Source organism: Mus musculus, chromosome 17 (assembly GCF_000001635.26).
Source record: "Mus musculus strain C57BL/6J chromosome 17, GRCm38.p6 C57BL/6J".
Lineage (NCBI taxonomy): Eukaryota > Metazoa > Chordata > Mammalia > Rodentia > Muridae > Mus > Mus musculus.
In genome coordinates, this window is record NC_000083.6 from 19,321,829 (window position 1) to 19,466,007 (window position 144,179).

Sequence of the window (144,179 nt, forward strand, 5' to 3'; positions counted from 1 at the left end):
AATTGATAATCATTATCCAAAACATCCAATCTTACAGTTTGCCTTAAGTCAAGCCATAGTGTTTCCAGTAATGACAGCCAAACATCCGCTTGCGGATGGGGTGGTGGTATATACAAATGGATCCAAATCTGGCATAGGTGCATATGTAGTAAATGGCCAAGTAACATCCAAACAATACAATGAGACATCACCCCAGGTTGTAGAGTGTTTGGTGGTACTGGAGGTCCTTAAAACTTTCCAGGGACCACTCAATATTGTATTTGATTCCTTATATGTGGTTAATGCAGTTAATACGCTTGAAGTTGCTGGTTCAATTAGACCCTCTAGCAAGCTTGTTAACATTTTTCAGCAAATTCAGTCTGCCCTGTTACATAGAAGACATCTTGTTTATATTACTCATGTCAGGGCTCATTCTGGCCTTCCTGGCCCCATGTCTCATGGAAATGACTTGGCAGACAAAGCCACTAGAATCGTGGCTGCTGCTCTGTCCTCACAGGCAGAGGCTGCAAGGTGTGGGGAGCGGGTGTGGCGGCAGTCCCAAAGGCGCCAGGGACTGCAGCTAAGTCATATGACTTGCACCTGACTTCCTCATATAAGACACAAACATCTTGAGTGCTACGCAGGTGTACCAGGATACAGGTGAATCCAATTTGGTGGAGATTTGCCCCTGCTGCCCTGATTAGCTAAAGCCTCGTGACTGGCGAGGAGGTGTGGCCTGCGTTGTGTGGATGAGAGAGAGTATAAAAGGAGAGGCCCAGGGTTTGGGGGAGATATAAACAAGAAGAATCAGGACTGAATAAACTGCTGTTAGAAGGACTGGTGGTCGCGTCGTTCTTGCTGGTCGAGAGAGGGTGCGACAATTGGTGGCCCGTACGGGGAACTGACTCCCCCACCGAGTTCAGAACTTTCAGCAGTCAGTGGTTGCCGGCAGGGTAAGTTCACGGTGAGTGAAACTTGCGACCCCAGGAGTTTGGGAAGGACCTCGGATAAAATAGAGGGGAATATAAAGTTGCCAGGAAGCAGGCACAAAGTAACGATAGGTTCCCGGTTTTGGGATAAGTTAAGGTTCCCGGTTTCGGGACAGATTAAGGAACTATCATAACCTCAGTGTAGTGATCAATAGATCCTCGATGTGTAGTTATGCCTTTTTCTCCCATTGACCCTTTGTGGGTAGGTCTGATAGTTTTGGTCTTGTTTGTTCTGATATATGGACTCTGTTACTGTTTGAATCGAGAGGCAGTCAAGACAGGTCAGAAAATCCTTATAGAGCAACAAGAAAGTATGTCGGAAAAGGAGAAGGGCTTAAAAAGAAAAAGGAAAAAGAAAGGAGACACAGTGTCATCAGGTGGACAGAAAGGACAAAACAAAATAGCCGAGGTGGAGGAGGAAGGCGAATTAGCTTCTGCACCTCCTCCCTATGCCTCCTCAGCAGCCACCTATAAGTGGACCTTCTGTCCTGAGATTTGGCGTATTGACTCCCCAGATGGACACACAGGTGATTGAGGTTATGGTCTCATCACCACGAGGTATTGTGTCCATCCCCCCTGGGGATCGACCAGATCCGGTGTTGACGTGGGCGAGAGGGTCTGTTTGTGTGTTTCCACAGGACCAGACGGAACCTCTTTGGGTGCAGGAGAGATTGGTGAGACGCTGCAAGAATGAGGCTCCTGATCCAGTTGCCCCCGTGGTTGTGGTGGATGGTCCCACAAGCACAAACGATGGACCCGAGATGAGAGATCCTTTCGGTATTCCAGAAGCCGATACCAGCTCGACATGACATTCAAATTTTTCCACGCTTTTTGATCCCTGAATTCCCCTTAAAGAGATAGCCCCGCTGGCCATCTATCCCTTGCTTCAGGGAAGATGAGCGGGGATGAGAGCCCTGGGATGTATGCTTGTTATAGTGTGTGTGTGTTTTGTGTTTGGCACATGTGTTAGGTGCAGAGTGTGCGGCCCGCACTTTCGCCATGGTAGCGTAGGCTTTTGCTGCAGTGGAGGCGGGACAATCTCCTCAGATTCGGTTTGCCGCTCTAAAAGAAATTATGCTGCGTTATGCCGTGGGGTGCGAGGCTAAGCACTGCACAGAGGATAGCTTGCTGTTGGCATCCTGTGGAACGCACGTCTGATTGAATGAAGGTTCAGTGTCCTAGTTCCCTTCCCCCAGGAAAAACGACACAGGAGCTGGCCAAGACCTCTCTGGGTGATGAGCCTAAGGGATGGTTTTGTGTAGGGCCCCTATGCTTGCACACTGGGGATCAGACCTCTACCTTCACCCATGAGGCTTGCTTGCAGCAATTAAGATCTGGCCATAGGTTAATTAACATCCTGGCCTTTTGATGCACCTGCCGCAAGCAAAACACAAGCTCCCCAGGAGTGGCTTGGCATGATTGAGAGGTAGTCAGTGATAAGACTCCCTGGGCATGTCACCAACCTAAGACAGGGATCAAACCAATGCTGTTTGTCTCCCAAAGACAGGTAAGGGGCATGGTTTCGAGGGGCTATCTACAGACATTCTCTCTGCCAAAAAAGAAAAAAGGGGGAATTGTGAGGAGCGGGTATGGCGGCAGTCCCAAAGGTGCCAGGGACTGCAGCTAAGTCATATGACTTGCACCTGACTTCCTCATATAAGACACAAACATCTTGAGTGCTGCACAGGTGTACCAGGATACAGGTGAATCCAATTTGGTGGAGATTTGCCCCTGCTGCCCTGATTAGCTGAAGCCTCGTGACTGGCGAGGGGGCGTGGCCTGCGTTGCGTGGATGAGAGAGAGTATAAAAGGAGAGGCCCAGGGTTTGGGGGAGATATAAACAAGAAGAATCAGGACTGAATAAACTGCTGTTAGAAGGACTGGTGGTCGCGTCGTTCTTGCTGGTCGAGAGCGGGCGCGACAGCAAGGGAGTTTCATAAACGCTTCCACGTAATGGCTGAAACTTTGTGCCGCCATTTCACTTTAACCAGGAAAGAAGCTCGTGACATTGTCACCCAATGTCAAAATTGTTGTCAAATTTTGCTACTCCTCATGTAGGGGTAAACCCCCAAGGCATCAGGCCATTACAGGTTTGGCAAATGGATGTCACTCATATTTTCTCCTTTGGAAGAAATCAATATTTACATGTTTCCATTGACACCTGCTATGGTATTATGTTTGCTATACCTTTAACAGGTGAGAAAACCTCTTATGTTATACAGTACTGTTTAGAATCTTGGAGTGCTTGGGGCAAGCCCACAATCCTTAAAACGGATAATGGGCCATCATATACCTCTACTAAATTTCAGCAATTTTTTCATCAAATGGATGTTACTCACCTGACTGACCTTCCTTATAATCCTCAAGAACAAGGCATTGTGGAACGAGCCCTCCATACACTCAAGTCTTATTTAATAAAACAAAAAGGGGGAGTTGATGAGACTCTGCCCTCAGTGCCAAGAGTAGCTGTCTCCATGGCATTCTTCACACTTAATTTTTTGAATCTTGACGAGCAAGGTCGCTCTGCAGCTGATCGACATAGCTCACACACTGATAGACCAAAAGAAATGGTGAAATGGAAAGATGTCTTATCTGGTCTGTGGAAAGGCCCGGATCCTATTTGAATAAGATCCAGGGGAGCTGTCTGTGATTTTTCACAGAGTGAAGACAACCCATTTTGGTGCCGGAACGACTCACCCGCAAGATATTAATCAAGGATGGTGTGGAAGATGCTGACCTCCGGAGGACTGCTTCTGATTCTGACAATGCTGAACTTGTCTCAGGTTCCTAGTATAATGGGCGAACAGAAATGGTCCGTTCTTTCTGCTTTCCCTAAACCAATGCCAGTTCGCCATGATGCTATAGTTTTCCCAAAATTCTTTACTACTAATAAAAAACTGGATTCACCATATTTGCCATTTGACCCTTTACGGGTCCCATTAGGAGAAAATCGCTGCCTCCAAGAACAGGGTTCCTTGTTTTCAATTATCGCAAAAGGGGGACTGTATTCAGCTCAGTATCCATATGTTAGGATTATTTAAGGATAGTGGGACTGTAAATCTCACCCAAACCCGAGGAAAAGGAAATAATAGTATTATTCTTGTTACATGATTTTGGTGGCAATCGACATTCTGGCTAAACGGGACTTTCCCGTCTCCCAATTGGAATGAGACGGAGCGTCCTCATCAACCCAGGATTGCTCCCCATTGTGGTGGAGAGGATGAAAGGAAGTTACCGCCATGGTCAGACTATCAGTTGTCTGTAGCCAGATGGATTGATGAGCACAAATATTTTACATTCTCCCGCAATATGTTGTTTGGGCCTGAAGAAGAGTTTGTAATGAGAACGGGCCTCTTCTTGCAGGACTGCAGAATGAGCCCTTACCACAAATGGCTACTTGTGGGATTAATGGAAGCTGTACAGATCTTAATCCCCTTGTTTTCTTAAAAGGAGGTGCCGTAGGAAAGGCCATTTACACTGGTTTCTCCAATTATACCCTGATTGGGGCACATGAACCAACAAAAAATATATAATTCATACTGAAGCGATCTCTGGTTTAAATAAGACACAAATTAATCAAACCAGCTATATATCAACTCCAGTATGTGTCTATCCTCCTTTCTTGATTATTTTATCTAATGGTTCATTTGAAAACTGTGTAAATGATTCCTGTTGTATTTCTCAATGTTGGGATACAACAAACGACACCTGCGCCATGGTGGCCTGGAACCCACGTTGGATCCCTGTTCCTGTGGAAACACCCTCCACCTTATCCCTGTTTAGACAAAAAAGAGATTTTGGCATTACTGCTGCCGTGATCACAGCAATTTCAGCCAGTGCAGCTGCTGCTACAGCTACAGGGTTAGCTATGACTGGTACAGTCCAAACAGGCACAAAATTAAATCAGCTTTCAGTCGAATTGACTGATGCCATCAATGTCCAAACTTCTGCTAGTTCCCAGTTGAAGGGAGGGCTGATGATTTTGAATCAGCGCCTTGATTTGGTGGAGGAATAGATAGGTGTCCTATACCAGTTGGCCCAGTTGGGTTGTGAAAGAAAAATGGGCGCTCTGTGTATTACCAGTGTTCCATATGAAATTTTTACTCATACAGCTAATCTGTCTAGACAGCTTTTCTTGTATCTTGCATGAAATTGGTCCGAAGGATTCGATGAGACTCTTGAGGCCCTAAGGGCGGCAGTTTTAAGGATCAACTCGACTCGAGTGGACCTGTCATTGACACAGGGCCTCTCCTCCTGGATTTCATCTGCATTTTCTTATTTTAAGGAATTGGTGGGGGTAGTTTTATTTGGTGCTGCCATCTGCTGTGGGCTTGTGTTCATGCTCTGGTTGGTTTGCAAGCTCAGAGTCCAACAAACACGTGACAAGGTCGTCATTGCTCAAGCACTTGTGGCCATTGAGCAAGGGGCCTCCCCCAAAATCTGGTTATCTATGCTCAAGAATTAGTCGGCATTTGAGTTCTCTGCTTTTTCACCCCACGGATTTATGGATCCATTGCACTGGGATGAGAGAGACTCATCAATCATTGATCAGCCCTTGCACATCGCTGAGGTTTCCTCATTGCACACAGTAGGGTGATCATAATTTCCTTGCTAATTCATTTCTTTAAAACTTGGCTGGCCTCTTTTGTAGAGTTTGCCCTAGGTCATTTAGTAGTTACTGTCACATAGCACTGTGGTATCCAGGGACGGGCAACTTTCCTCATGCACAGATCAACCTAAGACATGGGATGATAGAGTTATCCTACGATGGGAAAGGCTGTGACATTCAAGGAACGACCTAAAACAGGAGCCATGGCGGATGGTCATAATTGCACAGACCTAGTCCAGCCTCATTTTAATAAAACAAAAAGGGGGAGATGTGGAGAGCCGTGAGCAATCGCCATTACAAGATGGCGCCAGCTTCTGCTGTGCCTAACTGGTAAACAAGTAATGTGCGCAGGTGCAAGAGTGAATTCGTGCCAAGTCACTGCTCATCCCGGGGCATAGCAATGAGGCGATGGGCAAGCAACAAATCAGATGCTGACAAGCCACACCAAGGTGTATATAAGCAGCACCATTTTCCGGGTTCGGGGTCTTCCTCCTAATGAAGCAATAAAGCTTGCTGCAGAAGAATCCGGTTGTCTGAGTGTGTTCTTGTTGGCGAGGCACAAGCTCGGGACACCTTGTGTTTTATCAGACCTCCTTGAATTAAAGTTGGACTCCAACAACAAAAGAAACATGGGTAAATCTAAACACTCATTGGGAGATATTTTTACCAGCTACATGTTGTGGATTGCCCTGTATTTTGATGTTAATTTCTTTCCTCAGGAGGGGTTGTCTGGAATAAGAAATGAGTCACATACTCAGGTGATTTCTTGTGAACCTTCCTCAGAATGAATAAAGGAACCAATCACTGTGAAAGTAGGCAGGACTTCTGGATTGGATGAAAGAAGAGTAAAAGCAAGAGAGTTTTGGGCTTTTAGGCAGGGATAGTATAAGAACAAGATGTAGCTGGGCAATGGTGGCACATGCCTTTAATCCCAGCACTTGGGAGGCAGAGGCAGGCAGATTTCTGAGTTTGAGGCCAGCCTGGTCTACAAAGTGAGTTCCAGGACAGCCAGGGCTACACAGAGAAACCCTGTCTGGAAAAACAAAAACAAAAACAAAAACAAAAAGAAAAACACAAAACAAAACAAAACAAAATAAATTAAAAAGATGTAGCTGCTAGTGTCTCCAGGTTTCAATGGTAGATCTGCTAGCATTTGCCACAATAAGGCATAAAAGATGCGTATTTTAGTTGTTGGGGCCAGCAATTGAGTTAACATTGTTGCTAAAGTAAATTTGTGCCTGTGTGTGGGGGTGGGGGGATAAAGCGCAGGGTGGGACAGTCTCTGGGTGGCCTTTCAATCACTATCTGCTCTATACTTTATCTCCATATTTGCACCTGTATGTGTGGAGTAGTGAGCTGTTTACAGACAGCCTAATCCCCAGTCAAGCACAGACAGTATCTAAATCAGTAAAATGGAAATGATAAGGGAGACATAACAATGAAACTGGAAATTCAAAAATTTTTCAGATCCTAGTAAAAAAGCTTATGCTAAACAAAACTAGAAAATCTGGATGAATTTGGCAATTTTCTAGACACATAACAGGTGCCGAAGTTGAAACAGGATCATATAAACTATCTAAACCGTCCCATAATTACTAAACAAATAGAAAGAGTCATTAATAGTTACCAACTAAAAAAATTCCAGGACCAGATGTGTCTAGTGAAGAGTTCTATGAGACCTTCAATGAAGACCTAATTCATTATATTCAGCCATAATTATACTTACACCTAAACCACACAATGACCCAACAATGAAAGAGAACTTCAGACCAATGTCTGAATCTGATATTCATTATAAGAAGTGAATTGAAAAGAAAACTGTAATATATTTATACAATGAAAATTTTGTTAAAGAATTAAAAATTGATTTATGAACCCTATAATCAGGACTCAGAATTCCATCCTAAAAATCACAGTGTTTGCTGAAGTTCTTGCCAACAACACAGACCCAGTTAATTACCCTGCTATCTTCTAGAAGTCTCCTGAACTCTACCTTAAAACCTGGGCTCCATAATATGGCCCACAATTTTTTCCCATGACCTCCCAGAAGGAACACTGGCAACCAAAACCTCAGAGGTAATGTAGGCCAAATCAGAGCAAAGAAAGCAAACTACAAACAAAATCCAGTGGAGACACCTGAAGATTCACTGAACCGCAAACCCTGAGATATGAAGTCCAGAAACAAAAAGGAGAAAAAGAAACAATGAAGATAAATATTACCATAGCAAACTGAAAATAACCTAGATGATTTTAAATGAAGAATAGATAAAGTGTAATTCATCGACACAATGGAATACAACACAGGTACTAAAAGTATCATGAAATTTGCATATACATCAGGAGCACTTTGAGAATTTCATCCTGAGTGAGGTAACACAGATCCAAAACAACATGCATAGAATGTAATCACTAATAAGTGGATAGTGTCCATAAAACACAGGGTAGCCATGCTACACTTTGAAGATGCAAATAAGCTAAAGAGGAATGAATGTCTAATGTTTGACCCCAATTTTTTTAAATATTTTTATTACATATTTTCTTCAATTACATTTCCAATGCTATCCCAAAAGTCCCCCATACCCTCCCCCTCACTTCCCTATCCACCCATTCCCATGTTTTTGGCCCTGGCGTTCCCCTGTGCTGGGGTATATACAGTTTGCGTGTCCAATGGGCCTCTCTTTGCAGTGATGGCTGACTAGGCCATCTTTTGATACATATACAGCTAGAGTCAAGAGCTTCGGGGTACTGGTTAGTTCATAATGTTGTTCCGCCTATAGGGTTGCAGATCCCTTTAGCTCCTTGGGTACTTTCTCTAGCTCCTCCATTGGGAGCCCTGTGATCTATCCAATAGCTGACTGTGAGCATCCACTTCTGTGTTTGCTAGTCCCCGGCATATCCTGCGTAGATGAAATGCTGGTAGGAGGAATGGAGCAGTATCCCAAGCTTTTGTCCCCGTTGGCAAGAACACACTCAGGACAACCAAAATCTTCTGCAGCAAAGCTTTTATTGCTTACATATCAGTAGGGAAGACCCCGAACCGGGAAAATGGCGCTGCTTATATAACCCGCAGCGTGACGTTTCAGCACCTGATGTGGCGTGACAGCTCCTGATTTGTTGCTCGCCCATCACCCCATTACTATGCCGCGAGATGGGCAGTGACTAGGCGTGAGTTCACTCTTGCACTAGCGCATCAGGCTTATTTACTAGTTAGGCACAGTGGAAGCCAGCACCATCTTATAATGGCGATTGCTCGTAGCATGGCTCTCCACAGAGAAGAGGATTAGGGAGGGAGTGGGCATGCAATAAGCAGCTCAAATAGAGCCTTGTCCCATGGGCAAACACTAATCACTGCAACTAATAATTAGACTATCTTGTGCTTGCAGATAAAAGCATAGCCATGGCTCTCCTCTGAGTGACACTACCCAGCAGCTGACACAGATCCAGAAACCCAGAGCCAAACTTTGGATGGAGGTAAGGGGAAGGATTGAGTGCCCAAACCCTTGATATTTCAATAGAGCTAAAGCACAAGAAAATGATATTATATCTGTTAGGAGGGTAATAGAAGTCATTAATATCAACAAATATAGCATTTGAAATGTCACCCACAAGAATATAATAAACATGTGAAAGGACTAGAATATAGAATTAAAAATCATATATATATATATATGTGTGTGTGTATATATACATATATGTATATATATATACATATATGTATATATATATATATATATATATATATATATATATACATATATATTTACAAACTTAGGGAATCTGGAGATGTCAAATCTAAGTAATTATACAGAAACACAAGACAAATGCCTCATCAGCTAAATATAAACAACAAAAGAGATGATGTCAGGAAATTGAAACAAAGAAATTAATACATCGGTCAAAGAAAACATTCAATCTAAAAGTTCCTGAAAGAAAAGAAACATTTTGGGGAAGCTAGAATGCTAGAAAGACAAAACCTAAGTATAATTGAATCCTAAGAGAAGATTCATAGATCTAAGGTACAGAAAATATTCTCACTCAAACTATATAATAAAACTTTTTCTAACCTAAAGAACATGAGTATAATCCTAAAACAACAACACAAGATATGAAATATAATACACCATAAATAAAATTCTACTCACAACGAAATAATCAAATAAATAATGTACAGAAAAAAGAAACGATATTAAAAGATACAGAAGAAAAAAGTCACACACATATAAAGCTAGACCTTTTACAATTACTACTGACTTCAAAAGATAGAATATAAAATACAAAAGGACCTGAACAGATGCATAACACTGTGTAGGAGATGACAGAAGCCAGGCATGATCCCTTTACTCAGCAATACTTTCCATCATATTAAGATGAATAATCAAGGTTGTCCCTGTAAATCAAAATTTAAACTACATATGTCCGCAGATTCACCCATATAGTTGATCTTAGACAGAAAACTCCAAAGCAGAGAGTTTAATTACAACCTAAGAAATAAAAAAGTTCACACCAATGAAACCAAAATTATTGAATTGTACACATCACTACCCATCAGCAACAACATCATCAACAACAACATCAATATAACAAGGATTAATAATTATTGTGCATTTGTTTATCTCAACTTAAACAGTCTCAACTCTCAACTAATAGAGGTTGATAGTATTATATGAAAATTGGATCCATCATTTGCCTGCAGATAAGAAACATACCTCAATAACAATGAAGCCTAGTTCCTCTAAGTATAGTTTTGAAAAGGATTTTTCAAGCATATAAATTCAAGAAACAAGTGTGTGTAGTAATTTTGATTCCTAACATAAGAATTGTTCAACCAACATTAAGTAAATAAGATGGGAAAGACATTTCACTTCATCAAATGTACTATTTACAAGGATGACTCTTTCATTATGAATGCATTATTTTCCATATGAAAGCAAATCCAAATTTTCCCAATGACAAAGGATGTTGAACATTTCTTTAAGTGCTATTCAGCAGTTTGAGATTCCTTTGTTGAGAATACTTTGTTTAGTTCTGTACCTCATTTTGTAATAGGGTTATTTGGTTCTCTAGAATTTAACTTCCTTTGTTCTTTGTATATTTTGGATATTAGACCACTAAATGATGTGAGGTTGATAAAGATTTTTCCCCAATCTTTCGGTTGCTGTTTCATCTTATTGACAGAGGTATGTACCTTAGAGATTTTTTTTTTTTTCATTGTGATAAGGTCTCTTTTATCACTTGTTGATTTTAGAGCATGAGTCACTGGAGTTGTTTTTAGGAAATTTTCCCATGGTAGATGTGTTGCACGTTCTTCCCCTCTTTCTCTTCTGTTAGATGAGCACATCTGGTTTTATGTTAAGGTCTTTAATCCACTCAGACTTGAAATTCATATAAGCAGAAAAGAATAGGTCAATTCCCATTTTTTTACAGGGTGCCATCCAGTTTAACCAGTAGCATTTGTAGAAAATGCTGCCTTTTATCCAATGGATGGTTTTGGCTTTTTTGTCAAAGATCAAATGACCATACGAGTTTGATTTTTAGTTTTGGGTATTCAATTCTCTTTCATTAATCTAACTCCCTGTGTCTGCAACAATACCATGCAGATTTATCACTATTATTCTGTTCATCAAAATAAGGTCAGGAAAGGTGATTCCTCCAGAAGTTCTTTTATTGTAGAGAATAGTTTTTGCTATCCTGGACATTTTGGTATTCCAGATGAAATTGAGAATTGCTCTTTCTATCTTTTTGAAGAATTGAATTGTTATTATGATGGAGATTGCACTAAGTCTGTAAATTGTTTTTGGTTAGATGGCTTTTTTTTATTTTAATCCTGCCTGTCAATGAGCATGGGAAATATTTGCATCTTCTGATGCCCTCTTAGAATTCATTATTTGAAGATCTGAAGTCCTTGTCATACAGATATTTCATTTGCTTGGTTAGAGTCATGCTAAGATATTTTATAATATGTGGATTTTGGCCCCAAAGCTTAGAATACCCATGTTACACTCACAAGCCCTATGGAGATTAAGAAGAAAGAAGATCAAAATGTAGATGTTTCAATCCTACATAGAAAGGGGAACAAAATAATCAAAGGGGGAATAGGAAGTGATTGACCAGGGAGGTAAAGAGGAGCAGGAGGAAGAGAAGGTGTGCAGTGTCAGGTATAGGAAGGGTCTACAGAGAAATACAGAGGAGGGTGTTATGATATTGAATGGAAATATGTGGCAACAGGGGATGAGGATCTTGGGATAGCCACTAGAAAGTCCCAGATGCCAGAGAACAAAGTGGATGGGAAAAAACAGGGAAGACTTTAGCTAAAATACACAACCAAGAGGAATAGAAATAGGTGTAGAGATCACCTGCATTAAATATGCATAGTTCCTAGGTGAGGGATGAGACAACCCACCCATCTTATTGATTTTCAATTTATTATTGGTTACTCATTCTTTACATTTCCAAAGTTATTCTCCTTCCTGGTTTCACCTTTGAAACCCCTCTATACCACCCCACTTCTACCTGCTTCTATGAATGTACTCCTCCACTGACCCAGCCTCTCCTCCCTCACTGCCCTAGCATGCCCTATGCTGGAGTTTCAAGCCTTCACAGGACCAAGGGCCTCCTCTTACATAGATGCCAGGTATGACTTTCCTCTGCTACATATACTCATGAAGTCATAGTTGCCTCCATGAGTGTTCTTTGGTTGGTGGATTTGTCCTTGGGATCTCAGCGTGGCCTATTTGCTTAATATTGTTGTTCTTACAAAAAACAAAAGGATGTACCTTATTTTTCTTAGAACCTCGTGGTATCATTCCAAATATTGCCCATATAGTCAGTCACAAAACAAGCCACATCAAAAAGATACAAGAAGATTGAAATAATTCCATACTTCCTATCAAATCACCATCATAAAACTTTTAATCCAGAAATTTTCCTGCCCTAATTAAAGAATGAGACAATAAATGGAACAGAAACTGAAGGAAATGTGATCCAGAGACTGCACCATATAGAACCCAGCCCTTCTGCGTACACCGAACCAAGACGCTATTGCTAATCTCATGAAGAACTAGCTTCAGGAGTATGGTATGACTATTACCTGAGAAGTTCTACATTACAGATGAACACTTTCATAGACAACCACCAGACCGAGCCTGCAGACCTCATTGGAAGAGTTAGGGAAAGGACTGAAGGAGCAAAAGGGGATTACAACATCATAGGAAGAATAATATCAACTAATTGGACCACCAGAGTTCATCAAAGAGTATATATTGAGGGATATATGGCTCCAGATTCATGTGTAGCAGAGGATGGATTTATCTTACATTTAAGTGAAAGGAAGCCCTTGGTCCTATAAGGTTTGATGTCCCAGAATAGGGGGATGCTAGAGCAGTAAGGCAGGAGTAGGTAAGTGGGCAGAGGTGCATCTTCATATAGGCGAAGAGTAGGGGATAAAGGGGAGATAGGATGATGCTGGTGGAAGAGAAGAAACCAGGAACTGGGATATCATTTGAAATGTAAGAAAATGAAAAGATTAGTAAATTAAAAAAAAAAAAAAAAAGACTTGACTTGATCTTGGTCTCTGTTCATAACAATAAAACCAAACTAATTCAGAAGTTGTTAGCATTGACTGGGTTATTGTTGTGATAGTCCTGACCATGAATTTGTTTGTAAGAATGTGGATTTTGGGACTTTGGATTTTGAAAGCATTGGCATGATTTAAGTATAGACTAATGGGTTATCCAAGCAAGAATATAAGACTTTGTTGCTGAAATTGGTTTGAATGGTGCAGGCCAGGCCTGAGAGGACTCAGTGGAGAAGAATTTAAGTATGTGAAACAATTATTGTTTTTGAGGTATTTTATAGAAGAATTTGCCTGTTTTCTGCCCTTGTCTAAGTAGTATACCAAGACTTAAGTAAAGAGATTTTTATTAATTGCATTGACAATGGAAATCTCAAAATAGCCTACCTGTAACTGTGTTTGCTCCTTTAGTCTCATGAAGAGCATTTTGAACAAGCATAGGAAGCTTAGAAAGGAAATATATAAAATATATGGTTCAAGTATTAAAAGGGAACCAGGAAGGGAAATGAACATGAATACTGTGTTCAAGATTATTAAATTCAAATAAGGGAATGTAGAACTTGGGGCAAGATAAATGCAGGTAAGTTTAGGACCAGGTATGGCAATACAAGCCCTTAATACTAGGAGAATAAGGAAAGCAGAACTAACTACATGTTTTAGATAAAACTGTAGTAACACATCTTTAAGCAGCTCTTATAAGACAGGCATGAGTTCTAATTCAGTCTACAGAGCAAGTTCCAAACGAACAAATTTTACAAAGTGAAGGAGTTGGAAAAGAGTAACTGAATGATAATATGAAATAATAAGGGGGCCATGTTCCAGTATCAGCAAGCAGTGGAACTCAGCAACTTTGGTAATTTGATTCTGGTTTTATTGTCAAGAAGAGAAGGCTAGTAACAGAAGAATCAGTGATTGTTATGTGGAGCTAAGAAATTACTGATGATTTTATAATAGCCTAGCATCATTAAAGTAAAATCTTCTGGAGCATACTTTCTGAGAGCACGAAGATATGTGTTCTAGAGAAAGCCAAAGTTGTATCTTGTGTTTCAGCTGTACATGGTATTGTGTAAGAGTCACCCAGGTGGAACTTGATTTGAAGGCATGAAGAATCCAGGAGAGCTGCAGTTCAACACTGTGAGAGACAATGGAAGACTATTGGTGAATGTACAGCCTCAGTTGCAGTACATGTTGCAGGACTGAAGAGATAATGCAAATAATTTGAGGTTTGGCACTATGAAACAAGATTATGAGAGGCTATCGATTAAGCCAAGTTGCAGTAGAAGGCATCAAATGTTTATAGATGCCAGTATCATGGGATGATCATCAAGAAAGCAGGAGCAGAGGATTGGATCAATCTAAGCTTAGAGCACTACAGAGGGCAGAGCTGGAGAAATGATGCTAGTTCCTTAGTGGAGCATAGAAAATCATATGTGGAAATCTGACCTTGAAACAAGAACCTGGACCTTTGTTGTTGCATTGGGGACACCAACATGTTACAGATGCCAGAAAAGTGGGCTATCTGCTAAAAAACTGCTAATAGAGTGTGGACGTAACCTAGAAGGAAGAAGTTAGTTGCACTCAACAAAGACGAAAAAGGAGTTGGAGACCTGAAGATTATTTTAACAGCAGACATAGAGTCAAAGACTTGGAGTTCATCCAACCTGTTTTCTGTCTTGATTTCTATAATATAGCGAATGAATGAATCTCAGAAGAGACTTTACACTTTGTACTTTTAACATTGTTCAGACTGCTATAGACTATGGTATCTTTTGAAGATAGACTATATGTATTTTGGAGTATGCTGTGTTTAGGTATGACCATTGTAGACTCATATATTTGAAGAAGCCCATGGGCACCAGGGAGTTGAATGTGATGGCTAGAATATGCTTGTCCCAAAGAGTGAAATTATTAGGTGGTGTGGATTTGTTGGACTAGGTATGTCACTGTAGGTTTATGCTTAATTTTTGTGTGTATCAATATTTTCTTATTTACATTTCAAATGTTATCTCATTTTGTCCCCTTTCCTGTTTCCCCTCCCTACTGGATACTTGCTATTCTATTCTCCCTGCTTCTGTGATGGTGTATGCAGCTGGAGTCATTGTGCTCCTTGGTTGATGACTTAGTCACTGGAAGCTCTGGGTGGGGGAGGACAGTGGTTTGTTTATGTGATATTGTTGTTCTTTCTATGGGGTTTCAAATCCCTTTAACTCCTCCAGTCCTTTTTCTATCTCTTCTATTGGGGAACCCACGACTAGTCCAATGGTTGGCTGTAAGCATCCATCTGTGTATTTGTAAGGCTCTGGCAAGGACTCTCAGAATACAGCCACTTCAGGTTCCTTTTAGTGTGTAATTCTTGACATTCACAATAGTGTCTGGGTTTAGTAAGTATATATGGGATAAATACACATGTGGGACAGTATTTCAATGCCCTTTCCTTCAGTCTCTACTCTATAGCTTATCTCCATATTTGCTCCTGTGAGAATTTTGTTCTCCTTCTAAAAATGAATGAAGGGCCCACACTTTGGTTTGCCTTCTTCTTGAGGTTAATATGGTCTGTGAATTGTACCTTCAGTACTTGGAGCTTTTGGGCTAATATCAACTTATCACTGAGTGCATACCATTTGTGACTGGGTTCCCTCACTCATGATGCTATTTTATCATCCCAACTTTTTGCCTAAGAGTTTCATGAATTCATCATTTACAATAAATATGTAGTACTCCATTGTGTAAATGAACCACATTTTCTGTATCCGTTCTCCTTTTGAAGGACATGTGGGTTCTTTCCAGCTTCTTGATATTATAAATAAGGCTACTATGAACATAGTGGAGCATATATTCTTATTACAAGTTGGAACATGATGGGAGGTTTATGCCCAGGAGTAATATAGCTGGTTCTTCATGTAATACTATGCCCACTTTTCTGAGGAACCACTAAACTGATTTCCAGAGAAGTTTTACCAGCTTGCAATCCTGCCAGCAATGGAGGAGTGTTCCTCTTTCTCCACATCCTCACCAATATCTGTTGTCAGCTGAGTTTTTGATTTTAGGCATTCTGACTGGAGTGCTGTGGAATCTCTCCGTTGTATTGATGTGCATTTCTCTGATGACTAAGGATGTTGAGGATTTCTTTAGGTGTTTCATGGCCATTTGATATTAATCAATGGAAACTTTTTGAGCTCTGTAACCATTTTTTAATAGGGTTATTTGATTTTCAGGAGTGTAACTTCTTGAGTTCTTTGTATATGCTGGCTATTATTCTTCTATCAGATGTAAGTAAGATTTGTAAAGATATTTTCACAATCAATTGAAATTTTGTCCTACTAGCAGTGCACTTTTCTTTACAGAAGCTTTGCAATTTAATGAGGACCTATTTGTTGGATATTATTCTTATCCAAAGTTCCTGGAAGCCAGCATTCTAATAGCAAACTTCAGAAGAATATGTAGAACTCTCAGCTCTATCTGAGTAGATGCTGCCATGCTCCTGCTTTGATGATAATGGACTGAACTTCTGAATCTATTATCCAGCACCTATTTTTTTTAATGAGAGTTGCCTTGTCCTTGAGCTCAGTGTCTGTTGATAGCAGTAAAACCCAAACTTAGACAACAACACTTACCAAATATAAATAAGTATTAGTAAACCATCTAAATAGACCTATAACTCATAAGAAAATGAAAGCAGCCCTTGAATGTAATGTATCAAAGAAAATCCCAGAACATATTGGTTAGCGCACAATTCTTCTAGACTTTCAAAGGAACCCTAGTACCGTAACCCACAACTGAGTCCATAATAAAGAAAAAAAGGAAAGTTGTGAAATTAATTTTATGTGCACATAGTTACAATGATATCTAAAAAAAACTTTGACACAGCAAAGAAATGTGGTATTTCAGATCAATTTCCCTCATGAATATTGATTCAAAAATACTCAATAAAAAACTGACAAAACTGAACCTAGGAAAATGTTGAAATTATTATCTTTCATAATCAAGTATAATTCCTTATATCAGCAATGCAGGTTGAAAAAAATGTGTCAATGTAATCCACCATATAAATAACCTGGGGAAAATGAAAATTGTATTACATGCTGAGAAAGGTATGGCAAAATTCATATCCATTTCACCAGAAACTGCTTGGATCTATTAGGGATAAAATGTAACCAACTTGTCTATAATAGAGCGATATAAAACAAGCCAATAGCCAACATCAATTAAAACGATAGAAACGTAAAGGAACACAATCAAAATTAAGGATGAGAAAAGACCCTTCACTCTATGTTTTTTTTTTTCAACATAGAACTTTATATTTTATCTAGAGAAATAAGACAATGGGATACGAATATAAACAAAATGAGTTCACAGCAAATGGTTGATGACATAAAAAAATAAACTAGCAAAAGCAAAATTCAAACATGGGGGCAGTCACATCTGTAAAACATTCTCAGTGCTGTATACTGTTACAAAGTTATGTCAAAATTATTAGTAACCATCCTGTATATAAATGATTAACAGGCCATAAAAGAAATCAATGAAACAGCACCCATCACAGTAGTTACAAATAATAGAAAATTATAATATTATAATTCTCACAAAGGGAGTATAAGTCCAGTGTGACAAGATCTTCAAGACATTGAGGAAAAATGAAATAATGATATCAGAATATGTAAAAATACCTTGTCATGGTTTGGAAGAATTAACAGAAGTAAATGCCATCCTACTAAACGCAATGTACAGATTCAATTCAATTTTCACTAAAATTCCAGCACAATTTATTATATAACTTGAAAGAACCATTCTCAGATTTGTATTGAAAAGCAGATAACTCAGTACAGCAACAACAATAAGGCACATTAAATGACCTTTTTGAGATAATGCCATCCTGATAACAAACTGTACTACAGATCAAAAATTAAAAAAAAATGTACAGTGTTGGTATGGACATAGATACATTGATTAATAAAATAGATTTGAAGACACAGAAGTAAACCCACATACCAAGGGACATATGATCTCTTTGGCAAAGAAGCCATAATTATACAAGGAATAAAAGAGAGCATCTTCAACAAATGGTGCTGGTATATTTGAATCTCTGCATGTTGAAGAATGAGTACAGATGAATATTCATCACTCTGAATAAAATTCAAGTCCAAGTGGATAAAATATATCAAGATAAAACATAAACAATAAAGCTGATTGCAGAGAAATTGGAAATGAGCCATGAATATATTGGCATAGAAGACAACTTCCTAAGACCATGAAGAGCTCAGTCAGTAAGATCAACAGTTAATAAATCGACCTTATAAAAAACAAAATATTTTATAAGATAAGAGATAATGACAAAAGTCCCAAACTGCAACCTATAAAATTGGAAAAGTCATTCTTTTCTTTTTTCTTTAGTTTTATATATTTATTTGTTTGGTTGGTTAACTTTTTCACTTTAAACCTACTCAGTGTCCCCTTTAGTTAATCTCCTTCCACGATTCATCTCCCCATGCAATTGTCTCCTTCTCATCTGAGCATGAGTTTTCTCCACTTGGTATCATACAACTCAGGCTTATCACGTGCACAAGGCTATAAAATCTTCTCTCATGGAGGCCAACCAAGTTAGCCCAGTTGAAAGAACCTATATGACAGCAAGCAAAAGCTTTTGGGATATCCCTCTCTCCAACTGTTTAGGATCCACAAATAGACTAAATGTACCTATACTTCAAATGTGCTGGAAGGCCAAAGTATGGACCATGTATCTTCTTTGGTTGATAGTAAATTCTCCAAGTGATCCAAGATTTCAGGTATTTGACTCTATTGGCCTTCCTGTGGAGTTCCTATCCCCCTCAGAAACCCCCAATCCTTCCTCCAATTTTTCCATAAGAGTCCTCAAGCTCTATCTATTCTTTGGAGGTGGGTGTCTGCATCTCTCTGATTTAGCTACTGTGCAGAGCCTCTCACAGGACAACAAAGCTAAACTCATGTCTGCAAACATAAGAGAGAATGATTAACAGTATCAGCTATTTGTGCTTAACCATGCAATGGATATCAATTTGGCAAGATTATTGATTCACTATCCTATAAGTCTTTGCACCATCCCTCACACATTTATTTCTTTCAGAGAGTATAAATTCAGGATGAATTTTTTTTTTACTGCACAACATAAAAGACATAATTTGTGAATAATAGGTATAGAAGAAGGAAAGAGGCCCACCTCCAAGCCCCCTTCACCCCAAAATACCATTTTCAATAAAATCAGAGAAGACAATTTTCTGACCTAATAAAAGAAATACCTATAAACAATGTCATCAAGAATGTCAAGTAGGTTGACCAGAAAAGACAATCACCCACACCCTAAAAATAGCAACACAAAACTAAACAATAAAGAGAAACATATTAAAAGAGACATTGGAAAAAGACCATGTAACATATCAGAATTAAACTCAAGTTTTCAATAGACTCCCAAGTCAAAAACTGCCTGAATAAAGGCCTTGAAACATCTAATAAACCATATGTGTTATAATAGAATACTAGACACAGAAAAAAAAATTCAGTCATCATACATGGAGAAAAGAAGATAGTCCAAAACAAATCCAAAATCACACAATATCTATCAAATCCAGCCCTACAAAATATACTCCAAGGAAAACTCTGATCCACCAAGGAAAACTACATCTAAGAAAATACAGGAAATAGGTAATTCCATACCAGCAAAATCAAAGGAAACATGTGTGCACAGACACAAAGAGACATACACACTTGAATTGACAATCACTGGTCATTAACATCTTTGAACATAAATATAGTTTATTCCTTAATTAAACAGCACAAGCTTACAGAAAAGATGTGAAAACAGGATTCTTCATTCTCACACATTTAATAAAACAGCAGCAAAACGAAACTAACAGACATTATAAATCAAAAGAAACTAAGAGTATCTATACAATGTATAGAATGTTTTATCCAATCCGCACCTCCTAAATCTTCTCCAAAGTTGACCATATAGTCAGTCACTAAGAAGCCTCAACAAACCCAGAAATTTAAAATAATGACTTTTGTTTTATCAGCCCCCCTTGGATTAAAGCTGGACTTCAACAGCAAAAGAAACACCAGAAACTCTAAACAGTCATGGGGAAATGTTGTTACCAACTACATGTTGTGGATGGCATTTGTGCTGCCTGTATTTTGATGTAATTCTGCTTTCCCAGGAGGAGTTGTCAGGAATGAGGAAAGAGTCATGTACTCAGAAGACTTCTTGTGAACCTTCTCCTTAATGAATAAAGGGACCAAGTGTGTAGGTGTTACTTCCAATTTCAATGGCAAAAGAGAGGAAGCAAGACAGAGTTAGAGGATTTTATAGGGTGATAGCAAAAGGACAAGACATAGCTGCTTTGTCTCCAAGTTTCAGTAGCAGATCAACCAGGATTTGCTGCCAGAATATTTGGATTAAATATGGTTTACAAGATCAAGATTCTAGTTTCTCCCAGCAATTATGTTAAGATTGGTTCTGAACTAAGTTTGTTTGGTATGATCCTTCAAGGGGCATTCCAGAGAGATTGGTAAAGTGTCAAAGCAAGGGTTTTCCAGATTTGCACCACAATGGCCTTGGAGGTTTGTAGTTTGTGGCTGGCATGGTAGCAACCCACCAGCTAGAGTTTAGCAAGCAGTGTGGAGAGACTTTGAGAGCTCCAGGCTCCTGAGTCTGCCTAGATGAGAACATCCTACTAGTGCCATGTGGCCTGCTCCTTCTGGTTATAGCGTGGTATACTGTCATTTTCAAAAAAAATAGTTCCCACAACAGCTACATATCTGTCAGCATGAAGATTTCCAAATTATATAATAAACCCAAGAAACTAGACAACAACAAACCAAATAACCCAATTTCTAGACAAAAATTTTCAGAGAAGGACACTTTAATGGCAAAAGAACACAAAGGGTGAAAAGAAGTAAATGGCAAACTGAATTTGAAATATTTCACAAAAACTAGCCAATATTTTAAAGTTACCAAATATTGCCTAAAAATGGCAGGAATGGACACAAGATGGATCAGTTAGAGCACTTGTTTCTATTACAGTGATTAAAAAAATGACTTTTTAAAAATAATCATTCATCACCTCTACATCTCAAATGATATCCTACTTCACTGTTAACCGCTCCACCACACCACGTTCCTGTCACCAAACACCTCTTGACCGTGGTAATAGTGTTGGATTTGTTGTCTGCAAACATGATGAATCCCCAGGTGGGGCAGTCCCGGGTTGACCCCACCTTCAGTCGCTGTTCCATTTTTTCTCCTAGTTCTTTCTTTGGACAGGAACATTTCTGCGTTAAAAATTTTGAGATGGGTGGATGACTTCATCCCTTGACCAGGGCCATGTCTATCTACACTGTGTGGTCTCTACAAGTTCTATCTTCCCCTTCCTTGGGCATTATGGTTAAAGTCAATTCCATTGGGTCCTAGGAGCCTCAAGATTCTAAGGGATTTGTGACCCTCAAGTGTTGTTCCTTGTTCTTCATCCCCCTGCTTATAATTTTTGTCCAATATCCTGACCCTCAGTACCTCTCTCACTTCTCCAGTATCTGATATTGCCACCCTTATTTCCTGCTCATTCATTCACCTTCCTTGTCCTCATTTCCTTCCACCTTCCATAACTGTCCTATTCTCCCCTCAGTATAACACTGAAGCATCCACCCACTGCTCTACCTTCAGCATTCCATATGGTCTATAGTTTGTATTACAGGCATTGTAAGCTTTTGGGTTAGTATCTACATATTAGTGAGTACATACAAGGTGTGTACTTTTTTGGTCTAGATTACCTAATTCAGGTTGATAGTATCATGCAAATTTCATCAAGTCATTGATTTTAGTGGCTGTGTTGTGCTCCATTTATCTATATGTACTACATTTCCTGTGTCCGTTTTTCTGTAGAGGGACATCTGGTTTATTTCCAACTTCTGGTTTTTACAATTAAGAGTGCTATGAACATTGTGGACAATATGACCTTTTTATATGATGGAGCATCATTTGGGTATATGTCCAGGAGTGATATGGCTAGGTCTTCAGGTAGAAACAATTCCAGTTGTCTCAGAAACTGCCAGACTCTTTTCCACAGTGGTTTTATTAACTTATAATACTACCAGCAATGGAAGAGAAGTACTCTTAAGTCTCCACATCCTTAGCAACATCTGCTGTGACCTGCATTTTTGATCTCAGTCACTCTGATTGTGTGTGGTAGAATCTCAATTCTATTTTGATTTGCATTCCCCAAATGACTAACAATGTTGAACATTTCTTTACATGTTTCTCAGTCATTTGAGATTCCTCAGTTGAAAAATCTTTATTCAGTTCTGTACTTCAATTTGCTTCATTTAATAAGAAACTTGTAAAGGCTTTGAAGCCTTTGGTTTTTCACCTGTGGTAGTATTGAATGCCCATTTTACACTTACATTAATCTTGTAAAACATACACTCACATGAAATAAATATGAATTTTCTTTTCTAAAAAAAGAAATTTGATGACAGTATGGTTGATAATGCATTATAATCATTTGTTCGTGAGCCTAAGCACAAAATATAATTACACAAATCCCAGAGATGTACAGAACTGCCTCCCCTAATTGCCTTATCATATCTACAATAAGGAGCACATAAACACACACAAACACACACACACACACACACTCACACACACACACACACAAATACACTCACACATACATATAAATTAAAATACAACATAAAATGATTCTATTTAAATTGTGTCTACATGTATAATTTCTCCTTCATTTATACAACAAAGAAAATCTCATAATCAAGTACTTAAAACAGTCTTTCTCCATAAAAGAACCAATTAAACCAAAAAACTGAAACTGTAGATATACTAGGAGTAACAACCTTCAGTGATTTTTTTTTGCTTATTCACAAACCCAAGACCAATATTCATACACATACATAAATGCACAATACAATGAAATAAAACTATGAGGTTTCATATTCCATAACTTTTAAATTTTTTTGTAAATTTAGGGAAATTTCAAAGAGAAATCTTCATTGATCCTCTGAACATTCATTAACTCCCACTCACAACTATTATTATTTCTTTAAGATCTGTCTAACTCTTTCTTTGTATTATGGGGACTCATTGCATGCCTGTATACTTGTTTATTGTGAGGGGAGAGGAATAAGTTAGTGATGATGGATGATATGCAGTCTTTGATGTTTGGTTGGGTGGGTAAGCAAAAAAATGTCAGACCTTTACACTCTTATCTCAGATTTGCTTGATAGGGTGGTGTCTCATTTTCTGTTGCTATAAAAAAGATATTAACAAAAAAAGAAAGAAGAAAAAGTGCTTATTTGGCTTAGAATTGCAGGTTATTGTACATCATGGCAAATGGGTTAAGGAGGCAGGTCCTTAAACTTGTCAACAGTCAAGAGGACACAGAGATCACTGGCCTACCAGAGTATCCTCTTTTGCCTCATACAGAATCTCTAGGGTAACTGCCTTCCTTCCTCTGTAACTTATCATAGATAGGCCTTCCTCGGTTTGTTTTCAGTGACACTGTAGCCAAATCAGTTGACTTTTGTTAGTGTATAATACTCCTTACTATTTTCCTCTATTTAGATGTTCTGTAATGATATGTCTTGCCTCAGACAGTGCTAGTCTATCTGCACAACTCCCTCTATTTACAAAACCAACTGTAAACTTTCATAAGAAAGTATATATAGGGCAAATGTCATAGGATGAAATAATGAAACTGAAGCTTACTATTTCATCTCCCCTGTATGTCGCTGTGTGCAATCTTGAAACACACAATTTATATGTAATTGTGCTATGATAAATGTTAGTAATAGATGTGTATCCCACTCCAGTGAATAGAAAATGAGATTTAAAGGTACCAGAAAACATGTATTTTGGCTAACTGGTATAAATGATAAGGGACCTACATCAAAAGTAAAATTAGGTTTAAGATATTAAAACCTAGTGAATACCAGGGCGAATATAACAATAATTTTACTAGGCTACTAAAATCCAACTTGTCTACTTCAAAGTTTATCTTTACAACTGTTAGTGATTGTCACAGGTAAAACAGTGATGTCTTGCTGAGAAACCCAGGTCTTGAGTTATTTATAGATAAAAACCCTCCAGTTAATTCATAGAGAAATGACTAACTAAAGTAATAATAATTTTTAGTGGAACTAAGTCATACATAGATGATATAACTTATAGTTTCGTGTGATTCATATTATCATTTCTTGTGTTTTGAATATCTTTGCCCCAAGAAGTGAAACTATTATCTTATTAAATTATTATATTATGAGATATTATCTTGTAGGTATATGTGTGGCTTTGTTAGATTAGGTGTGTCATTACATGTGGGGGCTTGAAGACCCTAATCCTAGTTGCTGTGAAGTGAACCTTTAAATAGCTGCCTTCAGATGAAGTGGTAGAACTGTCAGATATTTCTGCATTAGACATGCCTGGACACTCCATGATCCCACCTTGACAATAACTGAGTCAACCTCTGAACACTGCCTGCCCTGATTAAAAATTCTCATTTGAATGGCTGCAGTCATGGTTTCCATTAGTAGCAGTGAAACTCTAAGCTATCTACACTGTATAACTTAGAAAATAATTGTTCATTTCCTGTCCAACAATATCTTTGTATAGATGTCTCTATGTTTTATTTTTCTATAACACCTAAGAATAATATTAACTCTAATGATAATTCAAAGGCAATGTTTCCTGGAATATGTAAGAGATGTGATAAAGATACACAGATTTCATGAATGTAGTTCATCAGAGAAGTATGAGGAAATTCACTTCTTACTATTACCAAACAACTGTGAGACTTGCTCTGACCTCACAAAAATGAAATGAGCTATTTATTCTGTCAGTCATGGGGAGACTATTCTAGAGAGCAACTTGAAAGATTAATGCCTGATAGGACAGACTGATGTGCTCTAAATGTAACTGCAAGTAAGACATTAAAAGGAGCAGAAAAATTCTAATGAGTGGAGCAAGGTTTTTGAGGTATCTGTAAAAATGTATTTTGGCAAACTATAAGAACTTTAAATGATAAAATGGGTTTTGGGATCAAAATTAAAATTACAAGTATATTGAATTCTGATTGAGGGCCTAGTAAATACAAGGACTGATGTAATTATAATTTCACATGACTCGGGGAATTCAACTTGTCCACCTCAAAAAGTGTCTACATTTCTGCTGGTAATTTGGATATTCCCACACATAAAACAAAGATTAAAATATATTAAATGTATCGGTCCAGAAGATCAGGTATTGAGATGAAAGTTATATGAGGAAGATATACCCTTGGAATTAGGTGGAAGGAATCTATTATAACAGTGGTTATAAAACAGACTAATGTTTTTCCAACTTCATATAGAAGCCACAAAGTAGGGAATGTTCCTAATAGAGATTCAAATCTGTTATCAAATATAATTAAAAACAGTCCATCAGAAGGATCTGGCATGCTCTGACTCTCCAAATGTTTGATATGTGTCATTATCCAATAACATTAAAATGGTTAACTAACAAATATGGTCACATAGAAAAATGACCCATGACTAAGAAAAACTTATCGGCCCTAGAAGTTATGGGTCCAGAAGAGCAGGAGACTGGACATATAGGTGAGTCCACCTGTATTTGGAAGTCTTGTGTATTTAACATTAAAAAAAATTATAAAATGATGAATGTTAATTAAATTAAAAGTAATAAATAAATCCATTCTCTTTGTTCTATGCAATTTGACTTAACTATTTTGATGTCTAAATCACTTTTTATTTTTGGGGTTAAGTTAAAAGATTGCTTTTTTTTTTAACCATATCCTTAAGAGAACAGGACAAATAAAAATACTCTTAACTGTGCACAGAAAATGAAATGATATCCATGAAAAGTTTTAGCATAAGGATTTTTTAATCCTTTAGCCATTCTTTTCATAATAATTTAAAAAGAAGATGTTGGGAATAATAATAAAAGTTTTCCACATCTATACCTTATCATGTAATGGATGATATACTATAGAATAAATACAATAATGATACCTTTAAAATTATTAATTGAAGTAAAAGAATTTTGTCTTTCTTAAGATTGCAAAAGACAACTACTTAGCATATATGTCTTCAGAAAATTCAATAACATAAACTACAGATTAGAAAAGATTAATTATAAACTGTTAATTATTTTAGAAAATTACTGGAAGATATTAAATGATTTTGGATCACCTTTGAATTAATACCTCAAGAGTTAGTGATGGCTACAATGAGAATACCTTTACACATTAAACCTGACAGTGCTCTGGTTCAAGTATGTGGTAAAATTAAACAATTTTTACACATTATAACATAAATCATATTATGGTGATTCTTTACAGTCCTACAGACAAACTACTGTAGAAAAATCTAATTCTATTTTAAGCGAGATAATAATAAATGTAACCAGGTGTATGAGATCTCCTAGAGATGCATTTAGTAATTATTAACCTAAAAACTTTTGAATGTCAGTGAGTCTTAAAGCTCTTGAATCTTACCATGAAAAGTACAAAGGGGAAGAAAAACAACAACAACAAAGCAGATGAAGATCTGAAAATTGAACACATTACATGGGAATAGCTCAAAAGAAAAAGAGGTGGAAAAACCTTTGAATGCTTAAAACTTCATTCTGGTTATGGTATTTATAGTAACTATTCAGGTCATAGTGCTCTTTTTTTTTTTTTTTCAGAACCACAAATATCATTGGTATAAGTAGAGGAAACATAACCATCTATAGAGTAGCTAATGAATCTTTTTGGTCGCCTGGTTTTCTTGATTTACTATTATAGGTCATCCATTCATAATATACATTTGGGGAAATGACCCACTATTGCAGTTTTTTTATGCAGTCCAAAATGGCTTAAGAAGATGGATAGATGCCATTCACATGCTCATGCATAGTTCAGAGGAAACATTAGTTGCTTTGTGCATACCACACTTTTCATTAATATATAAATACAAAAAAGGTCCAACAATGGTACTTTTAAAACATTGTTGATTTTCAGAACAAAAGCACCATACAACAAGAAAGTTAATATCATCCTGACAATATTCTCTCACATGGTAAGACCAACATCTCTTCCAGAGTTATGTCTGGTGGAGGTATTTCCTCAAAATCTGCATCCAAGACAGTGTTAAAGACACTAACCATTGTTGTTCCAGACTCTATGACTGCATCAGATAGGCTTGTTGTTTTCTGGTTACAGATATTCCCAAAAGGCTTGTACACTGAATGAAAGAGCAAATATCCCTATTTTTCTTAGTGTCTACAAACATGTTGTTGTTGATACCTAAGAGGAAGCTTTCTGTAGAGAACAATTCTTTCATTACTGGTAGAGGTATAGAGGATGGTTACTGTTGCCAGATTTTGGTCATATAGGAAGGTTGGTTGCAATCTTTAGATGGTCAAAGATGAAAGAACAATATTCGTGGATCTCTTTGTGTGACTCTCTCTCTCTCCTCTGTCCTTTCTCTTTTGTCTAATGTTAGGGTATGAAACTAGGGTCAATTATGTGGGGAAAAGAAAAGAAAGTTAGAATATTGTATCTCCTTTTAAAATATGAAAGTGATATAAGTCATGGGGCCATGTACATGGGTCTGATGCCCAGTGTATAATGTTAGGGCCCACAGATTTTTACTCAGAGTAACTCTGACCTGCTCTCCTGCCATTTTTCCCTGGGGGAAGGACCATAGGGCATTCAACCTTAATGCAATCAGACATGCCTCTCAGAGACGGTTTGACAGCTTCTAGACTAATCTCTGTGCAGTACTTAGTCTTACAACTCTCATGGGCGACAGCTTCAAGTTCCAATTTTATGATGTGTCTAGCCTGGGATGACTGTTTAGTTTCCAATGTGGCGAGAACGTATATTACCATGTTGGAAGCACAGACTATGGCAATCTATAAATGATTCATGGCATGAGACTGATTGCCGAATTTAGGGGGAGGGGAACGATCTTACTTAAGCATTTTATGGAAATTAAGTCTCTCTCCCTGAGACAAGGGTGATGAAGCAGCATCCACGTCTGACTCTTCTTCAGTAACCTGCTTGTTATCTCCAAAGTCCAGCCGATGGTAATGAACTGAAACAAATGCGCTTCAAAGAGATGAATCAATTTGAGATTTAACAAATCGGTTCAATTTCTGAAATGCTCAAGGACTGAAGGAAATCAATAATAGGTGTCCCAGTAGGGGCCCCAAAAGGGAGGGCAACAAGGTCGAAAGCCAGGGGGAGGTTGAAAACCAGTTTTGGTAGTCTTCCTTCCCCCTAGGCCATTGTAAATACTTGTGTATGGGTGTAACTCAGCTATCTATAGTTCTAAGTATCTACTCTGGTTCTTCTTTAGGTCTTAAACTTCCTTCTTCTTAGTTGATGGTAAATTCCTGTGTAAGACAGTGACCTAGCTTTTATTTAAAGTGATAGTGTAATGCCAGAAGCAATTCTGAATATCACTGAATAGGCAACACTCTTCCTGAATTCCAAGCCCATGGTCAGCTCTAGGACTTTCTAGGATGCTATATCCTGTCCTATGCTAAGACTACTACTTCTAAGACATCCTTTGCCTCCAAATTTTTATCTATAGAATATGTTGCTCTGACAAAGCTATGGAAATATTCCTATGCTTATCATTAACAAAATGTGCAGTATGCAGCTGTTGAACTAAGGCCGTGGTAGACACCTTTTTAAAGTTTGCATTCCCAGATTTTTAAACTAAGGATCATTTCCTAACTCTAATAGGAAGCAAAACATAAGCAGGTCTCTAACAAAATTATAACAGCAGATTCCTTATCTAAATTAGGATCTACACAATTAGTTAATTGACAAGAATTACAATTAATATAAAAAGACTTGCCAAGATTGGCGATCTTAATTCTTAAAGTTATCTAACAATAAGCATATAGGTAAGGTACACAAACTTTCATAGCTATAAGGAGCTGGCCTGAATGGCAAATAACAGTGTCTCTGATGAAAGCATCTTGTACATTCTCTGTAACAGTCTTTTTGCCTCACGAGTCAGCTTTTTTAGTTGTTTTTATTTTAAATTGGCACCAGGTTGGTACTCCTTACTGCAGCCCATTGTGGAGATACAAAGTTTCTTTATCTGTTTGTAAGTGGCTGCTCTCTGATTTCTCCTCTTTTGTGCACTTAACACAGCTTTCTGGTCACCACTGTCAGGGCACTCACAGGTCACATTTGAAGCTAGCATGCTCTTGTAGCATTCCCCATATTAAGTATCTGAACAGGATCATGGCAAGTGACAATAAGTGGATCTTTTTATCTGCCCTAGACACTATTATATCCAGTTTTTTGTTTGTTTGTTTGTTTTAAATAAAAATGTGATTTAAATAATGTGCACTGGGATATAATATAATTCCCCCTTCTTTGTTTTTAAAGAAGGTATAGTTTTTAAAGTTTTACAATACCTTGTTTTTGAGAACTATAAAATATCTCAGTAACATGTATAACATTGAATTGTTGACAAAACATCTCTTTGAAAATTAAAATTAAAATTAAATTTTGAAGCAAATAAATTTTTCTTTCTTAGATTTTCTGTAACTAAAATTTTAAATATTAAAAATTTATTGTCTCTGAATCTTATGGAGCAAGAACTACTCCCCAGAACTTTAAACGTTTCTTTAGAGGCATTAGCTAATAAAATACTTTTCACTTAGGAAACAATATATACTGAAAGATTTAAAATTTTTGCTTCTTGTATTGAAGCAGACAATAAAAATTTCTTACATATTGTAAAGCTATGTTAGAACTACAGGCAAAATTGTCTAGTGATCACCAGTTCACTGAAAGCAAAACTCTTTGAATTTAAGCATTATTTTAAACATCTGAATAGATCTGTAACAAAGCTAAAAACAAATTTTCTTGAACACAGGGAAAAACTTTCTTAGGCACTGTTTGCAAAATAAAAGAAGGCCACAAGCTTCTCTGGGGCTGTCTTGAGCCCTGCATTAACTTAAATGTAAAATATTTTTTAATCTGAGCATCTTGGCCCTCCTGCAATAAGGACTGGTTTTAGAGGAACAATTTAACTGTCTATGCCTCTAATTTTTGATACTCTTTCTTAAGGATGATTACTCTTATAATTATCTTTATTACTTACAGGTGAATTAAAGATCTTACATTTGAAATTAAACTGCAAGCTGCAGTCAATGGAACACTGGCAATTTTAACCATAATTTTTAAGTTTCCATTGCAATATTAGAATATATGTATAACTTTTGGAAAGCAAGGCCTAATGTTAAAGAATTTATTTTCTTTAAAATCAATACTAGAAACATCATTATCATGGTACGAAGTTTGGCTGCCAATTCATGAATGCATGACAGTGCAAATTTTAATGTTCCATTAAAGAGACATTGTTTTAAAATCTTATCTCTATAAGTCTACTTTTTAAGATAAGAATTACATAAAATATTATCTCAATTTAGTAGTATCTTTAGAGGACTAGTTTTCTGGGCTGGTTTATGTCAGGTGCTTTTGTTTGAAAGTGACTCTAGCCCTGAGTTACTATTTTTAAGCTAACTTTGTAACCAGTGTTACACCTTTTTAATCATACCCAAATAACTTATAAGCCAATTCTTTATGACCAAGTTATGCAGATTATATTTATATCTTTAAGACCACAATCAAAAAACAAATGAAGTGGCTACATGAATCTTATAAATTTAGATCAATCAAAGAATTTTACTTTTTATAGCTATACTTATGAGATTAAAAACACACTTTTTCATTTGCTAAACACAATAATCACAAAATCGCAGCGATTTTTTTAAGGAAAAAGCAACTATCAGCTTATTTGCCTTAGAACTAAGAGGTTGCAGATTCCTTTTCTTTAAAAACAGTTTTTCAGCAGGACCTCTCCTACTGTGCTTGATTTTTGACTAAAGTGAGGGGCCTCTCTCAGCCTCCATTGTGCAAACTGAGAGTGAATCAGCAGGTAATGTTTTAACCATTTATTTTTTTTTTCTTTTCTTTTCAACATGAAACATAAAACAGTCAGTCATTCAGACAATGAAACAATCATTCAGACACCGAAACAAAAAACATACATGAATTGACGTGATTGGTGCACCAAACATAGACAATATAAAGAGGATAGAGAATTTCTCCTGTAGGAGCCAGAGAGAATAAAACAGGGTGTCCCCCGATTTCTCTCTGTCCCTGGGAGAGTTCTAAAATCCATTTTCCTCTATCCCTTTCTTTCCTATCCTGCTTGTATGAGGCAGCTTGTCAAACCAAGATTAAAATCCAAAATTTTCTAACAGCTTCTGGCAAGCATCCAAAACTTTTAATTTATTTAATCTGAGGGCAAATTTTTGAGAAAACACACAATCTCTATACACTAAATGTCTCAAATAGCCTAGAAGTTTACCATGCTGAATCTTTTTTTTTTTTTTGAAGCCATCATCAGTCCATACTTAGTCAAATAATTTATAGTCATCTGCAAAAATGCTCTTTTTTCTGCAACCAACAAAAACACCATTGACAAAATGAATTATATATGTTTTAGGAAATGATTTCTTAACTTCCAATAAAACCTAATCTATGAATTTTTTGACACAATGTAGGATTGGGGAGTTGTAAATAAGGTAACAGTAAGAATTGAGCTATAGTTTGACCTTTACGAAGTCTCTTTTAAAACCCATTTTTATTTACTCTAAACGTGTTATTTCAAATCTCTAGCAAGTGCCTCGAAGTATGCCTGGGCCCAACACACAACTTTTTACCCCAGAGAGTTCTGTCAAGGTAAGCTGAACTGACTCGAAGGGAAGCTGCTTAGCATCTGAAAGCAGGGTAAAATTTTCAAATTAGGCTATGCCCTCATAAAAGGGCGGGGAAGCAGAAAAGCACATTCAACAATCTTGAAATTTTGATGCATTATCTCTTTGTGTCTTATCCAACAAGGCTAAAGCAGAAGCATTTAATATAGACCACAGTAAATCAGTGGAAGAGGGGGGGCCCCCGCAGGGAGAGTGGGCTGAAACAGGGTAATAACTGGGGATTAGGCTCTATGGATGCTTTGTGATTGTTAGGGATGGTTTTAAGAAGCTGAACCTTAAAGGTCAGGCCATTGTCATAGTTATCTTGATACAATCTTGGGCCCCAGGTGAGAGGGCAAGAAATTTCCCAAGCCTCTAAGTTTTTCCCCTTAGCAGTAAAGTTTATGACCAGTGGATTACACCATCCCTTAGTGGGCTGTAAAGGCCAGGCTGCAGGCCAATGTGTTGAGGAAATTACTGTCACATCTGCCCCAGTATCCAGGAGCCCTTGAAACTGTTTGCCCTCTAGAAACAAAGTCAGCATGGGCCGTGAATCAGTTATTTTCTGTGCCCAGTAGTCTTCCGAAGGATCCAGGGGAGGAAGGTCCTCGCTTCTCTTTCATATAAGGGAAATGGCCGAATAGTGGGAGTGGTAGGGCTTGGGCTATGTGCTCTCCATCCTTAAGGGTAAGTGGTCCCTGCATGGCGGTGACTAAGATTTTTATCTCCCCATGGTAGTCGGTGTCAACCATTGTAGGAGTCACCGTTAGGCCTTGTAAATGTCTGGACACTCGGCCGATAATGAGAAAAAACGCCTTTTGGGGAGGGGGCCCAAATTCACCTGTGTTAACTGCTGTTAATTTAGGCATATAATAATCAGGGGTGCCCAAGGCTGCATCTGCACCCAATGTGAGGAAACAGATGTCTCATTCTAACTCGGGCTAATGGGGCCTGGCACAAATCTTGGAGCTGGAGTTAGAGCAGCCTCAATGGCCAGGTTAATAGACTTAGAAACTTGTTGAGAAAACACATCTACCACATTACAAAGCTTGATCATACCATTTATATCTAAATTCTTGGTTTTACCTCTCAGGGCAGCCCTACATGCCGAATTGGCGTTTTCAAGAGCAAGTTGTTGGACTAACAGACCCTTACTTTCCTCAGGTCCCAAAATTCTCTCACCTGCTTCCTGTAATCTGGCAACGAACTGTGCATAGGACTCTTGGGTCCATTGTATAATCTTGGTTGGGGCGTAGTTAGCACCCCTGCAGCAGGGACAGCGCACCAAGCTCCCAGGGCCACTTGTGCCATCTGGGCGAGGATACCAGGGGAGAGCCCTAATTGTTTTATGTCTGCAGCAAAATTGCCTTTACTGCAGATTTTATCAGCATTCCAGGAGGCTCTCTTACTAGTAGAATTTTTTCTATTACTTGCAGCCAAATTTTCTCCTCTGTCTACAAACTCTGACTTCCAAGTTAAATATTGGCCTCTGGTGAGGACAGACTGAGCAACTTTATTCTATTCATTAGGTATCAAGTAGCCTTCTCCTGTTAAACCTTCTAATATAGATACTGTGAACGTGCATCGATAATCAATGACCACCGATTTCGCCTGTGGCTTAGTTTTGCTTTTGCGAGACAGCGATTGGGAGTTTTCTAAAAAAATCTTTAGTAAGGGCTAGCAGGCGATCACCTTCTCTGTCCTCTTCTGCCTGTTTAAGGAGATCTCTGATGACTTCCCAATTGCTAAAAAGGACTTAGGGACATCTCCTCCTTGTTTTATCAAAGCATTAATATCTTTGCCTACTTTATTCTAAGTTAAAGGGTGTATTTCAGAACCATTTAATACCAGCCATGGACATCTCTCGTCCACAAAACAAAAATATTTTATTAAATCCTTTTTTTTTAACTCTTATCCCTCTCTCCTTAAGAGACCCCTTTATCTCTTGACTAAAACTGTCTCTTTGGACAGAACATTCCCCATGGTTAATGGGACAACAACTGAATGCCTAGGCTTAACTCTCGATGTCCACGACACTCAAGGGAAGTGCCGGGGAACTGTCTCACTGTCTGTGCGGTACCTCTTTAATCCGTTGTCCGGAGGGTGGTCGTACCTGGTGCCCCATATCTGGTGCCACTTGACCCATCCAGCAGGTCCAGTTATTCGAGGGTCTCGAGGGGACCTTCTCCTAAGAACCAAATGGGAGGTAGAGATGAGGGTCTTGTGTGAATAAAGACATGGAAACGTTCTGAATTGCATCAGGAACCCAATGTATTAGCCAGGCCCGAGGTTTAAATGCACAAGCAAAAGGGGAAGTGCCTTTCAGCAAGAGGAATGGGGCAGAGGAAATGCACCTCAGCAGAAGGGATGGGGCAGCAGAAAAAGAGGAAGTACTTCTCAGCAGGAGGGATGGGGCAGCGGAAATTTTTCTTTTGGCAACTACATGGGAAAGTAGGAACTTGGTGGTATCAGGGTACATCTAGAGGTGAGGACATCTGGCGCTGACTTAGGGCTGGAACAATCTGTGGTTTTTCTCGGAGCAGTGCGTCAGTGGTCCGCTTTTGACCCCCTTTTCTTCTCCGGGGGGAGAGGCCCAATTCAGAGATTAGGACAATTGTGTTGTCTTAATAGCTCACAACAAATCACAGCTGATTCTTCAGCCCCAGCTAACCAGAACTACAGAATCTTCACAATCAAAACAGCAATGGCCCTGAAAAAAGTCTTTAATTTTCCCTCTGAAATTTCACAAGCCAGACCTCCATCTTTTGCACTGTTCCCAACATTATCTTCCAAGATGCTACACAACATCTGACAGAGCTCTCTCTTAACAACAAATGTTTCTTCAAGCCCAAAGTTCGAAAGTCCTTCCACAGTCCTCCCCAAAATAAGGTCAGGTTGTCACAAGAATACCCCACTATGCTGGTACCAATTTGTCTTAGTCAGGGTTTCTATTCCTGCACAAACATCATGACCAAGAAGCAAGTTGGGGAGGAAAGGGTTTATTCAGCTTACAATTCCATACTGCTTTTTATTGTGGGAAGCCAACTCCAAGATGTTGCTGGTTTTCAGTTGCCATTGTCATAAACAACACCACCGCGCAGGTGTCAATTCAAATTTGGCTCTAACCCCTCCCGAGCTGGTGCATGCAAATTGGGTGCCGGCAGACTGACCAATCCCAGGGGGCCACAGAGCCTTCTCCTGTGCTGGGGTGCACATAAGCAGGGCTGCCTGGGCGCCCAGGGTCCCTGTAGAAGCATCGAGGTGTTCCTGCAATAAAGGCTGTTGGGAAGAATCCAACTGTGTCGTGTAGTTCTTGCTGGTCAAGAGCAGATGCAACAGCTTATCACCAAGGAAGTCAGGACTGGAACTCAAACAGGTCAGTAAGCAGGAGCTGATGCAGAGGCCATGGAAAGAGGTTATTTACTGGCTTGCTTCCCCTGGTTTGCTCAGCCTGCTCTCTTATAAAACCAAGATTACCAGCCCAGAGATGGTCCCACCCACAAGGGGACCTCCCCCTTGATCACTAACTGAGAAAATGCCTTACAGTTGGATCTCATGGAGGCATTTCCTCACCTGAAGCTCCTTTTTCTGTGATAACTCCAACTGTGTCAAGTTGACACAAAACTAGCCAGTATACTGGGTATAGTAGTCTGGGCTGGCATTTGTGTTATCTTAGTGTCTGTATAACATTTGTCCAGGATCTTCTTGCTTTCATAGTCTCTAGTGAGAAATCTGGTATAATTGTGATAGGCCTGCCTTTCTATGTTACTTGAACTTTTTCCCTTACTGCTTTTAATATTCTGTCTTTATTTAGTGCATTTGTTGTTCTGATTATTATGTGTCGGGAGGAATTTCTTTTCTGGTCCAGTGTATTTGGAGTTCTGTAGGCTTCTTGTATGTTCATTGGCATCTCTTTCTTTAGGTAAGTTTTCTTCTATAATTTTGTTGAGGATTATAGAAGATTGTAGAAGATTATTGCTGGCCCTTTAAGTTGAAAATCTTTATTCTCATTTACTCCTATTATCCGTAGGTTTGGTCTTCTCATTGTTTCCTTGATTTCCTGGATATTTTGAGTTAGGATCTTTTTGCATTTTGCACTTTCTTTGATTGTTGTGTCCATGATTTCTATGGAGTCTTCTGCACCTGAGATCTTCTCTTCCATCTCTTGTATCCTGTTTCTGATACTTGCATCTATGGTTCCTGATTTCTTTCCTAGGACTTCTATCTCCAGAGTTGTCTCCCTTTGTGACTTTTTCTTTATTGTTTATACTTCCACCTTTAGATCCTGGATGGTTTTGTTCAATTCCATCACTTGTTTTGTAGTATTTTCCTGTAACTCTTTAAGGCCTTTTTGTGTTTCCTCTTTAAGGGCTTCTAGCTGTTTAACTGTGTTTTCCTGTATTTCCTTCTTAAAGTCCTCCTTTATCATCATAAGAAATGACTTTAGATCCATGTTTTGCTTTTCTGGTGTGACCATATATCCAGAACTTGCTATGCACAACCACTCTGGAAATCAGTCTGGCTGGCAGTTCCTCAGAAAATTGGACATATTACTACCGGAAGATCCAGCAATTCTTCTCCTGGGCATATATCCAGAAGATGTTCCAACTGGTAATAAGAACACATTCTCCACTATGTTCATACCAGCCTTATTTATAATAGCCAGAAGCTGGAAAGAACCCAGATGTCCCTCAAAAGAGGAATGGATACAGAAAACATGATACATTTACACAATGGAGAACTACTCAACTATTAAAAACAATGAATTTATGAAATTCCTAGGCAAATGGATGGATCTGGAGGATATCATCATGAGTGAGGTAACCTAATCACAAGAGAACTCACATGATATGCACTCACTGATAAGTGGATATTAGCCTAGAAACATAGAATACCAAAGATACAATTTGCAAAACACATGTAAATCAAGAAGAAGGAAGACCAAAGTGTGGACACTTCACCCCTTCTTAGAATTGGGGACTAAACACCCATTGAAGGAGGTGCAAAGACAAAGATTAGAGCTGTGATGAAAGGATCGTCCACCCAGTGAATGCCCCACCCGAGTGTCCATCCCATAATCAGCCACCAAACACAGTTACTGTTGCATACGCCAACAAGATTTTTCTGAAAGGACCCTGATATAACTGTCTCTTGTGAGGTTATGCCAGTGCCTGGCAAATACAGAAGTGGATGCTCACAGTCAGCTATTGGATGCAACACAGGGCCCTCAATGGAGGAGCTAGAGAAAGTACCCAAGGAACTAAAGGGGTCTGCAACCCTATCGGTGGAACAACTCTATGAACTAACCAGTACCCCCAGAACTCTTGTCTCTAGCTGCATATGTAGTAGAAGGTGCCCTAATGGCCATCATTGGGAAGAGAGGCCCCTTGGTCTTGTAAACTTTATATGCCCCAGTACAGGGGAACACCAGGGCCAAGAAGTGGGAGTGAGAGGGTAGGCGGAGCTGGGGGTAGAGGGGAGAGTATAGGGGACTTTCTGGATATCATTTGAAATGTAATGAAGAAAATACCTAATAAAAAACTGGATAAAGAAAAATATCTACTGTTATGATAATTAAGTAATTAATGTTAGTAATAATTAAGAAATTCTTCTTGGAAGTCAGTCATCTTACAAATGATAAAATCCTTTAGTGCATTAGCAGCAAACGCTATGACCATGCTTACTGAAATATGTGGATAAGCCTAACATTATCTGCTGTACATGTATTGCATCTTATGCTTAGAATAACTAACAAGAAAATAGAATTTTTTTAATGTTGATAGACTTTATACAGGTAGGTAGTTCTCACACACTCAGTGAACTTGAGAATGTGACATTTAAGATATTTTAATAAAAGAGCTTTTTGTGATAGAAAAATCAAGTAAGGCAGCACTCTCTATCTGATCTAAAGAAAATTATGGTCAAAAGTCAATTTTCCTCTTGAGTTTGCTACAAATGTGTGAGAATTGCCCACTAGGCTATAAAGTACACTTTTTCTTGACTGATGAAAGTATACAGTACAAACTGTGGAAAAGCAAGATACTGAATAGGCAATTACCCCATATTTCCTAGAAAAGATAGGAGATTCCTAAAAATGTCTGCTTCACAGTCAGAAGTTCTGGGCATGGCTGCCAAAATGCACTGACAGAGATAAACTTGGGTGACTATCCCAGGAGTTGTTATGTCTCTCTCCTTTTATATAAAACAGAAGCTACTTGTTCTAAACATCCTTCTTACTCAGGTGAAAATTTTCCCTCACAGGTATTTGATGGGTTTGAAAAGTACATTAATGATAGAGATTCCTAAATCCAGAGTTAACATTAATCAGCACTGGGTGACACTGTGCCTCGCGGAGGCAAATCAACTAAACATGAACAAAGGAGGTCCTAAGAAGCCAACAGGAAATATGTCCTCATATGCATTCTTTGTGTAAATCTGCCGGGAGGAACACAAAAAGATGCACCCGGATGCCTCTGTCAACTTCTCAGAGTTCTCCAAGATGTGCTCAGAGAGGTGGAAGACCATGTCTGAAAAAGAAAGGGGGAAAATTGAAGATATGGCAAAGGCTGACGAGGCTCTTTATGAAAGAGAAATGAAAACCTACCCCCCCCCCCAAAAGGGGACACCAAAAAGAAGTTCAAGGATACCAATGCACCCAAGAGGCCTCCTTCAGCCTTCTTCTTGTCCTGTTATGAGTACCACCCAAAATTTAAAGGCGAGCATCCTGGTTTATGCATTGGTGATGTTGCAAAGAAACTAGGAGAGATATGGAACAACACTACAACAGATGACAAGCAGTCCTATAAGAAGGCTGCTAAGCTGAAGGAGAAGTACAAGAAGGATATTGCTGCCTACAGAGCTAAAGGAAAAGCTGATGCAGAGAAAAAGGGAATGGTCAAGGCTGAAAAGAGCAAGAAAAAGAAGGAAGAGGAAGATGATGAGGATAAAGAGGATGAGGAAGAGGAGGAGGAAGAGGAAGACGATGACGAAGAAGGTGATGATGAATAACTTGGTTCTTGCACAGTTTTTTTTTCCTTGTCTATAAAGCATTTAACCCCTCTGTACTCAACTCACTCCTTTTAAAGAAAGAAATTTGCAATGTAAGGGTGTGTAAGATTTGTTTTTAAACTGTGCAATGTCGTGTGTGTGTGTGTGTGTGTGTGTGTGTGTGTGTGTGTGTGTGTGTGTGTGTGTAGTTAACACACAAGAATGTGTCTTTAGATAGCCCTGTCCTGGTGGTATTTTCAATAGCCACTAAGCATGCCTGGTACAGTCTGGGGGTTGTAAATTGGCATGGAAATTTAAAGCAGGTCCTTATTGGTGCAAAGCACAAATTAGTTATATATGGGGACAGAATTTTTTTAATGGTTTTTGTTTTTTGTGTTTTGTTTTTTTTTTTCTTTTGGTTTTATCTTTGGGTTTTATTTTTTTCATCTTCAGTTGTCTCTGATGCAGCTTATATGAAGATAATTGTTGTTCTGTTAACTGAATACCATTCTGTAAATGCAGAAAAAAAATGCGGCTCTTTTGTTAACATTCTGAATGCTTCTAAGTAAATACAAAATTTTTATTAGAAAAAATGCAGTTTTAATTTTGCTCATTTTACATAATCCCTTTACAGAGCTTTGGACTAAATAAGATAGAATAGAAGTAATTTACTGAAAGCTGTAAATACAAATGATCTAGACATTGTAATAGTAATTCTTACTTTGACAATTCTCATAAGTTTAATTATTATGTAAAGTTTAAAGACATTAGAGATAATTTCCTTTTTTTAGGCTAAAAGCAGAAAGAGTTGGGATAATGTACACCAATGCTTATTGTACCAAACGTCTTGGAAGTTGTTTTCTATAATTACACTTTTTAGTTGCCACCAAACACTTTGCAATGTACTAATTTTGACTGGTTATACCTGCAATGCTTACTTTTTAGCCTTTTCACTTTTCAGTTAGTTTGCCTCCTATGAGGTAAACTATAGGGACAGCCTAAATTGTTTTTCATATTAAAGGTTTCTTGATTCATATAGTTAGGCAATTCATCCCAAGAGAAGATCAACCCTGCACTCTTTCTGTTTGTAGTCTGTGCTGAAGTCATAGAGCCTTTGGCTAGTAGAGAATGTATATAAAAATAATTCCAAACTTGTTTTGCACTTGAATAAAAGGCCTCAGCAGCAGAGTCCATGTGAAAAAATAGTTTCCAAATTCCCAAAGTCATTCTGAATCCCTTGGAATAATTAGTGTGACAGACTGAGTCATCAACAAATACAAAACATGCATAGTCACAAAAACATGAACCAAGCATATATGTACTGGACACTATTTGTTCTGCATCAAGCAGACCCATGAACTAATAGGATGGTCGCTTGGATTTTTATCTTCTGGTTCATGCAAATAAACAAATGTGTCTCTGCTTTTACCTATATCAGTAGTTGTTATTACAGAATCTCTGAAGAATTTCACCATGAAGGAGATGTTGTGATTGGTGCATTTTTCCCACTTCACACATTTCACACTAAGAAGGAAAAGCCACATTCAACTATCCCATACTACTATTTGGACAATAAAATACAGTAAGTTCAATTATTTATTTTTCAAGTTCAGCATTCTTATATCTTAAGTGGTAAAGTCATTAAAATTTACTAAACTTTTATATTTTATTTTGACAAATTGACTCAGAATATCTAAAATATTTTCATCAGTTTTATTTTCCTTTCAGATTATTTTCTTCACTCAGGGGGAAAGGGAATGGAAACTTCAACTGTGTTCATTTAAATTTCTTCTTTAATTGTTAACCATAAACTCTTATTTGTTATTGCTTTTATGCAATAGTGAGTGAAGATTTTTCATTGTTATGATTTCAAGGAAGAATGATTTTTTTCTAAGCTTGTCCTTTTTGTTCTTATCATTTTGGAAGTACTGATAGCACCTGTGGTATTAGATGATGTCACTAATGCTATAAATTCTGTGTGAATGTTGTAAAACATGAGTGAAGAGGGTATGTGTATTACATGCAGCTGATTTCAGAGTTAACGATATCACATTTACAAGTAGAGAATGCATCTATGCTACATAAATATTTCATCTATCTAATGTTTTTTGATAAGTGTCTGTTTGATAATTTAAATTATAATCTCAGACAGCTTACCTGTGTTTACCTGTTTACTCAATTGGCTTGCAGCATTTATTCTCATTTTTATATATGTGTCTACCAAGACTTTGTGACTATAGAGTTTCATCTTGGTGCTATTTCTTAGCTTTACTTAAATAATTCAGGTTAATGGATAGTGTCAGACAGGTATTGTTGAGGGGGACAAAAACATATTTCTTATATTTCTATATTTCTTAATAAAGTAAATAAGATGTTTTTATCCAAGACAGAATTCCTTTCCCAAGAATAGCTTCTTATGTATGTATGGAATAGGTAGTATGGCATGGAAATAGAACAAAATTTCATATCTATCTCTGTGAGCACAAGAAAAAATATATTAGAAATTGAGACGCAGAAAATGACAAAAGGAAATACAGGAAAGATTTTGAAATCTCTAAAATGGAATTTGTCAAAATAACAATTAAAAACATTAAATAAAGTGTAAAGGTGAATTATGCCCTATGAGATGATACTCTTTGCTTGGTAAAATCCTTTTAGGTATTTAGCAATCAAAACAAAGAAAGTGTAGGGGGAAAATATTTATATATAAATTAAAACTCAATCATTTTTGGTGGACACATAAATTTTGAATCATTTAAACATCAAATATGGGTATATAAACTTTGTTATTTGGAAAAAATATTTAATGGTATTTCTAAATTTTTAGGGAATCATATGTTGACTCAAAAGAAATCATGCTATTTTCTCATATGCTTAGTTGATGGGGCAACTTTAGTTTTTGGGTAGGCCCTTTTATATTTTGCCATAATTAATGCTCCTTATAAATCCACTTTTCTGGTGCTCTTTACTCTCAGCAGTTCAGTTACCAATGTGCATGATTATGCATTTCTCATATTTGGTGCAGCAGTAAGCACTTTACCGTAAAGGCTGTACTTCCACATATGTGCACAACTAGTCTGGTTTTACTCTTCATAGTTTGATAAAATTGATATATCATATGAATTCCATTCTAAGCAGTATTGTTTTTAATAGATTTTATTATGTTACTAGGGCTATGCACAATTGTGTGCAATTTTCATATTAAAAGACAAGCCGATTTTCTCAAACATTTCTCATGTATGTAATGTCATTCTGGATTCTTTCCACCCTGTCTTCTCTCACTAATATGAGCAGTAAATATGGCCCCATTCCTAACTATATTGTGATTCTGAAATGGCTTTATAATTGATCTCACTCTTCCTTTGAATTTAAGAAATTCAGTTTTTCAGTACAAAAACATTAACTGATTTTTAATGCAAACAATTCCTTCATAGCCTTATTTTTATTTGAGTTAACTACAAAAGTCCTTTTTTGGTACTTGTCCTGTTGTAACCTCTTGCCTTCATTCATCGAATTTGTACTTGTCCTTGACAGTAACGTCTTTTTTGTGAGCTCTCTTTTTCTCTGTGTATATTCTAAGGAAGACATAACCTGCAGAGTTATAGTCAATCAAATTTAAAAGTACAAAAAAAAAAAAATAGAGCAGCTTATAGCATATATTTCAGGCTTGTGGCATATGTTTGTTTTGCAAGTTCTCACTGCGGTAAGGACTGATGGTACATTTTTGTCAGCATGGTAAAGTTTATTATACCATTCATCTTCTAGAAGTGGGTGTGTGCATCCAACTAAAACATAATCATTCTGTATCTAATAAGACAGATGTAGAGTGATTTTACATACAATATTTCATGGGAAAATTATAATATTTCCTGTTCCTGTGGAAGGATATTAAACATTGGGTAAACTATTTCACAGCATTCATTAGTTACCTACAATTGTGTGTGTGTGTGTGTGTGTGTGTGTGTGTATGTGTGTGTGTGAGTGTGTGTGTGTATGTGTGTGTGTGTGTGTGAGTGTGTGTGTGTGTTTGTGTGTGTGTGTGTGCATGTGCACACAAAGGGATGCTTCTGTTGTTTGTTTTTGTGTGTATGAGGATACATGTGCGTATGTTTGAGTTTTTCTGGGTGTACCAGCGAGGGGCATTTGCATGTGTGTGAATGCATGACTAGTAAGTTCAAGTCTTCTTGGGAAGACTTGACTCCATGAAATTAAAATGAGAAAGGAAGTGCATAAGAATTTGCCTAGAGAGAATGAAGGGGGAAAATTATGCAATCATTTTATAATCTCAAAAATACAAATGATAAAAATAGGTTTCATTTTCAAAATATATTTATGATAAAGCATGTGCTTTAAAATTAGTTATGCAAAAGAGAGTCTGTTTTTTAGAAGTTGATTCTGATCATTGTTCTGTGACTGTAGATATTGAGTTAATCTGCTCAATTTATATTGATTGCTATTTAATTCCCTGCCTATACAGAATTCTCAAAAATCATATGCTTCTTTAAATTTTTATATGTATTTATTTGAATATATGTATTTATTTATATATATAGTGTTTATACACGAAAAAATGTCATTGGTCTTAATTGTCAAATTAAGCATCCTAATTATCAAGTTTTGTCCTCCAGAATATATTATTTCATTTACATTTTATCTGCCTGCTTTCCTTTATAATTTGTATTTGTTAATTTTTATCATTTTTAGTTTTTACATGAAATGACTTTATTAATCTTTCAAATAAAAATGAAATTAATTTCAAAACTCATGCATGCATTAACAAAATAGGGTTTTAGTTAATTTCATAGATATAGTCAAGTAGGTAGTAGTATAAGCAATTTTCCTTTACCCAGCATGCCAAGTTTTTGATCTTGCTTTTCTGTTTCAGTACCTCTATTGCTTGCCATCATATTGATATTATTATCACTACCTTTTCTCTTTTTTTTGTTTGTGTTTGTGTCTTTGTTCATGTGTTCATATATGAACTTGGCTGAAAAAGAGTTATCTAAGATGTCTGATAAAAGAGGAGTATATATTAACATATGAAATGTTTATGGGAATGGGGGAATATTTTGAAGAAACAACTCACAAAAATGTGACAAAGGAAGTTCTAGTAAAAATTGCAGCTGCAAATCACAAAGCATAGAGATGCTCCCATTGTAGAGATATCAAATTTCCAAAAGACTTGATAATATAATAAAGAAACCAAAAATATATTAAAGATGACTCTGTTGATCAACTGATAGAGGCTCTGAAACAAAAGATATTTTTTTTAAACATGTCTTTTGAAAACCCTACATCCACTTCACAATCTCTTTTAAAGACAATTTAAAAGTCTAGAAATTTATTTAAAGCATTTACACTGATATCTACTTCATATTTTCAACATATATTCATTACAACCACCTCAGAAGGCCCGAACACTAACACTATCCAAAATCATATTAATCAAAGACAGAAAAAATTTAGTAAGTCAGGCTTTTTTCACAAAAATTGTTCAGGGGTAAAGCTTGGGCATTACAGCAAACAATGTCTGAGAAAGGCAGGACGTCCCATAAATTTTAATGCTCCTGGCCCCACTCAGAACATAAATCCAACCAGATATCCATCTGGAATGAATGGGTACCACTGGCATAAAGAGTGCCAAACTAGTTTCCATAAAAATGTCACTGTCTTTTTAGGTGCTACAATAATCCCTAATAATATAGGAATCTTAACAAACCAGGGAAACTGTGAGAATCCTGCCTCAGGCCCCTCAAACAGTATTGGTAATTGAACAGTCTCAGGCAACCAGTCCATTTGACAATAGAAACATATCCAACAGCTGAATCAAGCAACCCTTGGCATTAAAAGACTTAAGCTCCACATAGATATTTATACCTGACTCCTTCTCAAACAGCTTACCTCAATTATTAAGAACTTAAAACTATTTTACTCACACAATAAACCATTATATACCCAATGGCGCTAATGTCAGTAGTTCTGTCTTTTAAATACTAAGGACAAGCTCCCTTTAAAAAGTCTGTGTCACTTTTTTTTTGTAAGATATTTTTTCCTTTTTTAAAAAAAATTTTATTAGGTATTTTCCTCATTTACATTTCCAATGCTATCCCAAAAGTCCCCCATACCCCCCCCCCATTCCCCTACCGACCCACTCCCACATTTTGGCCCTGGCTTTTCCCTGTACTGGGGCATATAAAGTTTGCAAGTCCAATAGGCCTCTCTTTCCAGTGATGGCCGACTAGGCCATCTTTTGATACATCTTTGATGCAGCTAGAGTCAAGACCTATAGGGTACTGGTTAGTTCATAATGTTGTTCCACCTATACGGTTGCAGATCCCTTTAGCTCGTTGAGTATTTTCTCTAGCTCCTCCATTGGGGGCCCTGTGATCCATCCAATAGCTGACTGTGAGCATCCACTTATGTGTTTGCTAGGCCCCGGCGTAGTCTTACAAGAGACAGCTATATCTGGGTCCTATCACTACAATCTTGCTAGTATATGCAATATTGTCAGCATTTGGAGGCTGATTATGGGATGGATCCCTGGATATGGCAGTCTCTAGATGGTCCATCCTTTTGTCTTAGCTCCAAACATTGCCTCTGTAACTCCTTCCATGGGTGTTTTGTTCCCAATTATAAGAAGGGGCAAAGTGTCCACACTTTGGTCTTTGTTCTTCTTGAGATTCATGTGTTTTGCAAATTATAACTTATATCTTGGGTATACTAAGTTTCTGGGTTAATATACACTTATTAGTGAGTACATATAATTTGAGTTCTTTTGTGATTGGGTTACCTCACTGAAGATAATGCCCTCCAGGTCCAATCATTTGCCTAGGAATTTCATAAATTCATTCTTTTTTAATAGCTGAGTAGTACTCCAATGTGTAAATGTACCACAATTTTGTATCCATTCCTCTGTTGAGGGGCATCTGGGTTCTTTCCAGCTTCTGGCTATTATAAATAAGGCTGCTATGAACATAGTGGAGCATGTTTCTTTCTTACTAGTTGGAACATCTTCTGGATATATGTCCAGGAGAGGTATTGTGGGATCCTCTAGTAATACCATGTCCAATTTTCTGAGAAACTGCCAGACTGATTTCCAGAGTGGTTGTACAAGCTTGCAATCAAACTAAAAATGAAGGAGTGTTCCTCTTTTCCACATCCTTGCCAGCATCTGCTGACACTTGAATTTTTGAACTTAGCAATTCTGACTGGTGTGAGTTGGAATCTTAGGGATGTTTTGATTTGCATTTCCCTGATGACTAAGGATTCTGAACATTTTTTTTCAGGTGTTTCTCAGCCATTCGGTATTCCTCAGGTGAGAAATCTTTGTTTAGCTCTGAAACCCATTTTTTAACGGGATTATTTGATTTTTCTGGAGTCTACCTTCTTGAGTTCTTTAAACATATGGGGTATTAGTCCTCTATCTGATTTAGAATAGGTAAAGATAGATACTTTCCCAATCTGTTTGTGGACTTTTTGTCTTATTGACGGTGTCTTTTGCCCTGCAGAAGCTTTGCAGTTTCATGAGGTCCCATTTGTCAATTCTAGATCTTACAGCGCAAGCCATTGCTGTTCTATTCTGGAATTTTTCCCCTGTGCCAATACCTTCGAGTCTTTTCCCCAATTCCTCCTCTATAAGTTTCAGTGTCTCTGGTTTTATGTGGAGTTCCTTAATCCACTTAGATTTGACCTTAGTACAAGGAGATAGGAATGGATCAATTCACATTTTTCTACATGATAACCACCAGTTGTGCCAGCACCATTTGTTGAAAATGCTGTCTTTTTTCCACTGGATGGTTTTAGCTCCCTTGTCGAAGATCCAGTGACCATAGGTGTGTAGGTTCATTTCTGAGTCTTCAATTCTGTTCCATTGGTCTACTTTTCTGTCGTTATACTAGTATCATGCCGTTTTTATCACAATTGCTCTGTAGTAAAGCTTTAGGTGTGGCATGGTGATTCCACCAGAGGTTCTTTCATCCTTGAGAAGCGTTTTTGCTATCCTAGGTTTTTTGTTATTCCAGATGAATTTGCAGATTTTTCTGTCTAATTCGTTGAAGAATTGAGTTGGAATTTTGTTGGGGATTTCATTGAATCTGTGGATTGCTTTTGTTAAGATAGCCATTTTTACAGTGTTGATCCTGCCAATCCATGAGCATGGGAGATCTTTCCATCTTCTGAGAACTTCTTTAATTTGTTTTTTCAGAGAGATGAAGTTCTTATCATACAGATATTTCACTTCCTTAGTTAGAGTCACGCCAAGATATTTTATATTATTTGTGACTATTGAGAAGGTTGTTGTTTCCTTAATTTCTTTCTCATCCTGTTTATTCTTTGTGTAGAGAAAGGCCATTGACTTGTTTGAGTTAATTTTATATCCAGCCACTTCACCGAAGCTGTTTATCAGGTTTAGAAGTTCTCTGGTGGAATTTTTAGGGTCACTTATATATACTATCATATCATCTACAAAAAGTGATATTTTGACTTCCTCTTTTCCAATTTGTATCCCCTTGATCTCATTTTGTTGTCCAATTGCTCTGGCTAGGACTTCAAGTACTATGTTGAATAGGTAGGGAGAAAGTGGGCAGCCTTGTCTAGTCCCTGATTTTAGTGGGATTGCTTCCAGCTTCTCAACATTTATTTTGATGTTGGCTACTAGTTTGCTATAGATTGCTTTTATCATGTTTATTTATGGGCCTTGAATTCCTGATCTTTCTAAAACTTTTATCATGAATGGGTGTTGGATTTTGTCAAATGCTTTCTCTGCATCTAATGAGATGATCATATGTTTTTGTCTTTGAGTTTGTTATATAATGGATTAAGTTGATGGATTTCCTTATATTAAACCATCCCTACATCCCTGGAATAAAACCTACTTGGTCAGGATGGGTGATGGTTTTAATATGTTCTTGGACTCAGTGAGATTTTTATTGAGTATTTTTGCATAGATATTCATAAGGGAAATTGGTCTGAAGTTATCTATCTTTGTTGGATCTTTCTGTGGTTTAGGTATCAGAGTAATTGTGGCTTCATAGAATGAGTTGGGTAGAGTACCTTCTACTTTTATTTTGTGGAATAGTTTGTGCAGAACTGGAATTAGATCTTTTTTGAAGGTCTGATAGAACTCTGCACTAAACCCATCTGGTCCTACGCTTTTTTGGTTGGGAGACCATTAATGAATGCTTCTATTTCTTTAAGGGATATGGGACTGTTTAGATCGTTAACTTGATCCTGTTTTAACTTTGGTACCTGGTGTCTGTCTAGAAACTTTTCCATTTCATCCAGGTTCTCCAGTTTTGTTGAGTATAGCCTTTTGTAGAAGGATCTGATGGTGTTTTGGATTTCTTCAGGATCTGTTGTTATGTCTCCCTTTTCATTTCTGATTTTGTTAATTAGAATGCTGTCCCTGTGCCCTCTAATGAGTCTGGCTAAGGGTTTATCTATTTTGTTGATTTTCTCAAAGAACCAGCTCCTCGTTTCGTTGATTCTTTGAATAATTCTTCCTGTTTTACTTGTTTGATCTTGTTTGATTTCACCCCTGAGTTTGATTATTTCCTGCTGTCTACTCCTCTTTGGTGAATTTGTTTCCTTTTTTTCTAGAGCTTTTAGGTGTGTTGTCAAGCTGCTAGTGTGTTCTCTCTCTAGTTTCTTTTTGGAGGCCCTCAGAGCTATGAGTTTTCCAATTAGAAATGCTTTCATAGTGTCCCATAAGTTTGGGTATGCTGTGGCTTCATTTTCATTAAACTCTAAAAAGTCTTTAATTTCTTTCTTCATTCCTTCCTTGACCAAGGTATCATTAAGGTGAGTGTTGTTCAGTTTCCACGTGAATGTTGGCTTTCCATTATTTATGTTGTTATTAAAGATCAGCCTTAGTCCATGGTGGTCTGATAGGATGCATGGGACAATTTCAATATTTCTGTATCTGTCGAGGCCTGTTTTGTGACGATTTATATGGTCAATTTTGGAGAAGGTACCATGAGGTGCTGAGAAGAAGGTATATCATTTTGTTGTAGGAAAAAATGTTCTGTAGATATCTGTTAAGGCCATTTGTTTCATCACTTCTGTTAGTTTCACTGTGTCCCTGTTTCGTTTCTGTTTCCAAGATCTGTCCATTGATGCAAGTGCAGTGTTGAAGTCTTCCACTATTATTGTGTGAGGTGCAATATGTGCTTTGAGCTTTACTAAAGTTTTTTTTTTTTTAATGAATGTGGCCCCCCTGCATTTGGAGCATAGATATTCAGAATTGAGAGTTCCTCTTGGAGGATTTTACCTTTGATGAGTATAAAGTGTCCCTCCTTGTCTTTTTTGATAACTTTGGGTTGGAAGTCGATTTTATTCGATATTAGAATGGCTACTCCAGCTTGTTTCTTCAGACCATTTGCTTGGAAAATTGTTTCCCAGACTTTCACTCTGAGGTAGTGTCTGTCTTTTTCCCTGAGATGGGTTTCCTTTAAGCAACAGAATGTTGGGTCCTGTTTGAGTAGCCAATCTGTTAGAGAGCTATGTCTTTTTATTGGGAATTAGACTTTGGTTTCTCCATCTATGGTAATTGAGTGTTTGGTGGGGTAGAGTAGCCTGGGCTGGCATTTGTGTTCTCTTAGGGTCTGTATAACATTTGTCCAGGGTCTTCTGGCTTTCATAGTCTCTGGTGAAAAGTCTGGTGTAATTCTGATAGGCCTGCTTTTATATGTTACTTGACATTTTTCCCTTACTGCTTTTAATATTCTATTTTTATTTAGTGCATTTGCTGTTCTGATTATTATGTGTTTGGAGGAATTTCTTTTCTAGTCCAGTCTAATTGGAGTTCTGTAGGCTTCTTTTATGTTCATGGGTATCTCTTTCTTTAGGTTTGGGAAGTTTTCTTCTATAATTTTGATGAAGATATTTGCTGGCCCTTTAAGTTGAAAATCCTCATTCTCATCTACTCCTATTATCCATAGGTTTGGCCTTATCATTGTGTCCTGGATTTCCTGGATGTTTTGAGTTAGGATCTTTTTGCATTTTGCATTTTCTTTGATTGTTGTGCTGATGTTCTCTATGGAATCTTCTGCACCTGAGATTCTCTCTTCCATCTCTTGTATTCTGTTGTTGATGCTTGCATCTATGGCTCCAGATTTCTTTCCTAGGTTTTCTATCTCCAGCGTTGCCTCACTTTCAGTTTTCTTTATAGTGTCTACTTCCCTTTTTAGGTCTTAGATGGTTTTATTCAATTCCATCACCTGTTTGGTCGTGATTTTTTGCAATACTTTAAGGGATTTTTGTGCTTCCTCTTTAAGTTCTTCTACCTGTTTAGCAGTGTTCTCCTGTATTACTTTAAGTGAGTTATTAAAGTCCTTCTTGATGTCCTCTACCATCATCATGAGATATGCTTTTAAATCTGGGTCTAGTTTTTCGGGTGTGTTGGGGTGCCCAGGACTGGGTGGGGTGGGAGTGCTGCATCCTGATGATGGTGAGTGTTCTTGGTTTCTGTTAATAATATTCTTACATTTGCCTTTCGACATCTGGTAATCTCTGGAGTTTGTTGTTGTAGTTGTCTCTGGTTAGATCTTTTTCCTCAGTTGTTTATGTTAGCCTCTATCAGCAGACTACTTTTTAGTAGTGATTTTAGCCCAAACTTTACAGAATTACAAATCTTGCTTCAATTTAGAAATTGTCTTTTCTCTATTGGACATGTTCAAATTCCGACTATGTTTTCTGGTCCAAGGCATGAAGCTAAGGATAAATTTAATTCATTAAGAAAATACTATTGATATTTTTAACATGGTAAATTAGAAAGATCTCACAACATCATAAAATCACCTCTGCACTCAGAAAAACTGCTCCTGACAAAGTGTAATATAAATCTTAATAAAGATCACTGTGTTTTCCCTTGGTATCTTTGAGGGTCAGCCATCCCAGAATAAGATTTGTCTAGAAGAAATTACATTATTGAAGAAACCTGACTCTGCTTCCAGAAGATATCAAATTGCAATATTTTTGTGCTGTTAGTAGAAATTAGTCCCCAGAGATTCATGTATGTGAATGCCTGGCCCATACTGACTGGCCTTGTCGGAGTAGGTGTGCCCTTTGTAGAGTTTCTGTGTCTCTATAAAATGGTGATTTAGAACTCTAGGAATTTCAGTTTTCTCCGGGGCCTTCACATCTGCTGTTTGTGGATAAAATGTATAACTCTCAATTCCTTGTCAAAGACCATTTCTGCCTGCATAATGCATTGCTTTCCACCAGGATTAAATGGACAAGATATCTGAAAGTGTAAGTTTTCCTTCATAAGACATATTATGGTTGTTGTGGGTCTTCACATCCACCAAACGCAAAGAAGACAAAGGTTGATATTAGAAAAGGCGTTATTACTTTGAAGGACTATGTTTTTTGTTTTGTGATTTTGGTTATTGTTTGTTTGTTTGTTTGTTTGTTTGTTTTGGGGGAAGATTGACTTTGGGACTTTTTCAAAGGAAAGCAATGAAATATTTTACATGCTGCTTAATGAGCCAACCAAGGAAGTATGTGAAAAAAAAAAATGTTCCTGAGTGTAATTTGATGTCTGCAATGTTGACTTAAGTAGAAAAGGAGAAGATGAGTATTAGTGTTTTTCTTTTGTTATGTTGGAAAAGAATGATGCTTCATTTTAATTTTCAGAACATTACCCTGAAGCTAAAGTGGAGCGTTATTCATTAATTCTATTGGCAAAGTAAATCTCAACACAGCCTTTTATTGATTTGCATGTGGTCATTAATATTTAAGCATATGAAGATACATAAAGAAATGTACAAATCTGAGTAACAATAATTCACAATGAACAGATTGAGGAGAAAATAGTACTAAATACTGCCATTAACCTAATTCCTTTGTTTAACTACATACAGATATTTAATGAAAGCCTAATGAAAAATGAAAAATGAAAAAAAAGGGGTGGTTTGAAAATCTCTGGACAAAATTTTCTGATCTATGCTTCATATTTGTGAAAAGGAGTTTAAGGCCACCGACCTTGTCTACAGATAGTGTTTCAGGATATACAAATTTAGAAAGTAAAAGAAAGCAAAAATAGAAAACTGGTAAAGATTTTATTTTCCAAGGGAACCATGTTATTGCTCTAGCAAGGAACTTAGCAAGTTCAGCCATGTGGTTCTGGCATTAAGAGTCAAAGATTGACAAAAGGTGTTCTGACATCTTTCTCTGTGACTAAGGACATTTTTTAAGGCGAGTATTATCACAGATTTGTCTCTGTAAGGATACATAGAAGATCAATTTTTTCAAACTCAAAAGGAGAAGCCTGAACGTTGAAGGTGAAAGAGTTGTGGTACAACTGCCCGCAGGCACTGAACATAGGGAATGAAAAAAGCCCAAGAGAAAGAAGTGTTATAAAGTCAATAGAGATGAAAGGAACTGGAGATGTAAAGATAAATTATAGTCAGACATGGAATTGCAGTGTTTGGAGTTTTCTCACCTTGTATTTGATCTTGCTTTGGTACATTATTTTCTGACAATGTTATTTTTTTGTCAAATTTAAATGATATGATGTTCCATTATACATTGGAAATATGTGATCTACATTTTTATTTTTATATTTCAGGAGATTATATAGCATTGTTATATAAATTTCAGAAGAAACTTTGAACTTTGGACTTCAAACAAACTTGAGGCTATTTTAGTTTATGGGAAATTAAAGTAGACCAAATCCATTTTGCACTATTTTATGGCTACAACACTATCAGTTCAAGGAATAGAATGCAGTGGTTTGTAGAGGAATGGCTCCTTAGTCTATTTTGTTTAGATGTTTGACCATGCTTTGTGGCACTATTGGGATATGTATCTTTGTTGGAGTAGGCATGGACTTGTTAGACAAAGTGTGTCACGTTGTTGGTGGAGTTAAACTTCTGAGAAGAACAAGTCTACTTAGTGTCACTCAGTTTCTACTTTTGGTGCCTGTGGATAATGATATAAAATTGTCAGATTAATTTTTAAACCATTTCTGTAGGAATACAGTCATGTTTCCCACCATGATAATTATAGACTAAATATCTGAAATTATAAGCTAGCTCCAGTTATATGTTTTCCTTTATGAGAATAGCAATGCTCATTATGTCTCCTCACAGCAATAAATCTCTAACTAAGAATTCCTACTTAGATAGGGTTTGGACTTCATGCTGACCTCCATTTTTCTTGCTAGTATTTTGATTCACTTGAACATTCACATATCATTGCATGTTATTATATTTAGGGTGATGCCCTAAATATAACTTCCATCTTTTCTTGAGAATTTATTATTTCCATGAGATTATAGTTTACCTCTCGTTCTTAGTTTCTTTCCACAGCTTTTGACCTAAATTCTTAGTACTGGGGGAGAAGAAAAAAAGTATATAATGAAAACTTAATGACTTTAATTTTCTGTGATCCTCTTTGACAGATACATTAAGTAATATTATTTTGTAGGTGTGGATTTGGAGCCTTTCAGATTAAGGGGTGTTTTTCAACAAAACATAAAATTAAATAGAAAAAGAGATGTTTCAGAGAGTAGAAAACACCAATTGTGAGGAAGTGAGTTCATACCTTCCAAAAGAATATGAATACAGGCCTGTAATCCAGTGATCATATGGAGGGTAAGAGAGTGAATCAAGAGAATCTCTACAGGTTTCCTATGAAGAGATCTAGGCATATGTGATAAGAAAATAAAGAAATCCAGCAGGCAAATATGCTTGTACAAGACTTTAGTCCCAGTAGTCTAGAACAAGACACTGGTGGATATTTCTGAATTCAAGTTCAGTGTGATTTGCACAACAACTTAAAGTCAAGTCATAGACACTGTGTTACTGAGTAAACCAAGGAAGCAACTAAATATGAAATGAATGAAATGCATAAATGCACAAGTGCATTGATAAAAATATATGTATATACAAATAAGTAAAATATGCTATAAGTAAGGAAAATAGGAATAAACCTTTGGTTTTCTTAATTTGACTTTATTCTATCTGAACTTCTTACAACTCTACATTCTAAGAGACATGCATGCATTTCAGTCACACATAAAAACATCATAAATAGAATTATAAAAATATAAAGGGCATGGTACTGTACCATTTAATGTAATCTATTCACATACAGAAGCAGGCTTTCCTTTGTTTTTCTAAGACATTAGTAAATGCATGCTGCAATACTCCAAAAATTATATCAGATAAATAGATTCCAGGGTCACATGCCATGAAATGCTCTTCAGAATATTATTTCTTAATGTTTATTATTTTAATATTATTTCAAAACTTGTTGGGTTGATAGTAAAATAATGGGTTCATATGTAAAGACCTGAAAAAGCTAAACATCTCTACATTCCAACATATGTGTTATTAGGGGGAAAATGATTCCTGACACATAAGTAAAATGTGTAACGAATCAACCTATGAAATATGGGCACAGGGGAAAAATTCCTGAATAGAATAGCAATGGCTTGTGCTGTAATATCGAGAATTGACAAATGGGACCTCATGAAACTGCAAAGCTTCTGCAAAGCAAAAGACACCATCAATAAGACAAAAAGTCCACCAACAGTTTGGGAAAGGATCTTTACCTATCCTAAATCACATAGGGGACTAATATCCAATATATATAAAGAACTCAAGAAGGTGGACTCCAGAAAATCAAATAACCTCATTAAAAAATGGGGCTCAGAGCTAAACAAAGAATTCTCACCTGAGGAACACCGAATGGCTGAGAAGCACCTGAAAAAATGCTCAGCATCCTTAATCATCTGAGAAATGCAAATCAAAACAACCCTGAGATTCCATCTCACACCAGTCAGAATGGCTAAGATAAAAAATTCAGGTGACAGCAGATGCTGGCGAGGATGTGGAGAAAGAGGAACACTCCTTCATTGTTGGTGGGATTGCATGCTTATACAACCACTCTGGAAATCAGTCTGGCGGTTCCTCAGAAAATTGGACATAGTACTACTGAAGGATCACACAATACCTCTCCTGGGCATATATCCAGAAGATGTCCCAACCGGTAAGAAGGACACATGCTCCACTATGTTCATAGCAGCCTTATTTATAATAGCCAGAAGCTGGGAAGAACCCAGATGCCCCTCAACAGAGGAATGGATACAAAAAATGTGGTACATTTACACATTGGAGTACTACTCAGCAATTGAAAAGGATCAATTTATGAAATTCCTTGGCAAATGATTGGACCTGGATGGCATCATCCTGAGTGAGGTAACCCAATCACAAAAGAACTCAAATGATATGTACTCACTGATAAGTGGATATTAGCCCAGAAACTTAGTATACCGGAGATATAAGAGACAATTTGTAAAACACATGAAACTGAAGAAGAATGAAGACCAAAGTGTGGACACTTTACCCTTCTTAGAATTGGAAACAATCACCGATGGAAGGAGTTACAGAGACAAAGTTTGGAGCTGAGACAAAAGGATGAACCATCTAGAGACTGCCATATCCGGGGATCCATCACATAACTGGCCTTCAAACGATGACACCATTGCCTACACTAGCAAGCATTTGCTGAAAGGGCCCTGATACAGCTGTCTCTTGTGAGACTACTCATAGGCCTAGCAAAAACATAAGTGGATGCTCACAGTCAGCTATTGAATGGATCACAGGGCCCCTGATGGAGGAGCTAGAGAAAGTATCCAAGGAGCTAAAGAGATCTGCAAACCTGTAGGTGCAACATTATGAACTAACCAGTACCCCAGAACTCTTGACTCTAGCTACATATATATCAAAAGATGGCCTAGCAGGCCATCACTGGAAAGAGAGGTCCATTGGACACGCAAACTTTATATGCCCCAGTACAGGGGAACGCCAGGGCCAAAAAGTGGGAATGGTTGGGTAGAGGAGTGGGGGGGGGGAGGATATGGGGAACTTTTGGGATAGCATTGGAAATGTAATTGAGGAAAATACATAATAAAAAATATTTAAAAAAAGAAATATAAATAATATGTGCTTTGAAGATCAATAAATAATGAGTAGTAATGGTAAAGGAACCTGTCAAACCTAACATATTTACCTAATCTAGTTCAACTGTTCATGGTGAAGAAATTAAATTATATATTTTATAGATTCCAAACTAAAGTATATAATTTACTCTACTAAATATGTAGATGTGTATGGTAATGTTGATCATTATCTTATTGTTTTTATGCCACTGAAACAGGTATAACTTTAAGAACTACCAGTATATTCTTGCTCTGAATTTTGCCATTGAGGAGATCAATGGGAACCCCAGTCTTTTACCCAACATATCTCTTGGATTCGATTTCTACAATGTCAGATTCACTGGGAAGTACATTCATAGTAATACTTTCAATTGGCTCACAGCTCTTGGTTTGAGAAATTATTTACCTAATTACAATTGTAAAAAGAGAAATTTCACTGCTGCACTGACAGGAACTTCTTGGATAACATCTGCTCTAACTGGGACATTGCTTCAACTCTTTAAATTTCCACAGGTGAGAAAATTTGGGTTTTGGGTTCTGAGAGTCAGTTCTCTTTATTCATGTTATTGGTGCCTTTAAACTGAAGGAATGGTCGATCAGTAAACTAAACATTAAAGAAATACATCAAAGCAACGTGGAGTGTAATCCAGATTTCTCTTGATTGTAAGAGAAATATTTATGTAATAAATGAAACCAGGTAAGTCCTTGAAACTTAGAGGCCTTACAAAATTTTCTCATAATTGTAGTATGTGTAAAGTCCCTTTAAAACATTCTCCTGTCTTCTTCTATTACTTAAGGAAAAAACTTATTTAGATATAAACATTTTTTTTCTCTTCTTTGCAATTTGCTTCAGATTACTTTTGGACCATATGATTTTCACCTGAGTGACCGTGGTCAGTATCCTTCTCTCTACCAGATGGCCCCCAAGGATATCTCTCTTTCACTTGCCATTGTTTCACTGGTGGTATATTTTAATTGGTCATGGGTTGGCCTCATCCTCCCTGATGACCACAAAGGAAATATAATTCTATCAGATTTTAGTGAGGAGATGGAGAGAAAAGGCATCTGCCTAGCTTTTGTAAAAATGACCCCCGCCACATGGACTTCATATTTTGCCAAATTCTGGGAAAATATGGATGAGACAAATGTAACAATTATTTATGGTGACATTGATTCGCTAGAAGGTGTAATGAGGAATATTGAGCAAAGGTTATTGACATGGAATGTCTGGATCATGAACATTGAACATCATATTATTGACATAGCTGATTATTTCATGTTAGACCCATTCCATGGAAGCCTAATTTTTAAGCACAATTATAGAGAGAATTTTGAATTTACCAAATTTATTCAAACAGTTAATCCCAATAAATACCCAGAAGACATTTATCTTCCTAAGCTGTGGCATTTGTTCTTCAAGTGCTCATTTTCTGACATTAATTGTCATGTGTTGGAAAACTGTCAAACCAATGCTTCTTTGGATGTATTCCCTCGTCACATATTTGATGGGTCTATGAGTGATGAGAGTAGAAGTATTTACAATGGTGTGTATACTGTTGCTCACAGTCTCCATGAGATGAGAATTCAGCAACTTCAAATGCAGCCATATGAAAATGGTGAAGGGATGGTGTTCTTTCCATGGCAGGTAATGACCTTTCTACTGTATTTTAAGGTCACCACTCTGGCATGAGGGATTTGCAACAACACTAATTTAAGCAATGTAAAATTCAGTTTTCTTGTTCCCTATCAATAATTGTTTGTGTTTTTAATCTTACCAGAAGTCAAGATATTATCAAATGTATGATATTTTGAAATCATGTACAAGATACCAGGAGCAAATATGTTTTGTCAAAATCAATTTCTACTCATCAATATCTAGAATTGCAGTATTCTTACAGTAATAGAGGCAATTCATATAGTTATTGATTTATATATTTGTTATAAGAAAAATTAAAACAGGGATACTTCTGTGAAACAATAAATGTTGGTTTATATAGAAATGATGCCTTTTAATTAATTTCTTGACATCAGTATCCTCATTTTGGACACTGTAGCTCTGAACACATTCTAAAAGCAAAGGAGTCTTGTTAGGTTTCAAAAAAGTTTATCTTTTCATAGATCAGTTGTCATTGAGTGTTTACTTAAGCTTGGTTCTAAAGTTTTACTTGAAGTTCAATAATAATGGTATTTTGAACACTCAAGTTTTTACTAATCATAAATCGAATCTTCATTAATGTTTATGTTCACAGTAGAATTTATCCTACCCTTATGAACAATGAAATATAAAATTGTGTTTCTCTTTAAGCTTAACACCTTCCTGAAGGATATTGAATTGAAAGACAAAAGGAGTTTAGATTGGAGACAGACAATAGATACAGAGTATGACATTCTTAACATTTGGAATTTACCAAAGGGTCTTGGATTAAAAGTGAAAATAGGATCCTTTTCTGCAAATGCTCCCCAGGATCAGCAGTTGTGTTTATCTGAACAGATGATCCAATGGCCAGAAATATTTTCAGAGGTGGGTTATGTATTATCTAAAAGCTTTGTGCTTATATTATTGAAACAATTATTTTATCTGATATAATGATGATTGACTCAAGTTCCGTTACACTTGGAGTATCAGTATAAAATAGTTTAAACTAATTCTAGTATACTGGCTTTTAATTTCCTTGGTTAATATCAATGGGAGTATACAGTGTTCAATAAGTCCCCCATTGCTCACTCATATGAGAATTAAGTTTCCTCCATTTGTCAAAAATGAGGGATGGGACAGGTGGTAAGATAAAATTATGGGACAAAAATCTCTTTTGAGAGATTAATATAAAACAATTTTAAATTCATGGTTTTTGTTCAATCAAATATCATGACAAAAATGACTTTTATATGACACTAAATTTTGTTTTGTGGTTCTAGAAGTATCAGAAACTACAAAGAATAGAAGAATTGACAACAAGTGGTCATACTGAAGCGAGGCTTAGGATATGGAAAGAAAATGTTTCTATCCACAAGTATTAACAGTAAATAAAATTAGTATCCTAGAATTAAGGAACTATTTTATTTTTTCTATTCCCAACCACTCTATCCTAATTTCATCACCAAGTCTGAATCCCCTAAATATTCAATAACTTTCCATATAATGTCACCAAAAAGGAAATAAGCATTAAAATGATTTGCCCTGTATGGAATATTTTTCTTTAAAGATATCATAAAATATCTCCATTAGCAATCCTTAATTGTTCTTCCTTTCTCAATATGTACTATCTCATGGAATGTTTAATAATAAATTGAAAAACCTTACAGACCAATATGAGAGTGCAGGTAATTATATTTGAATATGTATGGTTTTCATATGAAAGAGGATAAAAATGATATATCATTCTCTGAATGCAGGAAGCAATGAATACTGCAGCACTCTTCTATCTTCTCTCTAATTGTGACATTCTTACAATAAGCAGTGTCAATTAAATTTTAACTGAGCCTTTTGATCTTAGCTAAACTGATCTATATATTTCTTCCTAAAAATATGTTTATTTGCTTCCATAATAATTTTAATTCCTCTTAAATTGACAGTCAACATTCACAATAACAGTGGAAGTTGAGATGCTTAACACAGGTGTCAAAAAATACAACATTAATATTAGGCTAGGTGGCCCCCATGGACTCAAATATAATGTTCCTAGTCACTATTATTTCACAAATATGTCCTGAATTCATTAAGATCCCAAATTTCTTAACACTGATAATTGTCAGACCAAAATTTAAACACTTTTGCCTTCTCAATGTCATTATATTTTAATTCTTTAATTCTTTTTTAAAGTTTTTTTATTCGTATTTTATATATTCACATTTCAAATGTTATCCTCCTTCACGGTTTCTCATCTGTAAACCCCCTTTCATATACCCCACCCCCAGCTTCCATGAGGGTGCACCTCCTACCCTCATACTCTTCCCTCATCGCCCTTGCTGTCATTTCCCTATGCTGGTCATCAAGCCTTCAGAGGACCTAAGCGCTCTACTCCCACTGATGCCAGATATGGTTATATTCTGCTACATTTACTGCTGGAGCCATGGATCCCTCCATGTGTATTTTTTTGGTTGGCGATTTAGTCCCTGAAAGCTGTGAGGATTCTATTTCATTGATATTGTTGTTTTACCTACGGAGTTGCAAACCCTTTCAGCTACTTCAGTCCTTAACTACCCCATTGGGGTCCCTATACTTAGTCAGATTGTTGAGTGCAAGCATCCTCATCTGTATTGGTAAGTCACTGTCAGACACTCTCAGGAGACAGCTATATCTGACTCCTGTCCGCAAGCATTGCTTGGCATAAGCAATAGTGGCTTCTTTGGTGATTGTATTTGGGATGTATCACCAAGTGGGAAAGTTTCTGAATGAACTTTTTGTCAGTCTCTATTCAACTCTTTGACTTTATATTTACTTTAGATAGGAGCATATTTCAGTTACTGTTTTTGAGATGGCTTAGTTTCCCCGTCCTACAACCAGGAGCCTTGCCTAACCTATGGATATGGACTTTTAAGTTTCTCTCTCGGCTTTGTGGGGTATATCAACTAATGTCATCCCCAATGGATGCTGGGACTCTCTTGCTTTCCAGGCATCTGGGAATTTCTGTTAGCTACTCCACTTCCCCATCCTTTATTACTACAAATACTCTTTTAAATGAGTCTAATTATTAATAAAATTATTTGCTTTCAGTGTATGACTTTCAAAATATTATTTTTTTCATTTTTCAAAAACCTAAGCATAAAATAACATTATTCATTCTTCTCAGATCCCTCAGTCTGTGTGCAGTGAGAGTTGTGGACCTGGATTCAGGAAAGTAACCCAGGAGGGCAAGTCCATCTGCTGCTACAGGTGCACTCCTTGTGCAGACAATGAGATTTCTAATGATACAGGTAAATGCAGATTTTATGGAAAACTTCCTATTTCTCCACTGTATTCTACAATGTGCTAGCAATTAAAAAAAGATCTGAGTAAAAGTCAAATATGACTTATTTTTATTACTATTTTCTAAGAATTTCAATGTCATATTCATCACAATACCCTTGAAATAGGTCAAAACAGCCATTTCAAACTATTCTTGATTTATATCTTTAATCCAGTGCCAATATTGATATTGGAAGATACAGTATATTCCACTGTACTTTTCAATGTTTTTCAATGTACTCTTCCGTTTAATACATTTTAATTAAGTATCACAGATTTTTAAAAATGTATTTCAATGATTTTTAAGAACCATAAAAGTCTCAGATATGTTGCAACTTCATAGAGATAATTAATAGCTCATTTCTCATTATTTGTTTTATAATTTCATACAACATGTTTTCATCACATTCATCACTCACACTCTTTCCAGATTTATTTTCCCCTTCCCTCATTCCCAACATTTTTATTTATACTATCTAATACACTTCATGACACTAATGTATACCTACATGTGTGCCTGTCACTCAATGGCTGTTAATCAACCAGGAAATATATGCACACTGAAAGATAAAATTGATTATATTCTCTGTAGCAATCATATATTAATACCTCATTTTCTGGAAATGGGGGGATACTTAATGACTACCTCTGATATCTATACTGAAAATTGCCTGGGTTAAATCAGCATACATCTAAAACCTTTCCTTGTGTGTTTTGAGTTTATGGGAACAATTTCTGTGATCACAAAAAAAAAAAAAGAATTATTTTGTGGTATTCTGTACACTGAAGGTTTTGGCAACTTCTGGCTTGGATTAGAATTTTACAGAACTTTTTTTTTTTTTAATATATTTTTACTGGACCGATTAGGAAAGAGTTGGGGTTGTGGTCTTTTAGGGGAAGGTGCACATCTAGGGACTGACTTTAGGTTTTAAAAGTCCATGTGACATCTGGACTTTTTTTTTTTTTTTCTTTTGCTGCCTTCAAATCAAGATTTATCTCTGGCTGTTTTTCTGCTTCATTCTATTATGTAAATGAACAAATATAAGCACACACCACATTTAATGAATTCATTTATTTAGGTACAATCTAATCGTGGTGCCCACTCTGTGGCAACCCTCCCACGGTTCATTAACTCATTCCTTCACCTCTATCTTGGCTTTTCTGCTTCCTAAACTTCTGAAACTCTGTGGGATACATCCTATGTGTTCTGTGCTTTCTTGGGTAATACCAACTTAGTGGTGAGAACATATAATGTATTTCCTTTTGGGTCTAGATTACCACACTCAGAATGATATTTTCTAGTTTTATACATTGTCTTTCAATTTTCATTATGCCCTTGATCTTAATAACTGAGTAATATTTCAATGTGTAAATGTGCCACATATTCTGTATCCATTCTTCTGTTATAGGACATGTGTTCCTTCCAGCTTTTGGTCTCTTACAAACAAGGCCACTATAAACATATATAAGCAGGTGTCCCTTCATATGTTGGGCCATTTTTTGTGTATATATCCGAAAGGGGTATATCTAGGTATTTCTATTTCCAATTTTCTGAGGAACTACCAGGTATATTTCAAAAATGGTTGTACTAGTTTGAAATCCCAAAATTATTGGATGGATCCCCAGGTGGGACAGTCTCTGAATGGTCATTCCTTCAGTCTCTGCTACAAACTTTATCCCTGTAACTCCTTCCATGGATACTTTGTTCCCCCTTCTAGGAAGGATTGAAATATCTACCATTTGTCTTCCTTCTTTTGAGTTTCATGTGTTTTGCAAATTGTATCTTGGGTATTCTGAGTTTCTGGGCTAATATCCACTTCCCAGTGAGTGAATATCATGTGTGTTCTTTTGTGATTTGGTTACCTCACTTAGGATTATATCCTCCAGATCCACCCATTTGTGTAAGAATTTCATAAATTTATTGTTTCTAAGAGCTGCATACTACTCCATTGTGTACATGTATCCATTCATCTGTTGAGGGTCATCTGTGTTCTTTCCAGCTTCTGGTTACTATAAATAAGGCTACTATAAACATATTAGAGCATGTGTCCTTATTACAAGTTGCAGTTCTACATATATGCCCAGGGGTAGTATTGCTGGATCTTCCTGTAGATTTCTGAGGAAGAGACAAACTGATTTCCAGAGTGGCTATATAAGCTTAGATTCTCATGTGCAATGAAGGAGTGTTCCTCTTTCTCCACATCCTTGCCACCCTCTGCTGTTACCTGAGTTTTTTATCTTAGCCATTCTGACTGGTATGAGGTGGAATCTCAGGGTTGTTTTGATTTATGTTTCCCTGATTCCTAAGGATGTTGAACATTTTTAGGTGCTTCTCAGGAATTCAGTATTTCTCAGTTGAGAATTCTTTGTTTAGCTCTGTACCCCATTTTTAAATAGGGTTATTTGGTTTTCTGGAGTCTAAATTCTTGAGTTATTTATATATATTGGATATTAGCCACCTATGTGATTTAGGATTGGTAAAGAGCTTTTCCCAATCTGTTGGTTGCCATTTTGTCTTATTGACGGTGTTTTTTGCCTTACAGAATCTTTGCAATTTTATGAGGTTTCATTTGAAGATTCTTGATCTTACAAAACAAGCAATTGGTGTTCTGTTCAGGAATTTTCCCTTGTTCCCATATCTTCAAGGTTCTTCCCCACTTTCTCCTCTATATGTTTCAGTGTCCATGATTTTATGTGGAGTACATTGATCCACTTAGACTTGAGCTTTGTACAAGTAGATAAGAATGGATCAATTCTCCTTCTGCTACATGCTAACCACCAGTTGACCCAGTACCATTTGATGTAAATATAGTCTTTTTTCCACTGAATGGTTTTACCACCTTTTTCAAAGATCAAGTGACCATAGGTGTGTGAATTAATTTCTGTGTCTTTAATTCTATTCAATTCATCTACCTCTCTGTCACTGTACCAGTACCATGCAGTTTTTATACAATTTCTCTGGAATACAGCTTGAGGTTAGGGATGGTGATTTCACCAGAGATTCTTATAGTGTTGGGAATAATTTTTGCTACCCTAGGTTTTTTCTTATTCCAGATGAATTGGCAAATTACCCTTTGTAACTGTGAAGAATTGGGTTAAAGTTTTTATGGGGATTGCATTGAATCTTTAGATTGCTTTTGGCGAAGTAGTCAATTTTACTATATTAATCCTGACAATCCATGAGCATGGGAGAACTTTTCATCTTCTGAGATCTTCTTGGATTTCTTTCTTCAGGAACTTGAAGCCTTTATCATACAGATCTTTCACTTCGTTAGTTAGATTCACAAAAAGGTATTTTATATTATTTGTGACTATTGTCAAATGAGTTGTTTTCCTAATTTCTTTCTCAGCCTGTTTATCCTTTGTGTAGAGAAAGGTCAGTGATTTTTTTTTCTGTTAATTTTATATCAAGCTACTTCACTGAAATTTATCAGGTTTAGGAGTTATCTGGTGGAATTTTTGTGATCACTATTATATACGCTATCATATCATCTGCAAAGAGCTTCCTTTCCAATTTGTATCCCTTTGATCTCCTTTTGTTGTCTAATGTTCTGTCTTGGACTTCAAGTACTATATCGAATAGGTAGGGAGAGAGTGGGAAGCCTGTCTAGTTCCTGATTTTAGTGGGATTGCTTCATGTTTATCTCCATTTGGTTTGATGTTGGCTACTGGTTTGCTGTATATTGCTTTTAATATGTTTAGGTATGGGCCTTGAACTCCTGATCTTTCCAAGAACTTTATGATAAATGGGTGTTGAATATTGTCAAATACTTTCTCAGATTCTAATGAGATGATCAGGTGGTTTTGTCTTTGAGTTTGTTTGTATAGTGGATTAAATTGATGGATTTCTTTTTATTGAACCATTCCTACAATTCCAAAATTAATAGTGGAGAATTCCATTTTGTTCATATCCTTGCCAGCATGTACTCTCTCCTGAGTTATTGTTCTCAGCCGTTGTATTTGGTGTAAAGTGGAATCTCAGTGTCGTGTTATTTGCATTTCACTAATCAATAAGGACTTTAGTTCTAAAGTTCCTTTTAGCCATTTGAGATTACTCTATTGTGATTTCTTTGATCCATTTGTGACTACTCTATTGTGATTTTCTTTTTTATTTGATTTCTTTGCTGAGTTCGTTGATCCACTTGGTGTTGAGTATCCTGCAAGGTGATGATTATAGATCTATTTTCATATTCCTAAATATAGACTGTTAATTAGATGAGCATCATTCCTGGAAAATGCTGGCTTTCTATATTTGTTTCTTTGTTTGTTTCTTTGTTTCTTTGTTTGTTTCTTTCTTTCTTCCTTTCTTTCTTCCTTTCTTTCTTTCTTTCTTTCTTTCTTTCTTTCTTTCTTTCTTTCTTTTTTTCTTTCTTTCTTTCTTTCCGTCCATCCTCTCTCTCTCTATCTCCCCCTCTCTCTCTCCATCTTTCTTTTAGATTGTATGTTTTTGACTTCTTTGCAAATATAAATTGTCCATATGTGTGTAGACTTAATTCTGGGTCTTCACTTCTATTCCTTTGAATGGCCTGTCTATATATGAACCAATACAATGTTTTGTATTGTTTTGTTTTGTTTTGTTTTGTTTTTCACTATTGCTCTGTAGTACAGCTTGAATTTAGGGGTGGTAATTCCTCCAGTAGTTTCTTTCATGTTAAGAATGTTTTTTTTTATTACATATTTTCCTCAATTACATTTCCAATGCTATCCCAAAAGTCCCCCATACCCTCCCCCCCCACTTCCCTACCCACTCATTCCCATTTTTTTTTTTTTTTTTTTTTGGCCCTAGCGTTGCCCTGTACTGGGGCATATACAGTTTGCAAGTCCAATGGGCCTCTCTTTCCAGTGATGGCCGACTAGGCCATCTTTTGATACATATGCAGTGAGAGTCAAGAGCTCTGGGGTACTGGTTAGTTCATAATGTTGTTCCGCCTATAGGGTTGCAGATCCCTTTAGCTCCTTAGGTGCTTTCTCTAGCTCCTCCATTGGGAGCCCTGTGATCCATCCAATAGCTGACTGTGAGCATCCACTTCTGTGTTTGCTAGGCCCCGGCATATTCTCACAAGAGACAGCTACATCTGGGTCCTTTCGATAAAATCTTGCCAGTGTATGCAATGGTGTCAGCGTTTGGATGCTGATTATGGGGTGGATCCCTGGATATGGCAGTCTCTACATGGTCCATCCTTTCATCTCAGCTCCAAACTTTGTCTCTGTAACTCCTTCCATGGGTGTTTTGTTCCCAATTCTAAGGAGGGGCATAGTGTCCACACTTCAGTCTTCATTCTTCTTGAGATTCATGTGTTTAGCAAATTGTATCTTATATCTTGGGTATCCTAGGTTTTGGGCTAATATCCACTTATCAGTGAGTACATATTGTATGAGTTCCTTTGTGAATGTGTTACCTCACTCTGGATGATACCCTCCAGGTCCATCCATTTGGCTAGGAATTTCATAAATTCATTCTTTTTAATAGCTGAGTAGTACTCCATTGTGTAAATGTACCACATTTTCTGTATCCATTCCTCTGTTGAGGGGCATCTGGGTTCTTTCCTGCTTCTGGCTATTATAAGTAAGGCTGCTATGAACATAGTGGAGCATGTGTCCTTCTTACCGGTTGGGGCATCTTCTGGATATATGCCCAGGAGAGGTATTGCTGGATCCTCCGGTAGGACTATGTCCAATTTTCTGAGGAACCGCCAGACTGGTTTCCAGAGTGGTTGTACAAGCCTGCAATCCCACCAACAATGGAGGAGTGTTCCTCTTTCTCCACATCCTCGCCAGCATGTGTTGTCACCTGAATTTTTGATCTTAGCCATTCTGACTGGTGTGAGGTGGAATCTCAGGGTTGTTTTGATTTGCATTTCCCTGATGATTAAGGATGTTGAACATTTTTTCAGGTGCTTCTCTGCCATTCGGTATTCCTCAGGTGAGAATTCTTTGTTCAGTTCTGATCCCCATTTTTTAATGGGGTTATTTTATTTTCTGAAGTCCACCTTATTGAGTTTTTATATATGTTGGATATTAGTCCCCTATCTGATTTAGGATAGGTAAAGATCCTTTCCCAATCTGTCGGTGGTCTTTTTGTCTTATTGACGGTGTCTTTTGCCTTGCAGAAGCTTTGGAGTTTCATGAGGTCCCATTTGTCAATGCTGGGGTTTTGTTTTTCTATATGAAATTAAGAATTTCTCTTTCAATGTTTGTGAAGAAGTGTGTTAGAATATTGATGGTGATTGCTTTGAATGTGTTGATTGCTTTTAGTAGAATCGCCATATTTACTATGTTGATCATACCAATCTATGAGTATTGGAGTTCTCTCCATTTTCTAAGGATTTCTTGACGTTATTGTCATATAGATTTTTCATTTACCTGTTAAGTATTACACCAAGATACTTTATTCCACTTCTGCGTATTGTGAAGGGTGTTGTTGTTCCAAATATTGTTGATAGAAATTTGAACACTAAGATAATACTATATTTATATTTTAAAATATCAATTCAATGTTATTAATGAAATAAAATAGACACTGATTATCAATTATATTTTAGAAATATAGAAATATTGTGTAATACAACGTCATAGGTTTTGAATGCTATAAAAACACCATAAAAAAAGCAATGCATAAAAGCAAAACATTTAATTTGTGTTGGCTTAGTAGTTCACAGGTCCAGTCAATTATCATCAAGGTAGCAGCATGGCTTCTTCCAATCAGGCATGATGCAGAGGGGCTGAGAATTCTCTATCTTCTTCTGAAGGCTACTAGTAAGAGACTGGTTTCTTGGCACTTAAGACAAGGGTTTTAAAGCCCCTGCCCACAATGACACACTTCCTTCAACAAGACACACCTGCCACTCCTCGGGCAAAACATATCCAAACTAGAACATTATACTTGCTGGATTCCATAGGTATGTTTAATCACTTGAGTCTATAGAGAAAATAGCTAGGCATAGCATTAAAAAAGCACATATTGTCCAACTTACAGCATCCTCATATTTTATAACAGTTTGAACAATGCCAAAAATTCAAATTCAAATCTATTCGGAGACTAATTTTAAATCTTCGATGTATACCTCGAAGCAAGAAACCAGTCAGTTGGGCAAACTCCAAACTCAGGATTTCCATGTCTGATGTCAAGGAGGTCTTCAGAACTCCACTTCTTTTTCATCTTAGTTGACTACAACACAGTTCTTTCACTGATTCCAATCTCTAACACTAACACTAACACTAACACTAACACTAACACTAACACTAAAGCTGCAAATTGTGGTACAACATTGAATATCTCTGGAACACAGCTTTTTTACTCTCAGAAATCACTTCAGAGACTATTTCACCACATTGATGCTGATCTACTTTTAATTATTACTAACTTATAGCTCCATCCAACCAGAATAAATTGTTTCTTATTGACACATAAGCCAGAGCCACATGGACAATGTTCCCAAGTTCAGCTGCTTACTTGAGCTAAAATATCGCTCCCCCTTATTCTATTTCAAGGTTTTGTTATACAACTCTATAACTACATAACCTTGGCTGTCCTCAGTCTTTCTCTGTAAATTGTCCATGAACTCAAGTTCTGTATGGCTCTGACTCAAGAATGCTGAGATGTAATGCATAAACTAATACCCCTGGATATAAGCTTAAACCTAGTTGGAACTCAGCCTGTCACAGCCTAGCCTCAAACTCAGAGATCTGCTTGTCTTTGTCTGCTGTGATTAAAGGAGTGTATCATCAGCCTAGGTCTAAATTTCTCATGGCCACAGTTTGCCATGATCTGGCTCAAAAGCCTATGTCTTCGAGTGTCAAGGTCTCTTTCACGTATTTGTCCCCTGTTTCTGGATTGTAGTTCACTCCATATTAAAACTCGAAAGAATTCCTTTCTCAATTCCAAATACAAACAATAGTGTTTGGTTTGGTGAAAGCTTGCTCAGAGATCACTACTCCATTCACTCTTTTTCTCCTTGAAACTAGCATTCAGCTTAATTTCATTTCTATTTTTCCTTTCTAATATTGATATGCTTGTATGAAAATGCTCTTCATATGGCTTAACCAGAGATCAAAGTTTCTGTTCAGTTATTTGGGACTTCCTTTGTTAATACAGTTAATATAAACTTCTTTATCTTAGCCTCAGGTAAGCTCTTTAGACAAGGGCAAAAGGCATTCACACACTTCACCAAAATATTACAAGAGTAGGCTCACATAAAAAAGGTTGTCTTCTGAAACCTCTAGAACCAGGCTTCCAGAGTTAAAATCACCCTCAGCAACAAAGGTTTCCATATTCCTTCAAGGATGGCACATTAAGCATAACTTAAAACATTCTACTCTTTGAACTGCTTTCAAAATCCAAAATCTTGAAATCCAACTTCTTCCAACCAAAATCATTGGCAGGTCTATCAAAGATGTAACACTCCAGATTCTAACTTACATCTTGGTTAGGATTTTGTTGCTGTAACAATCACGTTGACACTATCAACTTTTTTTTTTTTCCATTTTTTATTAGGTATTTAGCTCATTTACATTTCCAATGCTATACCAAAAGTCCCCCTTACCCACCCACCCCCACTCCCCTACCCACCCACTCCCCCCCTTTGGCCCTGGTGTTCCCCCTGTACCGGGGCACACAAAGTCTGCGTGTCCAATGGGCCTCTCTTTCCAGTGATGGCCGACTAGGCCATCTTTTGATACATATGCAGCTAGAGTCAAGAGCTCAGGGGTACTGGTTAGTTCATAATGTTGTTCCACCTATAGGGTTGAAGATCCCTTTAGCTCCTTGGGTACTTTCTCTAGCTCCTCCATTGGGAGCCCTGTGATCCATCCATTAGCTGACTGTGAGCATCCACTTCTGTGTTTGCTAGGCCCCGGCATAGTCTCACAAGAGACAGCTACATCTGGGTCCTTTCGATAAAATCTTGCTAGTATATGCAATGGTGTCAGCGTTTGGATGCTGATTATGGGGTGGATCCCTGGATATGGCAGTCTCTACATGGTCCATCCTTTCATCTCAGCTCCAAACTTTGTTTCTGTAACTCCTTCCATGGGTGTTTTGTTCCCACTTCTAAGGAGGGGCATAGTGTCCACACTTCAGTCTTCATTTTTCTTGAGTTTCATGTGTTTAGGAAATTGTATCTTATATCGTGGGTATCCTAGGTTTTGGGCTAGTATCCACTTATCAGTGAGTACATATTGTGTGAGTTCCTTTGTGATTGTGTTACCTCACTCAGGATGATGCTCTCCAGGTCCATCCATTTGGCTAGGAATTTCATAAATTCATTCTTTTTAATAGCTGAGTAGTACTCCATTGTGTAGATGTACCACATTTTCTGTATCCATTCCTCTGTTGAGGGGCATCTGGGTTCTTTCCAGTTTCTGGCTATTATAAATAAGGCTGCTATGAACATAGTGGAGCATGTGTCCTTCTTACCAGTTGGGGCTTCTTCTGGATATATGCCCAGGAGAGGTATTGCTGGATCCTCCGGTAGTACTATGTCCAATTTTCTGAGGAACCGCCAGACTGATTTCCAGAGTGGTTGTACAAGCCTGCAATCCCACCAACAATGGAGGAGTGTTCCTCTTTCTCCACATCCTCGCCAGCATCTGCTGTCACCTGAATTTTTGATCTTAGCCATTCTCACTGGTGTGAGGTGGAATCTCAGGGTTGTTTTGATTTGCATTTCCCTGATGATTAAGGATGTTGAACATTTTTTCAGGTGCTGACACTATCAACTTTTTTAAGGACAACATTTCATTGGGAGACACTTACAGGTTCAGAGGTTCAGTAAAACATCCTCAAGTCCAGAGAGGGACAGCATCCAGGCAGGCATGGCACGAGAAGAGGTAAGAGTTCAATATATTCAGGTAAAATCTTCTAGGAAAAGTATGAATTCCAGGTATCTAGGATGAGGGTCTTAGAGCCCACTTCCACAGTGACATAACACTATCAACAAAGCCACACTTTAAAATAGTGCCACTCTTTGTGCCAAGCATATTCAAACTACCATACCAACGTTAGGAATTTCATAAATTTTGTTGCATCTATTTTATGTTAACCACAGTATTTATGAAAATATTAAAAGGTTCCATAGCAGTGTATTTTTTCAAAAGTCCCTGATATTTTCTAAGTATATTATAGCTATGAAAATATATGCTTGCTTTAAATGTTATGAAAACATATTATTGGGTTTTTTAATACTATCAAATGTAATAGCTTCTATTTCACAAACTCCAGCAGAGAATGAACAGAATTTAAAAATACAAGGAGTTTTAAAGAGAAAAATACATTTAGAGTTTACATAAAAGAAAGCATTAACTGGAAAAATTAGAAAAAATATTTCCACTAATCTACATATCCTAAAATGAAATTAAAGCAAATCGGTGCAATATGAGTACTATTAGGGTCACAGAAAGTTGTTACAATGTAATTTAGTATTGTAGTTAATTTCAAAAGAGTTACTGCATTGTCAGTAAAGGCAGAGAAATATTGCATGTACAAAGACCAAAAACATTAAGGTAATAAAATTAAATAATAACCATGACTCTTTTAAGGAATTTATTGGAAGTTGAAGGGTACCTGAAAAGATACAATACTGTTGTTTAAAAAGGTAGGGCTTGAAAACATAAATATTTTTCCACTGAAGCTATCTCCAGTTGTGCAGACACTGGCTCATCTAAATGGACTCAGTGATTACTAAAATGTAATAGGTAGATGTAGGAAGCTCAAGGAGTTGTGAGTAAAACCTGAGGGTAGGGAAGGGTAGGTGTGTAATGGTAGTATTTAAATAAAGCTTGCATCAAATCCTATAGCATGTGAACATAAATATGGAAAGAAATATGTAAAGAACAAGGAGCAGTCTCTAACTCTAGATTTTTACATACTAGTGTACTAATTAATTTGTCCATGAGAAAAGAAAATACAGTGACTTCTGTAACAATCCCTGCAGTTAGAGATGTCTAATAAATGAAATCTTCATAGACTGAACTCCTAATCTCAAGATAACTTATATTTCTGACCAGATGTAGACAAGTGTGTGAAGTGTCCAGAGAGACATTATGCAAATGCAGAGAAGAACAACTGCTTCCAAAAATCTGTGAGTTTTCTGGCCTATGAAGACCCCTTGGGGATGGCATTAGCAAGCATAGCTTTGTGCTTATCTGCACTAACTGCCTTTGTTATTGGCATCTTTGTGAAGCACAGAGACACTCCTATTGTTAAGGCAAATAATCGAGCTCTGAGTTATATTTTGCTCATCACACTCACCTTCTGTTTCCTATGTTCTTTGAACTTCATTGGTCAGCCAAACACAGCTGCCTGCATCCTTCAGCAGACCACATTTGCAGTTGCTTTCACTATAGCTCTAGCTACTGTGTTGGCCAAAGCTATCACTGTTGTCCTTGCCTTTAAGGTCAGTTTTCCAGGGAGAATGTTAAGGTGGCTAATGATATCAAGGGGTCCAAACTACATCATTCCTGTCTGCACCCTGATCCAGCTTCTTATTTGTGGAATATGGATGGCAACGTCTCCACCATTCATTGACCAAGATCCTCAAACAGAATATGGGCATATCATCATTTTGTGCAACAAGGGCTCAGCTGTTGCCTTCCATTCAGTCCTGGGATACCTCTGCTTCATGGCCCTCGGGAGTTATGCCATGGCCTTCTTATCTAGAAATTTGCCAGATACATTCAATGAATCCAAATTTCTGTCATTCAGTATGCTGGTGTTCTTCTGTGTCTGGGTCACCTTTCTTCCTGTCTACCACAGCACTAAAGGGAAGGTCATGGTAGCCATGGAAGTATTCTCTATCTTGGCTTCCAGCACAGCACTCCTTGTCTTCATATTTGGTCCCAAGTGTTACATTATCTTGCTGAGACCAGATAAGAATTCATTTAATCACATCAGGAAGAAAACACTTTCTAGAAGGAAGAATTTTTCTAAAATATAGTTGAAAATAAGCATTTAACTTATATTTTAACAACTTCATAAATGGCATCATTCATATATCATTCTAAAATATGTTATACAGTTTCTCTGAGTCTTAGACCTGATGGCTCAATTCCTAGATCATGTCAAATCTTTGTTTCCTTCCTTTCTCAATAGATGCTCCTTATTTTTATTTATTGTTTTAATTTTATTAAACTTCATGAGAATTCTTTCTTTTTCCTGAAATAATAAAACATTTATCTTACAAAATCCATTGGAATATAATTTCTTAATATCTATTATTTAATCATATGAACAATTCAATTGCCATATAATTTGTGTTTAATTTTATTACACATTTAATTTTCAATACACCATATTTGAAAATGAACAACATGGGAATTTTAAATCTCTCATGGAATTTAATTAATGTATAATGATTTGTATGAATTTATATATTTATTTTGAATCTACTATCTTTCATAATTTAAATGAAAATATTTATAATACTATGGCAATCTAGTTTATGCTATTACAAATAGCATACTAACATAGTGTGAAGTTTCATTCAGAAAAATATTTTATTCCCCAAAATAAAATATGAGTCAACCAGAGCAGTCCAACTAGAGCCCATAGTCATAGTTTCACATAACATGTGACATGTCCAGCTGTATGTAAGTTTCCTAAATACCCTTACATGCATTTAAAATTTGACTTTTACACATATATTATGTAGTATTTACCTTTCTGGTGTATCAACTCATCTGAGACTTGCTGGTAACAGAACTTGTTCATGTTGAATTTTTAATTTTTTATATATAAATTATTCATTTAATTTTTATTCATTTAATTTTCTATAACCTAATTTTCTGCAAATTGGTACAAAATACTCAATTATAATCCAAAATCCCGTATAGCTTTCTATTTTATTATGACCCATTCCTCCAGGATTCATTATTATTTTGTACAATAATAATCATAATTTTATACAAATAATAGACATTAAAATATTCTTTTTTTCTGTCCCCGGGGTTATATGAAAGAAACCAAATATAAAATGGTTAGAACAACAGCATAGGACTTTTTGTCATGGTCTATTTTTTCTCTTATCACTAAATCCTTTGTAACTTTACTATTTGACTGATGGCCAACTCAACTGGAGCCGCTTTATGTGTTCATTGGAAATATATGTAAGTCTACCCAGTAGCAGAAATGACATGAGGAAAACATATACCTCACATATTACTAAGGTAACATTGACACACCCATTGGCAAACTCTTATATAATGGGAAAAGTGAAAGTCAATAAGCCAACACATCTGTTTGAGAAAGATCTAATAAAGTAGACCTCCATGTTAAGATCACGATAACTACTTTTCAATACTTTTCTGATTCTCCACATGTTGCAGGCTGTAGAGAGGCTTTTATTATTTGTCAAACTTGGGGATAGTGGACTGAAGGAAAATTTTTTTGAATGATTTTTGCCACATTTCATGTGTATTTTCCTAAGCTTCCCCAGGAATTTCCTAAGTATAATACCAATCCTGCTTTTGAGAAAGTATACTTTTCTGGGTCTACTTGAAGATCCCCTTGCATTGTAGAGTTTATGAAACACATAAATATGTCATAGATATCCCTATTATTAAATGGGTTCAAGACACACTTGGAAGATGTGCTTTTGGATTAACGAAGGAGGAAAATAATAAAGTAAATAAAATAAAATAAAGTAAATTTTGAAAAATCAAAAAAACATTGAGAGGGCAAAAGAATGTGGAACAGGATCAAATTAAAAGCTTTTACTTACAAAATACTAAGGCAATTACATGATTTATGAGATTGGGTTTTTACCTACGGCATGCTTCTCCAGAAAAAACAAAACAAAACAAAAAAACAACAAACAAACAAACAAACAAACACACACACAAAACACCAAAGTTAAAATGTCTGGCATTAATATTCCTTTTACAGGGCTTATACTGATAGAAAGAGAAAGTCTGGAAGAATGATAAAAATCAATCAAAAATTCAAGACTCCTCTTGCTTGTAGATGCTAGGTTACAAAAGGCCACTGTGGTGTCTAATGTCCAAAGATCAACATAAGGCCAATATTAAACGAACGAAGTTTTATCAAAATATAAAAAATAATAATATTTTATCGTGCCAGTATTGCAAAATAATAACAGCAACATTGGCCTGTAGGTATTCCTGGGCCCAAGTGACAATTGGTACTTTGGAAATTAAAAATTGATAACATACCAGTTGGGACATGAAAGGTTCCCATCCTAGCTTGGATGATTCATTTATGTCTTTTGCCCTTGAAACCCCAAAAGCTGCCAGCCTGAAAATGGGCTGTCATGCCTTGGGAAAACGTTGATCTAGATTCTATTTTTTAAATTAATTATTAATTTACAACCAAAAAGATGACTCCCTATTGTTCTCCGTTTCCAGATTTCTTCAACTCATTCCCCTTTCCCTTTATCTCTGAGATTGTGCTCATGTTGCCCCAGGCATTTCCCTTTCTTTGGGCATAAAGTCTCTACAATTTTAGGCTCCTCCTCTCACATTGAGGCCACAAAAAGGCAGTCTTCTGCTACATTTCTGTGTGGGGTCTCAGACCAGGCAGAGTAGGCTCCTATCCTCAAACACAATTTTTTATCAGTAATAATGTCAGGGATTTGGTGCATGCTCATGGAATGGATTCCAAGTTGTGCCTTCCTTGTTCAACATTTCTTCACTCTGTGCAAAATTTTGTCCTTGCCAAGGAATGGGATGTCATGCCTTGACAAAAAGTACCTCAATAATCTTAAGTGTTAAGGTATGTGGTTTTTTTTTTTTTTGGACTTTTTTTTCATTTTCTTATTAGATATTTTCTTCATTTACATTTCAAATGCTATCCCAAAAGTCCCCTATATCCTCTTCCTGCCCTGCTCCCCAACCAAGCCACTCCTTCTTCCTGGCCCTGGCATTCCACTATACTGGGACATATGATCTTTGCACAACCAAGGGCCTCTCCTCCTATTGACGGACAACTAGGCCATCCTCTGTTACATATTCAACTAAAGACACAGTTCTGTAGGGAACTGGATCGTTCATATTGTTGATCCACCTATAGGATTGCAGACCCCTTTATCTCCTTGGGTACCATATCTAGCTTCTTCTTTAGGGGCCCTGTGTTCCATCCAATAAATGAGTGCAAGCATCCACTTCTGTATTTGCCAGGTACTGGCATAGCCTCACAAGAGATAGCTAAATCAGGGTCCTGTCAACAAAATCTTGCTGGCTTATGCAATAGAGTCTGGATTTGGTGGTTGTATATGGGATCGATCACCAGTGGGGCAGTCTCTGGATGGTCCTTTCTGTCTCTGTTCTGAACTTGGTCTCTGTAACTCCTTCCATGGTTATTTTGTAATCCATTCTAAGAAGGAACAAAGTATCCACATTTTGGTGTTCCTTCTTCTTGAGTTTCATGTGTTTTGCAAATGTATCTTAGGTAGTCTAAGTTTCTGGGCTAATATCCACTTATCAGTGAGTGCATATCATGTGTGTTCTTTTGTAATTGGGTTATCTTACTCAGGATCATATCTTCCAGATCCATCCATTTGCCTAAGAATTTCATAAATTCATTGTTTTTAATTGCTGAGTAGTATTCAGTTGTGTAAATGTACCACATTTTCTGTATCCATTCTTCCGTTGAGGGACACCTGGGTTTTTTCCAGCTTCTGGCTATTATTAATAAGGCTACGATGAACATAGTGGAGCATGTCTCCTTATTGCCAGTTGGAACATCTTCGGGATATATGCCCAGGAGAGGAATTTCTGAATCTTCTGGTAGTACTATGTCCAATTTTCTGAGAAACCCCAGATTGATTTCCAGAGTGGTTGTGTCAGCTTGCAATCCCAGGAACAATGGAGGAGTGTTCCTCTTTCTCCACATCCTAGCCAGCATCTGCTGTCAACTGCATTTATGATCTTAGCCATTCTGATTGGTGTGAGGTGGAATCTCAGGAATGTTTTGATTTGCATTTCCCTGATGATTAAGAATATTGATTTTTTTTTTTCAGTTGCTTCTCAGCCATTCAGTATTCCTCAGTTGAGAATTCTTTATATGGCTCTGTACCACATTTTTTAATAGGGTTATTTGATCTTTTGGAGTCCATCTTCTTGAGTTTCTTATGTCCTCCTTCTCCTCCTTCTCCTCCTTCTTCTCCTTCTCCTTCCTTCTCCTCCTTCCTTCTCCTCCTTCTCCTCCTTCTCCTCCTTCTTCTTCTCCTTCTACTTCTTCTTCTTCTTCTCTTTCTTTGTGGAGAGCCGTGCCACGAGCAATTGTGTGTGTGCCGTGAGCAATCGCCATTATAAGATGGTGCTGGCTTCCACTGTGCCTAACTAGTAAACAAGCCTTATGCGCAAGTGCAAGAGTGAACTCACGCCTAGTCACTGCCTATCTCGCGGCGTAGTAATGGGGTGATGGGAGAGCAACGAATCAGAAGCTGTCACGCCACATCAGGTGCTGAAACGTCATGCTGTGGGCTATATAAGCAGCGCCATTTTCCTGGTTCGGGGTCTTCCCTCCTGATAAGTAAGCAATAAAAGCTTTGCCACAGAAGATTCCAGTTGTCCTGAGTGTGTTCTTGCCGGCGGGGACAAAAGCTCGGGCGATATTGGATATTAGTCCACTATCTGATTTAGGATTGGTAAAGATCCTTTCCCAAATTGTTGGTGGCTCTTTTGCCTTAATGACATTGTCTTTTGCCTTATAGAAGCTTTGCAATTATATTATGTCCCATTTGTCAATTCTCGATCTTACTGCACAAGCCATTGGTGTTTTGTTCAGGAATTTTCCCCCTGTACCCATATCTTTGAGGATTTCCCTCACTTTCTCCTGTATAAGTTTCAGAGTCTCTGGTTTTTTGTGGAGGTCCTTGATCCACTTAGACTTGAGCTTTGTACAAGGAGATAAGAATGTATCAATTTGCTTTCTTCTACATGCTAACTGCCACTTGAGCCAGCACCATTTCTTGAAGATGTTGTATTCTTTCCACTGGATGGCTTTACCACCTTTTTCAAAGAATGTGACTATAGGTGTGTGATTTCATTTTTGGGTTTTCCATTCTATTTCATTGATCTAACTCTCTGTCACTGTACCAGTACCGTGCAGTTTTTATCATAATTGTTCTGTAGTACAGCTTGAGGTCAGACATGGTGATTCCACCAGAGGTTCTTTTATTGTTGAGAATAGTTTTTGCTATCCTAGATTTTTTTGTTATTTCAGATGAATTTGAAAATTGCCCTTTCTAACTCGGTGAAGAATTATGTTTGCATTTTGATGGGGATTGCATTGAATCAATAGATTTCTTTCGGCAAGATAGCCATTTTGACTTTGTTAATCCTGCCAATATATGAGCATGGGAGATCTTTTCATCTTCTGAGATCTTCTTCGATTTCTGCCACGTGTTTGGTAGTGTTTTCCTGTAACTCTCTAAGGGATTTTTGCTGTTTACCTGTGTTTTTATGTATTTCACCCTTAATATCCTCTATCATCATCATGAGATGTGACTTTAGATCCATTTCTTGCTTTTCTCGTGTGATGGTGTATCCAGGACTTGCTATGGTGGGAGAGTTTGGTTCTGATGATGCCACATAACCTTGGTTTCTCTTGCTTCTGTTCTTAAGTTTGCCTCCTCCCATCTGATTATCTCAAATTCTTGCTCCCCTCAATATATCTGATTGGAAATTCTCCTTCTTAAAATCCCAGTTGATTCAGTACTCCCCAGAGTCCAGCTTTCTCTATGATCCTTTGATTGTGGGCTGCTGCGAATCTGAATTTCTGGGTGTGTCAGAGTTATTGGTAGTCAAGCTTCCTCTGAGACCTTGAAATCCTGGTGTGACCAAGCTCCTGTTATCCTGAGATCCTGTTATCCTAAGATCCTGGGCGTGTTACAGTGACTGGAAGTGGTGTGTCCTCTGAGGACTGGGGAGCTGTCTGGTCTGTTCGAAACCAAGGTAAAGCAATACTGATCAGAAGGAACTCAAGCCTCTGGTCAGGCAGGGCTCCCATGCCCTTGCTCCTGCTGTCACAGGCCCATCACAATTTGTGTACCACTGATCCTAAGACTGCGTGAAGAGTCCTCTGGGTACGGTGGGGGTGTCAGCTAAATCTCACCCAAGGTGACCCAGTGCTGGTGCCTACCAGAAGGGACTTGTGCCCCTGGTCAGGCAGGTTTTCTGCTTCCCTGATGATGGCTCAGGTCCTAAGCAATTGGATAGGAACCGAAGTTGTGTTCCACTCATCAGTGATCCTAAGATCATGTGGAGAGTCCTCTGGGAACCTAGGGGATGTTCACCAATTCATGCCCAAGGTGACTGAGAGCTGGCACCAACCAGAAGGGCAAGATATGTTTGTTAAAAGGAAACAGTTGTAAAACATAATTCTTTCATGACTTATCAATAATGACTAAATTTATGACTCCGGTCATCACTATATATGGTAACTGTGTTCAATCATGATTTGTATACAATGTCTATAATTATATACTTTTGGCCAAAATAAAGTCAGAACACACGTGTTAGTGCAAAAATGATATGCTATATGTTTTGAGAAAAAAGTGACCAGTTGCTGGGTGTAGCCTCTCAGAACACAATATGCTCATGCAAGTATAAGATAGTATCATTAGTAGCTTCATGGATTGATGCTTACCTACAGGACAGCTCTCAATTTGGGCTACTTACATGATAATCAATCCCTTAAACTCTGTTCCATCCCCCATGCCTGTATTTCTTGTAGAAAGATGCAGTTTGAGTTGAAATTATCTGGGTTCCTTCCTGAGAAAAGGATATAGCCTCTTCAGGTTCCGTATCCCCAAAAGAGCGAGCACATATAAGGTAACCCCATTGATTCTTGAGCGCTTCTGTTATCCCAGGTCTCTGTTGCTTCCTGGTGATTGCCCTTTGCCACCTCCTCAATCCCATCAGTTGCAGATTTCAAGTCATTTTCATAGTAAATTAACCATCTCACATAGGCTTTCACACACCTGATTCTGCAACCTTCTTTTCCCTCCCCATACCCTCTCTGTTGTGGTCTAAAGGTTAACCACAGGCAGATTAATCACCCAGATTCAGTCACCTACAACCATGCACTGGTGTAGTTTGGGGACTCTTCTGGAAAAATAGGAGGAAGGGTTGCAGGAACCAAGGGTATTGGTACAGGACAGGAATATAATTGGAGTCAACTAACCTTGACACATGGGGCTCTCAGAGAATGAGCCACAAAGGAAAGAACATTCAGGGGCTTAACCTAGGCCTCCCTGCACATGCGTAGCAGATGTGCAGCTTGGTGTTCATGTGTGTAGGAACAATGGGTACAAAAGCTTTTGCCTATAAATGAGAAATGTTCTTCTTGGGCTGCCATGTCTGGCCTCACAGAGACTTGAAGTGCTGTGATGGGAACATAGCCAGCGTGCCCAAACCTTTGCTAAGAGAAGTGGAGGGTGAGAGTCAGAGGGATTGTGGGAAAGGGTAACTGGGAGGGGGCAGTGATCAGTATCTAATTTGAATAATAAAAATTAATACAAGATAAATAAAAAAGAATAATAAAATGTAGTAAAAAAAGAGGAACTGATCTTTACCTACAAAGTTTCATATAACTAAATTAGAAAGGATCTCTGATTGTCAGGCAGTCAAGATTGCAAGATTATCCTAAATATGTTGTCTAACTCACTTATTTCATTCATCCTATTACCTCTTCTCTGCTAACTACTGTCAGCTACTGATGCTTGCCCAAAGCATAACATTGTCTAAAAACATTTAAATTGTGATGTTCATATTCAAACATATATCTTGATTCCTGCACTCATAAAGGAATGTCTTTCTGCAACAAATTCAGATAATTAAAGAAAATCACAATCACTAAAACTCAGAATTGGGAAGATCAAATTAATAATGATATATTTGCAACATACTAAGGAACAAAGGCTCAGGGTTAATTGGTAAAAAGTTGGTAGAAAATCTCAAGAGCCATGAAACCAGAACATTTGGTAAGAGTTTCTATCTCTGAACAGGAAGCATCTACCTGTAAATTTATATAAAATATCACCAACATGACTGTCAATATATGACCAGAAACAGAGCAGCAATATATATATGCTGCTGTCAATGTTGACAGCTAATGAGACAATACATAAAGAGCTACAAACCACTGAGTATGTTAAGAAAGCAATAAGTAGTCATGATAGGATATTCAATCTAAATAGAAAAAAACATATTCTGGTCAAACTTGAATGAAAATAGTCAGTGGTAAAGAGTATTGTTTATTAAAACACATATGGGCCTGTCATTTGAGTCTCTGTTACTTGCTTTCTTTTGTGCATGTAAAAAACTATATTTACTTTGAATCCTCATGGGGAGCACTGTTGAGAATATCAACACTTAGGAAATTTTCTCTGTGGACGTAAATCTGGTGACTTCTTTCCTTGGTTTAAGATTTTTTTTTGATTTGCCTTTCTCTGATTTTTAACTTTTTAACTTTTAATGACTGAGGTCACTTAACATTTCTTTAAGTTTCTCTTACCCCTTGAGATTCCTCTGGTCACAATTATCTGTTTAGGTTTCTGTGTGCGCACTGTTAAATTGGGTTGAGTTGATGATATTTAGCTTATTTAAATCTTTATAATATTTGGATATTAGCTGCTGTCAGATGTAAGACTGATGAATGTCCCTTCAAGTCTGGAGTCTTGTGTTTTGTGCTACTGATAGTGTCCTTTGCATTACAGAAGCTTTGCAATTTCATGGTATCCTACTTACCACTTTTTTTCTAAGAAGCTGAGCCATTGCTGATTTCTTCAGAAAATTTTCCCATTTATTAATGCACTCATAATTTTTCTTTCTTTCTCCTCTATGAGATTTAGTGTACCTTTTGGTTGTTACTGTTGTTGAGGAAATTGATCCAGTTGTTCTTGAGCTTTGTGGAGGGTGATAAATATGGATCTAATTTCAATCTTCTATATGCAGACGTCCAGTTAGACTAGTATCATTTGTTGATGATTCTCTCTTTTTCTGTGTGTTGTTTTGATTTCTTTATCAAAACCAAATGTTCACAGGTGGGTGGACTTATTTCTGGGCCTCAAATACAAATTCATTGATCAATGTATCTCTCTTTTTTTTTTAACCACTATCTTATACTCTTGGTTACTATTGCTCTGTAGTGCTGCTTGATAGCAGGGATGTTAATTTTTTACAAAGTTCTGTTCTTTTTCAAGATTGATTTGGTTACGTGGTTTTTTTTTGTTTTTTGTTTTTTTTTTTGATGTGCTTTCAAAAGAAGTTGAAAAAATGAATGGTAATCTGCAACTGATGGGGATAAGGATGTAGAGCACCTCTCCAAAAAGTTGTATAGTTCTGAGACATAAGAGGCATTCAACAATCAGTGGGGATGCGATCCACAATATCATTTCTATGGACAGTGGAGGTACCATTTAATGTTGCCTGACAGGAAATGCAAAAGTGTGATAGGAACTTTGATACAGTCACCTAATTGTCAACCCAAAATTTATCCTGTATACAGGAAATGCTGGGAGAGTGAATGGAACAGATCGTGGGGGGATGGCCAAACAATAACCAGCCAAAGTTAAGACCCATCCCCTGGGAAAATAACTAACTCTCATACAATTAATTATATATTTACTGACAGGAGTCTAGCATAACTGTCCTTTGAGAGGCTCAAAACAGCAACTGACTCAGAAAAAGGCAGACATCCACAGCCAAATCATATATGGAAGAACAGGAGGAAGGATTACAGCATCTAATGGAAAAGGAATTCAACAGGAAGACAAACAGAGTCAACTAGCATATAGCCTTGTAGATCTCAAGACTGAATCAAAAACTAAAGAATATTCATGGGCTGGAAGTAGGTCTCCCTATACATGTGTAACAAATGAAAAGCTTTGCCTCCATGTGTCCCCCAAACCAAAGAAATTGGGATATTCCTAAAGCTATTTCCTGTCAGTGGAACATGTTCTAAAACCTGGAATGCCTGTGTACTCTCAGTGGCAGAGGGTGTACCCAAACTCACAGAGACTTTATATGCCAGGATGGGTGCATACCCAGGATGGCCCCCACCATTTAGATCAGAATGGTAGGGAGTATAGAGGTAAGGATTGATGAGGGAAAATAATAACAATAATAAAATTAAAAAGGATCTTATTTTCTTCATTGTCTGTTTCTCTTACTCTGCCTATCGGTCTCTTGCTTTCTTTTCATATTAATATGTATATGTGAATGTATGCATATTTGTATGTCCACATGTCTGTATGTAAGTATGTATGTAAGCATTTGTGTATGCATGTACGTATATATAATTTATCAGCTCCCTATGTATATTTTTGCTGCATCTCTCTCCCTTAGTATCTAATATATCATATTACATGTCTCTTTCTTTCTCTACTTATCTCCTACTCTCTGTCTTTGATCTGTCTCTTTCTGACTTTTTTCTGTCTATCATCCATTCATCATCTATCTCTTCCTCTGTATTTTGTCCTATCTAAAATATATGTATATATCACAGATACTGGGGACACATGATTTAATTTTACCATGAAAATATTGTTTGAGTTTAGGCACACTTAGTAGTAAAAAATAAAAATTGATAGTATAGTCAATAATTCGTTTTTTAAAATACAAATATCTGATCAATATATCAGTACTCAGTTATATGAGTTGTCCCATCCTTTAATAAATATTCTATATTTAGGTTATTTATGTCTCTCTTAGTTATGAGAAATGAAGTCATATAAAGCACTTAAGAAAACAATATTATTTCATTTTTTTTCATTTTAGATAGTTTTCAGGTTAATAAGGCAGAGAAAGAGTAATGGAAGTGTTGGGAACAAAAAAAGGGGGGCCCCGGGGAGGCCCTGGTGAAGAAGGGAAGGAAAAAGGGCCCACGTCCAGCTAGAGTTCCCCTGCTCTGGGCAGGTGGACACATGCAGAGCTGCTGGCACTTTCCACATGGTCCCGGGAGAGTGACCCGTCCAGCAGGTCCAGTTATTTGACGGTCTTGAGGGGACCTTCTCCTAAGAACCAAATGGGGGGAGGGAGGGATGGACACCAAGTGCAGGAGGGAAGTATTCTGAGTAGCATCAAGGTGTCACTGTATTCAGCAAGGCTTAAGGCTTAAATGCACAAGCAAAAGGTACTTCTCAGCAGGAGGGATGGGGCAGCAGAAATGCACAAGCAAAAGAGGAAATACTTCTCAGCAGGAGGGATGGGGCAGTGGAATTTTTCTTTTGGCAACTACATGGGAAAGGAAGAACTTGGTGTTATCAGGGTACATCTTGTGGTCATGATATCTGGCGCTGACTTAGGGCTGTAACATTCTGTGGTTGTTCTCAGAAAGGTTTGTCGGTGGCCTGCTTTTGACCCCTTTTTCTTCTGGGGCGGGGGGAGGCCCAATTCGGAGATCAAGACAATAGAGTTGTCTTAATAGCTCCCAACAGGTGAGCATCTAAGGCTGACCCCACTCGGTGGGGGGTGGAGAAGGGGCAGCCCCAGACTGAGGACCCCGGATTTATCTTGATAAAACCCCCAGGATTGTAAAGAGAGGGAATAGGGGAGAAGTTCCCAACACTAACCAGAGTGTGCAGTGGATCTTGATGGAGCAGAGGCTCTCTATAGTTTAAAAGCTTTATTATAGAAATTCAGAGGGAAAGAGAGAAGGTAGAAAGGGAGAGGGAGAGGGAGAGGGAGAAGGAGAAAGTAAGAGAGAGGAGAGGAGGCAACAAAGAGAGAAAGGATAAAGGAGAGAAGACAACTAGAAAGGGAACAAGAAAGAGAAGTGAGAGAAATGAGAGGTGAGAGGACAAAGGAGTGAGAGAGCGAGGTGGGGGGCTAACAGCACCTTTTTATGGTCTTCACTGTTTCTAGGTAACAGGAGGAGTTTCGTCTGAAGGTCAGAAGATTGGGCCATTGCTTATGTGACTACTGACCATACTTTTCTTGTGGGGGCTGTGGGAGGTGGTACCTTAGGCAGGGACCAGAGTTCCAGAAGCATGAGGGAACACCTACTGTGTCATATAGGTGAATTATGACCATTGGGGTTCAGACCTCTGCTCGACTGGAGACCAGCCTGAAATTCCTCACAATTCCCCCTCTTTTTGTATTAGAAAAAAAAAATTGGGGGGTGGTCAGTGATTGACTGTGTCATTAATTGTTAAAATTTAGAATGGAATGGAATTGTCAGAAAAAATATACAGCCTAGAGAAGTTGCAGAACAAAGCCAGAGTAGTAAGAAGAGTTGAGGGTAAGAGTTGAGAAGGCAAGAGATTGAGTTTTCCAACTCTGTTGCCCCCCCCCCCCCACTTGCTCTCGGCTTTGAGCTGTGTGTAAGTCCGACCTAGGCGGTGTGTGCTCTAAACTCTTTGCCTCCTCTGAACTCTGTTGCTCTGAACTCTGCCACTCCCTCCCCAACATAGCCCCATGCCCAGCGACTAAAAGATATTTGGGCCCTGCTCCCGCACAGTGGAGTCCAAAAATGGGCCCACCACGGCCTGTGGACAAAGGGACAAAGACTGTATGGCTGGCTGTGCTCTGGCAAACAATACGGGGGTGGGGGGCAGGCAAAAATAACTTGTGGTGGGCGGACAAAAGAGAACAACAGGTGGGCGGGGCAAAAGAGCCAAGAAGGGTGCTGTGTGGGCAGGCAAAATGATGTGCTGCCATGGTGGGCCAGACAGCCACTTTGACTAAAAAGCCTTTCATTTAACCCCTTACTTTCTGCTTTTCTAGAAAAAATTCAGGGAGAAGTTAGATTGCAGGGTTCAATGTACCCCTCCCCACCATCCAGATAAGCCCTGGAAAACTGCATTGAAGCTGTGCTGTCTCAAACAGGACTAGCTGAATCTTGCATTTCAACCCAAAATTTACTTGCTTCTTTTTCTAATGTTTTTTCTCTCTCTAGTACGCATGATATATGTCCAAAAATTCTCTCAACTTGTTTAAGATTCCTTTAAGGTGCAAAAATCATCCAATCTTTAATTAATAACCGGTTTTCTTTTACAGAAGTACTGTTAAAGGCTTACCTCAGTGCCACAATTAAGAGGATACTTTCTTCCTCAGCCATCAAAAGCAGACTGTGATGTGCTCCTAAGCAAACCATTGCAGGCATAACTTTTGCTATTCACCCTATGCAGACATACACTGCTGGTGTTCTGCTCCTTTGTTATAATTACTCTACAGTTCTATCTCCACATGGGACCTGCTGCCACAGATCCATCTTAGACAGTGCCATCTCCTGAGACCTACAGACAACAAAGCTGCCTTCATCCAAAAATCTCATCTGACTGAGGCCTCCCAAGACAAGTATTGAAACACAGAAGACAGACTGGGGACATTCCAGCTACAGATGGACTCTTTTGCCAAAGCCAAATGGTTGCTGAACTTTGGGAAAAGTTACATGATAGTGAGGAAAGCATAATGTCTATCTAGATTAATTAATTGCTGTTCAAAATGGATGTTATTACCTTCAAATTTTACTACCCATGAAAAATTTAATTGATTGTACAATCTCTTGGTCTTCCCCACTCTTACCCTTAACTCTCCTTACTAATCTGGCTTTGTTCTGCTACTTCTCTAGACTATATATTTTCTTCTGATATTTCCACTCCACTCTAAATTTTCACAACTAATGACACAGTCACATCAGTGATCCCACTTTTTTTCTTATAAAAACAGAGGGGAAGATGTGGGAAATTGAGCTATGCATAGGACAGGCTGGTCTCCTGTTGAGCTGAGGTCTGAACATCGGAATGGTCATAATTCACCTACATAAAATGGTAGGTGTTCCCTCATGCTTCTGGAACTTTGGCCCCTGCCTAAGTTACCACCCCTCCACAGCCCCCACAAGAGAAGCATGCATAGAAGTCATGTAGACAATGTCCCAAGCTTCTGACCTTCAGGCTAAACTCCTCCCCAGTTACCTAGCAACAATAAGGACCATAAAAGGGGCTGTTAGGCCTCCACCTCGCTCTTATATCTTATCCCTCACTCTCACTACTCTCCTCTTACTCTCTTACTAGTCTCTCTCTTACTCCTCTCTCTTTGTCTTCTTTCCTCTCTCACTCCTTTCTCTACTCTCTTTGTCTTCTCTTTCCTCTCTTTTCTCTACCTCTTATTTTCTTTCTCTCTAGCCTTTCCCCCTCTATCTCTTGCTCTCCCTCTCTCTCTCTCTCCCTCTTCCCCCCTCTCTCTCTTTCTTTCTACCTTCTCTCTTTCCCTCTGTCTTTATATAATAAAGCTCTAAAACTATAGAAAGACTCTACTCATCAAGGCCCACTGTGCTTGGAAGATGGAATAGGCTTTCTTCTAATGAGCAGTTCCTAATCTCCTGATGGAAGGCCTTCCTCTGCTCCAGTTAAGATCCACTGTGGTCACTCTCGAAGGTGTTGGAAACCTCTTCCCACATCCCTCTCTCCCATAACCCCAGTGGCTTTAGCAAAGTAGCCCCCAGGGCTCCCAGGTAGGGCTGCCACTTGCCCACCCACTGAAAAGTGGGTCAAAGGCTTAAATGCCCACCTAGGGCTGAATGGAAGGTGTATGGCAGCCCTCCCATGCTTGCCTAACCAGAGAATAGGTAAAACTCAGGTTGGTATGGCTCTCCCCTCCCCCCTCATCCCCAGGCCCCCCCTTTTTAGCTCCCTACAATTTTCCTATTTTCTTTCATTCATTTTTGTTTTTCTTCTTCCATGTCTTTCCTTACTTCTTTCTTTCTTCATTCCTTTCATTTGAAAACTAATGATTTTATTGGAATTTTCTGCAAACTTATGGGTAAGGACTAATTTACAGAAATAGACACATCAGCTAAACACTGAAAATTCTACCTCAGAATGGTAAGACATCATGACAGTTATATCATTGGATCTCACTCTAAAATGATCACACAACTCACCACATCTTTTAAGTCTCCTCTTTGCCTGAAAGATCTTACTATTTTTTGACCACAAGGTATATACGTTTTGATATTTTTGTTATTTAAGTGTCTTTCTGACTCTTGTGAGTTGTTTATCTCTGAAGCTAAAGGAGTTACTCTGTGTAATGAAATGTTTCAAGATAATAATTTCTGATTCATGAAGAACATCTCTCCAGGATGAAAAAGATTTAGTTTGAAAGGCTATGTCTACCCTGTTTCGAATGTTCTATGTGTGCTGTAAAAATTCTGTACTCTTTTGAAGCTACAGATTCTGATACACCAAGCAGTAGAGCAAATTATACAATAATCCACAGTATGGATATGGAAATAGCTATTAGTTGTAAGAAGAATTTGCTTCTCCTAAAATATAGGTTCAAGATGGTATACAATTCTGTTTCCAATGTATTTACAGATTTGGCAAGTGTTTTTAGATTTATTTACTTGTTTCAATCACCAGCTGAAAATTTCAAGCCAGTTAACTTGTTAGGATAAGTAAGCTACTCCATGTTTTCTCTGCTGTTACATTCCCCTTTTAAAAACTTCTTATTGATTCATCCTAAATTTGAATCCAGGTTTCCCAATTCCACTCATCTCCCTGTCCATTTGTACCACTTTCTCCCATGCAACATTCCCCTAAATTCAATAAAAGGGGAAAGAAATCTCTTTGTGGAAGGAATAGTCTGTTGGTAAGTCCCATGGCATGTGGCTGTCTGCAGCCACAGCCACGGGTTACTGGATTCTTGAAAGGAAAGACACGCTTTTGGATGGGAAAAGCTGATAAAGAAATAATGAGTAAAGTTTTCTGATCAGGGTCAATGTTTATGTAAGAGGTTGAGCTCATGAAGTGGGGAAACCCTTCCCCCAAAATTGCTTTGTCAGGATCACTGCTTTGTGTCAGGAAAACAGGTTCAGCCTCTCAGAGGAAAGCTGCAGATGTGACAGGACAATAGACTTTACCTAGGTCAGAGGACTCCACCCTAGGTGGGCTAGCAAGCTAGGTCTGAGCCAGCTTGCTCAAGGGTTGGGAGAGGGCAAAACTGCATACCACATTGCCCACATTTCTTTACTTACACATGTTCATTGTATTGATGTTTTTATTTAGTCTGAGTCCTATAACTTGTAACACACTATCAATATGGGATACTTACTAGGACTGCTCTGCAATATCAAATTCTAGCCTAGTGTTAGCTTGGGATCTGCAGGTCTGGGCCTTTCATGTACTCCAGCAGATACAAAAGTAAATGTGTGAGAAGATCAACTCAAGATTCTAGATCAATCTCTGACTGGGTAATTATTGAGTCACACCCACACTGACAGAGTGAGCTCCCCAGCTATGTCCTGGCTACCTTACATAATGCTGCATCAAGCAAGAGACAGATACAACACACCTGCTCTTATGACTGAAGGGCTATCTACTCCACAACGTACAGGCCATGACCAACTCAAATGTGCTCACAAGGATAAAGGCTCTTGCAAATGTTGTAGCCAGGCAGAGACAGGAACAGTTTTTTTGCTCTCATTATCTTAGGACAGCTCTCTTGTCTGGCATAGTTGGTGGGAAGGAAGGAGCTTATTGACAGACAGACCTCCAAGGCCCTCAACAAGGCAAAGTAAATAAATTATAGGGACAACTATTATGTAATCTCACAATCATAGGCTACTCAATTTATCCACACCAACAGCATCATCTCTACTGTGATAATCATGTTAAAAACAGGTTCTTTTCAGAGTGCTTTAGTCAGGAAAGGGTAGGTCATGCTCTGCTATTGTCATGAGCATTGAAATAGCTCCCCAGCTTATTGAAGGAAGTGACTAACTGTTCTTTTATTTGTATTCTTTGTTTTATTACAAATGCCTTTTAATTTTTTAAAGAATTGATTGGAAAAAATATAATTGAAACAATTATATCTTTTTATAGGGCTATTCTCTTTCTTTTTATATTATGTTTTATTGGTTAAATTATAAATCGGTGATGTCCTCATTATAGCTTCCCCTCCCTTCTCTGTTATCGTCTCCACATCTTCCCTTCTTTCCTCCATTGACCATGCCTGCTCTCCTCCTCTGAAATGGAAAGGACTTCCATGCATTTCAATGAGAATTGGCATATTAAGTTGCGATATTATTAACCACACCTTCCTCTGTTAAAGATAGAAACAACTCTCCATTCAAAGGAAACCTATCCAAATGAAGGTGATGTAGATTAATTTTTCATTTCAATGGTTTTAATTTCTGTCACATTCTTAGATGATTTGACTGAAATATTGATTGCAAATCTCAAATTCCTTCATGTGTTTTCTCATTGACTTTCTTTGTTCATACAATATATGAGAACAAGTTTGCTTTTTCCGTAGTCTTGAATCATAACAGTCAGATGTAAATGTTACCTGACTAAGGTTCTGAATCTTCTGTAAATTGTTCCTTCAATTGTTTAATGTTCACTGACTTTCAGTTTACTAGGAAAAGAATAGAAGGCAATGGAACCTATGGTGAGGTCCTGACTCTGAAGGACTGGAAAATTGAGTTCCATTCAAAGACACTATAAAAGCATGTAAGGCGCAAGTGGTGGGTACATAGTTGTTTAGTGGCCTCTATGTTTGTGACATGTGCATACACCCACAATATTGTATTATGGACACTTACATAAGAGTATTTTGTGACTTAGGTGAAAAATATTTGCCACCAGTTCAATCACTTTTCCTAAGAAATTACATGTCTGTCCACTAACAAACAGATTAGTGTATCTTTTAGATTTCCTTCTTGTCTTTCCTGAAAGCTCCGTGTCTTTTAGATTTCCTTCTTGTCTTTCCTGAAAGCTCTGATAACTGTTTCTTGTGACTCTCCAGATATCTGACCTGGCTATAAGTGTTATGTAGCAAATCAACATAATTTTGTTCTCCAGAGATTACTCACAGGCTACTCAAAGCTTTAATAAAAACCTTTAATTGATCCTACCCATTTTACCAGTTCTTTTCTGGCTTTGGTTGTGTTAAGAATAGTACGGATTCTGAAAATAATTCTCCATGATCTGAGTGATGTGGTCCCTGTTCTCTTAACTACTTCTTCAATAGTATATCTGTTTCTGAAATACATCTAAGGGTCCATGTAGCTCAGAGTCCCAAATATTGACTTAAGCCTCCTCCTTGAATGCCCCTTTCCAGACAGGACTCCTTAAACATTTGCGAGCTTAGCACAAAGTTTTGCTCCTGTTCTGAGCCCACTCAAATTTATTCTTATGAGATTTAGATTTCTATACTTTTGTGAGTCTGTTCCTCCTTCCCAAAGTTTCACACTACTCAAGATTGTGCATGATGACACCAGGAAATTTCTTACTAGCATGTTTCAGTGAGAGACCTCGCCTCAAAATTCACATGAACAGCTACAGATTCCACATTTTAGTAATAAATCAAAAACATACCTTGAAGCCAATTTAATACTCTTTGCTCAATAATCACTGACAAAACTATTCATCTGCTTGCAGAATTATATTACTGCTGTATATTTTAATAAGTACATAGATAAATTCAGTTTCAAGTAGATATATTCACTCCATGACTGAAACATTTAAATTTACATGAAAAACAAAACAAACAAACAAACAAACAAACAAACAAAAATGGAATATACTTCAACTTTCAGATACAAACTCTCAGAAAAAGATTTTAGCAACTAGTGAATGATCTTCAAATCACCAAAAAATGAGACTTCATGAAATTAGTTTATACACAGCAAAGGAAACTGTTCCCATAGTGACTAAACAGCCTGTGAAATTAGAGAAAAAGATGTAAAAGTCTTTGTCACATTGTGTTTCCTATCTAGAATATATAATAAAATGTCTAAGCCAAATAACTCTGACAATAACTTGCTCATAAATAAGTACTGAAACTTAATGAAAACATATTTCAAAAATGAAGAAACATTAAGGCCAATAATTATTTCTTTGCAATAAATTGAACATCATTATCTATCAGAGAAAACTAAATCAATAATATCTTAATATCCCATTTCATCAGAGTAGAAAAGGCTACTTCAATGACAGTAAGGAGAACAGATTGAAAGCCACCTGTTGTAATATCAGAATATTTTTCCAGTTCTAATATACTTAATGACTACAAAGTCACTATGGAAACTTTAGTGGAAATTTCTAAAAACATTACAACAGGACTGGGAGCCTTAACATTTCTGAGTACAGAAACAAAATATTCTTTATCCTACTTAGGAATACTTAATTAGCTAAGTTCATTGATACAAAATTTCTATTCAAAAGCTAGGATTCAGTGGCCAATCTGATATTCATTAAAAAGTCAATGGTTAAGATAACTGTAGTATATCTAGAGAAAGAAAATTTTGTTAAGTTTTCAAAATAAATTTATGAAACCTATAATCAGGACTTAATATTCCATCCCAAATATTGCAGTGTATTTTGGAGACCATGACAGCACCACAGGCTCAATTAATGACCCTATTATATTCCATAACTCCCATTAAAGTAGACCCAATAGGCTTAAATTCTACCCCAAAACATGGACCTCAAATTATGCCCCACAAATTTATCATATGACCTCAGCCTTCCAGAAGGCCATACTCAATTTCAGAATCTGAGAGGCAGCATTGGTAACCAAAAAGCAATACGAGATGTATGCCAAAACAAAACAAAACAAAACAAATAAAATCACAAAACCCAGTGGAGCCACCCAAGTCGACCTGAAGATTAACCAATTCCCAAAAGAATTGGGTGTTAAGGCCAGATAACAAGAAAAACAAACAAGCAAACAATAAAGAAAATCAAAACAAACAAACAACACAGAAAGCAATAAAGACAAAAAATTACTACAGCAAACTGGAAACAAATGAGACATCTGTCAACTTAAGAATGGATAAAGAAAGTACACTTCATCTATAGAATGGAATACTTTCCAGCTATCTAAAGAAAAAAAAAGATGTGGTATAGAACTAAAAAGAAATTTCAAAACTGAAGAATCTTGAATGGCTGAGAAGCATCTAAAGAAATGTTCAAAATCCATAGTGATCAGAAAATTAAAATGAAAATGACTCTGAGATAATTCCTTACACTAGCTAGAATGGCTAACATAAAACATAAGGTACCAATACATGTTGGAGAGGTTGTGGAGAAAAAGGAACACTCCTCCATTGCTGGTGCGATTACAAACTGGTACAACCACTGTGGAAATCAATCTAATAGGTTACTCAGAAAATTAGAAATAGACCTACCTGAAGACCCAGCTATACCACTCTTGGGACTATACCCAAATGATGCTCTACCATGCCACAGAGGATCGTGTTCCACTATGTTCATAGAGGTCTTATTTTTGATAGCCAGTAGCTAGAAAAGACCTAGATGTCCCACTACAGAAGAAAGGATACAGAAAATGTGGTTCATTGATACAATAGAATTCTACTCAGCATTATGAATCCAGAAATCCTGTGTTTTGCAGGAAAATAGATGGAACTGGAAAATATCATCCTCAGTGAGGTAATTCAGAACCAAAAGGACATATATGATATGTATTCAAAATAAGTTGATATTAACACACTCTCCCCACACACACACACACAAAGTACAGAATACCTAAGATACCATGCACAGAATTCAAAAAGGTCACCAAGCTGAAGAGACCAAATGATGACACCTTAGTCTCACTTTGGAGGGAGAAGAAAGCAATTTATGGAGGGAGGGAAAGACTTGGGAGGGAAACTAGATGGGGACACGAGAATGGTGAGGAGAGTTTGAACTAGATATGATATCAGGTGAGAAAGGAGGAATGAAGCTCTGAGTGCCAGAAGAAAGAAAGGAAACAGTCAATCTTGGGAGATAGGAGGTTAGGCATGGACGTTCCAGAATGTACCGGAATACTGGGAGGTAACAGACTCTCGGGACTCAAAGGGAGGGATCTTAGATGAAATGGCCAACTGTAGGGAGACGGAACTACTTGAGCCTACCTCCAGCAGGAAGACAGGGCATCAAATGAGGAAGAGGGGGACTATCTCATACTCACAAATCTGATCCATAAGTATTCTATTCTGAAAGAATTTCAGAGATGGGAACGGTGAGGAGCCTGAGGAAAAGAAGGTCCAGCAACAGGCCCAAAGTGAGATGCAGCTCAAAGGGAGGTCCCAAGGCCTGACATTATTTCTGAGGCTATGGAGCACTCAAAAAAAAAAAAAAATGGACCTAGCCTTTCCTCATTCCAGAAGACCCAACAAACAAGTGAAAGAGTCGGATGCATATATTTGCACCCAACCAATTTTCTGAAGCAGCTGACCCCTGTTATTCAAATTGAGAAGGCTAAATGAAGCTGAGGAAAATGTGACCTTGTAGGAGGATCAACAATCTCAATAAATCTGGACTCCCTGAGATTTCTCAAATACAGGATCACCAAATAGGCAGTATATACCAGCTGATATGAGGCCCCCAACACATGTACAGTAGAGAACTGCTGGATCTGAGTTAATTCACAGATGATACACCTAACCCTCATGGGACTGGAGGCCCCAGGGAGATTAGAGGTCAGGTGAGTTCGGGGGTGGGGACATTCACATGGAGACAGGGGTTGGGGAGGTGGTATGGGATGTGAAAAATGGGAGTGTGCATGGGGGGAATAAAATATAGAGTGTAAAAAGTAAGTTAATTAATTGAAAAACTAAAGAAAACTAAACAAAACAAAAACCAAAGACATCTTAAAAGAGTAAGCCAAATAAGTGAATTTTGAACATATCATCCTGAGTACAGTAACACAGATCCAAAATGACATGAATGGTATGTAATTATTAATAAGTTAGAATTAGCCATGAAATACAGGATAAACCTGCTCTAATCCACAGATGTAAAAGTGCAAAGCTGGAATGGATGTCTGTGCAAGGATGCTTGAAATCTCACTTAGAAGATTAAAAATAAAATAGTTATAGGAGGCAGATGGTGGGAGGCAACTGGGATTTTAAAGAGGTAGGACAGGAATAATGGTCCTTTCAGAATGAGGTGAGGGAAGAAACACAGGATATGGCCAGATGGACATCTGCCTAAATGGAAAAGTGAAATTTGCTGGGTTATGAGGTTGGGAGGAGTTTAGAGGATGTGACAGAAATGTGGTATAGGGGAGGCTACTAAGAATTAGTGTGAATGACCTTATGTGAGACTCACAGTAGAGGGGATATGGACCATCAAGAAGCCACCTTCTATATCAAGGTAGAAGTTTCAGTGAAGCAAGGGGGACACAAAACTACTCCCAAAACTTTTGACTCAAAATTTCTTCTGCCTACAAGAAATCCTGAGTTGGTGGATGGAGTAATGCCTAAGTGAATGTTCATGCAATAAGTAGCCAAATTAGAGTCCTATAACATGGATACACATTATTCTCTGACACTAATAATTAGGCTCTCTTATTCTTGCAGATAAGACCCTAGCATGGCTCTCCTTAGAGATGCTCCACCCAGCAGTTGACATAGACAGTTCCAGAAAACCACAAAGGACATCATCATCGGCTAAATATAAGTTATGGAAGAGGTAATGTCAGGTTAAATGGTACCATAGAAGAAATTGATACATTGGTCAAAGAAAAAAAGTATGTAAAATGTTTCTGAAAGAAAAGAAAAACATTGAGGAAATTTGGGACAATATGAAAAGAAAGATTTGAGACACATATATCTATGGCAGAGAAAGTATTCTCACCAAAACCATAGAGTAAAATTTCTCAAATGTTAATAAAGTGATTAGAATAAACCTACATGGAAATTACAGAATATCAAATAGATTGTAACAGACATAAAATTCTATTCATAACAAAATAATCACAGAAAAAAAAAAAATAAAGAAAAAGAAAAGTACATTAAAACTACAGAGAAAAAAGGCCATACAGCATATAAAGGCAGACGACTAAAAATTACTCCTGACTTCTCAAGAGAGATTCTTAAATACAAAAGGGTTTATACAGATATCTTGTTGTATGAAGGAGATAAAGACACCAGTCATGTCTCATTTAACCAGCATCACTTTCTATTAGAGTAGGCTAGGTAATGATGGCATTCCATGAAAAAACAAAAAAATATAACAATATACATCTACAAATTCACCCCTACAGTAGATAATAGAAGGAAATTTTCATATAAAGGAGGTTAACTAAAATCAAGAAAATATGGGAAATAAAAAAGTCCACACCAGTTAAACCAAATGAAGGGACATGTATACACATACACACACACACACACACACACACACACGCACTCAGTACCACCACCAACATCAACAACATAAATATAAGAAGAATTAACTTATGCAAAAGTACTAACAAGAAAACTGGATTAGTCTTTCTGCTATATCCAAGAAACAAACCTCAAAGTTAAGGATAGATATTACCACATAATATAGTTTTGAAAATTATTTTTCAAGCAAATGAACCCAGGAAACAACTTTGGGTAACAACTGGATTTCCTAACAAAATAGTCATTCAATCAAAATTAATCCTAGGAGATGGAAAAGACATTTCACCTCATCAAATGCAATATTCACCAAGATGACTTCTTTCTTCTAAATATCTATGTTCAAAATGTAAGAAAATCCAAATTTATAAAAAGAGACACTACTAAGAAGAAACACTACTAAAGCTTAAAGCACACATACATCAACACTTTCACATTAATAATAGGGTACTTGAACACCCATACTCACAAATGGACAGGTTATATTGAGAGACCCAAATAAAAGAAATAAATAAGGGGACTAAGAAATAAAAATTTTGAATCAGATACATCGAATGGATACTTTCAGAAGATTTCACCAATAAAAGAATATACCTTTTCAGCAACTCAAATAACTCTCTCAAAAACTGTAGACACAAAAAGTTTGACATAATTCCTTGCATCTCATCAGAGCATCACAGATTTAAGCTGTACTTCAATGAAAACAGAAACTAAAGAGTGTCAAACAATATATTTTAAGTTAACAATGCTCTAATCAATGAAGAAAAATATAAGGAAATTAAAGACTTCCTAGAATTCAATATAAGTGAATGCAGAGCATACCAAAACTGACGGCACACAATGAAAGCAGTTATAAGATCAAAGTTTAAAGCATCAGAAGCCTAAAAAAACAAAACAAAACAAACAAAAACAAAACAAAACAAAACAAAAAAACAAAAAACAAAACAAAAAACAAAAAAAAAACAAAAACAGCAACCACTACAACAACAACACCAAAAACCGGAAAGGCCTATACTAGCAACTTAACAGTAGATCTAAAAAGTGTAGAATGAAAAGTGTCAAACATTTTCCAGAGAAATAGATCAATATCAGGGATGAAACAAATAAAATTAAAACACAAAGAACAAAACAAGGAATTACCCAAACAATAGGTTGGTTCTTTGAGAAAAATCAATGATATACATCAATCTTTACTTAAACTGGTTTAAGAAATAGAGACAAAATCAAAACTATCAAGATCAGAAAACTAGTAACAGAGCAAGAGACACCAAGGATATCCTACATTCTGTGATACTTTGGATATTATGTTAAAACCCTGTTGTTCACACATTAGGAGAATATGTAAAAAAATGGGCAATTTTATTCATAGATAACTCTGATGGTTTGTATATGCTTGGCCCAGGGAGTGGCACTATGAGGAGTTGTGACCTTTTTGGAGTTGGTGTGTCACTGTGAACATGGGCTTTAATACCCTAGTCCTATCTGCCTGAAAGACAGTCGTCTGCAAACAGTCTTCAGATGAAGCTATGAAACCCTTAGCTCTGTTGGAACCGTGCCAGCCTAGATGCAGCCATGTTCCTGCCTTAATGATAATGGACTGAAACTCTGAACCTGTTACCCAACCCCAATTATATGGTGTTTTTATAAGAATAGACTTCAGCTAATATCCACTAAGTGAGTACAAACCATGAATGTTGTTTTGTGTCTGAGTTACCTCATTGTTATGGTTTGTATAGGATTTGTCCAGGGAGAGGCACTATTATTAGGTGTGAACTGTTGGAGTAGGTCTTTCACTGTGGGTGTAAGCCATAACACACTCATCTTAGCTTCCTTGTAGGCAGTATATAGCTAGCAGCCTTTAAATGAAGATGTAGAACTCTTAGCTCCTTCTTTACCGTGGCTGCTTGAATGATGCCATGTTCTGGCCTTTATGATTATGGACTTAACCTCTGAACCTGTAAAGCAGACCTGATTAAATGTTGTTTTATAAGAGTTGTCTAGGTCATGGTGCTTGTTCACAGCAGTAAAAACAAAACTAAGACAGAAGTTAATTTCAGAGATCGGGGTATTGCTATGAGAGGCCTGGCCATGTTTTTGTCTGGAAGAATGTGGATTGTGAGACTGAATTTGTAAAGCACTGGAATGCTTTAAATGAAGCTTAATGGGCTATCCAAGTAAGAATGTGAAAGACTTTATTGCTGAGATTGACTTGAATGGAGCAGACCTAGTCCAAGATGTTTCAGTGGGGAAGAATTTCAGTAAGTGACATAGTAACTGTTTTTTGTTTGTTTGTTTGATTTGTTTTGTGTGTATGTGTGTGTTTGTTTTGTTTGTTTGTTTTTTTTTTTTCATGAAAAACTTGGATGTGTTCTGCTCTTGTCTGAGGAGACTAAGAAAAGATTAAAGAAATTTATTTTCATGGCATTGACAAAGGAAATATCAGAAAATCCCAGGAGAAACTTTGTTCTTTGGTTAAGTTTCATGAAGCGCATTTTGAAAAAGCATAGCAAGCTTACAACTGAAAAATATAAAATATATAGTTTGAGTGTTAAAAAGGAACCAGGAAATGAAATGGAGATGAGTTCTGTGTTCAAGCATATTAAATTGAAATAATGGATTGGTGACCATAGGGCAAAATCCCACCCAGGTGAATTTAGGAACAGGAAGTGTAGTACCATCTCTAATTTCTAGGAGAGTGAGGAAAACAGATGTAAGTTCAAAGTCATTCTGGGACAAAGAAAGTTTCAGATCCAGGCATAGGGTAACACACCTTTAATTCCAGCACTTTGAAGACAGGCATGAGATCAAAATCAGTCTACAGAGCAATTTCCAGCACATTTAAGGTTATTCAGTGGTAGAATAGGAAAACAGAAAGCTGTTGATAATATACTATAGCAAGGAAGCCATGTTCCAGCCCCAGGAAGCAGCAGAACTAAGCAGTATTGATCATTTGGCTCTGGGTTTACAGTGAAAAGGAGGAGGAGACTACTGGCATAATTGAGTCTGGAGCTAAGAAATCAGTACTGATTGAGAAGAGATTAGCATTACCCACGTGAAAACTCCTGGGGAGTATTTTCTGAGAATCTAAAGAAGCTGTGCTCCAGAGATAGCCAAGGTTGAACCTCATGTTACAAATGTACAGGGTAATGAGTAAGAGTCACCCAGGTGGTAATGGTTTTGAAGGCAGAAAGGAGACATGAAGAGCAGCTGACCATTGGAATTATAAGAAGCCATGGAAGGACACTGGTGAAGATGCAGCCTTAGTTGCATTTGATATCCAAGATTGAAGTTGTAATGCAAAGAAGTTGAGGTTTGGCACAGCAACGAAAGTCAATTTGTGATGCCTGTTTGCTGCAGTAGACACCAGCTTAATGTGTATGCCAGTGTAATAGGATGCTCAGCAAGAATAGCAGCAGCTGTGGAGAGGACTAACCTGAGTTTAGAGTGCTACACAGGGGCAGAGCTCAAGAAGAAACAATTTTTGAGCCCCCTGAAAATCATATATGCATCTGAAACATTGAAGAAATAGGTGTAACTCTGAGGTTGGCTTGGAGACACCAAGATGTTAGAGATGCCAGAGACATGACCTATGTGCTAAGGAAAGCTGCTAACACAGGGTGTATCTATCCCAGGAGAAAGATAACAAATTTGATAATGGAGTTGTTTATCTAAAGTCTGCTTTGACATGAGACATAGAGATGCAGAGTCTAGAGAATTCCTAGTTAGTTTCCTGTTTTGTGTATTACAGTCATTGGATTAATCTCAGATAAGACTTTAAACTTTTAACATTGTTGAGATTGCTTCAGACTATGAGGACTTTTGAAGTTAAATTAAATGTATTTTGCATTATGGTATGTTTAGTTATGGTCTCTGTAGACTCATATGTTTGAATAAGCCTATTTGAAGGCCAGGGATTTGAATGGGATGGTTTCTATATAATTGCCCGAGAAGTGGCATTATTAGGAGGTGTAGCCTTGTTGGAGTAGGTGTGGCATTGTTGGAGCTGGAGTGTCATTATGTGTTTTGGTTTGATACCATAGTTTTGGCTCTCTGAAGGACAATATTCTGCTAGCAGCCTTCAGATGAAGATGTAGAACTCTCAACTCTGTCTACACCATGCCTGCCTAGATGTTGCCATGATCCTGCCTTGATAATAATGGACTGAATCTCTGAACTTGTAATCAAGCCCCAATTAAATATATTTATAAGCGTTTTCTTAGTCTTGATGCCTGTTCACAGCAGGGAAACCCAAACTAAAACAGTCATTCTTAAGAAATTTAAATCAAGTTCAGATAAGCATTAAAAATAGACCAATAATTTGTAAGGAAATCCTAGTAGTCAATAAATTATTCATCCAAGAAAAGCCCATGGCAAAACAGTTTTAGCATTCAATGTTACTTGACTTTCAAAGAAACCATAAGTCCATACTGCACAAATGAATGATAAAAGAAAATCACAGGAGCTTTGCCCAATTAATTTTATGAGGGCACAGTTACACTGATATCTTAACAACACAAAGACTCAAGAAAATAAGAGATTTTCACTTCAATTTTACTTCTGAAAATTGACCCAAAAATATTCAAAAAATCTGACAAACAGAATCTAAGAACATATCAAAAAGGCCATCTCCCATAATCAAATATGTTTCCTTATTATGGAAATACAAGTTAAATTTTTTTCTCAATATAATCAAACATATAAACATACTGGAGAAATTAACCATCTCATTTTTCATACTGAAAAAATGTTTTTAGAAAATCAAATTCTTTTATCAAAGGCCACTTTTTTGGCATTATTATATTGTTACAAACAAATGTTGTTCCAAAGACAAATTCCATTCCTTTCTGAAGTTCTGGTTTATAGTCAACCAAGGAAAGAGCCACATGAACATTGTCAGGACCAACAAGATTCTGAGCGACCCTCAGAGTTTCAGGAGCAATACATCTGGCTGAAATCTTATTGAGAGGAATTATTGTGTATCGATGCTTCAACTCCCCCTTTTCTAGTAGCTTCTTAGCAGTTACCTCTGTGTCTAGTACAACATTGTAGAGTCGTTCTCCAGCCACCACTTCATCATAAATTTCCTGGAGTCATCAGGAACCAAATATATTTATATCATTTAAGTAATGTCAATATACATTAGCCAATAGCACACCTCAAATTAAAGGAAGAGAAACTTAAAGGGTTTCCAACAAAATTAGGCATAAGAGAAGTCTTTTCACTCTATATCAATTCAAAATAGAAATTTAGGTTTTTGTTAGAGCAATAAGAGCAGGGAGATACAAATTGGAAAAAAATAAAAATAAAAAGGCAAAGTAAGTTGCAGGTGGCATAATAGAATCAATAGGCAAAAGCAAAAATCCAACATCTGAAACAAGTGAAATCCCACATTTGAAAAATATTTTCATTGCAATAGACTGATACAAAGTTAGCTGAAAATTTATAAAATTGTTTAATGAGATATAAAAGATATCTACGAAACAACATTCTTCACAGTAGTCACAGATGATATAAACATATCTTGTAACTCTAACCAAGGAAGTGTAAGTGAATAAAATAAAACTGAAGACTCAGAAATAAACTCATATCCATAGGGACACTAGATTTTTGACAAAGAAGCCATAAATATACAATGAGGAAAAGAAAGCACCTTTGACACTGGGTGATGGTCTGATTGGATTTCTGCATTCTAAAGATTTATTACAGATCTATATTTATTACCTTGCAGAAAATTCAAGTGAAAGTCAATCAAAGACATTAGGATAAAACATGATACAATAAATCTGATAGAAGGGAAATTGGAGAAGGTCCATGAAACCATTGGCAAAGGAGATAACTTCCTAACAGAAAATGAAAAGCTCAGACAGTAAGATCAACAATTAATAAATGGGACTTCATATACTCAAAATCTTTTATTAGGAAATATACAATGTAAAACCAAAAATGTAACCTATATAATGGGAAAATAATCCTTTCCTCTTTTCTTACATTTTATTTTTTGTTTGTTTGTTTATTAACTTACTCACTTTACATCCCACTCAGTGTCCCCTCCAGATAACTTTCTCCCAAAATCCTTGTCCACATGCTACCTTTCTCATAAACTCTGGGCATGAGTTTGCCCCCTTTGATATCCTAGAACTCTGGTATACCAATCTGCCAGGCTATGCCAATCTTCTCACATGGAGGACAGTCAAGTTAGCCCAGTCAGAAGAACATATCCCTAACAGGAAAAGCTTTTGAGATAACCATAGCTCCAATCGTTCAAGAGCCACAAGAAGATTAAGCTGCAAATGAACTATAGATATGTAGGGAGGCCAAGGTCTGGACATTGTCCTGACTTTGGTTTGTGTTTCAGTTTCTGAAAGGTCCTAGGGTTCAGGATATTTGACTCTATTGGTCTTATTGTAGAGTTACTATTCAGTTTAGCGTTCTCCATCTTCCCACCTATTCTTCCACAAGAGTCTGCAAGCTCCATCTAATCTTTGGTTGTGGGTATCTTCAATTGTATGACTTACATTATGTGTGGATCCACTCACAGGACAGTTAAGTGAGACTCCCTTAAGCAAGCATAACAGAATATCATTAACAGTATAAGCTATTTATGCTTGTAAAAGGGATGGATATCAATTTGGGCATGTTTCCCTATTCCCTTAGTCTCTGAACCATCCCTTCATCCCTTCATTTGTTGTAGGCAGGATAAATTTGAGATCAATAATTTTGTGTGTGGTATACCATGAAAGAAATAGTCTAAGAATAATAGAAATAGAAGAAGGAGAAGGGTTCCAGCTCCAAAGCCCCAAATATATTTAAAAAATATCAGAGAAGATAACTTTTCCAAACTAGAGAAAGAGTTGCCTATAAAATATGGCTTATAGAAGACCAAATATTTTGGACAAGAAAAGACAATCTCCCAGAAAATAATAATAAAATATTAACACAAAACCTATACAACATAGAAAGATTATTAAAAGAATCATGGGAAGAATCTATATAACATATAAAGGCAGATATATCAGAATTACACCCGAGTTCTCAACTGAGACTATAAAAGATAGAAGGGCCTAAAAAGATGTCTTATAATCTCTAATAAACACATTAGTCTTACCAGAATGCTATACTGTGCCCCTTCTTTGAATTGGGAACAAAACACCCATGGAAGGAGTTACAGAGACCAAGTTTGGAGCTGTGACAAAAGGATGGACCATCTAGAGACTGCCATATCTAGGGATCCACCCCATAATCAGGTTCCAAACGCTGATACCATTGCATACACTAGCAAGATTTTGCTGAAAGGACCCAGATATAGCTGTCTCTTGTGAGACTAGGCCGGGGCCTAGCAAACACATAAGTGGATGCTCACAGTCAACTATTGGATGGATCACAGGGCCCCCAATGGAGGAGCTAGAGAAAATATCCAAGGAGCTAAAGAGATCTGCAACCCTGTAGGTGCAACAACATTAGGAACTAACCAGTGCCCAGGAGCTCTTGACTCTAGCTACATATGTATCAAAAGATGGCCTAGTCGGCCATCACTGGAAAGAGAGGCCCATTGGACACACAAACTTTATATGCCCCAGTACAGGGGAATGTCAGGGCCAAAAAAATGGGAATGGGTGGGTAAGGAAGTGGCAGGGAGGGTATGGGGGACTTTTGGGATAGCATTGAAAATGTAATTGAGGAAAATACGTAATAAATAAAAATTTAAAAAAAAGAAAAAATCTCTCCATCAAGTTATTTCAAGACAAATTCAAACAATATTTATTTAAAAAAATATGGCCCTACAGAAAATACTAGACAAAAAACTCCACCCCCCACAACGATATCTACATGCAAGAAAATACAGGAAATGAGTAATTACATACCAGCAAAATCAAGGGAAGCCTACATTCACACACAAACAAACACACACACACACACACACACATACACACACACAAACACACACATTTGAATAGACTGTGACTGGTCATTAAAATTGTTGAACATCAATGGACTCCTCAATTAAAAGACACAGGGTAAAAGAATGGATGTGAAACATGATCAGTCAATATTCTACATATAAGAAAAAACAAAACACAAACAAACAAGCAAACAAAAAAAGACAGCAGCAAAGACAGACATTACAAATGAGTAAAGGGGTTGATTTTTTTTTTCCTAAGCAAACAAACACAAGAAGCAAGCTGCAGTATCCACTTTTATATGTAATAAAATAGACTTTCAATCAAAATCAGTCAAAAGAGACATGGAACTAGACTTCATACATATAAATGTATTAACTAACAAGATGATATCTCCATTCTGAACATCTATGCCCCAAACGCAAGGACACCTATATTTGTAGAAGAAGCAGTGCTAAAATTAAATTGAACATCTAACCTCACACAGTAATAATGCAAGGCTTCAACACCACATTCTTTACAACTGACAGGTATGGCAGGCAAAAGCTAAACAGAGAAATAGCAAAACTTATAGACATTAGAATCATCTAAGAGACATCTATAGAATACTTAACCAGGCAACAACAAATACACTTTTTTTTCTCAGCACTTCATGGATCCTTCCCCCAAATTGATCATATTGTCAATCACAAAGCATACCCCAACAAACAGAAGAAGTTCAAAATAATACCTTGTATCTTATCAGAACCCTGTGGATTAAAGCCGGAACTCAAAAACAACAGAAACACCAGAAAACCTAAACACTCATTGGGAAATATTTTCACCAACTACACATCTGACAGAGTTATGATTTACAAAACATATAATGACCTCAAGAAACTAGACACCAACAAACAAAATAACCCAAATTGTAAATGGAAAATTATCAGTAAACGGCCCTCTAATGGCCAAAGATAGACTAGGTAAAAGGGCAAAGAGGAAATGGAAATTACAAAGATGAATATATCTGAAAACTATCATAAAATCTCCTCACTTTTTAAATCCACAGAAAATGGTCGAAAAGATAGGAATGGCCACCAAGATGGCTCAGTTGAGTTAGAGCACTTGTTTCTAACACAGTGATGCCAGCATTTACCTGTCATCTTTTTTTATAAAGTTTTTCCCAATTTTATTACATATAACATATTACATTTCAAATGCTATCCTGAAAGTCCACTATACCCTTCCCCCGCCATGCTCCCCTACTTACCCACTTCCACTTCTTGGCCCTGGTGTTCTACTGTACTGGGGCATATAAAGTTTGCAAGACTAAGGGGCCTTTCTTCTCAATGATGGTCGACAAGGCCATGTTCTGCTACATATGCAGCTAGAAACACGAGCTCTGGAAGTACTGGTCAGTTCATATTGTTGGTCCACCTATAATGTTGCAGACCCCTTCATCTCCTTGGGTACTCTCTCTAGGTCCTCCATTGGGGGTCATTTGTTCCATCCACTTCTGTATTTGCCAGGAACTGGCCTAGCCTCACATAAGACAGCAATATCAGGGTCCTTTGAGCAAAATCCTGCTTGTATATGCAATAGTGTCTGCATCTGATGGCTGATTATGGGATGGATCTCTGAGTGGTGTAGTCTCTGGATGGTCCATCCTTTCATCTTAGCTTCAAACTTTATCTTTGTAACTCCTTCCATGGATATTTTGACCCCTATTCTAAGGAGGAATGGAGTATCCACATGTGGGTCTTCCTTCTTGATTTTCTTATGTTTTGCAAATTGTATCTTGGGTATTCTAAGTTTCTAGGTTAATATCCACTTATTAGTGAGTGCATATCAAGTGACTTCTTTTGTGATTGTGTTACCTCACTCAGGATGATACCCTCCAGTCCATCCATTTGCCTAGAAATTTCATAAATTCATTGTTTTTAATTGCTGAGGAGTACTCCATTGTGTAAATGTACCACATTTTCTCTATCCATTTCTCTGTGGAGGGACATCTGGTCCTTTCCAGCTTCTGACTATTATATATAAGGCAGGTATGAACATAATAGAGTATGTGCTCTTATTACCAATTGGAACATATTCTGGCTATATGCCCAGGAGAGGTATTGCTGGATCCTCTAATACTACTATTTTCAATTTTCTGAGAAACCTCTGGACTGATTTCCTGACTGGTTGTACATGCTTGCAATCCCACCAACAATGGAGGAGTGTTCCTCTTTCTACACATCCTCACCAGCATCCACTGTTACCTGACTTTTTTTATCTTAGCCATTCCTCATTGTGGAATCTCAGTATTGTTTTGATTTGCATTTTCCTGATTATTAAGGATGTTTAACTTTTTTTCTTTTTTGGTAAGGTGCTTCTCAGCCATTCAGTATTATTCTGTTGAGAATTCTTTGTTTAGCTCTGTGCCCCATTTTTTAATGTGGTTATTTGATTTTCTGGATCCCAACAGATCAAACAATTGTAAAAAAAAAAAATCTAACTGTACTTTAAACAAGATAGTAATAAAACTGGAGTCAGATATGAGATCTCCTAGAGATGGATTACTTAATGCTTTATTAACTTAAAAAATTAAGTGTCAGTAAGTCATACTTAGAAATCTTTACTCCTGAAGTGGAAAGTACACATCAGGAGACCCAGAAGACAGTAATGCAGATGAAGATGTGAAACTTAATCCCCTCACATGGGAACAGCTCAAAAGAAAGAGAGGTAAAAAACCTTTGAATACTTAAATCGTCTTCCTGGTTATGATATTAGTGGTAACTATACATGTAAGAATTGTCACAATTATTTCCTCAAACATGTGCGTCTATCACTAGGTGAAGTGGGGGAGATATAAATATCTCTAAACTAGATAAAAAAGATTTTTTTTGAAACTCTTGTTTTCTTGATTTCTTCTTACATGTCATCCACTAATAAGGCACAATTGGGCATATGACCCACTACTACAGTTTCTTTATGCAGTCCAAAATGCCTTATAGAGATTACCAGATGTCACTCAAATGCTCATGCATAGATCAGAGCCAAAATTAGCTGCTCGTTGCACAACAAACATTTCATACTACAATAAAACAAAAGTTTCCTACAATGTTACATTTAAAAGTTTGTGCATTTTCTGAGCAAAACCACAATACACTAATAAAGTTAATATCATCCTGATTGAATTACCTTGAAGATGGTATGTTTAATATCTCTTCCTTAGTCTTGCTTGGTACAGGTGTTTTCCCCAAAACTCCGTCCAAGACAGCCTCAAAGAAGCTAGCTCTAGGTTTTCTATCCTCCCAGACTGCATCAGGTAAGGACGGCAGTTTCCTAGTAGAAGAAAGTCCCGGAAAGCTTGTACAGTGAGTGAATGAGACAGCTCTCCCTAGAGTTGTCAAACATCACAATATTCATTTTGTCTCCAACCATGTTGTTGCTACCAGACAACAGGAGGCTTTCTATAGAGAAAAATTCTCCCTTTCCTTTGATAGGTGGGGAGAATCTTTCCTGTTATCACTTTTTGGTTGTATAGGGAGGTTGGTTGCAGGTTGTTAATGGCCAAGGATGAAAGAAAATATATATTTAGGGATTTCTTTGTTTTTTTCCACCTCTCTCTGTTCTCTTCTGTCTAAAGTTAGGGCATGAAATTGGGGGTAAATATGTGATGAAAAAGAAAATAAGGGTAGAATATTGTATGTTCTTTTAGAATAAGAAAATCACAAAAGCCTGTAATATCTTAGAACGGTAAGGACTTTTGGAAGAAGATTGAAATTTTAATGTTATAAAATCCTAATAATATTATCAACTATTAATTTAACATTCATGCCTAACTCCTTATGTCCTTGCTAATTTGTAATCACCAAGCAGTTAAATAAGTGACAATGTATGTTTTTTGGTCCACCAAGAAATTTCAAGGTCAGTGATTAGACAACACCCCCAATCCATCAGAAGTTTTAAGAAGGTGCTTGATTGAAAAGAAAAATAAAAAAATAAAAAAAAGAGTAATTCTCCATATCTCTGGGAAAAGGAACACATATCTGTTCCATTAATGTTGGACTTGTACCTTTTGCCATGTGGAGGTTAATGCTGGATACATACTAGGACATCTCCATGATTTCTTGGAGGATAGAGGATAGTTTTGTCAAATTAGATGTGCCCTTTTCCCTTTAAACCATGGAATGATTCTTTAGCTTTCTTCCTTGTGCCTATTCTCATGTTCAGTTAAGTGGCCTGTCTCCTGATTAAACATTTATTTTGATAATAAAACATTTATTTGATAGTAAAAGAGAACCCAGATGTCCTTCAACAGAGGAATGGATACAGAAAATGTGGTACGTTTGCACAATGGAGTACTATGCAGCAATTAAAAACAATGACTTTATGAATTCTTAGGCACATGGATGGATCAGGAGGACATTATCCTGAGTGAGGTAACCCAACCACAAAGAACATACATGATATGCACTTACTAATATGTTGATATTAGCCCATAAGCTCAGAATACCCAAGATACAATTCACAAAACACATGACACTCAAGAAGAAGTAAGACCAAAATGTGGGTACTTCAATCTTTCTAAGAAGGGGGATCAAAATAACCATGAAAGGAGTTACAGAGACTATGTGTGGAGCAGAGTCTGAAGGAGTAACCACAGAGAGTCTGTCGCACCTGGGGATACATCCCATAATCAAACACCAAACACAGACACTATTGTGCATGCCTACAAGAGCTTGCTGACAGGAAACTGATATAGCTGTTTCCTGAGAGGTATGGGGCAATGGGCTATGTAGAGACAGCCTGGTTTCCAGTTGACGCTAGATCTTGAATATTGGGAGAACCCGATGGGTGGTAATTCCCACCTACATGGGTCAGTAGGTGTTCAACCATGTCTCCTGGACCCATGGTTCCCCTAGAAGTTACTACCGCCACAGCGCCCACAGGAAAGTGTGGATAGTAGTCACATAACCAATGTCCCAACCTTCTGACCTTCAGGCTAGACTCCTCCCAGTTACATAGCAACAGTAAGATAAAGCCTACCATAAGGGGGGCTGTTTGGCCCCTCCTCACTCTCTCCTCATCCTCTCTTCATTCTCCTCTCACTCTTTTACTCTCTCTCCCTCTTGCTCTCTCCCTTTTATTCTAGATTTTCTTCTCTCTCTCTGTGTCTCTCTCTCTGTGTCTCTCTCTCTCTGTCTCTCTCTCTCTGTCTCTCTCTCTCTCCTTTTCTCCTTTCTTTCCTCTTGGCCATGGCCATTCTATCTCTCTTTCTACCTTTTCTCTTCCCCCCTGCCTTTCTACAATAGAGCTGTAAAACCATAGACTGTCTCTGTTCATCAAGGCTCGCTGTGCATGGATGATGGGATAGGCTTTCTCCTAATTGGCCATTTCTAATCTCCCGATTGAAGGCCTTCCTGTGCTCAAGTCTAAGCCTAGAATAAGGTTCCCTGCATGAGAACCTATCTCACCATGCCTTCTTTCCCATAACCCAGTGTTCAAGGGCGTCACCCCAGGGATCCTGGTATCAGGGGTTGCCCCTTGTCCACTCCCTGTCCAGTGGGGTCAGTGGCTTAGATTTCCACAAGGAGTTGAGTGGAAAGCATCTGGCAGTCCTCTAGCATCTGCCTGCTCAGAGCACAGGAGCTCTGAATGAACGTGGGTTCTTTCCCACCCTTCTTCCCCTGCTCAATTATTGCTCACAGAGAGGCTCTGACAGTGCCTGACAAGTACAGAAGTGGATGCTCACAGCCATCCTTTGGACAGAGCACAGGGTCCCCAATGAAGGTGCTAGAAAAAGTACCCAAGGAGCTAAAGGGGTTTGCAGCCCCATAGAAGGAACAACAATATGAACTAACCAGTACTTCCAGAGCATCCTGGACCTAAACCACCAACAAAAGAAAACACATGGTGGGACTCATGGCTCTAGCTGCATATGTAGCAGAGGATGGAATAGTTGGTCATTAATGGGAGAAGAGGCTTTTGGTTCTGTGAAAGTTCTATGCCCCAGTATAGGGGAAAGCCAGGGCAAGGAATATGGAGTTGGTGGTTTGGTGAGCAAGGGAAGGGGGTATGGGATAGAGGTTCTCAGAGGGGAAACTAAGAAAGGGGTTAATATTCAAAATGTAAATAATGAAAATAATAAAAAAGAATGGAACATACATATTTTATGCTCATAGACATATAAAAGCTACTACTAAACTTTGTAATAATTAAGAAATTCATGTTGAAAATTAGTAACTTTATAAATGATTAAATCCTTTAATGCATTCAAAACTATCGTTGTAGATTTGCTCAGAAATGGAGCACTTAATTACATGAATAAGAATAACATTTCCTGCTGTATGTAATTTCAAGCTTAAGCTTAGGACAATTAACAAGAAATACAGTTTTTCTATTTAGATAGACTTTAGATAGGTAGTTCTCATATACTTCAGAGATCTTCGGGACAGGACATTTGAGATATTTTATTAAAAAAAAAAAAAAAAAAACTTTTGTTATAAAGATATACATCAAGTTAATGAAGCCCTCTGAATCTCCTCAAATGAAGATGATAGACAAAAATGAATCTTTACTTTGAGTTTGTTCAAATTATGACAAAATTGGCCACAAGTTTATAAAGTACTCTTAACCTTGACAAATGACAGTACAGAGTCCAGACTTTTGGCAGGCAAGATACTGGACAATCAATTGCCTGAAGTCTCCTAGACAAGGTAGTGCATTCCTCCAAACTTTGTACTTCAGTGTAAGCTCACACAGAGCTTCTGCGCCTGGCTGCCAAATATGGACTTCTCCACTGCTATAAATAAACTTTGGTTGACTGCCCAAGTCGTCAGATCTCTGTCATTCTATTTAACACAGAAGCTCCTTGGTCTGCACATCTTGCTTACTCAGGTGATACTTGTTCCTCTCAGGACTTTGATGGGTCTGAAAACTACACTAATGATAGATTTATAAATCCAGAGCTAAACATTAATCAGCAAAGGTCTGATAATTATAGCCATAGTCACAACCACCACGCCCCCGGCCCAAAATTTCATTTGCTTGTCTTCTAAGTATAAACTTTAAATGCACTTTTCATTGTACTCATTAGACACAAACCCTCTACAAAACTTTTGACTCCGCAAGATAGGACAGAATATAGAAGTACTTTGTTAAAAGGGGATAAATTCAAATGAACTGGATTTTATACTAGTAATTTTTTATTTGCATTTCAATTGTTATCCCTTCCTTGTTTTCCCTCCTAAAACTCCTGTTACTTTGCCCCTCCCCCTGCTCTCCAACCCACCTATTCCTGATTCTTAGCCCCAGCATTTACCTATACTAGGGCATATAATCCTCACAGGACCAAGGGCATCTCCTCCCACTGATGACCAACTAGGCCATCCCATAGAAGAAATTTTTACCCCAAAAGTTCCCATAAATTTTCTTATTGAATGAAGATTACAGATATTAGGAATAAGGCCCTTTTCTTAGACTAAAGCAGGAAATAAGCTATACCAACGCATAGTGTATAAATTATCTTGGAAGTTGTTTCCCATAATTCAATTTTTCATTTGCCACCAAAAGCTCTGTAATATATTAATTTTGAGTGGTTATACCTGCAATGCTTTCATTTTAGCCTTTTCCGTTTTCAATTAGTTGGCCTCCACTAATGTATTCTGTGGGGATCAGCCTAAATTGTTTTTCATATTAAAAGTTTCTTGCTTCATATGGTTAGACAATATATCCCAAGATAAGATCAACCCTGACCTCTCGCTGCTTGTAGTCTTTGCTGAAGTCATAGTGTGTTTGGTTAGTGAGAAATACAAGCAAACCTATTTCTGAACTTGATTTTTACTTGGATAGAGGGACTGATCAGAAGACTCCAACTGAGAGGATAGATTCAAAATGTCCACTGCCATTCCCAATCTCTTGGAAAAATTAGTGTGACAGACTGAGTGGTCAACATATTCAAACTATACATGGTCACAGAAACATGAACCAAGCATGTATGTACTAGACATTCTGTGTTCTGCATCAAGCTGACCCATTTACTTGTAGGATGTTCTTCTGAATTTTTATTTTCTGCCTCTTGCAAATTCCCAAACTTGTGTCTGCTTTTATCTTTAACATCAGTAGATGTTATTACATAATCACTGAAGAGTTTGACCATAGTGGAGATGTTGCAGTTAGTGCCTTTTTCCTACTTCCTATTTTCTACACTGGGAAGAAAATGTCACATTCAACAATACCATACCAATATTTGGACAATTACATGAAGTTAGTACAATTATTTACTTTTTAACATCAAAATTCATATGACTTAGTGAATGTAGTCATTACAGTTTACTTATTGTTTAATTTTTATTTTGAAAAATTAAATCTTTAAGTTTCTAAAATACTTTAACCAATTTTATTTTTCTTTTGGATTATTTTTCTCACTTGGTAGAAATCAAATTATAACTTTTTGACTATATTCATTTTAGTGAATGATTGTTAACAATAACTTCGTTTTTGCCATTCTTGTTTGGCCACACTGTCTGAATAGTTTTCCATGTTATGATTTCGAAGAAACATGATTTATTCTAAGCTTGACCTTGTTCATAGCATTTTGGAAGTCCTGATTGTGCCTGTGAAGTTAGATGATGTTATTGAGTGCAATAATTTCTGAGAGTTTGTTGTGACACCTGAGTGATGAGGCCATGTGTGTTGCATGCTGCTTATTCCAGAGTAAAGAATGTCACAATTAGAAGTTGTGAATACTTCTGCCCTCCATAGTTATTGAACCTATCTCATGTTTTATTATAAGTGGTTGTTTGGTAATTTAATTTTTTTAATCTTCAGACAGCTTTCCTGTGTTTACCTGTTTACTACATTGGTTTGAACTATTTATTCTTGTTTGTATATGTGTTTCTTCCATAGCATAGGGACTATAATTGTTTCATCTTGGAGCTCTTTCTTAGCTTGAGTTAAATAATACAGGTCAGGCAGTTGTTGAGTTAGAAAAAAAAATGTTCATGTGTGTTTCTTAATAAGGTAAATAAGGTACATTTTATCCCATGCAGACTTTCCTTTGCCAATAATACCTTGTTGTATATGTATGGATATAGACAGTAAAGCATGGAAATAGAACAATAGCACTTGTAAATTCCTGTTAATACACAAAGGAATGTGTTGAAAATCAAGAAGTGGAAAATGATCAAGAGAAATAGAAGAAAAATTTTAGAATCTCTAAAAGTGAATTTGTCCTAACAATAATTAAAAACAAAAACAAAAACAAAGAAGGTGTGAAGGTAAATTATGCTCTAGGAGACAATGCTCTATGCTTCATAAAATATTTTGAGGAATTAAAGTATTAAATCAAAGACAGTGGAGGAGAAAGATGCTTAGATATAAATAAATGCTTAGTGGTTTATTTTTTTTGACATATTTATTTTGAATTTTAAAAAATATCAAGCATGTGTTAGAGACTGGCATTGAGCCATAAGCCAAAGTTCCCCTCCCTTCTTGAGAAACTTGTGACCTTTTGAAAGGACAGCTGACAGAACATCAAGATCAGATAATAGAATCTGCAAACTTCCTGAGAAAAACCACAGAATGTTCCCTGAGCTAAGAGTAGATAGCATCTTCCCAGGCAGTTCTGCAGAACCACCCCCACCCACCGGGCTGAGGCACAGGCAAGTTTCTCCCTCTTTACATAGTCCTTCTTACCACTTATATTCTGTGACCTAGCTCACAATAAACAGACCTTGACAGTCATTGCTTGGTCTCGCTCTTTCTTTCCTGCCCGTTTCTCTTTCAGGCATGGTCCCCCTAGGATTTCCGAATAACTGAGTGCTGCAGGTCGGGACAAATGGCCAAATGTCAGACCCAAGGTATGGACCCTCGCCGAAGGAGCCCATTTTTAGGGGAAGGTCCCTACAAAGAAGTCGTTTTGAGGAGCGCTCTCACCGCTCATGAAAGAAAGTCATCCTTGGTGAATTTACATTTCTCCTTCCTGTAGAATGGGCCAAAACCTTTCTAAAGAGGCACACTTCATTAAGGGTTTCAAAGCCTCTCTCAGGGAAAAAGGAGTTAGAGTTAAAAAGAAAGATTTGACAATTTTTTTTTTATCTTTGTCTCCCAAGTCTGTCTGTGGTTCATAATAGATGGACCAGAGATTCATTCCATTAAATGGGAAAAGGTAGGATGTGATCTTAATGACCTTGTAAAAAAGAAGGACCAGATGCAGTTCCTACTCAGACCTTTAGTTATTGGGGTCTTATTAGAGATGTCATTAAGTCATCCTCGGCTGAGGCAGGCAAATTGTTTCATTGGCTGAGGATTTCCTTAAACCAATTTCTTGCTCTGCCTCTATGTTCTCTGTAAAGACTGTAGACCCACAGTTGCCACAACCTCCCTCACCATGCCCCTCTGTTAGTATTGATATGTATTCCTCAGAGGACCTGGGTGTTCACCCCAAAAAGCCTGACCAACCCCTCTATCCTCAACTGCCCACCTATGCAGCCACATCCAGTGAGCCAAAAATTACAAGAATCAAAGCTTACCTACCCCATTTTTTCTTTTTTTTATTAGGTATTTATTTGATTTACATTTCTAATGCTATCCAAAAAGTCCCCCACATGCTCCCCCACCCACTCTTGGGTATTCTAAGTTTCTGGGTTAATATCCACTTATCAGTGAGTACATATTGTGTGAGTTCTTTTGTGATTGGGTTACCTCACTCAGGGTGATGCCCTCTAGGTCCATTCATTTTCCTAGGAATTTCATAAATTCATTCTTTTTAGTAGCTGAATAGTACTCCATTGTGTAAATGTACCACATTTTCTGTATGCATTCCTCTCTTGAGGGGCATCTGTGTTCTTTCCAACTTCTGGCTATTATAAATAAGGCTGCTGTGAGCATAGTGGAGCATGTGTCGTTCTTACCGGTTGGAACATCTTCTGGTTATATGCCCAGGAGACATATTGAGGGATCCTCTGGTAGTACTATGTCCAATTTTCTGAGGAACCGCCAAACTGATATCCAGAGTGGTTGTACAAGATTGCAATCCCACCAACAATGGAGGAGTGTTCCTCTTTCTCCACATCCTCACCAGTATCTGCTATCACCTGCATTTTTGTTCTTAGCCATTCTGACTAGTGTGAAGTGGAATCTCAGGGTTGTTTCAATTTGCATTTTCCTGATGATTAAGCATGTTGAACATTTTTTTCAGGTGCTTCATAGCTATTCATTGCTATTCAGGTGCGAATTCTTTGTTTAGCTCTCAGCCCCATTTTTTAATGGGGTTATTTGATTTTCTGGAGTCCACCTTCTTGAGTTCTTTATATATATTGGATATTAGTCCCCTATCTGCTTTAGGATAGGTAAAGATCCTTTCCCAATCTGTTGGTGGCCTTTTTGTCTTATTGACGGTGTCTTTTGCCTTGTAGAAACTTTGCAATTTTATGAGGTCCTATCTGTCAATTCTTGATCTTACAGCACAAGCCATTGCTGGTCTATTCAGGAATTTCCCCCCTGTACCCATATCTTTGAGGCTTTCCCCTACTTTCTCTTCTATAAGATTCAGTGTCTCTGGTTTTATGTGGAGTTCCTTAATCCACCCCACTTTTAAGAAGCCTCATGATGATTGGCTAAGTCCCTCTGAGGAGTATGAGTTGGAGGAAGAGGCTGTCCGATATTCCAACCCTGATTGAACAGCCATTGCATACACAGTGGCACGGTCTAGGCCCCCTCCTTACCTCTTTGCTCCTGAACTTTTGCATCTGTGGTCATTCCCCTGCCTCCACAAGGTGATTACCTTTTACAGGCCAAAAATCAGCTATCTAAACACATTTCCAACCTTAAAGAGGTTCTAAATTTACAGGAACACTTTGCCAATTTGTTCTCCACAGAGTCCTTCTCTCTTCAGGAGACTGTTAGACTGTTTTCCCTTGTCCATTGATGGCTCTGGTCCCTTTCCCTGCCATCTCTGGCAGCCATCAGGCTCACGGGATGGCCAGATCGCAGAATTCTCACCCTAACAAAGACTCCCAAAGATCTCATTCTAACAAAACCTCCCAGAGAGTTAGTTAAAAAAACAAAAACAAAACAGAAACAAAACAAAACAAACAAACAAAAAACTTTGGTGTTCCCTGTGTTAATATGCCAGAGCACCAAAGACACTTCCTCCTCAGAGGAGGACCCCACTGCTGATACAGAAAATGAAGACGAGGATGAAAAAGTAAGCGATAGTGAAACTGAAAATATGATCACGGCTGCAGCTCCTGAGGCACCTCTTTGAGAGATGACTTAGTATAAAAGATTAAAGCTTAAGCCTCTTAAGTATCTTAATACTGCAGTCAAAAATTATGGTCCTAATGCACCCTTTACTGTTTCCATGCTTGAGGCCTTTTCCATAGGAGGTTACCTACCCCTGCTGAATGGTATAGATTTACCCAGGCAGTTTTGACTCATGAACAGTTTTTTGTCTTGGGAAGCTGATTTTCTAGTTAGGTGCCAATCTCTCGCAAAGCAAATCCAGAGAGATCCCAAAGTGCCTGCCGCTGAGTGGACTCTTGATAAACTCAGTGGACAGGGGAAATATGTGTCTGAGAAACACCAACTTAAATTCCCCACAGGACTCCTGTCACAGGTTAATGAGGCTGCCCTTGGGGCATGGCAGGCTGTCCCTTCAAAGGCTCTATGACTACCCCATTGACCAACATTATTCAGGGAGCTCAGGAACCTTACAACGAGTTTGTGGGGAGACTTAGAAACAGCTGAAAAGTTCCTGGGCCCTGAGGAAAATAATAACAAGTTTATAAAATTGTTGGCCTTTGAGAATTCTAATTCTATCTGTAGAGCTGTTCTTTGAGGCCAGACTAAAAATAAGATTCTTGATGATTTCATGAGACTTTGCGGTGACCTAGATGCCTTCACTCATAGGATCTCGCAGAGCCTTTTTCAGAGTGTGAATTTGGCTGTGGAGGCTGCCTTGGAAGCTGCTGCCCCTTCCAAACATTGTTTTAAATGTGGACATCCTGGACATTTTGCCAAACAATGCCCCTGACACAGGGCGTATTGACTGCTGTACCTCGGCCCCTGGGTCCAACACCCCAATGCCTAATACTGTGTGCCCCAGGTACAAAAGAGGAAAACATTGGCCGAATCAATGTCGATCCAAGACAAATGCCATGGGCCATCCTCTGCCAACCCTTCAGGGTAATGGTTAGAGGGGCCAGCCCTGGGCACCGAGACCCATCCATCTTCTTCTGGCCTCGGGGACCAGTCAGCAGACAATAATGCCTCAGCCTGTGGTCGCTCCACTCAATTCTTCAGAGCAACCCCAGGGTGCACAGACCTTGACCTGTGTACCTCCACCAGTACAATTTTAAAACGTGAAGATGGTGTTCAAGCCTTACCTACTCCTCCCCCTTATATGTTTTGTTTTTGTTTTTTTTTTTTTTTTTTTTCTCATTCTGGGACATGCCTCACCCACCATCAAGTGCCTCATTGTTCACCCTTCCCTGGTTGTTAATGACTTTACAGGAGAAATTAAGATTTTAGCTTAAGAAATTAAGATTTTAGATTGAGTGTTCCAGCTCAGGGCCAATCTTACTTCCTCAAGGACAGCGCGTTGCACAGGCTTTGCCCCTCCTATTGAACACCCAGAACCCGGTTATTGGGAGACATAAGGGGACCTCTCAGTCAGGGTCCTCAGATCTTTTCTGGGTCCAGATGGTGTCTAGAGAAAGTCCTACACTTCATCTTAAGTTAGAGGGGCCATGGTTTGAGGGCATTGTAGATACGGGGGCTGATGTCACCATCCTTGCAAAATATTCCTGGCCCTCGGCTGGGCCACTTCAACCTTCCCTTACACATTTACAGGGCATTGGCCAGTCTAAAAATACCTTACAGCTTTCTAAAATGTTTACATGGGAAGATTCAGAAGGAAATTTTTGGCACAGTGCAGCCTTTAGTTATTGAAGCCCTGCCAGTTAATTTGTGGGGAAGAGATATGCTCTCTCAGATGAAAGTAATTATGTGTAGTCCAAATGAGATTCTAACCCAAAAGATGTTGTCTCAATGATTTTTGCCAGGACAAGGCCTAGGAAAGGAGAGCCACCCTTGCCCTATTATGTGTGCCCTGGTGGACCTAAAGATCGGTCCCTGGCCCAAGGGTGCAGGTATGAAAAGGATTTTTATTGTGCCACATGGGGGTGTGAGACTACTGGAGATACCTCCTGGAATCCAACTTCCTCTTGGAATCTCATTACGGTTAAGAGAAGGTATCCAGTAAAACAGGTTTACAGCTTGAGGAGATGCCTTTAAATGCCAAGTGTGGGGCAGATTCACATGTCCAGAGCTGGTATAATCCTTTGGTAATTACTTTTCCAGAGAAAGGAAAAGGGTTCATTTGAGAAAATTACAGGGGTACAGAGTCGGGGTCTCTGCCTTTATAAAGATGGTCCTGATTATGGATAAAATTGCTCAAAACCATCCCCAACCAAAAGCCAGTTGCCATAGGACACAACCCTATGCTTCACCCCACGGTTCCTAAAGAACATGTGGCCCCGAAAGTTACCGTTTCATCTTATACCAATGTCGATATTACCTTATTTCAACCCACAATTCCTGTAGGTCTGCCTTCCTTGTCAGAACTTATTGTTACCATGATTAATGTCTCACTACAAGCCATTCATGAGGCCAATTCTACCCTTGCTAGGGATTGTTGGATTTGTTATTCGTACCAGCCTCCTTTTTATGAAGGAAGAGTCCTTTTTGGAGAGGTGATTGCCACCAATGATACTTTGTTGGGAGCTATTAAGACAACTCTATTGTCTTGATCTCCTAATTGGGTCTCTCCCCTCGAGAAGAAAAGGGGGTCAAAAGTGGGCCTCCGATGCACCGTTCCGAGAAGATGTTTCATGTTTTCTCTTGTAGGATCACCATGGATAGATCTCTCACCATATTGATGATGCTGGTCATGACAGCGACAGCAACAGCCAGGAAAGCCCAGACCTATCAGGTTTTTAATTATACTTGGATCATCCAAAATCAGGCGGGGGATGCCATCTTTGCTCGCTCAACACTTGGCTCCGCCCCAATATTTGATCCCATAATTATAGGCCTATGCCACCTAGCCCTGGGAGCCGCCTCATATTGAGGGGTCCCGAACTCTTCTGGCCACTAGAAAAGGCACCTGACCGGTCTAGAGTGGCAATTAATGGTGCATGGGCTTGTGCAAATGCCGCCCAGCGTGCAGCCCTCAAAGATCAACTCTTTTCCAAAAACAGTCGTTCTGAGGGATTTTACGTATGCCTAGGTCCCTCACATAGTGCTCATAATCTTGGTCATAAGTGATTATTCGTTTTTTTGTGCCTCCCCGGGATGTGAGACCACTGGCGATGCCTATTGGAGCCCCTCATCTTCGTGAGACCTTATCACCCTCAAAAATAATGGAACATATTCCACCAATGATGATCCTTGCAAGAGTGAGGGGCCCACTATGGGATGGTGTAATCCACTGATCCTAAAATTTACTGCTAAGGGGAGGAAATTAGAGGCTTTGAAAAGTTCTCACCCTCTCGCCTGGGGCCTAAGATTGTATCAAGATAACTATGATAATGGCCTGACCTTTAAGGTTTAGCTTCTTAAAACCATCCCTATTAATCATAAAGCATCTATAGGACCTAATCCCCAATTACATCACACTAAACCCCCAAACAATCCCCAACGTCCAGGTACCCGTCCCCCTGTTCCTGTCCCAGGGCATGCTACGACCCTATTTCAGCCCACTCCCCCTGTGGGGGCCCCCCTCTTCCACTGATTTACTGTGAACTATATTAAAGGCTTCTGCTATAGCCTTGTTGGATAAGACACAAAGAGATAATGCGTCAGAATTTGAAGATTGTTGGATGTGCTTTTCTGCTTCCCTTTTATGAGGGCATAGCCTTATTTGGAAATTTTACTCTGCTTTCAGATGCCAACCAGCTCCCCTTCGAGTCAGTTCAGCTTACCTTGACAGAACTCTCTGGGATAGGAAGTTGTGTGTTGGGCCCAGGCATGCTTCCACCTCGGCCCTTGCTAGAGATTTGCAGTAACATGTTTGGAGTAAATAAAAATAGGTATTCTTATCTTCTTGCCCCAAATGATACCTTTTTTGGCATGTTCCATGGGCCTTACAGGGTACATTATTATACAAGATTTTATAAATAATAGAGATTATTGTGTCTTGGTTCAGCTTTTTCCAAATTTTAGAATTCATGAGTCAGATGACTTACTGAAGTTTTGTGATGGAGGTGCCTCCTTGCCATCCCGCCACAAAAGAGAGCCTATCTCGGCAGTGACCCTTACGGTCCTTCTTGGCCTGGGTGCTGTTGGGACCGGGACTGGAATTGTAGCCCTTGTGTCTTCTCAACAGAATGCGCGCAATTACCATCTGCTCAATGAGGCTATTAGCCAAGATATAGAGAATATAAAAAGGGGCCTAGATGATCTTACCGATTCCTTGGTCTCCCTTTCAGAAGTTTCCCTTCAAAATAGAAGGGGATTAGATTTGCTCTGTCTACAAAAAGGAGGCTTATGCGCTGTACTTCAGGAAGAATGCTGTGTATATATTGATAAAACTGGATTAGTTAAAGATAGCATTGCCAAGGTTAATGCCAGTTTAGAAAAAAAGAAAAAGAAAGAATGAACAACAAGAGTCATGGTACCAAAATTGGTTTTCAACCTCCTCCTGGCTTTCTACCTTGTTGCCCTCCCTTTTGGGTCCCCTATTGGGACTCCTATTATTGATTTCCTTCGGTCATTGGGCATTTCAGAAATTGACCCGATTTGTTAAATCTCAAATTGATTCATCTCTTTCAAGCACATCTGTTTCAGTTCCTTACCATTGGCTGGACGTTAGTGATAACAATCAGGCTACTAGAGAAGAGTCAGACGTGGATACCACTTCATCACCCTAGTCTCAAGGAGAGAGACTCAATTTCCATAAAATGCTTAAGTAAGATCATTCCCCTCCCCCTCCCCCTAAATTCGGCCATCAGTCTCATGCCACAAATCATTTATAGATTGCCATAGTCTGTGCTTCCGACATGGTAATATACATTCTCTCCACATTGGAAACTAAACAGTCATCCCATGCTAGACACATCAAAAAATTGGAACTTGAAGCCATCACCCATGAGAGTTGTAGGCTAAACACTGCACAGATATTAGTCTGGAAGCTGTTAGACAGTCTCTGAGAGGCATGTCTGATTGCATGAAGGTTGAGTGCCCTAGAGTCCTTCCCCCAGGAAAAATAAAACGGCACAGGAGCAGGTCAGGGTTACTCTGGGTAAAATTCTGTGGGCCTGAAAGTCAATCCTGTATATGGCTCCTAACATTGCACACTGGGGATCAGACCTCTACCTCTACCCAGGGAGCTTGCTTCATTCCTAAATCCCTTGGCTAGCCCAGGTTATACCCAAGAGACTGGAACCATTAATTCAAGCCTCATAGATGACTTATCCTTGTGTCCTTCGTGATTTTAAAGAATCACCCGGTGAGCAAACAGATGTTTAGGCAGTCGTTAAAAACGTGGCTACAAATTTATTATACAATATGCCTTTATAAAAATATTAAAACGGGGGAGATGTTGGTAGCTATTAAGACAACTCTCTTGTCTTGATCTCTGAATTGGGCCTCTCCCCCTGAGAAGAAAAGGGGGTCAAAGCAGTCCACAGACGCACCATTCCGATAACAACCACAGAATGTTCCAGCCCTAAGTCAGCACCAGATGTCCTGACCACAAGATGTACCCTGATACCACCAAGTTCCTGCTTCCCCATGTAGTTGCCAAAAGAACATTTTCAGCTGCCCCATCCCTCCTTCTGAGAAGTACTTCCTCCTTTGCTTGTGCATTTCCACTGCCCCATTCCTCCTGCTGAGAAGTACTTCCCCTTTTGCTTGTGCATTTAAGCCTTGAGCCTTGCTAAACACAGTGACACCTTAATGCTACTCAGAATGTTTACGTATCATTCCTGCACTTGGTGTCCGTCCCTCCTTACCCCCATTTGGTTCTTAGGAGAAGGTCCTCTCCATACCCACAAATAACTGGATCTACTGGACAGGTCAATATGTCCTTACTGAGATGGCATCCGGAGTCTAAAGAAGGCCTGACTCTTGGCCAAATATCTGGTATTGGTCTCTGTATTTTGGGACCCCAGAGGCTTTCCCCCTTTCCCCTGTTTGAAGTGTGTAATCAAACCCTTGTTGTTAATAATACCTTTCAATATGCTATGGCCCCTAATAATTCTTATTTTGCCTGCTCTTTAGGTTTAAGTACCTTTATAGTTACTTCCACCTTTTCAAAAGGCAGAGAATATTGTGTTTTGACTGAATTGCTTCCTCGCATCACAGTACACCCACTTGATGATTTTCTAAGATTCTGGGAGAGAGGATCCACACATCCCTAGAGGCACAGGTGAGAGCCTATCACAGCTGTCACCCTCATGGTTCTCCTTGGATTAGGAGCTGTGGGGGCAGGAACAGGGTTTGCCTCCTTAGTGACCTCCAATCAACAGTATACCCAACTTAGTATGGCTATAGATAGAAATCTTCGGGAGAACCTTAAAGATTCTGTTACTTCACTTTCTGAGGTAGTGTTACAAAACAGAAGAGGGTTAGACTTGCTTTTCCTCCAACAAGGAGGACTGTGTGCTGCTTTAAAAGAGGAATGCTGTTTTTATACAGATAAGACAGGGTTAGTAGAAGATAGTCTGAAAAAGTAAAAGAGAGTTTAGAAAACAGAAAAAGAGAATGAGAATAAAGTGATTCCTGGTACCAGAATTGGTTTTACACTTCTCTATGGCTCTCTACCTTGTTGCCTAGTATTTTGGGCCCTGTGGTAGGATTACTTTTGCTCATATCCTTTGGACCCTGGGCATTTAGAAAGTTAACAGAGTTTGTCAAATCACAGGCTGATGCTGCCTTTAAAAGACCAGAATCCATCCATTATCATTGTCTGGAGGTCTGAGATATTGATCAAGAGGTTTATGCTGAGCCCCCGGGTGATCCTTCGGCAGGCTTAGATTTCACAGCCTTAGATCCAGAAAACAATCCTGAATGCTTTGTTAAGCTATGGACACATCAATGACAGGAATAGCATGATACCATATACCAGGGACACACCCTTGATAGGCTGTAGAGCATCTCAATGATGAGATTATCATGAGTCCATGACCCAGGGGCCGACTCAAATTTGAGAGTGCTGGGTATGGAGACAGCTGTGTAGCCAAAGACAGAGACTCTACCCTCAAACCCAACCATATCAGGTGCTGGTTGTGGATATGCATCATGTAGCCTAAGACAGATGATCCATCTATAAAATAAAACAGGGGGAGATGTTGGAGACCTACACTGACGCATAAGCCAAAGTTTCCCTCCCTTCTTGAGAAACTTCTGACCTTTTGAAATGACAGCTGACAGAACATCAAGATCAGATAATAGCATCTGCAAACTTCCTGAGAAAAACCACAGAATGTTCCCTGAGCTAAGAGTAGATAGTTTGTTACTGGGCATTTATGCAGAACCACCCCTGCCTCAGGGCTGAGGCATAGGCAAGTTTCTCTCTCTTTACTTCCTCCTTCTTTCCACTTATATTCTTTAACCTTGCTCACAATAACAGACCATGACAATCATTGTTGGTCTCTCTCCTTTCTCACTGGCTTCTTTTTCAAGCATGGTTCCTCTCAGACCCCTCAAATAACTGAGTCCTGCAGGTGGGGACACACAGTAAAATAATACTTCTTACCTCTATCTTGGTCAATATCCAATCTTAAGTATAGCTTCATTTTTTTTTTTTTTTTGTAGTATGTTTCTGTACAACACAAGTCCTATCCAGGCCTTGTTACAGGCATTTTGAGTTTACTTTGTACTGCAGTAAGAGTTTGATATATTGTACAGTTTCCCCCATAGCCAGGATCCATGGGTACAGGAATGAAGGGGTGGAAAAGGGCAAAGTTCCACTCACTATCACTCCTAGGGGCCCTCTAGGAAAAGTTTTGCTTCCTGTCTTCATAACTCTAAGCTCTGCAGGCCTAGAAGTTATGGCTCCAGAGAGGGGAGTGCTCCTACCAGGAGATATAACTAACATTCCATTGAACTGGAAGCTCAGACTTTCCCCTGGTCATTATGGGCTTCTAATTCCCTTAAACCAACAGGCTAGAAAAGGAATAACAGTGTTAGGAGGGGTGATAGATCCAGATTACCATGAGGAAATTGGATTCACAATGGAGGTAAGCCAGATTATGTCTGGAATGAAGGAGATCCCTGAGGGAGTCTCTTAGTACTGCCATGTCTTGCAATTAAAGTCAATGGGAAACTACAACAGCCTAATCCAAGCAGGATGATAAAGGACACAGACTCATCGGGAATGAAGGTATGGGTCAGTCCACCAGGAAAGGAGCCAAGACCTGCTGAGGTGCTTGCCAAAGGTGAAGGAAATACAGAATGGGTAGTAGAGGAAGGTAGTTATAAATACCAATTAAGGCCGTGTAACCAGTTGCAGAAACAAGGATTATAAAGTAATATGAATGCCCCTGTCTTATTTTTCTAACAAATAAATTTGTCTTTCTTCCAGTTTCTTTAACATCAATTTGTATTTAAGTTGAGACACTAAAAGGATGTTCCCAAGGGACATTGCCTCATTGTAAATTTACAAATGTGTATGTTATTGTACGAGGGATAGTTATATCATGTTAGTCATAGTCACAACCTTGTTATTGTTTCATGTGAACATGAGATATTATTTTTGTCAAGTTGACAAGGAATGGATTGTAGTGCCTATTCCTGGTTGTCAACTTGAGTATATTTGGAATGAACTACAATCCAGATTGGAAGGCTCACCAGTGACCCTTATCTGGAGGCTTGGAGATAGAAGTTTCTGATCTGGACCTTGGTATGGAGATCGATCGTGAGGCATAGTGGTTATGGATTCCAGAAGATTAAATCTCCGAGTTCAAGGTCATCTGGGATTAAAGGTGTGGTAGAACTCACCTTTAATCTGGGCTACACCTTTCATCTGGGATTAAAGTTGTGATGGAACACACCTTTAATCTGGGCTACATCTTCTGCTGGGTACAATATAAGGACATTGGAAGAAGGGAGTCTCGTTCTTGCTCCCTCACCTGCTTGCTGTGTGGGACAGAGTAAATGCTAGATCCTTGGACTTCCATTTACAACTACTGCTGAACCATTGTTGGGAATGGGACTGCAGACCTTAAGTCATCAATAAATTCCTTTAATATATAGAGACTATCTATAAGTTCTGTGACTCTAGAGAACCCTAACTAATACAGTGTCTCTCTTTATTTTGTGCAGTAGCAAGCCCTTCACTGCAAAGAACCTGTCTCCAGACATGTGAGCAACAAATTTGGTTTAGTAATTATAAATAATAGGTTTGATTGATGTGAAAAACATTGAACTTGCATAAAATCAGAAAAATGTAAGCTAAATTAATGACAAGTTCAGTAAGTTGGAGGTAGGCCAGATTATGTACATTATAATGTATTATGAGCATTTATTATAGTGTTCCTTATGAGTATGGGGTAATTTTAAGAGAAAAGTGGCTTGTTTTCTAGTCACAATCATGGTACAGTCTTTAGAAACTTGTTATCACATCCATTATCTGCATGTGTGTTCATATTTGTGATGTAGCTCACATTTTCTGGTGAAAGTAAAACTGTTCAAACACATGTTCTCATTCTGAAATGTGTGTGTTAAGATCAAGATTTGGTCCCCAGGACTGCTACATCCACTCCAGTAGTGACTCCCTTGGCAAACCTAAAAGACTGGAAACAGTTATGAGGCAAAGAGTTCAAGGAAACTTAACCTCCTGGAACCTTGGCATTCCCATAGCTAGAATGCCCCAGATTTGTCCCTGCAATATTCTGGAGGTTCTTGCAGGCTTTCTTGCATTATTTTACTGGATAAGAGTTAGAAGTTTCAGGGGAACCTTAGCAAAGTATACTTAGAATCTTCTTTACAGCCAGGTATAGCAGAGTACATTGCATATTAGAAGCAAGTTGGTAAATTATTCTGACAAATGGAGATTCCCTGCAGATACTTAAAAGAACAGCCAAGTTACTCTCATATGAAAGGATTTACCAAGGCCTAAGAAATAAGGGGGTTGTGATATTGCATTATTCATGTTAAGGTCTGCTAGTGCTGAACCCCCTGGTGCTAGCTTTCACAAGGCTCACAGAAGTAGCACAAATTGTCACTAGGGTGTGAAATCCTCACCTATCATTAGCTGACTCTAGACAGGGCTGTTTTATCTTTATTGTAAGCATTACTACCTGGTTCCTGTCAGTCCTTTGAAGTCATTCCTCTGTTTTGGGTCAGAAACTTCAATGTAATTTGACTGCTGTGATAACCTATTCCTTTGTTTTCTGTATTACATAAGACTGATGTTCACTTTGTGAAAAATTACATTAGAATTCACCACTCCCTTGTGTCTTTGTCTATTTGTCACTTCTCACCAACTCCATGCCCACCTGTCTGGAACCTTGTTTCCACATGGATTGAGAGAGGTTGACTGATCCTGGTTCATGGCACAGGACAAGCATTAGGATCCTGGAATGCATAAGATATACTATTGGCCAATTTGTTCAATCCTTTCATTGATGTATCTTAAATCTTTCCAAGACAAAATGAGAATATTCTCTCAAGGTTTATGAGAGTGAAATATTTTCCTTCACATCAAGTAAAATATGAGTTTGAATATGTATGTCAAAATTAATTTCATCTAATATGTTCATTATTACTCTTCATGGCTTGATAAAATTGATGTGTCACAAGAATGGAATTCTAGGCAAGTTTTTCATAGATTTTATTATTTACTGGAACTATGCACCATTGTGAGCAATTTTACATATTAAAAATAAAACCTATTCTCTAGAACATTTCTCATGTAGATAATGCCATTCTGGTTTCTTTCAACCATGTTTTCCCTATTATATATTAGCAGTTAATATGGTTCTTCTAAAAATATTGGAATTCTGTTAGCTTTAAAATTGATTTCTCTCTGTCTTTGAATTTCTTCCTCGCTCCCTTCCTTCCTTCCTTCCTTCCTTCCTTCCTTCCTTCCTTTCTTTCTTTTTTTCTTTCTTTCTCTTTTCTTCCCCCTCTTCTCTTCTCTTCTCTTCTCTTCTCTTCTCTTCTCTTCTCTTCTCTTCTCTTCTCTTCTCTTCTCTTCTTTTTGATTTTATTTTCTTGGCTTCTTTGTCAAAGATAGATTGTCCATATACATGTGGGCTTATTTCTGGGTCTTCAATTTCTATTTCATTGATTGACCTGTCATTTGCATTCCTACTCTTCTGTACTGAAACTCAAGGACATGGTTGGTAATTCCTCCAGAAGGTTTTGTTGAAGGTTTTGTTTGTTTATGTGTGTGTATGTATGTGTGTGTGTTAAGAATTCTTTTTGCTCTCCTGGGCTTTTGTTTTTCCATATGAAATGCTCTTTCAATATCTGCAATAAACTGTGTTGGAATCTTGATGGGTATTTCATTGAATCTGTTGATTGCTTTGGTAGGATGGAGATATTTACTGTGTAAGTCCTACCAATCTATGAGTATTGTGAGATCTCTCAATTTTCTGAGGTCTTCTTTAATTTCTTTCATGAAGAACTTGAGGTTATTGCCATATAGATCATGCACTTTCTTGATAAGAGTTACACCAAGATATTTTATACTATTACTGCCTATTGTGAAGAGTGCTATTTTTCTAATATTTTTCTCATCCTGTTTATCATTTAAGTAGAAAAAAAGCCACTAATGTGTTTGAATTACTTTTATATCCAGCCACTTTGCTTAAGTTTTTTATTTGTTGTGGTGTTGGGAAATAAAAAGTAGGCCCTGGGGAAGGGAAAACCCACACCCCACCAGAGTTTTACCTATTCTCTGGTCTGTCAGGCATGGGAGGGATGCTCTATACCTTCTACTCATCCCCAGGTGGGCATCTAAACTTCTGACTCACTCTTCATGGGATTGCAAGGGGCAGAGCTACCTGAAATTCCTGGAGCTACTTTGCTAAAGCCACCGGGGTTATGGGAGAGAGGGATGAGGGAAGCGGTTCCCAAAACTGATGAGAGTGAGTGCAGTGAATCTTGATGAGCAGAGACTGTATATGGTTTTAGAGCTTTATTATAGAAAGGCAGGGGGGAAAGGAGAGAAGATAGGAGAGAGAGAGACAGAGAGAGAGAGAGAGAGAGAGAGAGAGAGAGAGAGAGAGAGAGAGAGAGAGAGAGAAGGGGAAAGGCTAGAGAGAAAGAGAGTAAGAGAGAGAGGAGAGGAGAAGAAAAAAAAGAGAGGAGAGAGAGGGTGAGAGTTAGGGGCAAGAAGGAGACAAGTAAGAGAGTGAGAAGTAAGAGAGACAAGTAAGAGAGTAAGAAGTGAGAGAGATCAGTAAGAGAGAGAAATAAGAGAGTAAGAAGTAAAAGAGAGACAAGTAAGAGAGCGAGGTAGGGCTGAACAGCCCTTTTTTATGGTCTTTACTGTTGCTAGGTAACAGGGGAAGAGTTTAGCCTGAAGGTCAGAAGCTTGGGCCATTGCCCATGTGATTTCTACCCATGCTTCTCTTGTGATGGCTGTGGGGGGGCGGTGCATAACTTAGGTAGGAGCCAGAGTCCAGGAGCATAAGTGAATGCCTACCATGACATGAAGGTAAATTATTACCAATTTCGGGGTTCAGACCTCAGCTCAACTGGAGACCAGCCTACAATTCCCCATAGTAGAAGAAGTCTGGTAGATTTTTTGCCGTTGCTATGTAAACGACCTTGTCATCCACAAATATTGATACCTCAATTATTTCATTTAAAATATGGGTCCACTTGATCTACTATTGTTGTCTTATTGCTATATCTAGAAATTTGAGTATTATATTAAACAGACAGGGAGACACTGGGCATCCTTGTCTTTTCCTTTAATTTAGTGAAATTGCTTCAAGTATGGGTCCATTTAATTTGATGTTGGCTAATGAGTTTGCCTAATGTTTTTCTGTATGTTGCTTTTTACTAAGTTTAGGTAAGGCCTTGAAATCCTACTAGCTCCAATACTTTAACCAAGGTGTATTGTATTTGTCAAATGCTTTTCAGCTACTACTAAGATGATCATGTGATTTTTTTTTCATTGAGTTTTTTTATATATTGGATTACATTGATAGATTTTTTAAAATTGAACCATCACCATAACTTCAAAATTCTACAAGATAATTCTTACAGCTGATGTAATCATTCAAGAATCTGGCTGAATACAAAATTATCTAAAAGAAATCAGTAATCTTCTATATATACACTATAAAATTTCTGTGAAGGAAATTAGAGAAATAATGCCATTCAAAATAAACACAAATAACATCAACTTCATGTAATTCTAACCAAGTGAGTGAAAGTTCTGTATGACACAAACTTCAAAATCAGTACCACCTGGTGACTCTAACAGTCCAACTGTAGAACTTGACACTACCTTGACTATCTCTTAAACACTGCTTCTTTGCACTCTTAAACACTTCCCAGATAATTTCATCACAATGATGCTGATCTATTCTTAATTATTGCTACTTTCTTAGCTCTAGCTAACAAGCATCTGTTGTTCCACTAGTTTCCTTCTTTTATTGACTCATAAACCAGAGCCACATGACCAGTGCGGCCGTGTTTGCCCTGTTTCTGGGGCTGGAATATGGATCTCCTTATTCTATTATTAGCTTTTGCTTCCCAACACTTTATCTGAGTAACCTGAGATGTGTTCTGTAGATTGATGTTGAACTCAAAGATCTACATTGTTCTATCTCTTGAATGCAAAAAGTTAGTATATGTATTATCACACCTTGTTTTAAGCTTTTATCTAATTGAAACTTGCTCTGTCTCAGGCTGACCTTAAACTCAGATATCTGCTTGTCTTTGTCTCCTGGGATTAAACGAGTGTTACACCATGCCTTGACCCAAGCTTTATATGGCCTCTGCTCCCCATGATCTGGGTCAAAAGTTTATGTCTTCCAGCTTCAAATTCTGTATCACAGGTTTGCTGTGTATTTCTGGTTTATAGTTCAGTCCAGATTAAATCTAGAAAGTACTCCTTTCTCAACTACAAATACAAACAATAATATAGGTTGTGTGGGATCTTGCCCAGAAATTACCACTCTCTTAATTCTTTCTTTCCTTGAACATAGGATCCAGCCTCATTTAATTTCCTTATATCCTCTTATTTTTACTTGAATCATACATTTCATATTTTTCCTTTCTAAGCTTCCTATTTTTGTATGAAAAGGCACTTCATGAAACTTAGAGACCAAATCTGTGTTCTACTTTTTGGGACTTCTTTTGACAATTCAGTTAATGTAAATATCTTTACCTTAGCCTCAGTTAGGCTATTTAGACAAGGGCAAAAGGTAGTGAAATACTTCACAAACATATCACAAGAGCAGCCTCACTTAAAAATTATTTTTTCTCTGAAATATTTAGATCCAGACTTCCAGGGTTAAAGTCACTCTCTGCAACAAATTGTTCCATATTCTGACAAGGATGTCCTATTAAGCCACATTTAAAGCATTCTACCTCTTTCAAAATGTAAAATCTAAAATCTACATTCTTCCAACCAAAATTATAGTTAAACCTATCATAGCAACCCCCCACTCCCGGTAAATCATTGTCATTTTGCAATATAATTTCATATTCAACTAACTTTCAAAAGAGGTACATCATTCTCATTAAAGTCAGAGAAATATAGTATGAAAACAGAACAGAGGCTTTTACCTACTACAATTTAAATGACAACTTAGAAAATTGTTAAGGAATTCACTGGAAATTACTTAATTACCTGAAAAGATACAATACTTTACTTAACAAAGTTAGAGCTTAAAAGTCTACATATTTTCCCACTGAATCCATTCCCAGTTGTATATACAATGGCTCTACTTAATGGTCTGACTGGCTATTAAAATCTAAAGGTAAAGATAGAGGACACACCGAGTTGTGGGTAAACACTGAGGGGAGGGAAGGAGTGCAGTGGTAGTAATTAAAAAAGAATTGGATCAAACCAATATATGTTACAGTAAATACACAAAGGACCAAGGTGCAGCTGAGAGGCTCTGCAAAAGTTTAACAAATACAGAGGTAGATTCTCACAGCCAACCAGTGGTCCTCAATGGAGGAGTTGGAAAAGGTACTGAGGGAGCTGGTGGTTTTTGCAGCCTAATAGGGGAAGCAACAGTGTCATTGACCAGACTCCCCAGAGCTTGCATAGATTGGACAAACAACAAAAGAATACAGATGGAGGGGCCCATGGCTCTTACCACATAGGTGGCAGAGGATGGTCTTGTTGGAGATTAGTGGGAGAAGAAGCTCTTGGATCTGAGGAGGTTCTATGCCCTAATGCAGGGGAATTCCATGGCTATGAGGCAGGAGTGTGTGGTGGGTGGAAGAGCACCCTCATAATTGCAGGAGGAGGAGGATTGGAAAGGGGTTTCCTGAAAAAAGAACTAGAAAGGGGATAACATATGAAATGTAAATAAGGAAAATTGTCAATAAACAAAGAAAACAGAAAAAAATACACAAATCTAAAATTATGTATAGCCGTGTGGTAATTAATTTGTACATGAAAAAACAAAGTACTCTGACTTCTGTGACAGTCCCTGTAGTTAGAAATGTCTCAGAATAAAACAAATAAAATTAGACTGGATTCCTGTTGTGATGATAACCTAGATTTTTGACCATATATAGACCAGTGTGTGAAGTGTCCAGAGAGTCATTATGCAAATACAAAGAAGAGCAACTGGTACAAAAATCTATCACCTTTCTGGCCTATGAAGACCACTTGTGTTGCAGTAAATCCTCAACCCGAATATGCCTCAGTAATGAAAACACGACTCAGATAATATGAATACATGCTGTGCACCTAGATTAGGAAGATTTATTGTTATACTACTATCTTCCACACCTATGAAACCCCTTAGAACTTGTGGTTTCTCTGGGCCATGTGCTTCTGCTCCACGTTTCTTCCTCCTCCTCCTCTGTGTCCTCTCCCTCTTCCATTTCCTCCTTCTTTTCTTCCCCTACCTTCCAATCCATCCACCTTTCCTTTTATCTGCCTAATCATCAGATCTCCTTTATTTTACAAATTAACTTGGGAAACAGGTTTACAGGAAATAAGTATTGACTCATTCATTGATCTCAACAATTCATAAGAGAAGGAAATTTGCATCAAATATGATTAGCCTCTGGGCTATACACCACACATTTGTGCTTATTTGCACTCATTGTCTTTGTTATTAGCATCTTTGTGAAACAGGGAGACACTGCTATTGTTAAATCCAATAATTGAGCTCTCAGTTACAATTTGGTCATCCCACTCAAATTCTGTTTCCTATGTTCTTTTTACTTCATTGGTCAACCCAACCCCCAACACAGGTGTCTGCATCCTTCAGCAGACAAACTTTGCAGTTGCTTTCACTATGGCTCTTGCCAATGTGTTGGCCAAAGTTATTACTGTGGTACTTGCCTTTAAAGTCCATTTTCCAAGGAGAATGGTAAGGTGGCTAATGATATCAAGGGATCAAAACTATGTAATTCCTATCTGCACCCTGATCCAACTCCTTCTTTGTGGAGTAGGGTTGTCAATATCTCCACTACTCATTTACCAAGATGCTCATACTGAACATGGATACATCATCATTTTCTTCAAGAAGGGCTCAGCTGTTGCCTTCCACTCTATCCATGGATAACACTATTTCTTGGCCTTTGGGAGTTATCCCATGGCCATCTTGTCTAAAATTTGCCTGATACATTCAATGAATCTAAATTTTTATCATTCAGTATGGTGGTGTTCTTCTGTATTTGGGTCACCTTTCTTCCTGTCTATCATAGCACTAAAGGGCATGATGGCTATGGAAGTTTTCTCTATCTTGTTTTCCAGCACACTACTCCTTGCCTTCATATTTAGTCCCATGTGTTTCACTATTTTATGTAGATGAGACAAACATTCATTTAATCATACCAGGAAAATAACTCGTCTTAGAAGGAAGAATTTTCCTAAAATATAGTTGAAAAAATAAGTTTAGCTTTTATGTAAACAACTTCATAAAAGGGATCCTTAATCCAACATTTGAAAATATATTGTATAACTATAGTATGAATATAATTATATCAGGTATTATTTCTTTAACCAACTGTATTATAGCATATAGTAGGAAAGCCATTCATTTTCCATGTTTGAAAACCACCCTTGGTCTGGGTATAAAACTTCTTTGAGTCTAAGAAATGATAGCTCCATTCCTGGAAAATGTCAAATGTTTGTATTCCTTCCTTTTCATTTTATATTCTAATTATGTTGAACTTCATGAATACTTTCCTTCTGCCTATGATACCAATATATTTTGATTGGAAAATCCATTGGAATATAATTTATTAATGTCCACTAATTAATCATACTAAAAACTTAATTGCCAATTATTAGTATGGAAATTTATTATATTGACATGTATAGCTGTTGAAAGTTATCTGACTACCCTTCCATGAATTTAAATTTAGTCATTTATACATATTTTATGTAGTATTTTCCTTTCTGGTGCATCATCTCATATGAGAATTGGTGATGTCATAACTTGTTCATGTTGAATTTATATGTTTTTATTTAATATAAATTATTCACTTTATTTTTATTTATTTACTTTCCTCAACTTAATATTCTCTAAATTAGTATATAATCCATAGTCAATATCTATAATCAGCTATAGCCTTCTATTTTACTACTACTAACCATTCCTCCATGATTCATTTTTATTTTGTAAACATAGTAGATATTATACATAAGAGATATTATTTCTACATGCATTCTTTCATGAAAGAAAAAAGTATAAAAGTCTTAGAACAATAGCATATGACTTTTTTCTTAGTCATGGTCTATCTCTCCTCTTATCACTATTCTTGGCTATACACTTTCAACATTTTCTTGGTAACATTCCTATTTGACTGACGACCTGCTCAAATAGGGGAACCATTTCTTCTTTGGAAATCTATTTAAGTCTACACAGTGGCAGAAACTCCAAGAATCTTGGAGGGAAATATAGTTCTCCCTTGTTACTAAAATAATATTGGCATACCAATATCTAATGGCAATAGTGAAAGTCAGAAAACCAGTATAGCTCTTTGACAAAGATCCAATAAATCAGACCTCCATGTTGAGATCATGATCAACTGTTATTCAAAATTTTTCTGGATCTCCATATGTTGCATGCTTTAGGGAGACTTTAAATATTGTAAAACATGGGGATATTAGATTGAAGGAAAATTTTCTTCAGAATGCTTTGTGCCACATTCCCTGTGTATGTTCTTAAGCTTCCACAGGAATTTCCTAAGTATACTACCTCTTCTGCTTTTGGGAGGGTAATCTTATCTGGGTCTTCTTCAAGACTCCTTTGCATTGTAGATTTCATGAAAAACATAAATATGTCATAGATCTCATTATGATGAAATGGTTTCAAGATATGCCTGAAAGATCTGCTTTTGGACTAACAAAGGAAGATGATAATCAAAATAAAGTTAAGTTTGAAAAAGCCAACAAGATTGAGAGTTCAGGAGAATGTGGATTCAGGTCAAAATAAATCCTTTACTTACAATGCACTCAGGCATTTTATGGTATATGAAATTGGGGTTTTTACCTATGGTATGCCTATCCATCAGAAAATAAACCAACATAGTTAAAATGGCTAACATTAATATTCCCTTGCACTGGGCTTCTACTGATAGAATGAGAAGGGTCTGGAATATGATAAAAAACAATGAGAACCACCAAGATATCAGGATCTCTTTTCTTAGAGAATTTAGCTTACAAAGGGCCACTATGATGTCTAATGATCAAGAAAAAACATAAGACCAATATTAGACAAATTAAGTTTTATCAAGATGTTAAAAAAGGAAATATTTTATTGTTCCAGAAATTGAAAATAATGACATCTGTATTGGCCTGAAGGTTTTCCTGGGCCCAAATGACAATTGGCACTTTAGCCATTAAAAGTTAATAATACATCATCTGGGGCACACAGGCTTCTCACCCTAGCTTGGAGATTTTGTTTTAGCCATGTCTACTGCCCTTGAAACCTCAAATATGCCAGCCTGATAATGGCCTGTCATGCCTTGTTAAAACATATTCTACATTCTAATTTTAAAATTATTTATTAATTTACAACCAAAAGGATGACCCTCTGTTGTTCTCCCTTCCCAGAGTTCTTCACATCATTCTTTCTCCCCCACTTTACCTCTGATATAGTGCTCATCCTGCTCCAGGCATTTGCCTTTCCATGGGCATAAAGTCTCTATGCATTTAGGTTCCTCCTTTCTCATTGAGGCCATGCAAGGCAATCCTCTGCTACATTTGTGTCTGGATCCTCAGACCAGGCAGTGTAAGGTCCTATCTTCAATTACAAATTTGTATCAGTAGTTGTGTCAGGGATTTGGTGCCTGCTTATGGAAGGGATTACAAGTTGTATTTTCCTGTTCAAATTTCTTCCCTCTATGCACAAATTTTATCCCTGCCCAGGAATGGGATGTCATGCCTTGGCAAAAATTCCCTCCATATTCTTAAACTTTGGGATGTGTGTTTATTGAGGGGAAACAATTGTAAAAGATAAATCAGTTTTATCATGGCTTTGCCTGGTTATTGAATCTCTGATTCACCCCCCATGCCTGAATTTCTTGTAGAAAAGATATGGTTAGGGTTGAAAATAAATGGGCTTCTGCCTGAGAACAGGAGGTAGCCTCTTCAGGTTCCATATCACCAATAGAGTAAGTAGGTTCCATAACACCAATAGAGTAATAGTGCCTGACAATATTACTGATGCTATGATGTACTTACAGACAGAAGCCTAGCATGGCTGTCCTCCAAGAAGCTGTTCCGGCAGCAGACTGAGACAGATGTAGATCCTTATATTTAACCATTGGACTGAAGCCGGGGACTCCTATGGAGTAATTAGGGGAAGGACTGAAGGAGCTGAGAGAGTTACATATATGGTAATCCCATTGATTCTTGTTTGATTCTGTTATCCCAGGTATCTGTTTCTTCCTGGTGATTGCCCCTTGCCATCTCCTCAATCCCATTAGTTGCAGATTTCAAGTCATTTCATGGCCAATTAGCCATCTTACCTATCCTTTCACAATCCTTCTTTAATTGTCCGTTTCTCAACAGTGCTCCATGACTAACCAAAAGGGATATATATATATATATATATATATATATATATATATATATATATATATATATATATATATATATATATATATACATATATGTATGCTGTTAATGTGGCCAGATCATGAGAAAATGCAAAAAGATATACAGACAACTTAGTAATGCCCAGAAAGCCATAAACAGTTATTTGAGAATATTTAACCTACCTTAAAGAAAACACATTCTGCTGAAATATTTAATGAAAATAGGTGGTGATTAATGCACCTATGGGCCAGTCATTTGAGTCTATGTTACTACTTATTTGCACATGTTTAGAATTCCATATCACCTTGGATTTTAGCTTGGTTACTCATGGAGCACTGTTGAGAAACTGAGCATTAAAGAAGTTTTGTCTGTGTACTTGAATCGAGTGGCTTCTTTTCCCTTGTTTTAAGATTTTATTTTCATTTGCTTTTCCCTGGTGACTGAAGACTTTGATAATTTCTTTAACTGCTTCTTGGCCCTTGAGGTTCCTCTGTTGAGAATTCTGTTTAGCTCTGTATGTGACCATTTTTAATTTGGGTTATTTAGATTGTCCATGTTTAAAATTTTAGTTCTTCAAATTTTTTGGATATTAGCCCAATGACTGATGCAGGGTGGATGAAGTTCCCTTCACAATTTATGTTCTTATGTTTTGTCCTATGCACAGTGTCCTTTGTCTTACAGAAAATTTGCAATATAATGATATGCTACTTCTCACTTTTTGTCTTAAACGCTGAGCCATTTTTATTCTTTTCAGGAAATTGTCTATTATACTAATGCATTCAAGGTTTTTTTTCTCTCTTTCCCTTCTAACAGATTTATTGGACCAAATTTTTATTTTGGTCATTGATCCACTTGAACATGAAATTTGCAGAGGGTGACAAACATGTATCTATTTTCATTCTTCTACATGTAGACTTCCAGTAATACTAGTACCATTTTTTTATGATACTCTATTTTTTTCTGTGTATGTTTTTGTTTTCTTCATCAAAATCAAGTGTCGCCAGGTATGGGCATCTATTTCTGGGCCACTTACACAAATTCATTGATCACTGTCTGTTTTCTGTACCAATACTCTGTATTTTTATTACTATTGTTCTGTAGAGCTGCTTGAAATTAGCAATGTTCAATTTACACAAAGTTATTTTATTTTTCAAGATGATTTTGTTTATATGAAGTTTGGTTTTTGTTGTTGTTGTGGTTGTTGTTGCTGTTGTTTCCAAAAGAGTTTGACATTCTGAATTTGAATCTACAATCAATGGAGATGAGGAGGTAGAGGGACTCTCCATGAAGAGACAGAATCCTGGGATCTCAGAGGCATCCAAGAATCAATGGGGGTGTCGTTAAATGTGATTCACAACATTGGGGCAATGGACCTTGAAGTTTCCACTTTGTATAGCCAGACAATAAACACAATAACATGATAGGGATAACAACAAACTCACCTAACTTTCAATCCCACATTTATCCTGTCTACAAGAAATGCAGGGACAATGAAAGGAACAGAGCTTGGAGGAATGGCCAAACAATATCCAGACCAACTTGAGACCCATCCCATAGGCCAAGTACCAATCCCTCACATAATTGATTCTATTATTCTTCGAGATCGGATTTTAGCACGGCAGTCCTCTGAGAGGCTTCAAACAGCAGCTGACTCAGAACAATACAGACATCAAAAGATAGCCAAAAGACTCAATTAACATATACCCTTTGGGATCTCAGAGACTGAAGCACCAAACAAAGAATATTCAAAGGTTTGAACTTGGCCTCCCTGTACATGTGTAGCAGATGTACAGTTTGGTCTCCATATGTGTCCTGAACAACTGGTGTGGGATCTCCCTAAAACTATTGCCTGTCAGAAACTTTGAATAGGTTCTACAAAGCTAGAATGTGTTGTCTCAGTGAGAGAGGGAGCACTTAGCCTGAGAAAGACTTTATATGCCATGATGGGTGAATATCCAGGAGGGCCTCCACCCATTTAGAGCAGAATGGTAAGGAGTATAGGGGGAAGGATTGTTCAGGGGGAAATCATAAATGATAAATAATAAAGGGTCTTATTTTATTCATTGTCTCTGTTTCTCTTAATCTGTATATCTGACTCTCTGCTTTCCTACTTTCTCTGTATATAATTATACTTGTGTGTATGTATGAATATATGTATGTATTGTATTTGTATGTATCTATTTTTATATATGTAATTTATTAGCTCCTTACCTATCATCTATCTTTATTTCCCCTTCACTATCTGTTTCTCTCTTTAAGTGTCTAATAGATCATCTTTCATCTCTATTCTCCTCTCTATTTATCTGTCTCTCATCTGACTCTGTCTGTTTGTCTGTTTATCATTCATCCATCATCTACTTCTTCCTATGTCTTTTCACCTCTCCATATTTATGTATATATCACAGATCCTGAGGACATATGAACGAATTTTTCCAACAAAATATTATTAAACTTAAGGCTCAAACTTAGTAGAAAACAATAACAATGGATACATATGTACTATGGTCAATATTCAGATTTTTACATCTTAAGATACTTAACAGTAATGCATACACTTTTAGCTTTGGACTTGAATAATACAGAATTATTTAATTATAATTTTGATATTATTGCTTAATTATATCAAAAAGACATTCCTATCTTTTCTTTCATTTTTACTGAATATTTTATTTATTTAAATTTCAAATGTTATCTCCCTACCAGGTTTACCCTCCAGAAACTCCTACCCAATCCTCCCTCTCCCTCTATCAGTGTGCTCACCTGCATGCCCACCCACAACCTTCTCACAGCCCTGGCATTCCCCTTCACTGGGGCATTGAACCTTCCCAGGACCAGGAGCCTTTTCTTCCATTGATGTCTGACAACGATATCTTCTGCTACATATTGTGCTGGAACCATAGGTCCCTCCATTTTTATTCTAGTTAACAGTTATATGAGTTGTCTAGTAGCTAAATAAATATTCTATATTTTTGTTCCTTATGTTTCTATTAGTCATGAGAATTGAAGTGATATGAACCACTTAAGGGGATAGAGCTGTTTTGTTTAATTGTTTTAGATAGAATTGAGTCTATCAAGGCAGAGACATAGTAAAGAAGGATCAGGCTAAAGAGAATATTATCAACTCATCACATCATAGAGAACACGGGAGCATATAAGTTATCTATAAGCAAAATATGAAACACTATCAAAGCTTTGTGACTAATGGTTGCTATCCTCTCAATATTCAAAGATCTCGAAATTTCTACAATATTTAAAACAGCAAAATGTTGGGCAAAAAGACTGAAGTACATAATATATAGCATATATCAAAGAAAATGCCCATCTAGCACATAGGATATATTTGTTCCAGTTACAGAGCCCCATACCTCTCAGTAATATAATACTTCTTACCTCTACCTTGGTCAATATCCATTATTTGGTTTTTGTTTTTTGGTTTTTTATGGGTTTCTTTTTGTTTTGTTTTTATGAATTTAGCTTTTATAAGATAGTTTCTTTATTTACATTTCAAATGTTAGCCCTTTTCTGCTTTGAACTCCAAAATCCTGCTATCCCCTCACCACTATCAAGGCTTATCAACTCAAGATATTCTCTCTTCTATCTCTTGTATTCTGTTGGTGATGGCTTGCATCTATGACTCCTGATTTCTTTTATAGTATATTTTATCTCTAGAGTTGTCTCCCTTTGGAATTTCTTTATTGTTTCTACTTCCTTTTTTAGATCTTGAATGGTTTTGTTCAGGTCTATCACCTGTTAGGTTGTAATTCTTTAAGGGATTATTTTGTTTTATTTTGTTTTGTTCTGTTTTGTTTTGTTTTCAGTTTTCTTTTATTTTTAATTAGGTGTTTTCTTCATTTACATCTCAAATGATATCCTAAAATCCCCCATACTCCTCCCACTCCTCTACCCACACACTCCCACTTCTTTTCCCTGGCATTCTTCTGTACTGAGGCATATAAAGTTTGCAAGAACAAGGTGCTTCTCTTCCCAATGATGGCCAACTAGGCCATCTTCTGCTACATATGCAGCTAGAGACATGAGCTCTGGGGATACTGCTTAGTTCATATTGTTGTTTCACCTATAGGGTGGCAGACCCCTTTAGCTCCTTGGGTACTTTCTCTAGCTCCTCCATTGGGGGCCCTGTGTTCCATCCAATAGCTGACTGTGAGCATCTACTTCTGTGTTTGCTAGGCCCCGGCATAGCCTCATAAGAGACAGCTATATCAGGGTTCCTTCAGCAAAATCTTGCTGGTGTATGCAATGGTGTCAGAGTTTGGAGGCTGATTATGGGATGTATCCCCAGGTGTTGCAGTCTCTAGATGGTCCATCCTTTTGTCTCAGCTTCAAACTTTGTCTCTGTAACTCCTTCCATGGGTGTTTTGTTCCCAATTCTAAGAAGGGTCAAAGTGTCAACATTTTGGTCTTTTTTCTTCCTGAGTTTTGCAAATTGTATCTTAAGAATTCTCACCTGATCAATACTAAATTGATGAAAAGCACCTGAAAAAAAATGTTCAGCATTCTTAAACATCAGGGAAATGCAAATCAAAACAACCCTGAGATTCCATTTCTTTAAGGGATTTTTATGTTTCCTCTTTAAGGACTTCTACATGTTTAGCAGTGTTCTCCTCTATTTCTTTAACCGAGTTATTAATGCCCTTCTTAAAATCCTCTACCAGCATAATGAGATATGATTTTAAATCTGAATCTTGCTTTTCAGGTGTGGTGGGGTACCCAGGAATTGTTTTGGTGGGAGTAGTGGGTTCTGATGATGCTGAGTGGTCTTGATTTCTGTTAGGAAGAGTCTTATGTTTGCCTTTCACCATCTGGTAATCTTTGATGTTAGAAGTTCTCGCTGGAGCTTGTTCCTCCTGTGATTCTGTTAGCCTCTGTCTGCACTCCTGGGATTCCAATTCATCTCCTGAGTTCCAGTGGTCAGAGCACTCTCTGCAGGGAAGCTCCTCTCCTCTCACAGGGAAGGTACACAGAGGTCTGATGCTCAGATCTGCCTCAGGGCTGAAGATGAAGGCCCAGAGGGACCCTGTCCAAGATGCTCTGTTTCTGTGGCCCTTGAGGTCTCCTGTGTCGACTAGGATACAAGATGGTTCTCTCACCTGAGTTCAGGTGTCAAAGCCCTTGCTGGAGGCCGACTCACCTTAGTGATCCTAAGTTCCTAGGTGTGCTAGGACACCTGCAGTGTGGAGAGTCCTCTGGGTACTGTGGGACTGTTCACTGAGTTCACGCCCAAGGTGGCCCTGGGCTGACACCAACCTGAAGGAACCCAGGCTGCTGGTTGTGTGGGTTTCCTGTGTCGCTGTTCCTTCTGACACAGGTCTCTCCCAGTGGTTTTGGAATAGATGTTGTGTTCCACTCACCAGTGATCCCAAGATCCTGTGTGTACTAGGGTGCCTGCAGTGTGAAGAGTCCTTTGGGGAAATTGGGACCATCTGCCTACTTATTGCCCAAGGTGGCCGGGGACTGGCGCTTACCTGAATGAACCACAGCCACTGGTCTGGCAGGTTTCCTGTGTCTTGTTCCCCTTTTAATATTTGAAAAATATATCTTGTATTTTCCTTTCTAAGCTTTCTATGCTTGTTTAAAATGCTCATCATGAGACTTGAGGAGAAAACATAGATTCTGTTGGAGTTTTTTAAAATTTATCTTGTCAATGCAATTACTACAAATCTCTGCACCTTAGTCTGGGTAGTCTCCTTAGAAACAGACAGAAAACAGCCAAAATCTTCAACCAAACAAAAACAGTCACTGGGTCACATACTGAAATTCTGCTACACTGAATCCTCTCGGGTCTGACCTATACCATTCAAATAATTCTCAGCAAATAAATTTTGATATTCTTACTTGGATAACCCATTAAGCCTCACTTAAGGCATCCATTGCTTTCCAAATCCAAAGTCACAAAATCCATATTCTTCCAGGAAAAACAAAAACAAAAACATGGTCTAGCTTATTACAGCAATACTCCAGTCCCTGCTAACAACATCTGCTTTAGTTTGGGCTTTACTGCTGTGATCAGACACCAAGATCAATGCAACACTTTTTTATTAATAACTTTATTCACTTATATTTCACATGATATGTCGTTTCCCAGTTATCACTCCACCACTATCCCCATTCATCTTCCCTTCTCCACTTCTCTTCGCCTCTATGAAGGTACTTATTCAACTACTCCTGTCTCACTGCTTGAGCATCCCACTATTCTGGGACAACAAACCTCCCAGGACCAAGGGCATCCTTTACCTTTGATATCAGTTAAGGCCATCCTATGCTACATATGTATCTGGAGCCATGGATCCCTCCATGTATACTCTTTGGTTGGTGGATTAGTTTCTGTGAGCTCTGGGAGATCCAATTACTTACAATTCTTCTTCCAGTGGTGTTGCAATCCCTTCTGCTTCTTCAGTCCTTTCCCTAGCACTTCCATTGGGGTATGCAGGCTCAGTCTGGAGATTGGCTGTCAATGTATGCATATGTATCGTTCAAGTACTGGTAGAATCTCTTGGGGAAGAACCATACTAGGGTCTTGTCAACAAGTACTTCATGGCATTAGCAGTAATGTCTTGGTTTGGTGTCTGCAGGAGGGCTGGATCTCTTGGTGATGCAGTCTCTGGATGACCTTTTCTGAATTCTCTATTTCATTTTTGTCCCTGTCATTCCATTGGACAGGAATATGTCTGTGTTAAAAATTTTAGCATGTTGATCTAATAGGATGCATGGGATTATTTCAATATTCTTATATCTCTGCGTTGAGGCTCGTTTTGTGACCAAGTACATGTTCAATATTGGAGACAGTACCATGAGGTTCAAAGAAAAACATTTATAATTTTGTTTTTGGAAGAAAAACAATATTAACCAACCTGACTGCCCTGAGCAAAGAGGAACTAAACCATGAACCAAATAACTCTCATGTAGGCACCCATGGCTCCTCCTGCTTATGTAACAGAGGATGGCCTTACCTGGAATCAGTGAGAGAGGAGGTCCTTGGTTCTGTGAAGGCTTGATGCCCCAGCATAGGGACATGCTAGGGTGGTGAGACAAGAGTGGGTAGGTGTGTGGGGGGGAACACCCTTGTAGAAGAATGGAGAAGGAGGGTGGTATAGAGGATTTTCAGAGATGATGCCAGGAAATGGAACAACATTCAAAATGTAAATAAGTAAAATAACCAAAAAAAATTTTTAAAAATATATAAGATATGTGCATGGCCCCATCCCTCACCTGGAAGCCATTTTATCTACTGGAGGTGGTCTTTACAGGTTCTATTTCCCCTTTGCAGTGTATTTCACCTAAAGTCATCTCTGTTTTGTCCTAGAAGTTTTTTTCTGTGGTGTCTTGGTCTTTCTTGTGGTTACCCCCAGATCTCCATCCTCTATTGCTCTAATTAATATTCAATTTCCAAACCCTTTGGGCTTTTCTCCAGTCTCTTCCAATAACTAACTCTCACCTCATTTTCTTCCTTCTTGATCCTCTTTACCTCCCTACCTCCTCCCTTTCTCTTTCTCCTGTGATTATTTTGTTCCCCTTTCTGTATAGAATTGAAGCATCCATATTTTGTTCTTCCTTCTTCTTAAGCTTCATACAGTTTGTGGATTGTAACATGGGTATTCTGAGCATTTGGGACAATATCCATGTAATATAAAATACCTTGGAATGACTCTAACCAAGCAAGTAAATGATCTGTATGACAAGAACTTCAAGTCTTCAAAGAAAAAAAATCAAAAGAGACATCCGAAGATGCAAAGACCTCCCATGCTCATGAGTCAGCAGAATTAACGTAGTAAAAGTGTTTTGGCTATATTACCAAAAGCAATCTACAGATTAAGCACAATCCCTATGGAAATTTCAATTCAATTCTTCACAAAATAGGAAGAGGAATACTCAACTTCATGTGGAATACATAAAAACAAAAACGAAAACAAAAACAACAACAAAAACACTACCACCAAAAAATAAAACAGGATATCAAAAACTGTTAGTAACAAATAACTTCTGGGGGAATCACCATCTCTGACCTCAAGCTAGATTATAGAGCAATAGTGATAAACAAACAAACAAAGAAACAACAACAAAAAAACCGAATGGTATTGGAACAAAGACAGGCAGGTTTATCAACGGAATTGAATTAAACACCCAGAAATAATTCCATACACCTATGCTAACTTGATCTTTGACAAAGAAGACAAA

The 144,179-nt window shown here is 37.8% G+C and overlaps 1 protein-coding gene and 2 pseudogenes across 1 annotated transcript; all 3 read left to right on the plus strand.

The window, feature by feature from the left end:
* On the plus strand, window positions 38,280-39,084 carry Gm7605 (predicted gene 7605; annotated as a pseudogene).
* On the plus strand, window positions 40,307-72,762 carry Vmn2r99 (vomeronasal 2, receptor 99). The gene is made up of 6 exons (NM_001104551.2): window positions 40,307-40,521; window positions 56,103-56,397; window positions 56,738-57,529; window positions 58,190-58,405; window positions 60,675-60,798; window positions 71,834-72,762. Exons 1-6 carry the CDS (start codon window positions 40,307-40,309, stop codon window positions 72,760-72,762), a joined length of 2,571 nt encoding a protein of 856 aa, NP_001098021.2.
* Window positions 131,497-132,747, plus strand: Vmn2r-ps121 (vomeronasal 2, receptor, pseudogene 121; annotated as a pseudogene).

Coding starts and splice junctions, on each gene's coding strand:
- Vmn2r99 (NM_001104551.2), top strand. CDS start 40,307: ATGGTCGCTTGGATTTTTATCTTCTGGTTCATGCAAATAAACAAATGT. Junction 56,398..56,737: donor AACTCTTTAAATTTCCACAG/GTGAGAAAATTT, acceptor AATTTGCTTCAG/ATTACTTTTGGACCATATGA. Junction 58,406..60,674: donor GGCCAGAAATATTTTCAGAG/GTGGGTTATGTA, acceptor CATTCTTCTCAG/ATCCCTCAGTCTGTGTGCAG.